This window comes from Zosterops lateralis, assembly GCF_965231275.1.
Source record: "Zosterops lateralis genome assembly, chromosome: 16".
Classification (NCBI taxonomy): Eukaryota; Metazoa; Chordata; class Aves; order Passeriformes; family Zosteropidae; genus Zosterops; species Zosterops lateralis.
In genome coordinates this window covers 7,119,342-7,259,338 of record NC_139776.1, presented here as the reverse complement: position 1 = coordinate 7,259,338, position 139,997 = coordinate 7,119,342, and the positions used below count along the sequence as shown (strand labels likewise).

Sequence of the window (139,997 nt, the reverse complement as noted above, 5' to 3'; positions counted from 1 at the left end):
TTCCTTCTCTGATACTGCAGCTTAGCAGGTGATTTATTGGACTTCTTTTGATCTTCCCAGAAGCTAAGATTAGATCTCTTTAGCTGGGAAACTTGGGAGATAAGAATAGGAGTGTACATTTCCCACTCCATGACTCTGAACCTGAAAGGAAAAATTAGCTCTGAGAGTATCAATGCCAAGTTCTCCTTTCACCCAGTTTTTTTTTGTGTTGGGTCACATAAATGTGACACATGTCATGTCATGTCACAGAGGAACAATCTTGCCTGTGATTCAGCACCTCTTGTCTGCAGAGATCCCCTGCCCTTTGGCATTTATTGCTCTTTCACAGCTTGTGGTGTGGGCTATCCTATGATCCTGCCTCTTCTCATGGCATGGAAATGAGCTGTCAAAAATTCCACCACACTGAGGATGTGGGTACAGCCCTGGGAAAGCCTAATCCTTGCCACGTGGGATTGGTTGGTGTGGGTTCAGTTATCCTTTCCAGGAGGCCACAGCTGTCTTTGTCCCCACTGTAGTCCCTCCAGGGCAAAGCCGTGCTGGTGGTCAGTACTGGAGGTTTCATGTGTAACTGCCCAAATCTCAGTTAAAAATAAGCCTTGTTTGTGTCAGAGGAGCAAAATCTTTCAACAGAATAGGAAACACTTCAGTATCCCCCAGGTCCTCTTGTTCCCCTGGTGGAAGAGCCAATCTGAAAGCCCTTGGTCACAAAACCAAACAAAAGCTCAGCATGGAGTTGAACTCGATGATCCTTGTTGGTCATGCCCAACTCAGGACATTTAATGATTCTCAGAAATTGCCCATATATTCAATTTGCCTGTTACTGTTACAGGCAGTGAGGATGTGCTGTGCTTAACACCAGCTTCTGGGACAGCAAATTCCTTACTCCTCCTTATGACTGCCTTATAGAGTGTTTTTATTCTTTGTGAGAATCTGACTCAAAAAAGAAAAAAATTCTAATTAAAATCTCCAATGAAACGCTATCAGGTTCTCTGACTTCTGAGAACTGGCAGAGGAATTCCTGGCTATGAACGGAACTGAAATGTAACAGAAACAACTCCAGAGGTTTCTGTTTCAGGAAAGCACTTAAGAATACACTTAATTTTACAGTGTAATTTTTCATAGTTTTCCCTCAGAGAAGTGCTTCTGGTATGTGCTGAATACAGATGACTTAAGGCTACAGGGGGTCAGAGGCTTGGGTTAGTTCCTCTAAATATTTATTATGAAATGCATTCAGCTGAAGGATATACTCTTCAAATGATGGAAAATCACAGAATCCCAGATTTCAGGTTGAGAGTGACCTAGTGATCATCTAGTCCAACCCTTCTTGGCAAAAGCATAGCCTAGACAAGATGGGCCAAGCACAAAAAGAAGTTACTACTCATGAATTAGCAGTGTTAGTGAGAACACTACCTATTGGTCCAGCAAGGGTTTTGTTTCAAGGAGAGGATCCTGTGTGTTCCTAAGTAAGTGTATTCACTGCCTCACCTTCACAGCTACCTTGGGTAACACATGGGAAAGGTGGGATTGCACAGATGTGAGGAATGTGGTATTCAAGAACATGGAAATTTTGAACTCATTTGGCATCAGAAGCTTTAAGGAGAAAGTGCAACCAGGAAGGAATGAGGAGATTCCTGCCTCCTGATTTTGTGTTTAAAAATAATGTCAGGCAGAATTCCAGCACTGTGTAGTTAACTGCATATGTTCCTTCTCTCCTTGCTTCCAGTTGATGAGCATCTCATTTATGAAAATCCTTTAGGTAATTTTTTCCCCTGGTGCTATTGCATACTGTGCTGTCCATGTTTTCTGTGCCAGACCTGTGACATTTTCCATGAGGTCTGATTCTTCTTAGTACAAGTTTGTTGCTTTACCAGGAATTTTAAGCATCGCTCCCTTCTGATGTAATGGGTGAAGGCTCGTGCTCAGATGTAAGTCGTGCAGATGAAGTTATTCAAGAGCAGACACTGCTGAGAATTGGGGCTAGAGCCTCATGAAGACAGTCTGGGAATTAAAAAAGCTTGAGTGTGTGTAAAGAAATGAATGGAAAGCCTCCCAGGAGTTGCCATGGAAGCTCATTTTAGTAGAGAAACAACTCCCTTAAGGAATTGCAGAAGCACAAAGAACAAAATCCAAGGGTAAAGTTGCAGGAAATGCCCAAGGTCAAATAAACAATAACTGGTGTTATCCTCCAGGAATGTTTCACATGGGATTTCCAAGTGGTATAAAATTCCAGTATAAAAGCACCTGCTCCAGTTTTTCTAGCATCCACTGCAAGAGCTCAGCAGAAGGGAAAGGCTCCTGGCACCTCACCCCTGCCCCTTATCTCTCAGGAGAGAAATCTGAGGCAAATTTGAGTAGAAAACTGTGCCAGGAGGGAATTTTGAGAGGTCACCTGGCCTAGAACCTGTTTCCGTGGCAGGGGAAATTCAGCCTGTCCTCATTAATTGCTCTAATTGGTGTTGGGAAATCTATAGACAAATACTCAGGCATCTGAAAATAGCCCCAAAACTGAAGGCAAACTGAACTTGTGGTGCTGCTTTGGGTAAAAGTTGAGGAGCAGCAGCAGAGCTGGACATGGAGGCAGAATCCACTGTCCTTCACGTGTGGACACTGCTGGCTGTGGCTGCCAGGAATTACCATCCACATTAAATAGACTGCTTTATTTAAAGGGATATTTGTCAAGTGCAGTGACAGTACCACTCTGTCTTTCTCTAGAAGTTCTCTCCTTGACACTATTTGCCAGGAGAGAAATCCCAGGACATAGTTAAAAATCCAGGGAAATGCCTAGATCAATTCAGAACCCTCCAAAAGTATTTTAGGCAAGTTTCTAGCTGAGCCTTACATTTCCAAACCTGTAGTAGTAGGTCAGATTCAGTTAATCAAGAACTTCTGGAAATCATGACTAACCCAACAATCTCCTACAAAGCTAAAACATCACTGCTGAAGAGACTCATTCAAGATTGTGATCTGCACTGTAACAGCAGATCCTTTCCCTAAACAAACTGCTGGATTTGCTGGATGTGTGAGCAGTACACAAGCAGGATGGCAAGGAAGAAGAGACTAAAAAAAGCTCAGCTACCAATAAAACCATCCTACAGCACTGGATATTAAGTCCACTCCTTGATGATGGCTTGATTTCAGTTTAGCAGAGAAGGAAGGATGGCTGGGGGCACAGAGCCTAAAAAGCTCCACCTTCTGAGACAGATGTGAGCATCCAGAGACTGGACTAAGATGCTGGACTTACTCTGAAGCTGGGTCTGATTTGTCTTGGCATTTTCCCTGGTTCTCTGGGACAGAATGCTGTGGGAAGTGGGATGAGCTCTGACGTCAGCACCACTGCAAGGCAGCCCACACGTCACTGAAGTCCTGCGTGAGGACGGGACACGAGTAGGTCAGACCAGCCAGAAGTGCTGTAATTCAGTTACTCTGCATCCTTCCAGAGTTCCAAATGAAGATGGACTTGCCAGCAGAGAGGCAGCACTGGGACTCACAGATTCACTGGGATTCTAAATGCTTTAGAAGTGGTTTTTTAGCTCTCGCCTCCTGCTGCTACCAACCATTCCATGTTTGCATAAGAAATTCCAGATGGATGAGAGGAATGTGATCATCTGCCAATGTTCAAATAAGGCAAATGGGATTCTCTGCTGAGGTTATTGAACTCTTACCTTTATCTCATGGACAGCATGCCAAAAGAAACAGGATTGCAAAGTGCAGATGATCAATTTGTTCCCCCTTGAGAAGATAAAGCAGCTCTTGAGGCGATTTCATTGCTGTGAACAGGCATGGGCAAAACGGGCCAAATGCAAATGTATCAAAAATCTGGAAAACTGAATAAATTTGAACTTTGAATTCAGAAACATTCTTGCTTTGTTTGAGGTCTGGTAGAGAGGTGACTTGAAACAAAAACAGCATTTCAAGTAAGTCTGTGCTTCCTGTAAGTATAAAATGTGACAAATCATTAAAATTCTGATCAAAATATAAAACATTGTCCCATCTGCTGTGATACTGCTGTGAAAGGTCACTTTGAATTAGAGTGAACTTTACACTGGTGGTTTCAGAGAAATCTCTGATTTGTTGTAGCCAGAGCACACTCATACATACCTATCCCAGCTGGGGCCTTTCTCTGGGAAAAAGACTCTCCCATGCTTGAGAATTTGGAATCTTGAGGTCAAAACATTGGCTTTAAGACCCCCTGCTCAGATGGACCACAAATCAGTCTGTGTCTACAAATGTTTTGTCCTTTCTGGTTTCCCAGGGGGAAAAGAGAGGAAGAAATATGAAAATAGTATGTGGAAATCCTGGAAAATCCCTTGTGTCGCAAAGAATAGACATTTCAACCTACTTGACTGAAGTGTTTTGACTCTCAGCAAGGTATTTTTGTTCATTAGCCAGTATTCTACATCTTCAGTTTTACTGTCAGTACCAACTCTGCCAACCAAGACAGCCAGGGCCACAAAGTCACCTTGAAAACACTCAGGTTTTCCAAGTGTTTTACAATAGCCCAGCGAGAGAGATGCTCCTGATAATCAAAGGCCATTGGTTCTCCAAAACTTTAGTACTCTTGAAAAACCTCAGCCCTGCATCACATGCAGGACCCAACAAAAGTGCCACTTCCTACAGTGGGTGAGTGATTTCCAAGGGATCCTCCACATTCACAGAACACACAAGAAATATGACTGGGTCACCAGGTCTGAAGGAGCCTTACTTCTCTTACTGAGAAGCAAAGATTCTGCTCTTCAGTTTGCAATTATTTCCATTGACTTCATGAGCTTAATGACAAAGCCCAGCTGTGAGAATAATCTTCTCTCTCAAAAAACATCTGCAGTGAGTTCCATGCAGAAAATTTAGCAGAAGGTTCTTTGACAGATGCCAACTAAGAGACTTTAAACAAATACTATGGACTGGCTCAAGTACAGCTTGAAAAATGGCCCCTTCATTATGTCAGCAAACAGCACAGAACATTCACCAGTGCCAGGAGTAAATAAAACAGCAGAGGAGTGATACCCATTGCCAAACCACCATGAAATTCACATAAATACTTGTATTCAGGGAAACGATAGTGATATATCAGCAGATCTGTCTTAGTAGGTGATGTAAGCACAGAGCACTGTTTGTGTTTTGAGTGCTGCCTTTCTGTTTTTTCCCACATTTCAAAAAACCCCTAAGGGCTAAATACTACTATTCCCAAATACCATTGTTTCAGCCAAAGAAGTTCAAATAAGTAGGAAGCTTTATTGCATACTGATTTCTCCCTGCCTAGAGGTTGCTTTCAGCTTGGAAAGATCACAGAGAGGGCCTTGATTCACTCCAGTTACAGAAGATCCCAGTTACTCTTAGGATTAAAGAGAATGCACAAAGAGACTGGCAGTCAGAGCAAGGCAGTGCTTCTGGAATCCGTGTTCTGGTAGGAATATGCATTTCAACCACCACAGCTGGATTTGATGACATCTTTTCCAGCCTTAACAAATCCATGACCCAATGACCACCATGCAGTTACTGGTTCTCACATCTGCTTTTACCACAGGTCAAAGTTGTGAATCAACACCCCCAGTGAAAATCAAGTTCTAATCAATGCTGTCTCTCCTCACTACACAAACAGCAGCATAACAGGGCCAGTAACACCCTGCAGGAACACGGGGCTGGAGCAGCAAGGACCTTTGCAGTTGGAGGAACAACCATTCCCCAGGCTGTTCCTCCCCTTCCACATTCACCTAAACATTTCCTTCAGGAATTCCTTCATGTCTCTGGCCTCCAGCCTGTTAGACTATCAAATCAGGAATCACAAAGTAAGATAGTAGAAAACTGAGTCCTTTGCATCAGCAACAACGTGTAGGTTGCTACATAGGATGCTCTGAGGCCAATGACAATACTTAATGTAAGAGATTCCCACCCCCCACCCAGTTGGAATCCTTGGCTCAAGTTTTTTTTAGACACAGAAAGAGAATATTTGTCTCCAAACTTAGGAAAGAATCAGGTGTAATAGGAATCCAGTGGATCACCTTCTTTAAAGGGAACACAAAAGTGTGTGGAAAGAGACTGTCCATTGCTTGGCTGGCTCGGAGCTCCTACGTGATGTCCTTCTTCCTTGGGGGGCGGTGGATGTTCCTCACCACGCACTTCACCATCCATTCAATCCCTTCATTCACCCCTTTGCTAAGGAAATAAGACAAGCAGACAAGGTTTTAAATTTAACAAACAACAAGAAGCAACCAAAAAGAGAAGCATGGATCATACAGGCCCTAAATGAGCCCTTACATGAAGAAGGGAAGGGCTCTACTCATCCCACAGTTATTTGTTGGTATTTCTGTATTATTTGTCATGCAGGCAAACAATAGGGATCTGATTTCTTTTAGCTTAGCAATATATACCTCCAGCCTTTATTTTTCTGGTGTCTGTGCAAGACTACACCCAACTTAGTCACCAACTCTGTGGAAATCTTGGTATGAACAAGCAACAAACCCACCTGACAGATGGTTTGAAGTTATTTTACCACAAACCTCACACTTGCAACCCTGGTTCCAGCTTTCTGTAATCATCTGTGCTGGGACTGCCAAGCAAGTCACCACCATGCTGGTCTGCACAGCTCCCCAATCATGACTTCCATGAGTTATTTATTTTTTTAGTGCAAGCTCAAACTGGAATTTTGAAAGCAAATTCCACACAAATCAAAACTAGAAATGTTTGTACCAAAAAAACACATCTGAAAAGGTTGTTTTTCTTAAGGTTATTATCTAATACTTCTTTTCCAGTGCTTGAACATTGTTCTTGTGGTCATTTACTGCTTAATGCCATGTGATTTGCAGCAATGCAGACAACAACTTTTTTCACAGTTCAAGAAGTTTTTGTTAACCTTTGCAGTAGCTTGCATGATAACAAAGAAAAAAATTCAAAGCTCTAGATTCAGCCCAGACAGTAATTCAGCCAGCAGTGCTCCCATCACCTGGAACAAAACTTTTGACTTTCCACTTAAAGAACAGAAAGTACAAAGTACTGCAAGTCTCGATACACAATAATGATGCTGAGATATCAAGAATCCAGTGGGTTGGTCAAGGTCATGGCTCAGAGCTGTGTAAGCCCAAATTAGGGCCTGTTTTAGTCATCAAATTTTAAACCACAGGCATCCCCATGTAAGAAGACTCCCGGAGACAGTGATATCATCCCCATCACAAAGCTCATCTTTGTGCCAAAGCATATGGAAGCAGAAACATAATTGCGGCAGCAAAAGTGAAGCAGCACGCATTTCTCTGGCATCAACAGTTTTCAACTGACTTCTAACCTAAAAGCCAGGAGCTGCAGCAAACCAACATCTGCAAGGATTATTGTGTAAGGACAAGGGATGACACATACAGGACAACAAATATGCCTCCAAGTCCCACTGCTCTCAGACAGTGGTACATTTCCACTGTGTTTTACAGGCAGGGTTTAGAGATGAAGTTACCAAGCTGGTGCAAGACCAAGGTTCTCAAACAAGTGTCTGTGAGTGCTGGAAGGAAGCACAGCTCCCTTTCAAGGCTTAATAACTTCTGTAATGTTGCTTTGTGTGTGGCACCCCACAGCTGCTCAGACAACCAATTCTCAGTCTACCCCTTCTCATACTCACCCAGTAAGGGCTGAGCAGGCTTGTGTCAGGCAGTCTCTCTTCCCAATTTTGTTAATGCAGTCACTAAATGCTGTCTTGATATCAGGTATTGACAGACAAGTCTGCAAAGGGAATCAAAGTAGAGCTTGTTTGTGCTACAAGACATGGTGACCTTCTTCCACAATGAATCACACCATGACTGCAGTCCTCCTTCAGTCAGGATGGCAATGCTGTGAGGTTAAACCCACTCACCCACCAATAGAGCAAATTCACCTCTTTGCATTCCAAAGAAAAGAACATATTCTTTTTTCACCAAAGAGAAATGTTGTTTGCTGACAGTAAACACACACTGCCTCACCTCACTGTTTCTTAATCTGTACAGTTCTAAGCAAATAGTCCTGAAAATGAGCACAACCTGCACCCTCTAAGGACACCTCTTCCAAGCTGCTCAACAGCTTATATTTACCAGAACACAAGAGCTTTAGTATTTACGAAGCCTTTCAAAACACTGTCCCTGCCACAAGCCCAGATGACTCTTTGCCAGCACCCTGGGCACTCTCACAAAATAAGTTGTGATTTTCCCTCAGTTCTCGGCACATTCCTTGGCAGTACAGCCATGCCCCACCAGCACTTGTCTGTTTGCATTCAGAGAAAACACTGGCAGCACTGAATGCAGCACGTTTTCTGATGCCTGATGTCACTGTGCTCTTGACCTCCAGCAGGTCCTGAACGTCTTTGAGGCTGCCAGGAGGCTGCTGGGAACAACACCACAAATCATAACCCTCCAGTAAACCACCAGATTATTTTCCTCATATAAATCACAGTGTCACAACAAAAAGCTACAACAAAAGCAAACCTGCCCAACTGAAGTCTGGACTTGCACCTCCCTGAGCACTCAGTGCTCATTTTTTCCTCAGAAGCCTTGGACAAGCCGTTTAAGCACTTCAACTGGCCACAAGCCCACCTTTCCTCCTCTCTGCAAAGACATCCTGGACCTTCAACAAGTCTTAAATATGTGTTTTGAACCTTCTGTCTCGCCCACATATGTGTTTTGGACAAATGTTTACACAAGTGCCAAACTGGACCTTTGTGAGTCCTGAGGATTGCCCAAGTGGGCCTAAACTCTGAGAGAATGGAAATATGAAAATTAATGTTACCAGCCATCCACTTGCAAAACACTGATTTTTGAGAAATTAAACAAAGGAAATTCTTGTGGATAACAGAAGTAGATTTCATTGCTTATACATAGGAAGGGATCTTAAGAAATGGCTTGCAAGGAGTTTAACAACACCCAATTCACCCAGTGCCCTTGACTCCATTAACAGTGCAACTATTGATGACTGTACTTTCTTATGATCTCAGCTGCATCTAAAACTTGCCCTTTCAATCAATGACCTGGACTGATTACCTGGATTGAAAAACCGTTACTGACATCATTCCATAAAAGTCTCAATAATTCAGGTCAGAACTTATGACATGTGAAAAATGTGCAATTCATACAGATGAGCTGTCAGCCACAAGATAAACAGTTAATTTTAAAAAAACAACAACAACGATTACTAACTTTAGAGGGAGTCAGACTGGACTTGGGAGCTGGAATTCAAACCAGTAGATCTGGAAGATGGGCAAGAGATTACAGCCAACCAACCATTCTCTACTGGTTTGTAAAAGCTGCTCCCTTAGCCTGGTATGCTTTTTTACTGCCCAGTAAAAAAGGCAGGTCCAAATGCTTCCTGGTTTAACCCAAGGCTCTGGACAAGTCAATTATCCTACAACTGGAAAGGACAAAGAGCTGCATGTCAGTAATTTGAGCCATTTTTCACATCTTTGTTTTTTTCAGTCAGTGATACTTGGCAGCAGAAAGGTTAAATCTCAAGGCAGCTGAAATTGAGCAAACGTTTCTTGAAATATACTTAAAGGTTCTCAGCGTTTAATAGTATTGTATAATTATATACTTTTGAGTATATCCTTTCTTCTTCTTGAGTTGGCCCTTTCCTTCTCCTTTTCTGAATGATGATACATTTAAAAATATTTTTAAATAAATCAGATAAAGTGTTTAAGATGCAAAGTAACAACAGAGAGCACAGTCATGCTGTCCTTGATTCCTCAACTTCTACTTGCATAGGTAGCAAAGCAATCAGGAAATGAACTTTCCAACACCACCAGCAGACCAGGACACCTGCACATACCCAGCAGCACAGAGAACCCACATCCTTCACCTTGCCCATCCTTGAAGCCTTTAAGAGTCCACTTTTCCCAGTGCAGCAGCTGACAATTACAGCCATTTTTATCTCCCAATATAAACCATTGTTATAACTTCCCTTTCCCATCTTCTGGTAGAGCTGTGGCCTGCCCCACCTTCCACAGAACTGCCCAGCCATGGCTTTCCATGGAAATCTGCATCAGAAAGAGTTTTGCTTCTGAGGAGACTTTGCACCATTCACATTGTCACAGCAGGAGCCACTGCATCACCAATGCTATTTTGAGGAACATCATTTTCCCCTTGGGATGAAGTAGAGCAGCACAGCAGAGGGGTAACACCAAACTATTAAAGCCTTGTTCTAGTGTTCCAGGGAAAAAGCCATGAACTGGAATCTCATGTGACACCAGGGCATGAGACAGACCATCCACCTCCTCAGCAAGGGGCATCTGAACTTCTCATGCTCAGGGGAAAATGTCAGCCGTGATTTCCAAGTTCCCCTTCTCCCCAGCCACATTACAAAATATTTGTTTATAGATGTGTTTTGTTTCTCAGCTGCAAACATATAACCCAAAGACAAAGAAGGGAAGGTGGATCTGTGATCACATCAACAGTGGTCCATTAAATAACACAATTCACAGTGACCTTTCAGGAATGATGTTATATCCCCCAGTTCACAGGAACCTCACACACAACACATGATGAACCAGACTTCCAACCAGCTTCCCCAAAATAACACACTGTAAAACAGTGTGTTATTTTTGATAAAGGCTTTTGATGAAGGCTCTTCCAGGTATAGTCTAGCCAGGACTGAACCAAACTCCTACCATGAATGGTTCAGAATAGCATTACTCAAAGTAAGAATCAGCAATGGCACACCTAAAAATCTACCAAACAGCAAGGCAAGTTTTAGCCAAAAAAAGGTTGCATTGTAGAGCCTTTGCCCATTTCCCAAATCCACTGGAGCAAAGACAATGCTGCTGCCTGGTCTCCTCTCAGGACAAAACCAGAAGCACGGATAAAACCTCAAGTAGAGGCTCTCCAGGCATCTCAAGAGTAATCAACCATCAGAATGGAACTAAAAGAGAAACAACAGCAAGGTGGATTGCCTAGATAAAATTATATCACAGGAAGTCTTACTCACCTGACCTATGCTGTATGGCTACCCTTTTTACAAGTTTGTTTTAAATTGGAATTTAAGCTGCTTTAAATTTAAAGATGGAATAGTATAGCTTCAATTTAAACCATTTTATTTAAATTAAAACTAATTTTAACTTTGTGATAGGTCTTCAGTTGGAAAGCAGAATGGCTTTCATGCAGAAGGTCTGTTTTCTAGCAGCTGTGTGGAAATGAGTATTCTGCTACTCACCATGACTCCTCGTGTTTTCCAAAGGCACAAGGAGGCTCTTCAACATTCTGGAGATTTTAAATTAAATTTCCAAAAATTTATCTTTAGATGAGGATGGCAACACTTCCTCCCAGACATGGGTCATTATAGAGCACCCAGATTTAATTTTCAGATTGTTAAATTTCAGATGCTGTTTTTGACAGGTTATGTTTTTTTCAGTATTTTCAATAGTGCTGCATAATGAGCCATTCTATCCTCAAATTGTTACAGTTCATTGTAAAGCTTAGAAATATGTACCTTGTGTAAGCCTTTCAACAGCTGCATTCACATCAAAACAACAAATATCAATCCTTATTTTGCTGTTTTTTTCTGCAATAAGCCATATTTTCAAAAGTAGCATTCTGAGTTGAAAGGGAGTTCACAGGAATTAGTAGATTTTAGATATTTTATTTCTACTACAAAACAATAGTCCCTTTAAAATCCCAAACAAATTCCTTCCTCCAACACACATTTGACTCAGTTTTTAAATTATGTATAAAGTAATTCCATTTTGAGGTCCCTGCTGAATACAGAACATTCTTCTGATACCATAAGATATCACATTTAGTATTGTGATAATTAGAATTGGTGTTTTGCAGTCAATTACCATATTTTATCCCCTGGAGTGACCAAATACCACTCTGCTTGGCAGTGCTGAGAGGACACAATGTACCCTGGGGTTCACAGCAGAATTCTTACACTTTATGCAATTTCAGGTTGCATCAGCACTTTTGTTATCTTAATAACAGAATGTAAACTTAAAAAACAAACATTGTCAGGTGTACTATTTCTGATGTATTTGATCACAAGCCTTCTGCTGGCCTCTACAGACATCAAGAATTACCCTTCATCTCCAAATACCAGCAAGGTTAAGATACCACTTATCCTCCCTTGTCATGGCTCAGGACAGAGGGATGCTGGTGAGAATCTCCTACTACAGTTTTATGTCTGGAAATCCAGAGCAGAAAAATCTCTGCTAATTATCAGTTTTATTCCAGAGGTCTTCCATTCTGCTAAATCAGGGGAAGAGAAACAGGCTACTGAGTCTCCTCAACCTTGTTTAAGTGAACATCAGTAATTACTGGAAAATAAGCTATAACCCCCCTAGTGATTTGTTAACAGCATTGATGTCTCTTTGCTGGGTCCATATCCAAGATCATTCTGCAGGAGTGGACCTCTCAATACCCAATGCAGGTATTTCTTACAAACAGGCAAACATCCAGTGGGTTTAGTTTTGCTAATCTCTTGTAGCTCTAAAACTGCATGAAGGCACCAGGTCTGTGGGCTGGTCTTGGGCCCTCCAGAGGGGGCAAGAAGTCAGATTTTCTTTTGAAAGCCTGTTCCAAATACCTTTGTCTAGTAATCTAAAGAAGCTCTCTTGTGCAATTATTTGTCTTTAGTCTGGCTAGAGTGTCAGAAGAACCAGTGCCTCCAGCCTGTAATAAAATACGTATATGCAACCAAAAGAGAAACTGGAACAACTTTCCAGGTCACTGCTTGGAGCTTATCCTCAACAGGTCAAGGCAAGAGTGCAGGCTGCTCCCTGCAGAAAAGGTGTGGGGTTTCACAGAAATATGATAGTCAGTATTCTGGTTTCCACAGAATGAAACCCACATTTCCCCACATTCCAGAGACCACAGCAAAGTCAAGACCATAAATCAGGAGCTCAGTCTCGATCTCATGCTTTTACATGGAATTGCATTTCTCTTATTTCTAAGATTAGGTAATCTAGATATTCTAGATTAATTTGATCATCCAAAAACCAATCTGTGTCATACTCATGGAGTGCAACCAAATCCTCCTTCAGAGCCAGGTGATTTCTATAGAAGCTTCACGTGTTTCCACAAGTGGAATCGCTCAGACAAGTGTAAAGTTCAGAGGAAGAACCTGAGGAGTATTTGCATCCTTTGGAGCAGAGACTGACCCCAGCTACCAGGGCTGGAGCTCCAAATCCTACTGGAAGCCTCTGGCTCCATCTAGAGACGAGTCATTGGAGCTGCAGTCCTGGAATTCCAGGTACAATTTCCAGGAGGAAAACATGAAAAACACCACGACCACCTTGGGCACTCTCTTCTTTTTTTCATGCTGGGGCCGATAAGGGTGGCCTGGGATGTGTCACCTAAACACTGCACCACCCCCAAACTGTCAAACCCAAACCAAGAATACGCTGGAAAGAATTCAAATTACATTATCAAAAAAGAGCACTCCTTGCCATTCACTGCTGTCACTGGTGGAATGCTCTACAACAAACAAGTGTTGTATTGAACAGATCTTATCCAGTTATGGCGAAAGAATGAATTGCTTCACATACATCTGTTGTGCTATTCTTGGGTTTTAAGAGAGCAACATAAACAAAGTGCACTAAACATTGTTTTTCTGAATAAACAGGAAAAAACAGCATCAATATGGCCAGTCACGGCACAAGAAAAACCCACCACAGCTATGCAGTTTGTTCTGTCTACATAAAGAGTTCTAAACTCTTTATGCCTGTAGGAAGCTCATTCATGGCATGGAAAAGGGCTGGAGGAGAAAGGAAAAAACACAACTAAATTCAAAGCAATTATTTCCAGTGGTGAGAAAGTACCACAGGATCAGCTCAGGATTGTGGAGCAAATTTAACATGAATGCAGAGTTCACCTTTCCAAGGCTTATTTGCTCATTTATGTAAATCCTCCATATTTTACCTCTACATCCTGCTTGTTGGCCAGCACCAGAATGGGAACCCCTTCCAGAGCTTCACTGGTAATCATCTTCTCTACAAAGGACAGAAACAAAACCAGGTTTAGCCAGTTCTGGAAGTTGTACAAATGCCTGGCACAGATTATCTGGACAGAGGGAGGGATGAAGGCTCCTTCTTGCATTACAGTTTCATTTTTCAGGCCTATTTTGTTCACACTGTACTCACCAAAAGCTCTTTTGGACTCAGAGAGCCTCTCCTCATCAGTGGAGTCAATAACATAGATCACTCCATGAGATTCAGCATAGTACTGGAAGGAGAACACAGATATTGGTGTCAATCCATGAGGATTGCTTGTTCCTCTTCCTGATTTTATTTTAATTTGGTACAGTTTTGGCACATGTGGGGGAGATCAACCAGTTAGAGGCAGCTGTATCCACAGTGTATCTGGACAGAATGGAGGCACACAGCCTGTTCTGTTGGCAGGCCTGATCAACACACCAGCTGGAAAAGCTCACCTGTGTCCCCCCAAAGCTTATCTCTATGGCACAACCCCAGGTCTGGGTTGGTAATTGCTGTCTGTAACCAATAATGCAAATATTAAGCACAGAAATAGTGGAATCTCTAAAAAAGTGTTAATGTTAAACATTTGGGTTATCAATAAGCCTGTGTGATTACCAAATGATTGTAAGTGGTTCAGTTCTAAAAGAGACAAAAGACTTCTGAAAGAAATCATGGAATCACAGGATGGTTTGTGTTGGAAAGGGCCAAACATCTCATTCCAACCCCCTGCCAGGAGCAGGGACACTTCCCACTAGATCAGGCTGATCAGAGCTCCATCCACCCTGGCTTTGAACACTTCCAAGGATGGGGCAGCCACAGTTTCTCTGGGCAGGTTGTATAAATCAAATAAAACAAAACCACATCTCTGACCTTGTCCCAAAGCGCCTGCAGCTCCTCCTGCCCGCCAAGGTCCCAGAACATCAGCCGAGTTTTGCCAACATCAATAGTTCCAACTAGAGGAAGGAAGAAAGGGAAATCCAATGAAAACTGTGGGTGCTGAAAAGCACAGACACCTGCACATCCCACTCAGAAATCTGGGGTGGGACAGGCTTGTAGGGGAACAAGTCACAGGCAGCAGGTACTTGCAACCACAGAGCAAAACCTGCAGGGAGTGACCACAAATACAGAGCAATATCAGTGCAAACAATCCCAGAACTAGGCCAAGGAATGAACTCCAGGGAAACAGAGTTTGAGGATAGCACTGAAAAAGGATACCTGGAGTTTTAATACTTCAAGAGTTTCTCCTCTTAAGGTAAGAAAGTCTATTTTATTCTCTAAAAAAAGAACTGGGCAGTTGGGAGATACAGTCCTTGCACCCAGGAACTATTCTGCCTTCTGAAATCATACACATTTCAAACAAAAACCAACTGTTGTCTAACTGTGCAAGAAAGCTAAAAAATTCCACATGGATTTACTTACTGTTTAAGCCTACAGTGGTTGTGATTTTGGACAAACTCATCCCTTTGTAGTTCTTGTTAAATCGGGTTTTAGTCTGCTCAAGGAAGGTCTGAAGAAGAATAAGACAAAGTATTTACTGTCAAACATTTTACTGACAGGGGTAATCCTACCCCAAACCTGCCTTTTCATTTCTGCACAATCCTGATAGAACAGATACTGCCCTACCCTGTTTTGGACATATCACTCTTCTTGCTCTCTATTTTAGCAAGGAAAGAAGGGATCGTAGGTGATTATGGGATTACCAAAGCATCAGCCACATCCCTGAAAGCTTGTACTAAATTTAAATAATGAGGAAAAATTGATTGTTTGGTGTGACATCACTAAATATCAGAACACAGCTGCTAGAAGACCCTTGTTGGAAGATTTATCCCTGGAGGATGTTTAGGATTGTGTGTGCCCTCCACAGGGTGATAAACAGCACTTACAGTTTTACCAGCATTGTCCAAACCCAGGATCAGGACACAGTACTCATCCCTCTGGAACATGTATTTATAGAGCCCTGAGAGCAGCGTGTACATCCTGCTCCTGCAACAAATGTCAGGAAATCAATTAACAAGTAGGTCATTCCCAAAAGCCTCTCATGTCACAACGTGAGTCTTTCCCAACGCCAGACAAACAAGCCACTCTTTTACCAGTAACTCTCATATTTAGGTAATCTCAGGAATAATCACAAATCTAAGAGAGATCATGAAAATAGCTCAAGATCAAATTTCGGGTTTAAAGGGGAACTGAGGAAGGACTTGAACACCTCTTGCAGTAAATGTCACACCGACAGAAAATGAAGTGACCTTCATACAAACACAAAGAACAGGTATGTTGAGCAAGAATCTACAGAAGCTCACAGCTGTTTTTTGTGTCGCTGGATTTGCACTTACAAGGCAGAGCAGCTTTGCTGGGATGGAGGCGCTGGCACCGAGTGCTGAGCTGACTCACATGTATTGCAACACCCTTTCTGTTCAAACACAGATAAAGGGAACCCCAAGGCAGAGCCTATGAGAGGCAGACGCCTCTAAGCAAGTGCGTAGTTAAATAACCACTTTGAAGCCAAACACCATTACCTAAAGGGAAATAAATTTTTCCAAAGCAGGAATCGGGGGTTTCACGGTAAGGGAGGACAGGGCACTAAGGGCCAGAGGCTTCAATCCCACGGGTACCGGGGCCCCCCTTCGCCTCCGGCTGGGCGAGAGCGGGGGCTCCTGCCGGCCCCGGGGAGCAGCCGGGCCACGGGAACCCCGGCCCGCTCCCCTTTCGGGACAGCGACCGATCCCGGCGCGCCCGACCGCCCGCCTGCTCCTCCCTAAGCCGGGAGATCCTCCAGGACCTGGGAGATCCCTCCAAATCCAGAAGATCCGGGAGATCCGGCCCTTTCCTCCCCTGCCACAGCCAGTGACGCTGAAGGGGAACACCGGCCCTACCGCCATTTCCCTCTAATGGCCCAACGCCACGTCCCGGGACAGCGACAGGTCCCGGCTGAAGCTCCCGAGTGCAGCGGACGAGTAAAAGAGCCCCGAGCCCGAGGCCCGCGGCCCCTCACCTGGTCCCGGTGCCGGTGTCAGCGCTGGAGCCGCAACGGCCTCTCACGACTCCCCAGCGCCACCGGCCGCCGCCATTCCGCGCCCCGGACTCTGGGAAATGTAGTCCTGTCGCCGCTGCGATGGCGGCGCAGAAAGGGCCTGTGGACTACAACTCCCGGAATGCTCCGCGCGCCGGCCTCCCGGGGACCCCGAGTGCTCAGCGGGTGACGCGTTGGCGGACGCAGCCGGAAGTGGGGAGGCTGCGGCCGGAAAAGGGGGTGTCATGGCGGGTGTCATGGAGGCAGCGCGCCGGGGCGGCTGAGGGCGCAGTGGGGCCGCCCAGGTGGCAGTGGCGGCTCAGGGAGGTGTTGCAGCGCTGGGGCTGAGGGAGCGCCCAGGCTGCGGGAGGAGCGGTGCCGTGCGCGGGCCCGGCGGGCGAGAGTGGACTCCGTGGTGGGGCCAGGCCCGGCCTCTCCCGTTGCCTCTCGCCGCCCGTTTCCAGCAGGAGCATCGCTCTGGTGATTTCCGAGGGAAAGAGCGGCACGGCGGGTAGATGTCGCTTCTGCGGGCGAGGACTTGTTATCTAAAAGTGCTTGAGTAAACTCTGAATGTGTTTTGAGTTCGTGGAGAGGACGCGGGCAAAAGCGCCTTCCTTGTGCTGAGGATGGATGAAGAGAGTCTGGAAGCAGCGATCCAGACCTACAACGCCCAGCTGCAGCAGGTGGAGCTGGCGCTGGGGGCGGGCCAGGACCCATCGCAGCACTCGGACCTGATCCAGCTGCAGGAGGATTTGAAGCAGCTCATAGAACTGACCGAGTCGAGCCTGGTGGCTGTGAAAAAGAGCAAACTTCTGGCCACTTTGGACACAGATGCCTCCTCCTCCTCCCCAGCGGGTCTCCCAGGGCAGGATTCCCACCTGGAGAGCTCTGCCCAAGATGAGGAATATGCTGCTTTTAAGGAAGCCATTGCTGGGCTTGGAGCAGATGAGGAGCATCCAGCTGATGACAACAAGATCTCCTCAGAGAGAGAGGGAGAAACTGGGGATAAAACCAAATCTAAGTGCAGCGAAGAGGAGGAGTCTGAGAGAGAGGAGGAGGAGGAGGAACTGAGTGGGATGAAGGTTAAAGCCCCCTATTACAGCTCCTGGGGGACGCTGGAGTACCACAATGCCATGATTGTGGGCACAGAGGAGCTGGAGGATGGCAGTGCAGGGGTCAGGGTGCTCTATCTGTACCCCACCCACAAGTCCCTGAAGCCGTGCCCCTTCTTCCTGGATGACAAGTGCAGATTTAAAGAGAACTGTCGGTAAAGAGAGAGGGGTGGGAGGGGCCTTGTCTTTCAGAGGGATAAACCTCCTCCTGACGTGCTCTATGTGGTTTTTTCACCCAGAGAAATTGTGCCTTAATGTTTTTAAAATGTGCTGTGGTGAGCAGTGGCATCAGTTTGGCTGTTTCCTGTAGCTGATGCACAGGTGAGATGGCAAATCCTGTGGGAAAGCTGCAGAGATGTTACATAACTGAGCGGATAAATTAACAACTGATGAAGTATTTTAAAATTAAACACCCATTATCTGTGGATAATGCACACATTCCAGTGGCACAGGGAGGTTGTGTAGACTCTAGTTTTGGGAATCTTCACCAGGATCAACCTCAGGGCTCTGTGAAGGTGCTGGGCTGGAGCCCTGCCTGTCTCTGGTCCTGTTTATCCCCAAAGCAATGAACTTATTAATTGGATGAGTCACTAGCAAGGAAGTTTAATTCTCTGGGGTGGGATGCATTCTTTGCCCCGTGACATAAATAATTTAAAGTGAAATTAAGGTGAAACATGAACAACTTTATAACTGCAGCAGCACGTGGTCAGACTTCCCTAATTGTGGTGAAGGTTCCTCACTGCTGACACTGGTGTGCATTTCTGTTGAGGAAGGAAGGGATTTTCGTCTGAGAGCTCCTGTTGCTCCTTCCCTGCAGGTTTTCCCATGGGCAGGTGGTGTCCGTGGAGGAGCTCCAGCCGTTCCAGGAGCCCGACCTGAGCACTCTGGGGGTGGGCTCGGCCTGCCTGGCCAAGCACAGCGATGGCATCTGGTACACGGCCAAAATCACCGGTGAGAGGGCCCAGGGGGAAGGTGGAGGCTGAGGTTAATGTGGATCTGAAATTTGGCTCTTGTGGTTAATGGCAGAAAAACAAAACTATGTGGCTGCTGCCCTGAGCTCGAAATCTTGACATAACTGAGGAAACAGTCTGAGTGTTGTCAGGCTAAAGGAGAGAAACAGGAGATACAAAGAGCAAGAATGTGGAAAGGAAATGACTGCGAGGTCATTAATCGCTCCAGGGAAGAGGGAGGGACTGCAGGAATTTACATGTATAGTAGGTGCGAATTGCAATAATCTGGTCTTGTTTAAACAAAATCCAGGGGAGCTGGCCCTGCCCAGTGGCTGCTGATACAGGCTTCCCTCTGTCCTGGGAAGAGGGAGGGTTTATTCCCTCTTTCCATCTTTCTTTTAACTGTTATTAAGTCAGAAGGGAGCAAGTTTAACTTCTTTTTAATTCCATTTCTCAATAGCCGAGCTTTCCTGATTTGTAGAGATAAACACTGGGGTATTAACACAGGCATTGTGGAAATAGCTTTTCATTGCAGTGGGCACTTCTCCCTCCCAGACAGAAATAAAAATCACAGATTCAACACGGAATTTTTTGGAACTGTTCCTTAGGCCTCCCCCCTGTCCCGGGTTATTCTGCTGGAGCTGATTGTGGTTTAGCTCCCTGTGTGCTGGAGCTCCTGTCCTTGCTGTTCCCTCTGCAGATGTGGACAGCGGTTACTACACGGTGAAATTTGACTCCCTGCTCCTCAAGGAGGCCGTGGTGGAGGGGGACAGTGTCATTCCCCCCCTGAGAAGTGAAGATGCTGCTGAATCTGGCGAGTCTGATGAGGACAGTGTGGATGACTCTGGTTATGCCAAAGGTAAGGGAGTGCAGAGAATTGAGCTCTCTTGAGTGTCTCACCTCTGATGAAAGAGCAGTTGATCTCTTTTTGTGTTCCTGAAAGACTGAGAGCAGTAATTGGCTGTTATGCTATAACTGCAAACTAAAATCTTTGTTTTATGCAAACCCCTGGGTTAATGAAGGCTGGAGATTTCCATGAGAGCTTCCCACACGTGGAAGAAGAGAGTGTTTTATTTTAGAGTTCCAAGCTCAGAGCCTGTTTCTTACATGTCTGGCTGAGCTGAGTTAATAAGTGAATCAGATTTTCTCATCCCTGGGAGCTCAGTGACCCAGGAGTGTGAGACCCAAGGAAATGGAAGTGTTGGCTCCATCCGGTGCCTCAGTGAGGCTGCAGGAACCATCCCCTGTTTTACTGCTGGAAGGTGACACAGAGAGTGCCCAAGTGACTTCCTGGAAGTTGAACAGGCTGCTCTGTCCCTCTGGTGGTGCCACAGCTGCATGACAGGGACAAAGTCGTGTCCTAGAGCTCTTTACATTTAACCTGACAGAGATTATTTGATCTGAATAACACAAAATTAATGCTGTGGCCTGGAGGAGCCTCATACCAGAAACAGGAGCTGGAGGCACAGGATAAGTATTAGGTGCTAATACTGTGCTAAAGTCTACTGCGATGTGTTCATTAGTCTGTATTATCATCCTGGAAGGAAGGAAAAGAATCATAAAACTCCTGGGTGATTCTGCCTGGGATTTAATTTCACATTAAATCAAGTGAAACCTCACATTTCAGTCATTCCCTGTGTAGTGTTCATGGAAGGTGACAATTCAGTAGGAACCAAGTAAGGCTGGAGAACTGACCAAATGTTTTTAGGGTTGGAGGAGTGAATTGTACTGTCTTGTGTGGGATGCCCCACACAGCAGCTTTATTCACAATTCCTGTTTCACTGATTGTCCTCTTCTGTACCACAGTGATAGATTCAGGGGCTCCAGAGAACGGGGAGTGGACCCCTGCCTGCAGCTCCTCTTTTGGTGGCTGGGAGGCCCATACTCGTGGCATTGGCTCCAAACTGCTTGTTCAGATGGGATATGAGTTTGGAAAAGGTAAGGGGACAGGGTGGTGCTGGGGCTGTTAAGAAAAACACAAGATTTTGGGTGAAGCCAGAACTTTGCTGTGCTGAAAGGCCAGTTGGCTGAGGCTCAAGCAATGTGATAGATCACAGCAGTGTTGGAGGGAGGAGGGATGAGTTATTTCATGGAAGTGCAGGCATGTGGGGCAGCAGCCCCTGTATGGTAATGGCAACAGTGGAGGCACTTGGTCAAGTTCATGATCAAAGCCGTGAGAACGTTGTGGAGTGTTCAAAGGCTGGAGGTGCAAGGGAGCTGATCTGCAAAGCTTCTGATGTCTGTGTTAATGCATCTCCTGGCCTGGACACAGACTTCAAAGCCTGCTGAACTTGCTGCTCCCACCCAAATTGCATCGAGCCTTGGGGGCTCTGGGAGGGCCTCTGTGTCTCCGGTTCTCCCAGAGGAACCAAACCAGTTTTAGATAGAACCTGGCTTGAGAAGCTGAGGATGAACCAGGTTTCACAGAAACCAGCCTGACGGATGGCCTCGGGCTTGGAATCACAAATCTCTTGCTGTGGAAGGATCCTGGCCTGGCCTTTACTGGTCCCCTTGGCTTGGACAGAAGTTGTAGTTTTTGGTACCTGAAAAGCCCCTTTGCTTGTTTTAAGCTTGTGGCTGTCAGTGTGAGCCTGTGGTGGGAGGTGACTCAGAGGGGGGATGCTGTGATCACCTGGAGTCTCTCCTCAGGCTTAGGGAAGAACGGCGAGGGCAGAGTGGAGCCAGTGCAGGCTGTGGTGCTTCCTCGAGGGAAGTCCCTGGACCAGTGTGCTGAGGTGCTCCAGAAGAAGAAGCAGGGGAAGCTGGAGCCAGGGAAATCGAGGAAATGCCGAGCCAAGGGAAGCAGCTCTGGACAGGCGGGCGGCCGTAAGGCCCCGCGCAACGTGTTCGACTTCCTGAACGAGAAACTACGCGGGAAGAGCGCTGGGGACAAGACTGGGGGGGTGGCTCTGCCCCAGAGGAACAGCAAAGAGATCTACCACGCCAGCAAGAGCACCAAGAAGGCCCTGAGTGTCAGTCTCTTCCAGACCACGGAGAAGATTGAGCAAACACAGAGGGATATCCGGGGAATCCAGCAGGCCCTGGCGCGCAACATCGGGCGGTAGGAAAGCGTTCCTTGGGATCAAGTCTGGTGCTTCTGGGGAGGGCTGGGCTTGACATGAGATATGGGAGGAACAAATGAAATATATCTGGATGGCACTTAAGGGGAAGTGGAGGAGACAGTTCAGTGTGTGCTTCAGTCCAGAGTGGACACTGGCAGATGTGTCTGGGGTCATTTGGCTGGAATTGAGGCTGTAGCAAAGAGAGGAGCTTCTTGAGGAAGAGAAAAGAAAGTCCTTCTTGTGACCACCTCTGCTGTTGAGCATCCCAGGAGGACATTCTCTAGCCCAGATAATTCTGAGCATCAAGTTATTCCTGGCTTTCAGCAGGTCCCTTGGGCTAATCCTACAGGAATGGGCAAACCCTCCTGGGATGGAAGAAGCCTTTGATTTTACCATGCAGGATGACATTGCCACTGTGCTTTTTGCTTTCAGGCACAGCATTGCTACAGCTCAGCTGGAGGAGAAGCTGGCTGATGCTCACAAGCAGCTGGGGCAGCTGCAGGCCCAGGAAGCCAGGCTGCAGCGGGAGCAGAAGAAAGCAGACACCCACAAGAAGATGACTGAGTTCTAAGTGCTGAGGAGGGTGTTGGACTGCAGGAGTTGTCCTTCTGGTGCTCCTGGCCTCAGAGCCTTGATGAGCTGTCCTGCTCTGCTGGGCCTCAGGCTGCCCAGACTAAAACTGGGCAGAAAAGCAGCAGTTTCTGGATGCTTCTGAGCTCTTCTGGGAGGGGGAGGAGTGCACATCCGTCCAGCCCTGAAGGCATTCAGTGAGCTGGGCCTTGGATGAGGCCTAGCTGCAAGGAATACAATTCTCTGTTCTCTTGCACACTTCTTTCCTTCATTTTCCCTGCAGTAGCAGCTCCATCCAGAGTCTGTGGGTGCTCAGGTGATTACACTGCTGGCTATAAACCAGCTGAGAGGGCTTGGACGGCCCCACATCCTGCCATTAACTGTGGCTTCTGTCTGTGGCCACCTGCCAAGCACAGGTGTCCCAACCATGGCTGGGTGAAAACATCAAAGGTCAAGTGCTTTACCTGCTCTCTGCCTTCTGGTTTTTACTATGGGATTTATCTGAGAACTCCATTTTTGGGGGGAGCAGTTCTTTGTAGCCCTAGTGTAAGGAAGAGACAGAAAACTGAGAGGTGGGAACCAGAAGCCTGGAGCATCAAATGGCAGCAGTTTGACTCTAAGAGTGTCCCAGGCCATGCTGTAGCCAAATTCACTGGCCTAGCGTGGAAAGCTGCCTGGTTCCACAAGTAGAGTGCCATAGCTGGGGGAATAAGACAGCAGTATAATGGAATTCCCAAACCTCCTATCCAGGAACAGCTCCACAAGGTACCTTGTGATTTTTGCCACCGTTAGTTGGGGTTTTCTGTCCAAGGTGGCTCACTGAGTACAGGTCTTTTTACTAAAAGAACCTCAGGACCCAGATCTAGCTTGGACTGGTCCCTGGAGGAGCACAAAGAGCAGGATCTGTATGAGCCCAGTGTGCAGCCCTGCAGTGGGAGAGCTTGGTGCTGGCTGGAAGCAGGCCAGGCAAGCCAAATGCCCTTCCCTGCAGCGTGGAAAGTGTTTGGACAGGAAGGATGTCCTCTCCCCTCGGTTACATTCTGTGTTGGTGGTGGCCAGTGCTTGCTTCAGAGGAGATGCTGGTTTCGTTATCTGGTGGGATTTTGGCATTGTAAAGGCTTTAAAAAAAAAAAAAAAAAAAGTTTGCAATTCATGCCAGCATCTTAGGGACACCAATTCTTTTTAATTTAAGGAACTAATTTCCTTTTATTCTGTGAGTCATTTTTCTAATGAAAAGGTTCCTGTAGTACCCTGTTTTTTATCTATCCTTAAGAACAGATTAAAATCAAGCTGTCAGCCTGGGCAGGGCTGTGCCTGCTTGCAGGGTCAGGCTGCCAAACGAACAAGAAAATCAGAGACTGAAGGAGATACGATCAGAGCTGTTCAGGTCGTGTGGGATTTCACATTGCTGCAGCCACACCTCAGAAACAGCGAGACAGCAAAACCAAACAAGATGAACATCTTCAGGAAACCTGTGGGAGTGAGTCTGTGCTCTTGAAGAGCACCTGGATCTTGCTGTGATCCTCCTGGATGTGGCAGCTATCAGGGACTGCCTCGGGCACTTCAACATCCATCAACATCCGTCGGTTCCTACTGGAATTGGCTGTACTGTCCTCATTGTTCTGAATTCGTGTTCTCCACACACGGGGCTCAACTCAAGGGTTTAACAATGGCCCTTCCCTCACAAATGACTGTTTGTTTCTCACACTTGAGTGCTGATAAGGATTAATGTGCTCAGTTTAGCATGGATGCTCATTGAAGTGGCCCCTGACTGGAGAGCTAAGCTGGGCAGAGAGAATTTGGGGGGTTATTTTATGCTCCGAGACTGTTTAACATCATAATCTGTCTAGGAACCGGGTGTATGAGCCCTGTATCTTAGCTAAGTCCTGTTGTGACCCTTCCTTGGGATCTTCACAGCCTGACTTGTCAGACTCCTATTCCAGCGGCTGCCACGTCCCACCCAGCGCTGTTCACGGCCGTGATGAATAAAGGTGGTGTTTCTTTTTCCCCTCTCTCCTTGTAAGGCGTTGTTCATTTGCAAGGTAATGATGATCTGGGGCGCCCCATTCTTTCCTTACACTGCCCTGAGCTCGCGGAGGAGCCGGGCGGGGAGCGGGCGAGGCAGAAGGAGCTCCTGTGTGCCGGGGGCCCGGCGCTTCCCGCCCCGCTGCCAGCACAGACCCAGCCTACCCCGGGGTGAAGCCACCACCTCCGAGGCCAGGAAGCTGCGGTGTGTGTGCTCTGTGTCTGCTCACAGCCGGCTGCTCCTCGGGGAGCGGGAGAGCGCAGATCAGGATGTTGGGAATGTGCGGGAGGCACTGACTAGGACTTGCTGTGGGATAAAAAATGAAATTCTCCAGGCTGGCCGGCAAGGAAGAGTGTGTGATTGGATCCCTGCGCTCCACACTCAGCGGATTTTGAGTTCCTGCAAGTAAGTGGTGGTGGCTTTCTTGCCTGGGAAATGGGGAATCTGCAGCTAAACTGAGGGGGAAATACTTTAATCCTCCCAAAGTATATAGAAATCTTAGCATTGTCAGAGATGCTCTTGGGGCTGGGTGGACTGGACAGGCAGGATTCCAGCTCTGCTCTGGGAAGCCTCAGCTGCGTTCAGCTTTGAGAACTGGGCTCCAATCTGTGTCATTCCATGCTTTGTGCTCTGCAGCTGGGATTGAAAGGGAAGAAAAGATGGTGGAGCTTGGCAGTGCTGCTGGGATCCCATGGCTGGAGGCTGAGTGGGAACCAGTTGCTTTTCTTTTGGGATTAATGAATTCAGTTCAGAGGTGGGTGATATTGTGGAAATTTCCAGTTGTGTTGTGGGGAAGGGGACAGGAGTATTGCTGGTGTGTGCAATGGGAAAGTGCTGAACTCCTGTCTCTGGGTGAGGAGGCTTGATAATGTGGTCACTTCAAATGCTGTCTTCTGAAAACCTAAGATGATGTAAAAGTAGTGCATTTGTGGCAAAGGAAACCACTGTGGTAGGCCGAGGGTTCTTAAGAAGATACATCTCCTTAATACAGCCATCCTGTAGTTTGGAATCTGGCTTCCCATAACAGCAGCTCCGAGCTCTCCGCTGGTCTCCTGCTGTGGCTCAGCTCCTGAGCTGATTCTTGCCTTAGAAAAGCATGAAGAGTTCAAGTGAGTGTTCAGGGAAGGGAAGAAAGAAAAGTGCTGGAATGGTGTCAGCCTCAAGCAGAGCCCTATGGTGTGGGCTCATATTCACTCACCCAAAGGTTTTAAAGTTGTATTTTCTCAAAAGCCACTCCAGCATTTTCTCAAAAGCCACTGATCACTCCAGTGATCAGAACTGCAGATAGGAGTCTGCATCCAAGTTTTCAGACATTTGGGTCTGGCATTTAGAAGTACGATTGGCACTTTCTAAATGAAAAGCCCTCAGAGGTGTTTGACCATGAAATCTTATTACAGAGATGAGCAAAGTGGGTAAAGCTCATGCCTGCTTTTTTGAAATAGTCTTAAAATTCACTAATTGCACCCCATAGTCCAGGGCAGATTCAGTGTTGTGACTGACTGTAAGCTTTCACTTTTTGTAATTGAAAAGAAAAAAAAATCCATCTACTTCTGCTTCTTGGGCCTTTTTTGAAACACAACTCCCTGGGGTACCTGAGCAGAGTGTGCTGCAGCTGTGTGCACAGTTGCTGATGGAAATCAGCTCAAAGCGTTCCTCTTGGTTTTGTGCAAATAGGCTTTGAGTAGCTTCACAGACTTTTCTCTTGCCACCCTGCACTGTGTGGTTTTATCTGGGGAGATGAATCAGAGGCCAGGCAGAATCATCAGCAGCAGCACTTGATTTTGCAGCGAATTTTATCTTGTGTTCAGGAAGCCCAGATGAGGAACTTGCACCTTTTGTAGGACTCATAAAAAACTCCCACAACCTGGAGTAGCAACCCATCTGCCTTAAGGTGCCTGTGCTGGGGTGTCACAGACGGAGGAGAGCGATCCCTGCTCAGAGGGCTGTGGGTGTTGTCACACGTACGCAACGGCTGTGACCGCCCTCGTCTTCAAAGCCACCTCAGCTGGCGGTGCCAGCGCCTTACGAAACGCCGTCTGCTGAGTCTCCTGCCCCGGGGAGCAGCCCCAGGACCGGGAGATCGATAACTTTATCGACAGGAAATTCAGGTGTAGATTTCAGAAGGTCTGGCTGAGACTTTGCCTTGCAAACTTGCTCAGTCCTATCTGAGTGTCTGTCTTTAGTCAGGCGCTGGGCTCTGATTGCAAATCTGTGATTTTGGGAGACCCAACGTGCTGTCCCGAGGAGTAGCTTCCCCCAGTGACTGCTGAGCCTGAACACTGAGGACCATGCACTGCACAGCTTCACTGATCAGAAATCCTGGAGCAACCATCGACCCGCTCTACAGAAAGTAGGCCAGAAGAATTTATCTGCAATTATTTCTACTCAAGGAAGTCTCTCCTTTCAATCTTCAAAATTCAGGGATGGAAAATCCTCCTGCTGTGGGATAAGCTGCCCTGTGTGTGCCTGCCTCAGCATGCTGAAAGCTCCCACCTTGATCCCAACATCACACCAGCTCCCGGCCATCGAACCTCATTAGAACTTTGTCTGCTCAACTCCAGAGCCTGCTCAGCTCTGCCCTGGTCCTGCAGCCCATGATTCCATCACTCTAATGAGCTGAACGAGTCCAGCAAGGAGCTCCAGGCTCTGTCTAACACACCGGCCCTGTTGCAGGTAATCCGAATAATTAAAGTGTGCTCAGACAGAAAAGCCGTGTTGTCTAATTAAAACGGCGTTGGAAAGGGAACAGCCTCCCCTTCCCAGCTCTGATCTAAGCCAGTCTGTCCAGCCTGGTTAGTCCTTGAAACCTCTCTGTCTCACTTTCTGCCTTGAAATAATTGCTCTCCAGGGTTCATGCTTCAGTCAGGGCAGTTTCCAAAGGCATGGGAAGTTCATAGATAAAAGGATGCTCTCAGATAAAAGGGTGCTGCAAATGGGCAGAGACCTTCTGGTTACTGGGGTAAAAATCTGCCAAAGATGCTGCTGTGTGACCCGAGGTGGAGAGGAGAGGGGAGCTCCTGTGGGTCTGCCGTAGCTTCTGAGCTTTACACATGGCAGGGTGGCTTCTCACCAGAGCTCATCTGGGCTTTGTCATCCCAATGAAGATATGCAAGAGGGTGAGTAAGAGGTGCTTGGCACGTCCCGCCGGATCTGTGGGTTCCCATCCATGCTGGTAGAAGCTGGTCCTGCCCAGCTCTGCCCAGGGACCCTATTGCTGGCCCCATCTGGATCAGCTACTGTGGCTTCTCGAAGCTGTGCTTTATTCCAGGAACTGCCTCCATCTCCTTTCAGATCAGGCATTTCCTGGGTGCTGGTGTCAGGCCAGCCTTTTTTGTAGAGCAGGGTGCACAGAGCTGAGCTGTGCAGAGCTGGGAGCCGCAGCCGCCGTCAACGCTGCTGAAGGTGAAGGGGTTTTGCTTTGGGTTTGCAGAGTGGTGACAGTGGAGCAGGGATAGGGATGGTGGCATGGGAATGATGGGACAGGTCACCAAAAACCTCCTAGGGAAGGGGGTGATCCTGACTGGGGAGCATCTGTGCTTTGTGTCAGGCTCCCCAGCACTCTCCTGCCCCTGCGCCACTTGCTCTGGCTCTGCCGCTGCCGTGGTTTGCCTTTGCCAGGGTGATTTTTGCCTTGAGGAAGACACAGGGACAAGGGTTGAATTTGGGCAAGGCACAGCTTTAGGCAGGGGGAAGGGGTGGGAAGATTTGGTGTTTTCTGCTCTGGTGTCACAGCAGAGAGCAGCTGCAGACCTGAGGTTGTGGTGGCACAGGAAATGTGGGGTCCATGTGAATCCATTGAGAAAGGAGAGTGTCATGGTGTGTTCTGCTGAGCCCAGGGCATGAGGAAGGAGAGGAGGGAGGGGAAGGAGACGCTGAAGCTCATAGTTTCCAGGAAATTGAGTTATTCTGCCTATCCTTACTGGCCTCCCTTATGCTCAGGAACAGTGTCATCCCCATCCCACAGCCCGGGGTGGTGTCCTGGCGTCCCCAGAAAGCACTCTGTCATTTTTAGGGTGTCTCCAGAGGAATTTCAGGGCTCCTTGGCATCTCCTTTTCAGCATTTCAGTGCAACTTGTGAACTTGAATCCCACTATTTTCGTTGGATTGTTTTTCGAAAGGAACCAAAATCTGAAGTTTTCCCCAGTGGTGGCAGAGCACCCACTGCCAACTGTCCACACAGGGCAGGGCACTGGAAGTGTTATGGTGACTCTGGGGACAGCAATCACTGGCCAGAAAATGGGACACCTGATGGAATCTCCCTATCCAGGGCATCAAGAGAGACCCCCTGCTGGAGGACTATGCTGCAGGGGTCCCTTAAGCCCTGAGGGTCATAGAGCCCCATTTCATGCCATGGTGAGCCCAGCAGCTCCTGGCTGAACTCCAACTCTGTTCTCTCTCCTCAGAGCTCAGCCCTGCAGTGGTGCTGGAAGTGGCTCTCCCATGGCTACAGCCAGCAGTGAGGGGACAGCAGGGACCCGGCTCCTGCCAGCTGGCACTGCCCTGGCCCTGCTTGGTGGCCTGGTGTACCTGGGCACCCTGTGTGCTGCTTGTAAACGGTATGTGCTGCCCACGGCTCCTCCACTTCCCCTCCTGGGGCTGGGATTGGGCTGGGGGTCCCTCGGTGGCTGCATGTGGAGACTCCCTGTGCAGCAATCCTGAGCTGGGACAGTGGGGATCTGCTGCTCTGCTCACCCCAAGCTCCCACCTGTGCCCCAGTGCAGCTCTATCTGGCTTGATCCTGCATCCCTGTGTGTCACAGCCCCCTGGAACACTCCCTACAGCCAAAAACCTCAGAGGAGCAGCCCAGAGAGGGCTGAGCTGTGAGCAAGATGCCAGTGGTGCCCTGCACCGCTCAGTGGGGTGCAAGATGCAGTTGTGATGTCCCCAGCCAGCACAGGCCCTGCTATGGGGCTGGGGAAGGAGCAGGATGTGGGTTTAAGGGGTGCCATGTTGGGGACCCGGGACACCTGCTCCTCACCCCTGGCTTTGCCATCTGCCTTGGGCTCAGCCCCACTTCTCCCTGCAGGAAGGGCAGGAAAAAGGTCGCTCCAGATGGGGTGAAGCTCGTGGATGAGGTAAGAGCACATTTTGGGGGCAGGATCAGCTCTGAGGGTGGTCTGGGCTCTCAGCCCAGCCTGAGGGTGTCTGTTCCCCCACGGCAGGCCCTGCTCTGCCAGACACAGCTGCGGTCACTCAGCAAGTCGGACACGAAACTGCATGAGCTGTACAGGGTGAAGGTCAGAGACGACGGTGAGTGGCCATGGAGCAGGGGGAGCCCAACGGCTGGTGGCCTGTGGCAACTGCCTACAGTCCCCCTGCTGCCCAGAGAGTACATCATGTCACGGACAGATGTGACACGTTGCTGGCACTGTGCTGGCACAGGGGTTGGTGCCTGTTGCATCCCCTCATTTCCTCTTCTCTCCCACAGTCCAGCGTCCAGCCAGCCTGGATCTCCCCTGTCTCACAGCCCCTGGAGGGGAATCCCTGCACAGCTCTGGCCTCCTGCACCGTGAGCTGCCCCAGATCCCCATCCCTGATCCCCCCGCTGCTTCCCCAGCCCCTGACCAGACCTACTCCAACCTGCTCTTCACCCCACTGAGGAAACCAGCACCAGACACTGTCTATGAGTGCCTGGCAGTGGGAGGGGAGGACACCCCAGTGCCCCCCACACCAGCTGGCACCCAGGTGTCCCCTCCACGGGCTGCGCATGGGGCAGCTGATTATGCCTGTGTCCATAAAGTGAAGAAGGTGGTGTCAGTGGAGGTGCAGGATGGGGCTGTGGCAGGACCCTCTGGAGCACAGCACTGCTGGGATGGTGCAGGCAATGCCCCTCAGGCCAAGGTACGACTCTGGGGGGCAGGAGGGATGGGGCACATGGGGGGTCATTTAATTCCCTGTCTCCCTCTAGTGCCTATGTTTGGAGCAGGGTGTAAATTAGGATCCACTGCCAGGATTCTTTTGGAGGGCTGACAGTAGATGGGGAGGACAAAATCATGAGGATACCCTGCTGTGGGCAGGGATTGCCCCCAAACCTCCACCCAAAAATAAAATTCCTTTTGCAGCTGGAGGAGATGTACTCGACGGTGTGCAAAGCCACCAAGAAGAAATCCCAGGTGCCTGCATCAACCCCGAGGGCTGTGAAGGAGGTGGGCTCTGGGTGGCTGCCCCCCCACCAGCAGGAGGGGGCCCCAGCAGCCCCAGGCCCCCCTGACCCCTGTTACGAGTCCATCAATGACAGGGCATGGACTGCTCAGAGCCGTGGCCCCGACCCTGACTATGAGGCTGTGGACATTAACTGGAAGAAGGCAGCGAAACGGGCCAAGCCAGGGAAGCCCTGTGTCCCTGAGAACCTGTATGAGAGCGTGGTGGACGTTTGGGCAGGGGAGCCCCGGAAAGGCTCTGCCCGGGCTGCGGCCAACGGGCTGGAGGTTTACATCACCAACCTATAGCCCCCCCAGGAGCAGGGGAGGTGCCACGGGGGGATCCCACCTGGCTGGACACCTTTGGGTGCCAAAGGGACAGGTGCCAGCAGCCCTGTGCCCACCACAGTGGTTGTGTCCCTGCACTCACTCTCTGTATATATTTTCTGTTACTTTTCTTTGAGTGTCCTCGTCCCACCCCAGCCCAGCTGGTGCCAGCAGGTTGATGGTGGGATGTCCCAAGATGGGCAATTTGGAGGTGCTGGGGGCTGTGTGGGACCCAATGAGATAGGGCTGTCACTGGCACCAAGGTGGGAACAGCGTGGGGACCAGTCATGTTTTGGGGCAGGGGGGTGACAGGGCTGCAGCCAGCCCCATGCCTTGGGCTGCAGGATCAGACCCTCATCAGTTGGTTTCTGCCATGACTGAGGGTCTCTGTTCTCCTCACACTCCCTGGGGGAGACCAGGGTCCCCTCCAGCCCCCAAGAAGCCCTGAGAAGCTTTGCTCCCATCACAGAATGTCCCTTGTTATGGGGAGATGGGGCCAGCCCTGTGCCTTCATGGAATCACAGACTCTATCCTGAGTTGGAAAGGCCCCACCAGGGATCACTGAGTCCATATCCTGACCCTGTACAGGACAATGCAGAAATTTCACTGGTGTGGGCTGTGGGCTCTGCTCCATCCTCCATTCCCACCCTTTCAGACCCATACAAGGGTGTCTCCATGGGCAGCCCTCTCCCAAACACCATTAAAAGGCTGAGAGAAGGTTTACACTCTTAAACTGCGTCTAAATTCCTGGTTCTGAGGGCTGTTTGCTGCTGCTGGTACAACTGGTGCTGGGAGAGCAGCTTTGAGCACAATGTGACTGTGAGTGCACCTGCCCTGGATGGGTGGTTTGGCACCTCTGAAACGGGGACACACAGCCACCAAGAGCTGCTGTATGGGGTGATCTGTGTCAGAGCAGAGCCTTGCACAGGGCTGGGCTGTGTTTGCCCAGCATTTGCTTCCTTGCTCATCTCCCCATCACTCCTGTGGGTCCTGCACAGAAAAAAAAAAAAAAAAAAAAAAAGGCTTGGGTGAGCTGGATGTGTACCAGAGCTTAATCTCCCCTCCTCTCCTGGGCGGTGGAGTTGGACATCCGTGCCTCAAGGGACGCCGTGGCGAGGCAATGACAGTGGCCCGGCTCACATGGCCCCAGGGTGGCCAGCGGTGTCCTGACCTCGTGCCACGATGGGCTGGTGCTCCTGGAGCCGGGGGGGACCCGCAGCCCCTGGGCCGGGCCGGGCCGTGCCAGGCTCTGTGGCAGGAAGCGAGGTGCCTTCCCTCAGCACCTCTGCCCCTGCACCGCGGCAGGTGAGGAGATAAAAACCGAGAGCTCAGCAAACCCCGCTGGAGGCGTTAGAGCTGGAGGCACCCCCGGCACCGCCAGCCCCGCGCTCGACGCCAAACCACAGCCGCCCTCGAGAGCTTCTCCCATCCCCCTGTGAGATAAGGGCGCTGATAGAGCGCGGCCTGTGCCGGTGCTGCCGCGCTCTTCCTGCTGCCAGCCCGCCACAGTGACGTGTGGGCTCCCACCACCCTGCCCCCGCTGCCTCCTGCCCCTGCTCCCCTTCTCCATCACCCCACTGCCCACGGCTGGGTCCCTCCTGCGCCGCCTGAACCCCCGGAGCTGTTCTGGGCTGTGTTCCCAGGCACGGGAGCATCACTTCCATGTGGGATCGGTGTGGCTTCACCCCTGTGCCACCTCCCTGGGGAAAGGCAGGCTTGGAATGGCAGCAGGGAAGGGAAAGCTCCTGCTGTGGCAAAGCTGAGGTGGCCAAATTTGGTCTCCTGTTTGCCCCAGCAGCAGCAGAAACTGTGCAGGGCTGCCCTTTTGCCCATAATTCCTGTGGGACTTGGGAGAGCCGGACTTAAATAAGAGAATAACTGCCCACTCCTCAGGATGATGGAAAATGTGCCTGGAGCCCTGGCTGGAGACTCGAAATCTGGGTGGCGAATGAAGAATCCATCCCAAACATCACTTGGAGTCTCGGAGTCTGGTCGGGAAGGTCGGGGCTGGGGTCAGAGCGAGGGAAGAGGGCAGGGCTGGGGATACCCGGCCTCAGCCCCGGGGACAGACTGTGCGGGGCTCTCCGGTCCCGCTGCGGGCGGACGGTGCTGAGCGGCGCCGTTCCCACAAGAGGGAGCGAGCAGGGGCCCAGCGAGCGCCGCCAGAGGCTGAGCGGGATGAACGTCCTTTAGTCCTGCACGCTGTAGGTGTAGCGCGGGGCTGCAAGGCGCTCTGCACCCTCCCTGCACGGTGTGACCCTGCACGGTGTGATCCTGCACGGTGTGACACTGCACGGTGTGACACTGCACGGTGTGACACCCGCACAGTGTGACACACTGCACGGTGTGACCCTGCACGGTGTGACCCTGCACGGTGTGACTCTGCACGGTGTGACACTGCACGGTGTGACACCCGCACAGTGTGACACACTGCACGGTGTGACCCTGCACGGTGTGACACTGCACGGTGTGACACCCGCACAGTGTGACACACTGCACGGTGTGACCCTGCACGGTGTGACACTGCACGGTGTGACACTGCACAGTGTGACACTGCACGGTGTGACCCTGCACGGTGTGACTCTGCACGGTGTGACACTGCACGGTGTGACACTGCACGGGGTGACACTGCACGGTGTGACACTGCACGGTGTGACACACTGCACGGTGTGACACTGCACGGTGTGACACTGCACGGTGTGACACTGCATTGGGTGACAAACTGCACGGCGCTCTACGGGGCTCTGTAACATAAGGATCCACACCCCCATGGTCCCTGCACCCCGTATGGCCCCCCAGTCCCCGCAGCTCTGTGGCTGTACCGCAGCACAGGGCTCTGGCCCAAACCAGCCCCACACCCGAACAGCCCCACACCCCGCCTTGCCCCACGTCCCCAAAGCTCACACCGTGTGTCCCCGTCCCCCGCAGCTCTGCAGCCCCAGCAGGCAGCCAGGGGACAGGGGCAGTGCCTCCCTCTGCAAGGGGCGAGGGGCACCACAGTCCAGTCCACAGCCACTCCCTGGCAAGGACATCCAGGTACCACGGGGGGATCTCCCAGGGATGGTGATTCTTGGGGGAGTCCTGTGCAAGGCCAGGAGTTGGACTAAATGATCCTTGCATGGCTTTTTCAACTCAAGAGGTGCTATGACCATGATTTTAATTTGGGATGCCACCCTGCCGAGCCCCCCTGCCCGGGCCGGGGTCGGGCTGGTGGCTCCCTGTGCAAGGGTGGGCGATTCCCGTGGGGTTGCACAACACCGAACGGGGCTGCCGGAGCCTCCAGCTCTGCCTTCGGCCGCCGTTAACCATTAAACCAGAGCGGGGGCGGCCGCGGAGCCTCCCCCGGGCCCCACAGGCCCCTGCAGGGCAGAGCTAACGGGGGCTGCGGGATCAGATTCCCCAAGGACGGGACAGGATGGGAAATAAAGGCTGCTCCGGCTGTGCTCCCCCTCCCGCGCTGCCCGGGCAGGTTTTGGGGCACCGCCGGTGTCTCGGTTTTTGGGGGACAGTGCCCTTCACCCGGCCGGTCCCCAGTCCTGTGGCGTGCAGGGACCCCCGGGGGCGGCTGTGCCGGGGTGACACCGGCGCCTGGCCGGGCTCGGGGTGGTTTTCCCAGTTTGCTGCTTTTTTCACTCTTGGGAAAGCACCCGGTGTTGGCTCAGGGTGGAACCGGCACCTGAGAGAGAACGAGAGGTGGCCAAACACCCCGGGGGCCGAGCTGGGAACATCGTCTCCCCAGGCAGGGGATCCCCGAGATGGCGCCCCAGTAACCCCAGAGCCCCCGAGCCTCGGGAATCGGCCTGTCCGGCAGCCCAGGGCGGGGGGGACAGGCGGGGGGGACGGGCGGGGGGACAGGGGAGGGGACAGGGTGGGGGACAGGCGGGGGGGGACAGGGTGGGGGACAGGCGGGGGGACGGGCGGGGGACGGGCGGGGGACGGGCGGGGGGACAGGGTGGGGGACAGGGGAGGGGACAGGGGACGGGACAGGGAGGGGGAACAGGCGGGGGACAGGCGGGGGGGACAGGGGAGGGGACAGGGGAGGGACGGGCGGGGGACAGGCGGGGGGGGACAGGGGAGGGGACGGGCGGGGCGACAGGCGGGGGGACAGGGTGGGAGACAAGGGAGGGGACAGGCGGGGGGACAGGCGGGGGAGACAGGCGGAGGGGACAGGGAGGGGGGACAGGCGGGGGACAGGGGAGGGGACAGGCAGGGGACAGGCGGGGGCCGCCATCCGGGACAGCCGCACGGACTCTGTCCCGGCCTTCAGGCTGGGGTTGGTCAATCCAGCAGGAGCAGGACCTGGCGGCCTCTCGCCCCGCGGGTTTTGGGGCAGGCGGGGAGCAGGACGCGGCTGGGCTCCAGCCGGAGCTCCCCAGACACCCCACGCACCCCAAAACCTCTCACACCCCAAGTATCACACGGGCCGCACAGCCCCCCTGCACTGCAGGCACCCCGTGCCCCACGTGCCCAGGGCACCCCAAAGCACCCGCAATCCCATGCTCCAAGCATTCCATGCTCCCAGGGCATTCCATGCATCCCAATGCCCGGGGTAACCCACCCTCCCCATGGAGCCCCTGCACCCCGTGTCCACCCCGGGCCCCTCAGTACCCCAAATCCTGTACACCCCCCCCAGCCGGGGCACCCCGCACCCGGCCCTGCCCCTCTGGGGCTCTGGCAGTGATTCCGGCAGGGCTCAATTAGGGATTTCTCTCCTGCTGGGAACAGCGCACACCCCAAAAGCCCAGGCCACACCCCCTTCCAGCAGGAGGGGACTGTGACTTTTGGGGGAGCCCCAGAGCTGTGGGGGAGCCCTGCAGGGAAGTCGTGGGGGATATAAAACATCGGAGGGAATTTTGGGGGGACCCTGTAACTTTTGGGGAGTATAACTTTGTGAGGAGCTCTGGAACCTTTGAAGAACTCCTGTAACTTATCGCAGCCCTATAATTTGGCGGGGGACATGATTTTCGCACGAATCCCCCAAATTTTAACGCCGCACGTTTCACCCCGGTAAGTCCGCGGGAGCCGCCGGGAGTTTCGCGGGATGCTCCGCGGTGGCGGGACCCCCACGTTTATCTGGGGGGGCGCCCAGAATCCCGCGCCGTAACAACAAAACCGGAATTTTCGGGGGTCCTCCCCAACTTTTCGGGAGCCGCGCGAGTTTGGCGGGAAAAACCGGGGGGTGACTTCACGGCGGCCCCAGAGGCGGCGGCGGGGGTTCAGGGGTGAGGAGCGGGGGGGCTAGCACGGGCGGTGGAGGCGGGGTGGGGGTTCGGGGCGGTGTTTTTTGGGGGGTCCCGCGGGCAGCGCGGGCGGCGGGAGGGCGGGACGGGCGAAGATGGCCGCGGCCGGGGGGGGCGTGGCGCGGCCGGAGGGGGCGTGGCCTCCTCGCGAGGGAAGGGGGCGTGGCCGCCGGCGGCGAAGTGGCAGCGCGTCGCGACCAATCAGCGGCGCGGAGAGCGGCGGCCGCGTTCCAGCCCGCGCGCTCCGGCCAATGGCGCGGCGCTCGGGGGGCGTGGCCCGGCCGGCGCCGACACCGGGGCCGCGCGCGGCGGAGCGCGCTCCCCCCCGCCCCCCCCCGCCGGGCCGCGGCCGCTCCGCGCATGGACCCCCCGCGCCCGCCCGCGGTCCTAATGCCCGCCCGCCGCCGCCGCCGCCCGCCCGCCCCGCCCGCGCCGCCCGCCAGCGCCCAGGTACACCGGGGGGGGCGGCGGCCGGGACCGGGGTGGGAGCCGGGGGAGGCGGCGGGGGGGCGGTGACAGCTGACAGCGGCCCGCCCGAAACTTTCCCCGCCGGTAAAATGGCGCCGCGATGGGATAAACTTTGGGGGGCGGGAAGGGGGGGGGTGTAGCGGCGGGGAGCGGGGAGCGGCGGGGGGTCACACCGCCCGCAGCCCCGGGGGATCGCCTGTCCCGGATCGCAGCCCGTGGGATCTCCCGGGATCTCCCGCCCGGCCCCGCCCCGCCCCGGGAGGTCGGTGGGATCCGCTCCCGGCGGGATCCGCTCGGGGCTGGTCACGTGGGCCTCCCGGAGCGGGATCCGCTCGGTGCCGGTGCCGGTGCCGGTGCCGGTGCCGGTGCCGGGCTGGCCCGGCGGGCACGGGAGTGCTCCCAGCCCGGGACACCCGCTGGATCCGCCCGGGGCGGGATAAACGCGGCGTGTGGGTCCATGAGGCGCGGATCCACCCCGGGATGTGGCTGTGCATGAGCTGCGGTGCCAGGCGGGGTCAGGTCAGGCTCTGCCGGGTCCCTGCTGATGCTCAGGCAGTGGGTGACGGTGCTGGACCTGGGGAGAGCTGGGGAACTCCTGCCCGGATCCCACCGCGACCAGGGGGATCCACATGGGATTTACCCCGGGGGACCCCCGAGTGTTGGGCACGGTGCCACCCCCGCCCTGCCCTGGGGGCGCCGATCAGCTCCCCACACCCACCCCCCCATCCCACCGGGGTTTTGGGGATCCCTGCGGACTCGCAGCCGGGGGATCCCCGCTGCCCGGTGCCGTCTGTCCCGCAGGCTCCGCCGGGACCCGCGGGCTGGCCGGGGGAGCGGCAGGAGGTGACCCGGCAGGAGGCGATGCTGCGGGCGCTGGACGCGGGGCTGGAGCGCTGCCTGGCGCTGCACTCGGCCGTGCAGTGCATCCCCGTGCCCCGGCACAGGTACGGACACCGCCGCCCTCCCTCCCGCCGGCACCGGCCCCTGCGGGAGACGGGGTTTTTTCTGCAGGAGGACTTTGGCCGCTGCCGGCCCCGCCGGGATCCCCGGCAGTGAGCGGCTGTCCCGCTGTGGCAGCTCCGGGGACTCCCAGCTGGGAGCATCACCGGGTTATCCGTTTGCAAAATGCTTTTTTCTTGGCCTCTTGCCTTTTTTTTTTAAATCTAACATTTTTATAGGTTTTTTTTTTCCACTCAAGGAACTCTTTTGGCCTTAGGCAAGGCATCCCTGGGCAGGATGGAGGTGACAGTACCCTCTATAATGGTGCTGCCCATGGGCGTGGGGAGCTGCCCCTGGCATGGCACAGGCAGTGGCATTTTGGCAGCCTGCCTGCACCTCTGCCTGTGCCATGCCCAGGGGAATTCCAGCCAACTGCTGGGATGATCCCTGGAGGGGTCAGCAGCATCTCTGGGTACTGCAGGGTGTGGGACACCTGTAGGTGCCTTTCCACCTGGTGATGCCACCAGCATGGTGGGGCCACTGAGACCTTGTGCCACCCCTGTACCCCCACACAAACCACCTGGGGTGGGTGCAGGCCACTGTGGGTGGGAGGTCCTGGCAACTCAGTGGGGGAGGGAGAGTGATAGAGGGTCCCAGGGGCCCCATCCCTCCTGATACAGCCCCCTCTGCTCTCCCTGGCAGGAAGCTCTCGGGCAAGGCAGGCATTGATGAGGTGATGGCAGCAGCAGTGCTCACCAGCCTCTCTGCCAGCCCGCTGGTGCTCGGGCACCCACCGGCCACTCACGCCCCAGGTAAGAGCATGTCCCTGTCCCCCCATCCCTGGACACGTGTCCCACGGCAGGGCCTGATCTTCTTCCTCCCTCTCACCAGAGCCTGGCAGCGAGGTCTGGAAGGAGGCTCCTGCCATGTCCTCCAGCTGCAGCAGCAGCAGCAACACCAGCGGGGACTGGAGCTGGGACCCTGCCAGCGACCGATCCACCCCCTCCACCCCCTCACCTCCCCTCTCCAGCCACGTCCCCAGCACCTTCCTGCCTGGCCCCCTGCCAGATGAGGGCCCTGATGAGCCCGATGGCACACACTTCATCTTTGGAGAGCCCACCCCGCGGAAGAGGAAGGTGGGATGAAGCTGGGGATGATGATGGGGGTGAAGTTGGGTTTCGGGAATAGTAAGGATGGGGATGAAAAGGAGGATGAGGTTAAGGATGGGGATGAAAAGGAGGATGAGGCTAAGGATGGGGATGATAGTTGGGACGAGGTTGGATGTGTGAATGAGTTTGGGAATGGGGATAGTGAGGATGGAGATGAGGAGGATGACATTTGGGGTGGGGATGAAGAGGATGAGATTGGAGATAAGGATGACAGTTGAGATGAGTCTGGGGGTGTAGGTGATGATGGGGGTAAGGTTGGGGATGGCAGTGAGGATGATATTTGGGCTGGGATGACAGTGGGGCTGGAGATGAGGTTGGGAATGAGGACGAGGATGGGGATGGGGCTGCCGTCCTGACACCTCTCTCCTTCAGAACTCCACCAAGGTGATGTTCAAGTGCTTGTGGAAGAGCTGTGGCAAAGTCCTCAGCAGCTCCTCAGGGATGCAGAAGCACATCCGAACCATGCACCTTGGGTAAGCACATGGGGTACCCCTGGACACCCCCAGACCCCCTGGTACCCCTTGCAGGGTCCTGCAGTGCTGGGGGAGAGCGTCCCAGCCAGCCTCTGCTCTCCCTGCAGCAGGAAAGCCGACCTGGAGCAGAGTGATGGCGAGGAGGATTTCTACTACACGGAGCTGGACGTGGACGTGGACGCGCTCACTGACGGGCTCTCCAGCCTCACTCCGGTCTCTCCCACCTCCTCCGTGCCTCCCGCCTTTCCCGGCCCCGAGGCTCCTCCTCCACCGGCGCTGCCCATCCTCGACCTGGCCCTGGCCTCCCCCTGCAGCCCCCCAGCCCCCCCTGGCCGCTGCCACGTCCACACTGACCACGCGTACCAGGTGAGGGGCACAGGGATGGAGTGGGGACAGGGATGGAGCGGGGTCAGAGATGGAGGGGTGACAGGGATTGAGGTGGGGACAGGGATGGATGTGTGGCTGCTGCACTCCACCGTGTCTGATGAGGTTTGTGTCCTCTCTCTCCAGGGCTGCCGGACCCCCCCACGGCCACCGCTGTCCCCCACCGTCCCCACCCCGCCACCCCCCAAGCCACCGGCCGTGCCCAGGTGAGCCATTGCTATCGTGCCCCACCCCGTCCCCTCTCACCCCTGTGTGTCCCCCCGTTGTGACTGTCCCCTGTGCCCGCAGGCGGCCACGGGGCGAGGCCAAGAAGTGCCGCAAGGTGTACGGCATGGAGCACCGGGAGATGTGGTGCACGGCGTGCCGCTGGAAGAAGGCCTGCCAGCGCTTCCTCGACTGACGGAGCCCCGCCGCTCCCTCCTTCTTGCACATTTTGCACTCGAGGTGCCTTCGCGCCCCCCCGGCCGCCCCCCCCGGACTCAGGGAACGGCCCCCCGAAAGCTTTATGCACACACACACACAGCCCCCCCGCCACAGAGCTTGTCCCCCCCTGCCTTTTTTTTTTTCCCTTTGAAAATAAGCTAAATCCAACAATCCAACCCCGCTCCTTGCCGGCGGGGGCTGGCAGGGGGTGTCTGTCCCCTCCCTACTCCGGTTTGGGGACCCCACATGGCTCAGATAAGCTGTGCCTGTGGCCGGCGGGGGCTTGGAAAAGGGGGTGTCCGTTCCTGCCCCCCCACCTGCTCCCGGGGGGCAGCCCCAGTGCCCAGGGCAGAGGTGGGCGCCTGCCCCCCCCTCACCTCCCCCAGGGGGGTTTTTACTCTTTGTAATGTCATTTCTCTCTCTCGTTTTGGGGAGCCCCCACCGGGGCGATGCCCCGGGAAGTGCCTGCAGGAATGCGCCCATTTGCACTAAGCCAAACTGCACAAAGAGGGGTCTTTTTTTTTTTGTTTTCCTTTACTTTTATTATTTTTTTTTCCTTCGTGTGGTTTTTATTTTTTGAATAAAATATATGAAAATTCGTATTTTTACCTACTCCCTCCCACAGCACGAGAGCGCGCGGGCCGCGGCAGCGGGGTGCCTCCAGCCCTGGGTGGGTTTCAAGGGGTTTAATTCACTTTAAACCCCCTTTTTACCCAAAAAAAACCATTTTCCCCTCCAAACCCTTTCTCCCCTCTTGCCCTGTCATTCTCCAGCCCAGGCAGCAGCTCGAGTTTGGCCAGGCCATGCCACCCCACTCCTCTCCCCATGCAGGGAGGGGACAGGGAGGGGTGGTGGCCCTGCCACTCTCCTGCCCTGTGGGAAGGTTCCTTTTGCATCAGGGACCCCCCACCATTGCAGGGTCCCTCCTTGCAAGGGGTTGGACACTGCTTTGGCCCCATGGGTCAGGCTGGTGCTGTGCCCCTACTTGTCCCCTCCAGGGATGTGATGTGTCAGATCCAAAAGAAAAAAAATAAATGGATTTTTTTTAATGATTCCTGTTATTTAGTTACTGTTAAGATGGGCAGGGTGGGCACCCTGGGCCCTTTGGAACCCCCAGACCCACAGCTGTCACCCTCCTCCTGCATTCCACATCCCCCAGGAATGGCATCACTCTGTGCATCCTCTTGGGAGTTACTTTAATGTCAGGTAATGCCCAAAAAATAAGGAAATTGCCACCAACAGGCAGCAGGGAAGGAGGGAATGAGCCACAGGTGCCTCTTTTGAATGGGGAAGCGGGAGGGAGCAGCACCTCCAGCCTGGGGGTGAGCAGTGCTCCCTGCTGGTCCCCATGTTGCCCCATCCTTCCACACGGGGCAAGGAGGAAAATAAATTACATTAAAAAAAAGAAAAAGCAGACAAAATTGTAGCAGCAATTTCCCAATTTATTGAAACTGATTGATTTTTGCAGGTATGTCTAAGCTAAATCCCATCACAAAGGTTCTATCCGAGGGGCAGCCCCCGGCAGGCGAGGAACTGGGCAGCAACTAGAAAATAAAATCAGATTTACCTGAACTACATCGACAGAAAATCAGTACAACACAGCATGTTCTCCCACTGACTTCTGGTTACGAAATCTCCTCAAACCTCCCCAAAATATTAAACACATCTTCAATACAAACACAGGTTTATAATAATTAATATAAAGTCAGTATAATATAGAATATTCCCAGAAAAAAAAAATCAACAATCTTCAAACACCGTCCTTTTTGTGTTTGTTCAGCTTTATTTTTGTAGACAGGTTTAAAGCACGTTGAAAAATAAATATATATGAAAGCATACACACAGCACTCTGACTAGGGGGACTGAAAAAAAAGGCTGAAATTCAAAACACGACTCAGATCTACAAAATCAAAGGAACCATTAATTATGGCTTTCATAGGAGTCGCACGTGTCACAGAATGAGTGAAAATTAGATTCTCTCTCAGAATATTGCAAAAAATTCCAGTTTTTGCATTGTTTTTATGGAGTTTCTTTCTTCCAGGGTGATGTGCAAAAGGGGGGGCTTTGAGGGGAGGGTGCTCAGGGACAATCCCAAAATGCAGCCGCCCACCCCAAAGCCACAGCTTTGCTTCAGGGAAGCGGAGTGTTTAAAGGCAGGAGTGGGGAGAGGAAACAAAAGGGGAAGTAACGCTGGAGTGGGTTTCCTTCCGGACAAAAATTACTCGTTTTGTTGTTCAAAAACCTGATTTTTAATTAAAGGAAGGAAAAAAAAAGGGAAGGGACAATCATTTTCCAAACCTTCATTAGAGAAGTCCCCCTTGCCTCCCCGCAAAGCTGCTCTGCGGCTTTGGGGTGACCTTATAAACCACAAAACTGGGGAATTCATGATTTCAAGAATAGTTTTGGAAATCCCAAATCAACGCAAGGACCTCGTTTGTCTCCATCCTTTAAGATGTTCTCCAAGTCCACGGATCCCTGGGATGTTTTCCAGAGGGCACAGACAGGACGAAGCCCTCTGCCCCATTCCGCTCTCTACTCCTGGCACTCAGATTTAAAGTGAAAAATGAGGGTAATCAAGGAATTCAAGGAGGAACATTTACATGTACAAATTTTACATAGAACTCTTTAAAAAAATGAGTTGCAAGTTCTCAAGACGGAGTATATCCATGTTTTACCTCTAAGGGAGTTATTGTTTTGGAACTAAGTCTGTATATATATACACACACATATATATATATATATATATTTAGAAAAAATTAAAAAAAGGGAACCTCAGTGAAGTATACAAAGCCCTGAAGGGAAATACAAAGACGAGATGCGGAACAGGCAGAATTAGTGGGGTTTTGTTTAAATCTCCAAGAGCAGAAGTTTGCATAGGCAGTATATCCGAGAGACCCCGGAGAGAAGCTGGAGGGATGTGATCACCTGGAGTGACTGATGAAGTTTATAAAGTTTCAGCATAAAAACCACGCCCAAATTCCTTTTTTTTTTTCAAACCCAAGTCGGAGCATGGAAGGTTAAAGATGAATCCCTGCATTTCCAACTCTGCACACCTCCATCAGAACAAAGCACTTCAATAAACATCAGGTGTGAGAAGGGTTTTATTTGGTACACGGTGTGTGTTAGTGGGACAGAAGCACGTGTGAGGTTATGACACGGGAAAAGTTAGTTCTTATGTGGATTTTTTTTTTTTTTTACTTTATTTTTTGCATCCTCAGTTCAAAGAGCCTCAAAGTGACACAATTTGGAAACACTCCTGAGGGCTACCTGGCTTTCTGCCCACCTTTAATAAAAGTAAGGAAAGAAAAGAATAAAATAATTCCAAAGGAATTGTGAAGAAAGCTCAGCACTCTGTAACTCTGATGACAGAACTGACTCACCCAAGGGCAGGGAGGAAGAGGAGGGCTTGGCCCACACCGGCTCCTCCTCAGAAGGTGGATGCACACACTAGCATAGCAATGTGACACAAACCGAGGGGTTTGAACTGTTTGAGCTTTAAAATTCTCTTTTAAATAGATTTTTACCTGTAAAAAGCAAAGCTAAAGACAAATCTTTAAGTACTGTATGTATTTGTCGACATGCAACAGGTGAGGCTGCACATTCTCAGGACTTCAGGCACCCCCTAATCCCTCCATATTTACAGGGTAAATGACAATAAATACAGAGCCCACACTCTGGGGGCCCAAAATTGGGATAAGGGAACAGCCTCCTTGCTCTGAGACCCCCCAAAACCACTGGAAAAAGGAATATAAAAGTCCAATTGTGACATACTGAGTGGGTTTTTACAGCTTTTTAAATAAGGGAGGGGAAGGAAAAGAAGCTGAAATACAAAATGAGATTTTTACAAGTTAACAAAAATGTTCCTGCATGACCCGCTCTGCTCTCCCCATAATTAAGAGGGATGCTCTTGATCAGGCATTGCTCACTGCCTAAAGCAACAAGTGCCACTAACTCCTCCAGTCCAAGGGGTGGCAGCAGCAGCAGCGCTGGCGTGGCCTCATTGAGCCACACAGGATTTTAGGACAGACCCGTGTTCCCACATCACTGAGCACCCCCAGATCGATGGGGCAGGAGCCCAGAGGCTCCCAATGGAAACAACGGTGAACTGGGTGATGGAGGCAGAGAGAAGGTGGTGAATGTCTGCAAGGAACTGAGGAGCAGAGAAAGGGAGTGAATGCCATAAACCCAGGATGCAACTGGAAGGAGGGAATGGAGAGAGAACCCAGCTCCTGCAGGTGCCAGGATCGAGGCTCCCACCACACTCCACGGAATCCTGGCACCGAGTGGCTTAAATCCTTTCAGATCACTTGGGGGTTTATTGTACAATAAATATACTTTTAATTCCTTTGCTGGGTGGAACCACACTTTTCCTCATGGACCACCAGGCCTGCAGGAAGGAAAATAGCACCTTGAGTCATTTGGCTTCTGGCAATGGGTTGTCTCTCGTGGCAGGTTTTAAGGTACCACAGTCACAGACATTGTAGAAAATTGCTCGATGGCAAGGATGCAGTGAGGTCTTCAGCTTTTTTTTAATATTATTTAAAAAAGCACCAGAAGCAAAGAGATGAAGGTAGAACAAGCTGTTTCTCAGGAATAAGACAATTCCAACACACGCTGTTGCTGTTATTTAGGTGTAGCTGGAAGAAGGCAACGGTGGCCGATATGAACAGGGAGAACCCAACTATCTGGAAAAGCCCCACAGAGTCTGAGGAGATGCTGGGAGAGAAACCTGGTTCTTATTTAAAGAAAAACTGGTTTATTTGAAAATTTATGTGGAACCAGTGCAACTAAAGCTGAAGGTTTTTGTCATGAATTAAGTAGGTGTTAGACCTACCCATGATCAACGAGAATGTTGAAATTGGCGAGGAAGAACAAGGTACCCAGATGAAATCCCGGCCCCACAGAAGTCCATGGGACAGGAGCAACAAGATTTCACCCTGCTGGGGTCTCGTCACCTTTCCCAGCTCATCCTGCACTTGGCCAAATGCCTCTGGCTTTGCTACAGTTTGCATATATTTGTGAAAAAGGCAGCTGAGCAAAGGGAGAAAAGTGAAGATATTCCTGGAGAAGAATGACAGGTAGAGAACTGTGTCCTCTAGAGCAAAAGGTGCTTCCAGAAGCATAAAAGCATTTCAGTGCCTGTGGATGACCAAGGCTGGAAGACAGGACATGGGTAAGATGTCAGTAGGTCCAAGAAAAGTCATAATCTGTCTTTGACGGTTATTCTTTTGGAAGCTAAGAATCCAAGAGAAGTATTCATAAGGCTGTAATCTGACTTGCCTTTTGATCTATTTGGCTCCATAAAAAATAATTAAAACTCTTTAAATAACTTTGCAAAAGGCCTGTATCATCAGGGGAAGCCCTCCAACACATCCATCCATCTGCTTTCACAACCTTAGCTTGAAATTCCACTGCTGCTGGGATTTTAGCACAGACAAGGTGTAAAAAAACCCCAACCAACCAACAAACCTGCTTTGGACACAAAGACCTCCCCAGTGCTTGGTTTGGAGTGGGCAGGGGAGGAAGATTAATGCTTCACCAGCCTCCTCACACCTGGAGAGACTCCACCTCCCTCTTGGGCAGCCTGGCTGGCTTGGCCAAAAGGGTGGCCACAGGCAGGGGGTCACAGGGGGAAAAGGGAAAGGGAAAAGGGGGAAGGCGAAGTCAGTCGTGCCGCTGGAAGCGACCCTCCTAAGACAGTGTCTGAGTGGAACAGAGAAGGACTTGTTTAGAAAACACAAGAGTTATTTTGCACACATGGACGACAACAAGGCTACTTAGTTTTTCCAACATACTCCTTCCTCCCCACCCTCCCTCCCCCTACAAACAACAGAGCAAAACAAAAACAAAAACAAAAAACCCAAACAAAAAATAATCCCTAAGAAATCCAGGTAAAATCCTTGTCGTTCTCCCCAGAGTTGTCCTGCTCCTGTGGGGAGTCGACATCTTTGTCGTCATCTAAAATCACATCATCCTGTGACATCCCCACGTCATCCTTCCACTTGATGTCGTCGTCGTCTCCCATCTCCTCATCTCCTTCCACTTTGATGTCATCCGGGTCTTCCATGTACTGCCCCTCCCCAGGGTAGCACTCGTCTGGGGACCCCTCTCCCCCGTTGTGGTCCAGGTGCCCGGCCATGCCGCGGCCGGAGCAGTCGGCGCAGACGCCGTGGCGCCGGGAGCCGTGCTTGATCCCCACGCTGGCTGCTGACATGAACACCCGGTTGCAGACCTTGCAGACGTATTTTTTATCTTTGCTGTGGACCTGGAGAAGAAAGACCACAGAGGTGAATGCCAATGGAGGTGGAAGGAGAGCTGCTCCCCTGTCATTGCAAAGGCGAATCCACAACTGCTACCTGAGATCACAACTGGCTTCCACCACAAACTCAAAAGCACCACAATGAGTTCAACCCTGCATTGATGTCACACAATGGAAAGTCCTTTGGGACTGCCTGTTCATCATCACACTCACAAGTCTGAGACAAACTTTTTATCATAATTTTTTTTCTTCCTTTTTCCTTCTGTTTTTCTGGGGTGCAATAGTTGTATCACGCTCACCACCAAGAGGACAATGTTAAAAAGAAATAAATACAATAATCCACAAGCACTGGTTCTGTGAAGACCAGAGAAGAACAACCCCTATAAAACCAGTGTTAATGTCATGGTGATTTAGTGGTCTCCCTCCTGATTCCACTGCTGTCCAGAACCAAAGAACAGGAGCACTCGGAATACCTCCTGTATGTCCCAAAAAATGCCTCTGAATGCACTTCTCACCTTATTTCTGACTACTCTGGTTTGACAAAAAAGTTTCTCTTCCACAACTCATGCTGCAAGATCCTGGGCATATGAAGCTATCGCAGAATACGTGGCCAGAAAATGCTCTGCAGGATAAAATAATTCACCTCCAGAGTGAAACTGCTCTATTCAATGAGCAGAATTACATACTTTGAGAAGCATAAAACACCAGATTAGAAGGTGAAATCTGTCCCTGGCCACTTTTGCTCTGCATGGAAGGCAAGGAGCTTGTCAAAACATCCACCTGCTCCTCTGCCAAAGGAAACCAGAGCAGTGAGAACTCCCAAACTCCACCACAAGGAGCCTCATCAGGTACTTTCTCCTATACAGATATATCTACATGTAAAATACATATTGATTTTATATATATAAAAGTTCAGTTTGAAGGGACCCATGACAATCTTCTAGTCCAACTGCCTGACTGCTTCAGGGCTGCCCAGTATGTCTTATAAATATGTACTTTTCTTTTATTTTTTTTCTTTATTCATTTATATATTAACACCACACGGGGACAGCACAGGCACTCAATGCCCTGTGTCTGGCACTGATCCTCAGGAGACACTTTAGGAAGTGGTGTAGAAGCACAGAAGGATCCAGTGCCAGTGGTTTGGGGTTGTTCTGAGCAGCTCAGCAGCCACCAGAGCCTCAGGTATATATCACCAGTCCCTAATCCTTTTTAACTCGTTTCTTCTTTTCATGCTCACAACAGCCTGTGGGAAAGCTTTTGCTGATTAAAGTCCTTCCTTTTATTTTAAAGCAGCTGCCTGGATGCCTGCTCCCTGCTCCTGCCTCAGCATGGGATCACCAGCTCTCACCACCTGACTCTCCACAGCCCTGTGCTCAGGAATACTCAGCTGAGCTAAAGCTCTTTGGGAAGAGGACAAATTGACCCATTGTAGCCCCTCAGCCCTCACTACTGCAGGACACTGGCTCAGGCTCTGTGTTGCACCAGTGCCAGCCGTGTTCAAAGCCTGTGAGTGCCTCTGATACGCTCTGGCTGCAGGTTCTCCTGTTCTGAGCCAGTCCCCACGACATTCTTCTACTGCATCAACAAAGGCATTAAATTTTATTACTTTTTTAAAGCAGTTGGACAGGGCTGCTCAGAGTCATCCAGCAGGATCTATAGGTATCACTCACTTTCAGCTCATACAAGAATGATTTTCAGGCATCAAAAGCTGAATAGGAGAACAGAAGGTGGTCAGGGGTGCAGAATAAGGGCTAAAAGAGCCATATAAAAAGAAGTCATAAACCAGGTACTAAACCAATTTGTAATTATCACAGAATAGTTTGAGTTGGAAGGGACTTTACAGCTGATCTAGTTCTGACCCCCTGCCATGGGCAGGGACACCTTCCACCTTCCAGAGCAGGCTGTACTTCTACTAAAAAAACAATCATGTCTCTCCCTCTTTTCCAATGCTGACAGCTCAGTCAGCAGGTTCAAAGTGAGCCATATTCCTGGATGCAACTGAACAGAAATTAATCTTATTCCCTTTATTGGCACTGTCCAACACTGAAGACCAAATGCTGTTTCTGTGTTTAATTAGTATTAAACACAGAAACAGCATTTGGTCCTCAGTATTGGACAGTGTCACTAGAAAGGTGATAGTCTAACTGATTAAATGTCCATATTTCAAGAAGAAGAAGGGGAAATATGCTGACAACATCTTAAAACTTATGAAAACGCAATTTTAAAAAGGGCAAGTTCTCACAAATAAAATGCTGGAGCCAACCAGCTGGCACGACAAGGTGCTCCCTGCTGCAAAACCAGTAGCAGATCTCAAAACCTGTGTGCCTGCAGCAGGACTGAGCTCACGCTGGCATCTGCCTCCTGAGCTCCAGCACCCCAAGGAAAGGAGGAAGGGACATCTCAGGGAGCACGCAGTGCCCAAGCAGATGGCTGGGCACTCATCCATGCAGACATGGGAGCAGCAAAGGAAGGGAAGGAGATGACGGGGATTTGGGAACTGTGGAAAGATGTCACACAGGGGCTCCAGGATCCCGGTGAGGGACCTGGGGCATTGTCAGTGGTGAGCCAGGCCTGCTGCTGGAATTATTGCCTAGAAACTAGCTGCTCTGCCACAATACCACCTCTACACCAAGCTTTGAGAACCATTTTAGGATGGCACATCATTTCTACCCTGAAAAGAAAAATAATCAAAGTTTGGCTTAAAATTTTGTTTCTGGAGAAGCTGTGGAGAGCCAGACACCAGCACCAGCCTCGTAGTCAGAGCTGAGGAGCCTCTTTGATAAGGTAAAACAGCATTTTTGATAATTAATCATGGCTAGACCAGAGTAGCCTTGCCTCAAGTTCTTGCTGAGCAGTGTGTTTTAAAGCTTCCTGCACCAAGGCATAGAATTACAGAATTGTTAAGGTTGGGAAAGGCCTCTAAGATCAAGTCCAATTGTTCCCCCAGCACTGCCAAGTCCCTCACTAAATCATGTCCCCAAAAGCCACATTTACATCTTTGTTAAACCCTTCCAGGGATGGTGACTCCACTATTGTCCTGGGTAGCCTGTGCCAGGGCTGAGCAACCCTTTCAGTGAAGAACATTTTGCTAATATCCAAACAGAACCCTGGAAAGCCTCTAGCTGAGCTTGGAGAGCAGAAGGAGGATGAACAGGCAGCCAGCCACAAGGCCTTGGAAAGGCAGGGCAAAAAGATACAGGGGAAGCCTTCAGATGAGCAAACAAAATCCAGACTGAAATGAGGTGAAGCTCCTGTTCTCTTTACCCTGCACAGAAGGGCTGATGCCCCAGCCCTGCCCTTACCAAGGTGTGGCGCTTCATGTGCTCGCGGCGGGTGAACTTCTTCCCGCAGATCTCGCAGGGGTAGGGCCTCTCCCCGGTGTGGGACCTCATGTGTCTCTTCAGGATGCACTGGTGCATGGCAGAAAAGCTGCAGTACGGGCACTTGAACTTCTTCCTGATGACTGTGAACTCGTTGACTGCAAGAGAGAAAGCAGAACACACAGATCAACCTCAGAACGTCTCAGAACAGTCTTCTCATTGACTGTTTCACTATTAAATTAGTTCACTGTGAAATCACACTCTCATCCCTTAACCATCTACATATTTTTAATCCTTATACTGTGCATGACCTGCACCCCCAGCCACCTGCTTCCAACGCATCCATGGATTTCCAACAGGCTATTCCTGACTCTGTCCAATTCCAAGACCCCTCATGCCTGAATTCGGCTTAAATCACTAAAAACCAATATTTTCAGCTTCTGTATTTAAAAATACTCACAGAACACTGTTTGCAGCTATAGTTTTATTGAAAACTATTTTTGCACGAAATAGCCACATATTTAGTTCTGGTATCTACAAAAGGAAACACCTCAAAAACAGCAGCATGGTCAGAAAAATAAGTTTAGTGCAGCGTTAACATTTTCACAGCCCTGCAAAATATACATACCCACAGTACATCTATTTAATGCACAAATACCAGCTTTGGTATGAGCATCATCCTTTGTCTAAACGACAATATTTTATATAGCAGCATTAACTGTAGCAGCATTAAGGTCCTAAGAAATCATCTTTAACATGATCATTAAGGTGATGAAAGGCAGCACCATGGGTAAAGAGCTACTGGACACAGCACCAAGAAATGGAGAAGGAAATAGAAACAGTGACACAGTAAAAATCTGTGTACTTAATGCCACTAAAATATTTATGGAAATGTGTGTTTTTAAAACCAACACAATAATGCTTGGGAAAAAAAATCTTTGGTATTGTCATCTCAAGTAACTTACTTCACTGAGGCTGTTAAAGGAAACAGGCTCCTACATCCCTGAGAGTGAAGGAAAAGCATGAGTGATTCCTGATGGAGCTCCTCTGGATTAACTCTGTAAACTGTCATCTAGTTAATCATCACTGAAATACTACATTCTTTGGGTTATTAGAAAGAATTCACAAACTTCAGGAGAATTCGTGTCCGCTAAATCCTCTTTATATTTAAGATTATAAATAGCAAGGTGCAATTTAACTGTCAGACTCACACCTCCCATCAGCTTCCCATGCCATTTCCTAACAGTAAAATCCTGCTTCTAACACCTGTTCTACACAAACCCCATAAAGCTCTGCCCTGGTTTACCCTTCAGTTCTAAGAATTTAAAAAACCTAGTCCTGATCCTGAAGGGAAGCACTGGAAATTCCCTGATGCACAGGCCAAGGAAAATACTACTAAAACCTCTATTAGAGACAGTGTTGACCTGACTACAGAAAAGGAATTCCATGTTGAATTAAATTCTAAAATACAAGAATAATGAGCAAACATGAAACCTCATTAACAATTATTATGTAATGAAGCCTTTTAAAGTTTGCTGAAATTGCTTTTGCTGGCATCTTACTTTCCCAAGTCAGACAAATCCTTCCCTGCTGCTCCCAAATTTCCAGATAAGATCCACTGGGTTACAACTTTGTTTTCTGGCTCAGCTTTCTCCTCTCTCACTTGCTGATCATTTAAGAGCAAAATAAATAACAAGGCAATTACTCTGACATCTGTCACAGGGGAAGCTGATACTAAAAGCTACACACATGCACAGACAGCCGAGATCTCTGATGCCGAAGATGTCAACGGGAATGGGAGCAGAAAAAATGAACTTGACTTTGCAAAAACCAAACATTTAAACCCAAATGATTAAAGTGTACTACAGTGATTACATAGGAACTTATCCTCAATTCTGACTGCAGCCTGCTCAAATGAAGAGTAAGGACTAAGGCAAGCAGGGAAACTCCAGCTCCCCAAGCCCTGGCATGACATGGTGTTGTCTCCCTGAAGCTCCAAATCCCAGCAGGAACAGGTGGAGCAGAGCTGCACCAGAATATACCTGTTCCATCTCCACAAGCCCAAGGGCAGCAGGACCTGATGGGCTCTCCAAATCACCTTTCCATAGGAAAGAGCTGGGGAAGAAGCTCTTCACTAAGTCCATTGTGCACAACTAAATATTTCTCATTTTTTGTCTCCCTGAGATGCAACAGTATCATGAAAAAGAACTTCCCTGAAGAACTCTAGACAACATTTGTAGAAGTTGGGTTTTTTTCTCCTCAGCTGTCTCTCACACTGAGGAAAGAAACCCCACATGCTGACAAGCTGTGCTGCACACAGAGCAGCTGGGAAGCACTGCTCTTAATTATGCTACTTTCATTTCACAGTTACCATAATCTGGTTTTGTATGTAAATATATAGCAAGAGACACCGAAATATATAATCTGTTTAAAAAGTAAGTGAATTTCATAGAACGAAACAGGAATTACAGATTTCTACCCACCAGGAACAGCCGTTACTGATTCTGTATGCACACCCCAAGTTACAATTAAATCTATGTAAAGCCTCCTTCCTCTGCTTCAACACCACCACACTCAGCCTGGCTAACTTAATTACTGTATATAAACCAAACAAGTCAAAAAAAATGTACAGAATCCCTGAAAACCACAGCCACACTCCAGGATGTTTTTTTATAAAAAGCCCTGAAAGTACTGAAATATTGTATCAGTAAAAGATGCAAGCCTTGCAACAACTTTCAAGCCCAAATAACATACCCTACTGGACATATGAACAAGCAGTATGTTTTTTTTCTTCTTTGAAAGACATAGAAAACCACTTTAGAGACAGCAACCCAGTGCTTCCACAGTTCCTAAGTTCACAGTGAAAACCTCTGGAATGTCCAAATGGTTTAATGGACAGAGCACTGGAGCAGAACTCAGAACTGAATTCTATTATTAATCCTATTGCTAGCACTTTCAACAACCTGAGGGATGTTATTTTCCTGAGGAATTTGAGGAAAACATCACCATTTCTTTTATAAAGCACTTTGAGATCTACTGATAAAGCAGTTGAAGGTAGTGTCAGAACACAGAATGAGCACTCCAATAAAACAGCTGAAGTGCCTGCTTTATGGAGCCAAAGAAGTTATCTTTGCACAAAAACTGCCTCAAGGCTGCAGTGACACAGCACCTGGAACCAGCACAGCCATCAGCTGATCAGCTTTGGGGAGTTACTCTACGAAATTACACCTGTGGAACATTTATTTGCAGCACAGGAGCCACGGCACAATTTGCTTTTCCTAGCTCAAGGAAGTGTCTCATATACAACAACAGCAGCTATGCATCCTCAGCATCCTCTCGGTCCTACACTGTCCAAAAGCTCCAGCCCAGGCAGGTGGGCAGAGCCCAGGTAACACATTTTCACGTGGCTACTGAGGTTCTTCTGGGTGCCGAAGCCCTTCCCGCAGCAGAGACAGACAAAGGTGCGCTCGCTGGAGTGCACGGACAGAAGGTGCCGGTTTAAGTCTGTCTTGTCACGGAACAGCTTGGCACAGTGAGGACACTGCATCTTCTTACAGTGGAAGTGGATGGTCTTCTCGTGGCGATCCATGTTGGATTTCAGAGTGAAGCTGGCGGGGCATTTGGAACACTGGAAGCGGCCGAGCTGGCTGGCAGCAGCGCCGTCGGCGAGGCCGGGCTGGGGGCAGTCGAGCACGTCGAGAGGGAGGAGCATGGAGAAGATGTGCTCGTGGATGTGCTCCTTCAGCTCCTGAGCACCATGGAACACCCTCCTGCAGAAGCCACAGGTCAGCCTCTTGGCCAGGGCCGAATCCAGGCAGGTCCCATCAGTGGCGATGTCTGTGTCTTCAGATCTCGGGAAACTCGAGTCTGAAAAGAACCGTGGGTACACAGGCATGGATCAGCCTCTTCTGGTATAAAGTAACAGGTGTACTTTAAATTAAGTTTAAAGATGTATTTTTCTCTCTGCTTACCTGAGTCAGTGTTATCACATGGCCAAAGTGCCAGCAATCCATCGCAGGCAGCCTGCAAAGGAAAAGCACAGGGAAGTTAAGGCAGGTATTTACATGAACCTGTCCTGAAGGCAGAGCTCTGAGTCCCATCACTGCTGTCACTGCCTTCATCCCTTCTCTAAGGGAGGCTCAGTCGTTTGACCTGGCAACTCAAAGTGCCTTTATAAAGCTTTCACTACTAGAGCAGTGAACTGGGCCTTTATCTTGCTTCAAATCACCGTTTCATTTCGTGTTTTGAAGACAGTAATCAACATGCCTGTTTAAGTCTTGGGTAACTACTCAGTTTCCAGTCTCACTAAGCATTTGTAGCTCCCACTCAGGCCAGTGGGAAATGCTGGAGAGAATATTTTTAGTTGATACCACGGAACTGGAAAACTCTTTCTTAGCCCTCCACAGGCACTTTTCCTTTCCACGCAGAAGAGCCTGTAGAATACGAACACCTTCTGCATAGCTCCGTTTCCGAAATGCCCTCTGGCACTGCTGATCCAAATTCTAAATAAAAGCTGATTTTATCTTTTTTTTTATAAATCCTTTGCGATATGCCAGCGTGTGGCAGATGGCAGCCCTGTGTGAGGCAGAGGCATGCTGCAGCCTCGGCAGGTCTGTGCAGACCAGCTCTCTTTGCTCTACAGGGACTGCAAAGCAAAATCTGTGTTTTCCATCCACTTGTTTAATAGAGTATCATTCAAAAATATTAAGAATAGGAAATGCTGCAGAAACCTATGGATATTAGGTCAAACTTCTGACTTCTGTAATAGAGAGAGCCAGCCCACTTCTGTCTGAATTTAGACAGTTACAAGAAACCCAAATGCCAACACTAGAAGTGAGCAACGGGTAGCTGAGGTCTTATGCAATTATTATATGCTGGTGTGCAATGTTGTGCAAATGAAGAGATTTACAATAAAAAGGGCATTTATATTTAAATAAAAACACAGAGGTTTTTGAACAGAAGTTCTCTTGAGGTAAGACAGAAAGACTAAAATTGGGACAGCACCAGTCCAGACTTCCAGTTTTAAAATAACATGTATTTTTTTTTATAAAAGCTCACAGATTAAAATATAAGGTATTAGATCTTTCAAAATACTCCTAACTGGGGAGTATTTGATCAAACAGACACCCTTGCATTTCAAATTCTTTGTATTTCCCCCTCCCCCCAATCTTACCTGGGTTGAGGAAGGCACCTCTCCTTTTATCCCAGTTTCTGGTGACATTTCACCAGAAGAGCAGATCCTGGGGGGGCTCTGAGTGGCAAGGTGTGCTGAAGGCAGCGGGGGAGATGGTGCTTCCACTTTGCCATCACTTTCACCCCTTGAACGATTCGAGTTGGTGCCAGGCCCTGGGGAACACAGGAAACGAATCTCACCCACGTGAACGAGCACCAGCTGGCAAAGGCAGCGCCCCAGCACTCGCAGCTCATCTTCTGTCACTGGGAGGGAATGCAGCAGGACAGGGATGCCAGGCTTTTGGTCTTTCTGGTTGATGGGTTGTTTGTTTTTGTTTTGGTTTTTTTTTGTAAATCAGCCTCCCACCCAAATGTCTGTGTGTGCTGGAGTGACATTGCAGGGCTCGGTCACTACAGAGTCCGTCAGGAGAAAGAAGCACAGTGCAGCACAAAGATCCACATTTGTCTTGGAGAAGCACCATTCTGAACACATACACTTCCACCTTTAAGGAATGTACAGGCAAACTTCATTCCGCTAACTTTCTTCAAAGTTTATGTCAAAGGTTCAGATCCCGAGATCTGTGCACGGTGGTTTATTTAATATCGGACTGTCAGTACTTGATCTCAAAGTGCTTTACAAAAGATGGAAAAAAGGATTCCTGTCACTCTATATTTAGCAAGGATGGAGGCTCAAATATTTGTACAAAACTGTTCAATTATACCTGACAGTCATTACAGTCTAAAAATCTCCCATAATTCAAAAGGAAAACATGCTGTGTCCGGCCCTCGCCTACGCTGTAGCAACAGCCAAATGGAAAACAATATTCCAGAAACTGCCCTGAGGATCAATGACAGAGCTAAATACAAATAGAGACTGTGTCATCAATATCACTGTACATTAGAAAATATTATATAAACTTTAGCACGTGCCTTGACTGAGTATTGGAATGACATACTGAGCAGGTTGTTCTTTTTGAAATGCAAAGCGGCAAAACCAGAAGCAAACATGGCTTAAAATAAACAAATTCTTATTTAAAGCACTCTATGCCCTAAAGGCTTTTTCATTTCCAGCAAAAAAGAGTCTGATGGAAACCTTCAGGGATATTAAAAAAACCACTCTTTAATGCAGCTACAAATAACAAGTCACAGTTTACACTGTGTCTGAATACAATGTGCTGTGATCTAGGTGACAACAAAGCACTGGAGTGAGACCACACCAAGATTTCCAAATGTGAACAACCCCAAACTTTACTTTTGTTAATCAGCTATCAAAGGAAATTCTGCTCTTGTGCCACGAGCTGGATGTTTAATTTACTTTCATCCGCTTTGATCACAGATCGATATCTTTCCCAACTTAATTAATGCTAATCAGGTGGGATAACAATGCTCCAACATTTCCTTAAGGTGCTGCTCATCTGTTGCTGTTGTCATTTTAAAATAGGACAACAAAATGCCAGAAATTCAAGATAGGAAAAGTTCAGGGGGCAAAAGGAATTTATCAGTATTTCCTGTTAGAAACTGTGACCAGGAATCCAGCTCTACAGGTCCATAGCAGAATTCCAGCCTAGACAGACATATGTTCCATTTCTTTTACCCCTGAACATCCCAAACTTATTCAAACTGCCCCAAAGGCATCTCTGGGTTACACTTCTTTGAATTAATGGTATTTTAGCACACAGTAAAGATAAACCAGTGAGGCCTGGCTTAATGAATTCTTTATTAGCACCTTTCCAGAGTTTCACGGGTTCCAAAAAATCCTCTGCACTTCTTAAAGCAAAAAATAAGGCTAACAAACAAGCAATGAAATAAAGCACAGAGAAACAATAAACTATCATCCAAGGTGTACAAACACACAGAAATGTACAACACAACAAAGATGACTTTTCAAACAATAGTCAGTATTTATTTGGTTTCAACAAGTGCAAGTAACACAAGTAGAGAGAAACCCACATCAATGACCCACACTTTGTACACAAGAATGCAGATTTATGTCCATTCTGACTTGTATTATGAGAAACCTTTTTCCCTCCTAAATTTGTACTAAAATGAATTTTAACCAAAAGCATTTTGACTTTTAAATCAGAAATCAAAACCAACCACTTTCCTTCACTTAGTTCTGTACATAGAAAATGAAGTAGGAATTTAGCAATATTTGTGTGAATATAGAATTCTTGTGACAGCTGGACAGTAAACTACTGTGGAAAAGAGAAAGGCAAACTTATTATATCTCATTTAAAATTGCATCCGTTTTCTCCTAAATCGTCTTTTACCATGTCCAAAAAATTCCACACCACACTGAATACATTTAACTTCTTCCTGGGAAAGTTGACCACTGTGTAAAATGTATTTCTTAACATCCAGTGCAAGGATAAATTATTGGCTCCAATGAACCACTAACTAAAAATAACCTATTAGCTGGTTTGCCCAAAAGAAAAGGGCTCTGTGTACCATGTAATCACTTGGACTGGAAGCTTCATAGGAATTGCTTCTATAAACAGTTTCAGATGCAACAGAGTAAACAGGAAAAGCCAAATTTAGACATATAAAAAAGCCTTCAAAATGTGCTATTCTGAAATGTGGAAGTCGCCCTTTAAGGGAGTCATTCCCCCTCCACGATCTGAAAGTTCTTTAACGAGAAAACAAGGATGTAAACTAACCACCTCATTTTCTGATGAATATTCAAATTCTCTTCATTATACTTGGCAAAACCATCTCAAAACATTTGACTGAAGCCTTTGAGACTTCTGGCCGTGTGATGTAACCGTGCAGAACAATGCTACCAAAGTTCAGGCTCATAAATGAAATGAGACACGTTATTAAACCAAGGAGCTCTGCAGAGCAGCTCTGCTGGAGTGGAAATCACAGCACAACCACCTGCTTTTAGAGACAAACTAGGAAAATATGGCAAGACCAAGAAAACTCTCATGATGTCTTATCTGAAAGGCAGCCCCTGCAATAACCCAGACAGGTTCAGTAACCAGCAGTTCCTCAGATGGTCTCGGTGTTACCCATGAGTGACTCACACATTTTTTTTCTGTAAAACCTGCGTGTTCCAGGTTTCTGACAAGCATAAGAACAATGTCAATCTTGATCACACATCATGAACATCAAACTCTCAGAGGCCTTCAGCTGCAGGTTATCTGGCAACTGTGCTACCCAAATGGCAAGATAACTTAAGTTTTCCCTTCTGATTTTAAATGAGTTTGAACTGGTTAACTTCAGAAATTCACCATAATGATACAACACCTCCACCCCACGCATTCTGGGCTTCATTTTCCACCAGCAGAATGTCGAGTTCATACCTCATACGATCATATAATGAATTAGATAAAAAGAACACGGGCTAAAATGAAAACCTTGGAACATCCTCTAACTTCTGTAACAGGAAGAATTATGTGGAAGCGCAAATGAAAACTTTTAATGTATGCAGTAACTTGGAGAGTAATAAACCCTTTACAAATGGCTCATCCAAATTTTAAACATGTTTAACACCTTCTTTGCATCTGTCCACCTCGATTAAGTCTTTTTTCCTCCAGAAAAAAAAAACAAAACAAAACTTGAATACTGCTCCTTGAGGCAGTTATGTACTGCAGTGCTTTGTAAGTGAAGACAATCCAGTGATAGCAGCCAAGATTAAAAACACTTCACTTCTTTGAAGTCAAGAGAGACTGATCACTTATAATCCCTGAAATTAGTGTGTTTCTTTTCAAATCAAGACAGACAAAAACTGCTGGGTTTGGTTGTCTCGTTAAATTCAATCTTTTTCACAGTGTTCCTACCTACTCCCTCCTTTTTTTTTTTTTTTTTAATATAACTCAGGACTTAAAATGACTCAACATCCTCAAATTGTTTTTGAAGAAAAATGTCAGAAACACCTACAAAGCCAGCACCAACCTAGACTGTGCTTTTACATCTCCACAATCCTCCTACCACTCGCTTCATTGTCTTTTTATATACTGAAAATTCTCATCAAACTTGATGTCCTGTTGTATTCAGTAATGACCACTTAAAAGAGAATCGTATATCACAAGATCTTTTTCAAGTGATTAAAATAAATTGATACCTGGGAATCTGAATAAGATGAAAGAAAAATACGTCTCTTAACTCCTGGCTTCTATAAAAACACTCTTACCAGACCACAGCCACATCCCCAACTGCTGTGAGGGCTACAGACCAAGCAGGAAATCTTCCTTTTGACTTGGGTATTTCACTTTGCTTCCATAAAGATGAGATAATTGAAGCTCAGCTGAATAAAATCCAAGTAACAGTGAGAACACTGGAAAATAAGAACCTCAAATAGATGCTGGACAGGACCTCCTGGGCCATGGCACCCTTCAGTGAGCTATCAATAACCCCCTTTTCTAAATGTATCAAGCTTTATTTTAAACCCAGCTGGTCTCCTGCCTGCACCACGCCCATCCCCAAACTCTGCTTCTCCAGTGGTTGGGTAATCTCTAATTTTTAACCTGGATTTATGACTGCTTCGTACACATTTATCTTTATGTCAAGTGGTGCTTCAGTTTTTAAGCAAAACCTAAAATCCTCCAACAAGGAGAAGGATGATGGATAGAGGGCAGCCCCGTCATTATTCCAATTCATCAAGACTGAAGATGGAACTGCTGATTTCACCTGTCAGGAGTCACAGATCCAAAGCCATGGTGCATCCATCACCCTCAGTCATGCATCAATCCAGGCTCCCACCGATCCCTGTGCTCCCTGCACCCAAACCCTGCCACTGAACTGAGCCACATCTGTGCTGTTCCACTGCAGCTGAGGGATGTTCAACCCTGGAGCCCAATCCAAACCATCTAAATCTGATTTAATTGGATGGAGATCCTTTGGGAAGTGAGTTACTGTGAAAAAAAAGAGAACACTGCCATTCCCCACAAATATTTAAACTACGGAATAAGGTACAGAAATGTCAAGGTTTTTGGATTTAAAAAAAAAAATCCCATTGTTCAGATATGAAAAGTGAAAAGAGACACTAAGTCTGACACTGCATTGTACAATTATTTCCCTTTGTCTCACAACTCCGGGGACCAGTTGGTCACTCGGATGGGGCTTGGAGCACCCTGGTTTAGTGGAAAGTGTCCCTGACCATGGCCAGGGATTGGAAAAAGAATCTTCCAAGTCCCTTCCAACCCAAAGCATTCCGGGATTCTGTGATTCATTCTCTAATTCTATGACCATTAAAGTTATCTATCTTTTCCCACTGAGGAAACCAAAATAAAATAGAATAATAGATATCCTAAGTGAACTTTTCATTCTATTTACTTGGTCAGTTTTCTCAGCAGAGATAAAGATAAATATTTTCTTCTGGAAATTAACACATAGTACTCAGAAAACTGTTGCTTGCTCTGATCTATTTCACAAATTATATATCTTTTCAGATATTATTAAAATAAAGCATTAATAATTTCTTTCTTTATACACTAGAGAATCAGGCTACAATGAATAAAACACAAAATTATGCTGAAAAATCAGCCTTCCACACCTAATGGTTCACATCAGCTGTCTCCAATAGATCACCAGTAGAAAAACATTCATTTCCAGGTGCAAGTATAACAAAATCAATAGTTGCTCACTACTTAGAGGTCTAAAATAAAACTGCAAGAAGTAAAGATCATACAATCTACAACATCCCAATTGTTTCCACAGACAGAGGTGCAACATTCAAGCTGTTCAACATCAATCAAGTTTGGATTCAAAACCTTTCCTAATAATGACTCTAACACTTCATATTTTGTTTTTAAGTACCATTGTGCAAACGAGCAAAACAGAAATCTGAGGGCAAGCACTACGAGGCTTGAAAATATTTATAAAATATTCAAGGCTGAATATTTTCTTCTATGATTTCAGCAGTTAACATTAAAGTTGGATCAAAATTAGACAAAAGCTTCCAAATTTTATATAAAGTGGGATTAAGCAGGATATAAACACACCGGCAGCACCAAACAAGGCGGTGACCTTTATTTCCTCATCACTATAAAGATTTGCCCTAAAGCATCACTAAAATAAAGAAACAGAAGAAGGCCAACTTACGGGAGAGGGAGTGGGTGCCTTTGGGGAGGTACTCGAAGAGCAGCGAGCTGTCGTCGCCCAGCATGTCGGCGGCTTTCAGTGACAGCAAACTGTTCTTGCTCATCAGGGCGGCGCGCAGGTTGGCCACGGTGGCGGCCTGGAGCGCGTCCTCCTTGTCGGGAGTCAGGGGCTGGTGGATGTAGCTGGACTCTCCTCCCAGCAGAGCCTCCTCCACGTTGGTGTAGGGGTCCGGCCGCTCCACCCGGCTGTCCGAGCTGCTGGGCTCCGGCCCGGCCCCGTCGGCGCCTGCGGGAGGGAAGATGCTGTCAGAGACACACGGGAAAACTGTACCGGGATCATTGTGTGTTGGGGAACCTTATAAATATGATTGCTTAGCAAAAGATTCTGAAAATATGAAACCTAGAATCAAAATAGAAATGGAAGCTTACTTTGAGTTGTAGGATACCAAGTCATAGTTACTGTATAACCTGAAGACAATAGCCTGGCCAGCTGAAGGAGGATCCCTTTTGATTGAACAATACCTTTCTGCTGGCTAAGGGATTCAAAAGTCAACGTAGCAAAACAGAAAAGTCTAAAAAGTAGTTTTTAGAGTTTAAAATATAACACATGGTAATGTAGTAGTTCTTATAGGCTGCATGTAGATTCTATAGGATTTTGTGTCTTGTATTGTTTGGTCACTGTAAATTAGAATATTCATCACAAAAGGAGATATAATGTATTGTAACCAGGACCTCGCTCTCTTGTCTCTGCTCTCCTGTCCCTGCTCTTTTCCCTGCTCTTACCTCTGCTCTCGTCCCCCTGCACTCTGACCCCTGCCACCTTGCTCTCTCACTCCTCTCTTAGCTCTTACCCTCTTGCTCTCTCTCCCTCTCTCTTTGGGACTTCCCTTCAGCCGAGGCTGGTGGCTGAAGGGAAGGCCCTTTCTACCCACAACCCTTGCAATAAAACCACATATTCTAGAATATCTCAGGTCTGCAGAGTACCTTGTCCCTGTAAGTCACGGGTGCTCTTACAATTGTGGATCTGGGAAACAGAACCAGGAATGTAGCAACACTTGTTTTGGGTTTGCTTTTCATACAGGAGTGCTGTTCCATACAGGAGTGCTGCTCTCGCCCCCCTTTTCCTGCCTCGCAGCTGGGGGTTCTGTTTTCCCAGCCCCTTCCCTCCTGCCCCACCGACCGGGCTCCGAAGGCAGGGCACAGGGAGGGGATGTGTATTTTACCCACAACCTGGATAAGACTATTTATTTATCTTAAGCTAAGATTTCAGGGTAGTTTGCTAGTACTGAAATTACATTCAAAGGTTTTAAGTTTTGTTTTTTCCCTAATTTTCCACTCCAGTAGCCCAAGTTTTCACTCTTTTGTTTCTTCCCCATGATGAAGGTTTTGTGAAACCCAGTAATAAACAGTGCCTAAAAGTGAGGTGCTGGGTATAAATCTCTTGGGATCACTTCTCTAAAAAATACACAGTAACCAGTGGTTCCCAGCATATATCACAAGGGTGGGTTTTACACAGAAGTGTTACAGTTAAAAAAAAGAAAAAAATATATGGATCAGCCACTTTACAATCCGTAACTACAAAGAAACTGTATAAAAATATTAGTAACAAGTATATCAACTACTGTACCCAAACAAAACCGGAAAAGCTACGATAAGGGAAACTCCTTCCAGTGAAAACACATTATTTTTTGTATTTTTGGGGAGGTCCAATTGAAGAGCCTCCTTTGTTTGAACTTTGACTCTCCTATCAGTTTAAATAATTTATGTATTTTTATGTAAAGGAAAATGACTCTCAGACTCCTCTCTATTCTTCACAGGAAACAACAAAAATTACACACAAAAAGGGCTGTTAGCCCATTTTAAAGGTGCATAAAACAAATTGCAATTACCTACTCCACAATCTGCAGCAGCAAACACAGCTGACACACTCCAAGCCCAGCTGAGCACCTGGCAAACGGAGCTGAAGCTTCCCAAAAAACTTATGCTTTTGTGGCATTTCTCCTATCAATGTAGAGGGAAAAAAATCCTCATCCAAAGAGAAGGCATGTATAATGAGCCATCAGGTGGAGAAAGAAGTTGTTTTGCAGATCCTGAATATTTTATTGCCTCCTAGTTTAAAAGAGATTTAAATCTACTTAATGCAAGAGGGAACTATTAGAGCTCAAACCAGTGGTAGGACACTTACAAAATTAATACCTGCTGCTTTCACAAATTCACTTTGTGCTCTTCAGGGCAAGGAATTCAGGTGTTGTCCACACACAGCACTGCAATAAACTCACTCCTGTACAGAAGCTCAGGCAGAGTGGGACAAACCAGCACTTGGTTTCCCTGCAACTTCAAACCAGGGCAAGGCATTAATCTGCAGAGCCTTATTAAAAAATGCTAATGAGGACACTGGTACCGTGCCCACCTCCTGTAACCTGGAAAACAGCTGAAGGAAGATCATTATTTTTATCTCCATTTTACAGGTGGTGGCTGCCAGAGAAAGATGTGGGGACTCGCTCAAGGTGTCCAGCCTGCGGAGCCAGGAGCAGCCAGAGAATTTCCCAGTCCCAGCTCAGGGCATATTAGATTCCAGAACATGTCCAGATTGGTTTTACTAAGCTGCCCTGTTCTGCCAGTACATCCTACTGCTAAGTTGTTCCTTTAAAAAAACAAACAGCCTCAAAGCAAACAATAAGGAAAAAGCAATCATAGGCAGAGTGCTCCCACACCCTGGAGATGGAGAGAATGCCCAAGGCTGGGGGCTACAAACACAGTAGGAGGTTCATAAATGTGAACTACCAGAGATGTCTCTGTTTAAAACAAACCATTTTCCCTCCTCCATCTGTGTTTTGCTTGTATAATTTTATATTATCAGTTTTATTAAATCTTAGCCAAGCAGAAGAATTCAAATGCTTTGAATTTTTACGTATTTTGTCATCCCTCTGTTAGCGGCTCACAGGATATCCACTTTTCTAGATGATAATGTAAGTTTTTTAAAAACAAGCCAGCATGCCTACAAAAAGGAAAATTACAAGACAGTAAAAACCAGCAGCTGTTACAAAAGGTGGTGAAGGAAGCAAATTAAACTTTAGCCCATTAAACTGGTAAGGTAACAGAGAGTTTCATCACATCAAAGCCACAATAATACCACTGTCCCACTGCCTACATGGGGAATCACAGAACATAACTCGGGCCAGAAAGGGTATCTGCCTACAAAACTGTGTTCCCAAATAACCAGGCAGGCAGGGAACCACCTTGTGCCTTCTGCACTCCTCTCTCAGAGCCTGTTACAGCTGCTGATTGACAGTTGCCAGAGTTGGCTGCTGCCCGCTGCACATAAACACTAATTGCTAAAACACACGCAGATTAATTGTAACCACAACAAGACATTAAATGTTCCTCAAAAGCCAAGATTAGAGACAGACAGCGAAATAGATGCTTCAGAGCTTCCAGTATTTATAGCTGATGTAATCTAATCAAACACACATTATGGCAAAATAAATATCCACTTAGTCACATAAGTACTGAAATACTCTCAGCACACCAAAACCCAAAAAATGCACCAAGTTCCTCTCCACAGTGCCTCCAAAACCACTTCTCTTTTCTCTAGAATGCAGCTCCTTTTAACAAGATTTAGCCAAAGAATTATATGAATCGAAAGCATCCGTCACTTCCCAGTAATCCAAACTGTTTACTACAGCGCTTCAGCCCCGCGTAAACCAGGCTTTAGTCAATGAGCTTCTATTCTGCAATTATTCACTGCCACAGGCCCCAGAGCTGCATCCCAGCCCTCCAGAGCTCGTTTTTCACCCAGCTGGGACAGCCCCTGCGACTGCAGGGCTCCACACACAGGAAATCCCGAGCTAAACATGGGATTAATGCTGCTCGGAAAACTGAGCTCATTAGTCTCTTTAGCAAATCATTATTTTGCAGTTATTCTATTACACCAGCCTACTTTTCAAAACATAGAAGCTTTAGAAAAGCTTTCTTAAATTTGTTGACTTGGATGAATATTTTATTGTTAGCTTTTATTGTCAAATAAAACACAGAGCCTATTTTTTTGACAATTTTGGCAACACTACTTCCGTGCAATTCTGAAAACAACAGTAAAGTTCTTATCTACACATGAAGCATCACGTAACAGGGATACAAGGACTGCAGGCACCTTCTCACAGAGGTCACCCATCCCAGCTGAGCTCAAAACACACTTCATTCCCAGCCACACAGACCAGGCAAGCTTTAACAGATCCATGAAGAGGAATAAACCACACCAGAACAACAGAAGCAGTACAATATTCCCAACACACCCAGGCTACTGTGGGAGCTCAGGAAGTCCCATAAACTGAGCTCCTGTCACAAACCCAGGAATGGGAAAAGCAAGTTGCACTAGTCACAAAAAATCCAGCACTACAGACATCTGGCAGCCCCTTGGAAAAGGCTATGGCACAAATCAAAGTAATGCAAAGTACTAAAAGTATCCAAATGTTAATGCGATAATTTATTTTCAAAGATATCTAGGTGGAAGCTGACAGTAAAAAGCATTAAACCTAGTCCAACAACTGAACAAAACACACATGCCAATCCCCAAAACAGCATGGAAAAGCTCCATTTTAAAGATTTCATTTACTAACTTAATTAATTACTTTAATACGCAAACCAATTTTTTCTCTTGTATTTATTCTCCCTGCTTCTGTCATTTTTCTCATTACAGCTTGTTACCAAAGTACCTCCTCAGCGTCTGCTTCTCTCACACCACTTATTTCTTGTTTGTACTGTGTTTTAACCTTCTCAGTAAACCCCCAGTGGGGTTTCCCAGACTCCCAATGCTATTATTATCTTTCATAGTTTTTTTTTTTTTAATTATTTTTTCCCCTTTTCATCTTTTATTCCCACTCTCTTATGTAGACAGCTGAACATCTAGAAATCAGTAGCTGGAGAACTAAACTCATGAGAAGGGAGAAAAGGTGTGAATAAAATCATACAAGGTTGCACCTGCTGCTGGAGAACTCAAAGCAGAAACAAGCTTTTTGCCCAAGAACTAAAGGCAACATTTTGCCAGGTTGCTCTTTCTCAATATTACTCTTTTTGAGGCAAGAGGGGATCAAGAAATCTGTCATCTTCTCCTCAAAGCCCTGTTCAGTGTGGCAGCAGCACAAAGCAGGGAAGTTTCTCCCTTGGTGTCCCAAGTCTCGAGGATCTGGTGACAGAGGTGACCCCCAGCAGTGAGAGGGAGGCAGGCACAGGAGACCTTCAAAGGAGGGCAACAGTACCTCACTTACCATTTACAGAGCTTTAAAAGAGTTCTTCTGTGTTTCTCCATCAACCTGGCTAATTTTAGCAATCTCTGAGGAGCCCTCCCAACCCCTGTTCAGCCCCGCTGGAATGCAGGGGTGTTTCATGAGCCATTCCTCCAACACACCTCTCTGAACTGGAAGTCTCACCACTCAGCACCTGGAGTAAACTCTCCCCACATGTCCCACAACCTCCAAAGACAATGACAATTCAAAACATCTGCCACAAAAAGCTCCTGAGCCTTTCCCATAGCTCACTCCACCTGCAAGACTCAATTTGGCAGAATTAGGGTGGAAAAGTGAAGTGAAGACACCTCTGGGTATAGCAGTCCTGCTGTCGGCAAGGCAAGAACCTGGGAAAGCACAGGCTGGACAGAGGAGCAGCTGGACTTAATCTGACGTGGTGTCACCATCAGACAGAGGAGTGAGAAGTCATCCTGACCTAGGGCAGCATTACTGCTCTGTCACCTGGAGTCATCTTTAAGAACTGTAGAATAAATTAGGTTGCAGGTAACTTCAGAGCTACTTTTAGAGTTAGATTCCAGTGGCTTGTACAGCCCAGTTGTGAATATCAGCAGGAAAGACAGAGTACAACTTCTCCAGGTCCTTCCTCCACCTTTTGACCACTTTGTGAAGAACCTCCTCCTTTCAGCCTGTGAGAATTGCCCTTCCTGTAACTCATGTCTATCACCTCTCATCCTTTTTCAACCCACATCTGAGAAGGGTCTGGCCCTGGATAATCCACCTGACCCTCTTCTCTTCTTCAAGATTTTAAACCAGGTTCTCTCAGCCTTTCCTCACACGCATCATCTTGATGGCCTCAGCTGTACTTGCACAAGCTTGTTAAAGTCTTTCTTGGCCTAGAGATCCCCAAACTGGATCCTGTACTCCAAATGCTGCTCCTAAGGCAGGCAGCCAGCCTTCCCTGGCTGTGAGGGCACACAGGCTCCTCTTCAGCTCCTCACTCACCAGAAGACATTTTCTACAAAGCTGCTCTCTCTCTCCTTGGCTGCCTACTCAAACTGCTGCATGGGGTTATCCTGTGCCACACACAGGACTTCACACTTGTCTTGGTGGAATTCCTGCTGTGCCTGGCACTGCTGCCTTCCAGCCAATCATCCCTCCCAGCCTGGTGCCATCCAACAACTTGCTGAGGGTTCACAACATCCCACCACACGAGCTGTTAATGAACAAAGTCAACAGCATCAGGCCTGGAAGCAGCCTGGGATGGATGCAGGCATCACAATTCCTGGGGCAGATGTTTTAGATCTCCTGCACACAGCTGGATAATTTTTAGTGTGATAGAAAACATAATTTTTTTTCTGTTTACATCATGACAAGCAGAAAGGGAAGAGGTCTCAGCACCAGCAACTTCTCCCACCCCAAATTCCTGCATCCTCCCCTGCTACTCCCTCAGTGGCACCAAGACCACACGTATAGTTGTGATTGAACTTGAGACAGGAACTAATGTTAAAAATAAATTGATTTATTTAAAAAAAAAGTTATATTTAAATACAGATCAGTTGCCCTATCTGGTTCTCTAGATGGTCACACAGAGATTTTCACCGGAACAACTGCAGGAGAGCGTGGGGGTGCAATTGAGTACCAAAGGAAAGTGGGAGCCACTTAAACTCAGCTTTTGTTTCAGAATCACTGACAAAATGTGACCCAAAAAAGCTTAGGTGAAATAAAAGACTTAATTTTCTGAGGTTCTTCAACCTATTTGGGTCAAGTATCTGCCTGACAGTAGATTTTATCTAGAATTCCAGGGATGATGTTTCTTGCGTAAGTTTAGGAAGGTTTGGCTTGATCTCCTTCTGTACAAAAGGCAATTAATTTTTAAACTCTCAGGGAAAGAAAGGAAAAAATAGGTTTCATTTCATAGTGTGTTTTGTGATTGGGAATTAAAAAAAAAAAAAAAAAAAAAGAGCACACAGGCTGGCAGAAAAATGACAATCTTTTACCAGCTGCTAAAAATATCCTTGAAGTTTGTATTTCAGTTCCCTCCTCCTTTCTAACAGAAATCTTCCCAAAGTGTTTCACAACTCACTATTTGTTAAGCAAACCCCAGCGTTCTCACTCACTGCAATATTTACATGGGGAAGTGATGCCATGAGCTATACTGAGTTTGATTTGCACTATTTTACAACCATAACAGCAGACATGTGGATACAATAAATGTGCACAGCATTCAGAATCGGCTCCAATTTCCTAAAGCAGGAAACAATCAAGCAAACATAGATATTTAACCACAACACATATGATCATTAAAAACTGCCTTTATGCTGAAGGCTGTAAGATAACTTAAGTGAATCCTTATGGAATCAAAAACTTGTTCTCCTTCAGGCTGTGCTTTCAGGTTTGAGCCTCTTATTTCAGGTTTGAGCCCCACTACAGCTCCTCCACCATGACCCACAGCAGGGTGACCTGGGACTGTCAGGATTTGAGTTCTGAAAAACACTGTTCTGCAGGAATGTGCCAATTTCCAGTGCTGCTCCTGTTTCTGGAGGGCTCAGGAGGAGCCCATGCCAGCTGAGGCTTCAATGTAATTTTCCAGCCTACAGCCATAGGATGTTCACTATCTGTATTTTACCAACAGAAACATCCTCCTCACCAGCTCCAGAACACTACTGCTAAAATAAACCAGGCTTATTCTACACAAATATGACCTGGTTTTATGTTGCTATTCCTGCAGCATATTCCAAAAGCACAAGTGTATCCCCATCTTTGTCTTCCTCAAAACAGAAATCAGTGTACAAATAACTGGAAAATTCCCTCCACTCCTCCAAGCACCTGGAAAAAAAGAATCAATTTCCATCTCTTTCCTGTAATATTTGTTTTTCTACCATTGAATCAAGTTCTGCACTTTCCTGTGGTCAGCAAAAGGAGCTTCTGGCCCAAATCCTGCTGCTTGTTGCTGCTCCCCCACCTCCTGTTAGTGACCTCAACTCAACTGTTTCTTGGGCTACAGAACAAACCTGGCCAACTGCTGGTCTTCCTATAAAAAGATAAAACAGAACAAATCCAAAAAAAGAGAGAAATTGTTAAACTGTGTGAGTTAATTGTTTTAGAAACTATTCTAAAATGGCATAATACTGTCCTTGCAGGAGCAGGAATGACTGGGCAGTGCAGAAATAACTTAAGCCATTCTTATTTCTCCAAAATATGCGGAGAATTGTACAATAACTTGAGACTATCACTTAAAAAGTACTGCAAGCTTAACCTCTTTTACCAAGTCTCTTAATTCAGGCAATAAAAGGAGTGACACTATTCCCTGCTGTTCCTCGGGATAGAGGCAGACACAAACATGAAGGGGCAGAAATAAAACATTCAAGTGCCACATTGAATATGAATATCAGCGCTCGTGATATGACAGAAAGCTGAGTTATAAACTCTGAAAATCCTCAGAACAAATATTTACCTTTTGAAACAAGTGCCTTGAAAAAAAAAAAAAAAGAGAATAAAAAATAAATCAGAGACCAGCACAGAAAAGCTTGGGTTTGATTCCCAGGCACTACATCTGAAGAATTAATTCCTACTACATTTTAATGCAAAAGCAGCACTGTAAATAAGGAAATTAAAGTCCTGAACAGGGCTGATTGCAAAGTAAGAACAGAATTTATGTTAAAATACTAAAAGCTTCTTGATTTCTCCCTCATAATTTCAAAGTAAAGAACTAAAAATGGGTAAAAAGTTTTTGGAAAGTTGAAATCTCTGCAAAGAAGAGCACAAGGAACAAATAAAACAGTGAGAAGGGCACTCAGGAGAGGGGAAACGCCTCTGATCTCTGGAGTTAAAGCAGATTAACAGAATCAGAACTGCAACCACGGGGAGGAGGAGGAGGAGGAGAAGGAGGAGGAGGGCTTGGGAGCCTGGGGAAAATGGAATGCAGGGTGGGGAAAGGAAACAGACACTGAGCATTGAGCTAAAGCTGGTTTAGGGTGGAACCATTTTAAAGCCAGGGTGTAGCCAGGGAGTAAGTGTGTCTGGGTTTAAAGCGATGATTTTATTTTCCAAACTTGAAAATAACCTGACCTAACCCTTCAATAACAGAAACTCCAAAGTTACTCCCGCAAAGATTGTATCCTAATAACTCCATTAACCTGTAGCTGTGGTGATATGGAGAATGTGAATTGTTCAGAGCACTCTCTGCAAAATCCCAGATACGGAGACAGAGATCGGTGGTGTTCAGGGTCAGGGTTTTTCTCCCTTTGGTTTTGCATTTTGAAGCGACTCTCAGCCACCTCCACGCAGTGCACTGGTGCTTCAGGCACACCAAGAGTTCCAGAGAGGGTCCAGAAACCTGGGCAGCTCCTAAGCCCAAGGAATGCAGGCTAAGCCGATTTCGGGCTCAGAAGGAATTCAGGGGGTGGCACAAGAGCACAGAGCTGTAACCCCTCCATGCCTGGTGCATCACTGGTCACCAAAATATCTCCCCAGCAAAACCCCCTCAATTGCAGCAAAGATTTTAACATCTTGCACCATAATTGCAACGTCATGGCTGTAAAAGAAGGTGGAAAAATGCAGAAATGAGGTTAATTTTCCAAGTGGCAGGGAATTTGTAGTTTACCATTACCTACCCTAGAAAATACTCCAACACCTTTCCAATAAGCTGTTTTAATCCAAAACATCTATCCTGCTTAAAAAGTGATCTTTCCAAAATGAGGCATAAAAAAGGTCTAAGTAAAGAACTAAAAGTAGGAAATTATTAAAATTTGAGCCTGTGTTGGTTTTTAGGACATCAGGCATTCATCTGACAACTGAAATTTTAGCCAGTCCAGTTTTCAGTCATGGCTGTAACAAACCATTAAACACCTGAAGTTTTCCCATTGCAACCAGGATTCAGACCATGGCAGGTGGACTGGAGACTCCCTCTCTTCAAGGCCAAATCAATTTAAAGGAAGAGTAACCAGCTGTATTCTGTCCCAGTGACTTTTCTGTCTGGATTATTTCAACACCGCCCACTTCTGAAACTTCTTTTAGCACCTCCTTCAATAAATACATTTTTGTCTTGTAGGACACAGCAAAAATCTTTACAAGTTCCTTAAACATCTGAATCCTGAGTAACACCACCACAATCGTCTCTTTCCCCTTTTTCTCATTTTGCAAAATCTGGATTCCTTGGACCAATATGCTTGCCAAATACCACAACAGGGGAATTTTCAGGGGAATTACTTATTTAATAACGACTTGAAAATATGAAAGAGAAGATCTGAAGATTTGTATTGACAAAGGGACAGAGTTACAAGAAGCCCAGCAGCTTGCTGAGAAAAAAACAACTTTGATTCAAGAATAAAATCATCCTGTAATAAGGCAATCCACATATTCACCTGCTTGCACTCAGGTCCAGAGCCCTCACCTGCAGAAACTTCACTGAGTTCATCTGGAACAAGCTCTTCCTTGCCTGCCTCCAAAGCCTTTTGCAATGTTAGCTCCCTATGTGATCCAACTGTTCAGCATCTGTGCTCCCCAACAGCTCCTGTAATCATAATTTGCTCTCTGGAAACCAAGACAGAAAAAGGGATGGGAAATGTTGACGACACCAGCTGTCTCCAGGCATCCTGGGGAGCTACAGCTCCCTGCAGCAGCCACTGCAGGCACATGTGTGGCATTGGAAAACAAGTGACTTCAACGTCTCCTCACCAGGAGGGAGGAAACTTGAGCATAATTAAAGATTTTGATGGGGAAAACGTTAAAGGAACTGTGAGCTCTGCAAAGTCAGGAGGATACAGCGAAGTCTTGCCTGTCCTTCCCATTGAGGTCACTAGTCTGGGCTTACTCAAGTCCTGAAGCTCTTCTTAGCAATTCTGTTACATGAATTAAAGGAAAGAAAAGAGTTGCCAAAGTGTAGAGCCTTTAGAAAGGGCTGCTCTGTTTTTAAAATAATTAGCTTCATTTCACAGTCAATTGGCACACAGAAATTCACTTGCAGCTTTTGGGTGCAAACACTCTGAAGATGTGTGGGAGTATTTCCTTGGAAATAAATTCCTGAATCATAACTACCATGCTTGAACTAACACATTAATAAAGCTGTCAATAAATTCTTCAAAAAGACACCCTTCAAGTGGCAGAGTTTTCCATTACATGAAGAGGCAAAACCAGCAACACTTTGCTGGCTTAACAGTGAAGATATCAATTCTCTTTGGCAAGAGCCTTCTGAACACCACCTGATCCTGTAGTCCACATACTCAGGATGTGTAATCCTGTAAAAGTTTTATCCAGCCAGGTTAAAGGAACAGGAACCTAAGGCAACTAAAGATGTTCAAGGCACAAGACTACTTCTGAATTTCATAGGCATTTTTGATAAGAAAACTAACAAAGATCAACATGTTTCTCTAGAAAACCTATAAAGTTCAAGAAAAAGGGATAAAATAAATGGCAGATAAAATAAATGTTCTTTTGGCAAGTCCATGGAGGAAAATTCTTCTTGGCTCAATTATGAAGAAAGTTATTATTTATAAAAGCCCATCCTTCAGTTTACTTTGGAGAACTGCTGCTTCAAGTTAACGTGTCTTGGTGAGGAAAACATATATATGAATGTTTCCTACAAGGAATGACAGACTGACATCCTGAACAACCCAAACAGGATGAGAAAGACAAAACCTAATATGTTTGATGCTAAACAGACAGTCCAAATTAATAAATAGAAACTAGCATGAAAAGACTGTGCTCATCAAGCTTTGTGCTTGACTGACACCACCCTGAGAAACTGAGAGCTGAATCACAGTCCCAATCCAGCACCTCAGTTTTTCATTTGCATTCTTTTGCAAATCCTATTTGATCATTTTTCTTGGATGAAAAAGACAATTTTCATGGCAGACATTAACAATCTCTTGCTATTTCCATTATGTTAGATTACCATCAATAAAATTACTCCAGACACTCCTTTTTATTTAAATCTTCAATGTTGTCAGATTCAAAGAATCTCAACAGCACCCCACCAGCATATGGGAAATCAACGGATTCACAAAGAATTTTCTTACCCTTTCAATTTAAATAAAATTTGTGGGTTTTTTGAGATGTTATTGATTTATATTTAAATAGTCTACTTAAATATTTGGGACACTTTAATATACCTGCCTGTACTGATAAGAATGTTTTTCCCACTGAAAGCAGCATCACTGCTGAGTGTGAATGAGCTGAGTTGTTTCAAAAGCAAAGTTTCAGTGACTGCAATGTGCTTCTTTGTAATATAACAGGAATTAAATAATTCTGTATATTTAATGAAGGAGTAGGAAATATTTTTTGTCTGTGAATATCCTGCCCCAAATAATCACTGAATTTCAAGGGTGATGCAACAGTTACTTACAAGATTCCCATTCCAAAATGCTGCTGAAATGCAATGCTGTTTGCAAGCAAGACCAAAAAGCACCTTCCACAATTTCAGGAGGAAGACTGAGCTTTGAAGAAGTATTCTCCTAAATCAGCTTTTGCATTTCCAGAATGCAATATCTGTTTGCCCAGCAGAAGAGAGAGGCATTCATAAACCACCCCAATGAACCCAACAAGAGCTTTCAGCCTTAGCAAGCAGCATCTTAAAATAACTGATTAGATCAGGAAAGTGAACGAGCCTCAAAGAACAAAGAGTTCTAGGTAACTTTCTTTCCTCTCAATTACTTCTGAAGGAACATTCAACACCCATTTCCTCAGTAAGTGAGTAGCTTTCCATCTTAGCTGTGAGCATTGCTGATAGGGACACTTCTAAATAAATGAGGTAAAAGAGAGCCCCAGACTATGAAGTCTGCTTTAAGAAATGAATCCTGACATGACTAAATCAAAGACAACTTCAAGCTGAAATTTAAACACAACACAAATACCTGTTACAAGTGTCTGCACTGTGTCATTACCCATTTGCACTCAAGAAAATCAATTATTCTTCACACTTAGGAGTCAAGTCTGCATCACCCCTGGAGCACTGCTGAATTCTAACAGGAGAGGGAAGACCCTGGGCTACCAAAATCCATCCTAAGCACAACCCTGTAGCTCAGGATATGAAGTTTGCAGGAAAATATCTCCCATCTGCTGGATATGGGAAATACCCATGCAAGACCAGAAGACCCTTTTGCCTGCAGGGCCCCAGCCAGGGGTGTTTATGGGGTAGCAGGGTTGGTTTTACTTCACAGTGAAAGAGCAGCAGCCTCACCTGAGTGCCCATTTGATTTCCCCCAAACCACAGGTTCACCACAGTAGAGGCTGCCCATGAACAAGGTGTCCAAGGTTAACCAAAACTGAACACGTATGGATCTCAAATCCTTTGAAGTCATACTGAAAAGATCCCCAGTGACACCACAACCTGACCTACAACATATACAGGGCTTGCAGAGACAATCCTTGCTGTTAAGCCCGCATGTAGCCATGCCACAATTTTGGGCCCCACAATGCAGAGGAATCTCCCTGTCCAGCAGGGCAGAAATGAGACTTTTACCTGTATTCACCTCTCCAGATGGCCAATATGGGGAACTCAGGAGCAGCTCAGTCTCAACACACCCCCCTTGCTCCTCATAGACACACTGCTCTCTGCCAGTTGCCACTGCCAGCACAGGCAGCCCCCGGGCCTGTTCATTTTGGACAGCAAGAAGTCTAGCCATTATTTTTTTTCTTTTCTTTCACCAGCACTCTTGGAATATTGAAACTCTTCCCCCAACACCACCATTCAGCTGCCCTTTTCCCACCACTGAAACCACCTCCTTTATTGGAAACTGCATTTAAGGCAAGATTTGGAACAAATAATTTGATGTGCCTGCCGACGTGCTGTCTCAGCACTGTGCTGAGTCAACCCCCTGAGCCATCTTCCTCCCATCTGCGAACAGCCACTGCAATTTAATTCCTTAACAATTAGGAATTAAATAATCTAAGTTTCATTCAGCTTCCAGTAATACAGTCTCTTCTGTTCTGCACTATTTTCTGTAAAGACACTCAACCTACACCCAGCTTTCCAAGAGGATCAGAGCTCCATCTCTGTTCCTGCAGCCACTCCAATGTGTCTGGTTCACTCCAGGTACCTGTCCAAACCCACATCCCTCAGACAGTACAATTGATTGAGCTCTTTTTATGGGATGCCAAGGAAAATGCAAAATAATTACATGAAAACAGAGACCAAGAAATCCATGCTGAGTCTTCACTCAAAATAAGGATAAAATACATGCATTGCAAAGAATGGGATTCTTCATAAATCACTGATACCTTAAATTATCTTGCATTTTTCTTCTAACTGACATTGTTTAGATTTTATCATCAGCTAATTAGAATAATTACATGCAATTATCTTGCTGCAGCAGATAACCATAAAACATCATAAATCTCAAGAAATTTGCAGAGTTACTGCTCAATGAACACCACATTTAAACTCCACTATGTGAGCAACTTCAACCTCCTTTTCCAGCCCATAAAGACTTTTCAGACTTTCAGTAGTCTTTGTATTGTTTTTTTCATCCAAATTTGGCAACATAAAAGTTTATAATCCCACACACCCTTCTCCTGGCTGACTTGGATTCTGGTATGTAATGAAACACAGACTAATTCACAGCACAGACTAAGTTCCTGAAGTCAGCTTGAGTGAGTTTACTAACACACTCCCTTAAGTCCTTAGAAAAAAACACCAAACCCCTAGTTTAGGAACATCCTGGATCTATTTATTGCCACTGATTAATGAATCAAACGGGACAGTTATCTTGACACAAAAAAAACCTCCTGAAGATTCAAAGCAAGTCAAGAAAACAATTTTCTCACTGGCTACACACTTTAAACGCAGCCACTCGTCTCAGACCACAAGAAGTCACACATCAAAATACACTTGAAGTCATAGTTGTGTCTCAGAAAAACATGTTGTTCTTGAGAGCTCCTAAATACTTATGCTGCCATTACCATCGAGAAGCTGTGGTGGTTTTCTTACCCAAGAGAAAGTGACACCTGAATATCAGGAAATTCTGAAGATGGTATCGCTAAGACTAAATTACACCTGTGTGTGGTGTAATTACATCATCAATATACAGTGCAAGGAAAATTCTTCAACCTTGACATCAATGTCCACACCTGCTAAAATAAATTCCTTTAACCTTTCCTCTCATTAATTCCAATAATTATAGTGGTGGTTTTGGGGTGATTTATATCGTTCAAAGCTAAAACAAAACCACCACTTTTACAGGAGAACCAGCCTCCATTGAGGCTCCTGACTGAACCACACAGTGCTTGGTGCTTCTGAATTGCTGGCAACACAAGTTTCTACATTTTTGTATTTCTGGCAAGGTCCTATTTCAGAGGCTGATAAAATCATCCCATAAACAGATCTAATTAACTCAACGTTTTCAGTTTCATCCCCAAAAACTGGAAGAATGACTTACTTGGGTCTCGACTGCTGTACGGCCATCCTGAGGCAGGTAAAAGGGGCAGCACTGGAGAATTTGCCCTGCTGTCATCCTCCACTTGCTGCGTAATATGTCTCACAGTTTCTTTGTTTTTCCTGTTCTTCCTGCGGCCCGTGGGCTGCCAGCCATCCCCCACTCCTTGCTCTGAGAACCCACTCTGTATTGCACTATCCTTGGCAGAATGCAGCTCACCCCCTCCGTAATGGGACGGTGACACCTGCTCCTCTTTGATACGCAAAGACCCATAGCCCATGTCACTAGCCCAGAGAGACTGGGACGAAATGTCTTCATGGCTGTCTGGTTTTGGTTCTTGATCCTCTTTTCCATAACTGCTCCCTCCCTCATGGCAGCTGGCAATGGCTGAGTCCCCAGAGGAGTTTGCCGGGCTGGTTCTCCGAGCTAACCAGGGGGATATACTCCTGCCAGCCACGACTGCCGAAATCAGAGCGTCCGTGCTGCTGCTGGAAGGGGCTCCCAGCTCGTAATCGACCAGGTCCTCTGAGGCATCAGACTTGATGCTTATGTCCAGAGCTGCTTTGATGAAGTTGTGACAGGCCTGCACGATGTCTGTCATCTGCAGGTAGCTGGCGGCCGACATCACCTCGATGACGTTCCTGCTGGTCAGCGCCAGGTGTGCGGAATACATGAAGTCAATGATTGCCTTAAAGCCCTGGGCAGTGACGATGTCCAGGTGGGTGACAGTGGCCTGGTCAGAGGTTTTCTGCACCTGGCAGTAGAGGGTTTTGAAGTAGCGGCTGCTCCCCAGGAGGACGTTTTTGTGAGCCTTGAAGATCTTGCCCTCCACGATGATGCAGACGTCGCAGAGGATCCCGTGCTGCCTCTGCTCGTTCAGCTCCCGCAGCAGGTGACGGTAGTGGGAAGCAATTTCCATATCTTCCTTTCGGTTATTCATTTGGAAATCTTTATGTTTCCTCTTCCACAAGTCCTGCGGGATGAAGGAAATGACAGGATTACAAAATCCAAGACAAGGCTGAGACAAAGCCCAGCTTGTACCAAAAGAAGCAACAGGCTCAGAGTGCCACAAATATAGCTACTGCCTGCAATGGTTCCACGTTCATTACAAAATGCACCTTACTTTGACCAGACTTCAAATAATTTACATTAAAAAGGATTAGATTTGAAGCCAGTCCTCCAGTGCCTCATAACATCCCAGAGAAATTTCTTTCAATTATTACAGACTTGTAAGAAAACCCAAACTGTAAGAAAACCCATCTGAAGTAACCAATAAACAACAGCTGTTAGTTTTTACTGTGAATTTGTTGAAGTTTGGTTTTGAAAATGATACTGCACTTGAAACCATGCTCAGATGCCCACAGACTACTGAGGGGCTGTAAAACACTTTCCTTGAGGGAACAAGCATCGTGTGTAGCACACAGAAGAGCTGAAATCCTCAAACAGCAAGAGCCAATTGAACCCAGCATTTCCCTTGTTATACTGCCATGGAGGGGCCATAAACATGGTTTAAAAGTCAGAAGAGCAACAAGCAAATCCAAGACCACAGATCACAAAGTTTTAAGTCCCCACCCAAACTAAACTGGTAATAATTTGAAGCTCAACTACTTACATGCAATACTTTGCAATAAACATGTTATTTCCTTGCTTTACATCTCCAAGTTTACCCTGCAGCCACCCTCAGAATACTGAGTCGAGAAATTCTCATGATCACCTAAAGAAAGGACCCTTATGACCAACATAAAGCTGAGAAAAATTCACAGGCCTTTTGATCACCTTTCATAAAATTTGGCAGTGTTATCCAAAATAAAAGGCTAGTTGGTACCAGAAGAAAGGTATCTTCTCAGTTATGTTCCACATTATCCTCCTCTTACACTCCAAAACAGAAAAAAGGTCCTAAATGTTGACGGTAACCAGCACTGTGAGGATTTTCAGATTGAATTTTTTCCAGTTGCTATCTTTGCAACTCCATATTTGCCTTTGATGCCACAGCTTTACAAATCCTTTGGCATTCAATTCTGCCATTTTCTCTAGCTTATACCACTTTTTTTGGAACTTAGTATCAAGATTTATCTACCATGGAACAGGGGTTTAATGGTCCAATTAATTAAGAGCAACAATGTGAAGGATATCTTACTCCTTTCTCTTGGAAGCTAAGGATTGGTTACAATATAAAAAATCCCAGCTGTAGAATTGATATGAGGGTCCACATGTCAACATAAAACTGTAAAATTGGACCCAGTTCCAAATGTTATTATGTGCAGGCACATTCATCAGAAGCCTGGATTTAGGCTACTGGTTTTTACTTATAAAAACAAAACCTCTGAGGTCATACAGCCTTGAAGCACACATGGTTGAATGTTAGCACTGGCATTAAGGAGGCTGTTCCCAGCCTGGAGCACCTTTCTGACATCCACAGAGTTCACACACAAATTCAGTCCCATCTGCTCAGACTGGCTCGCAGCAGTGGGCAGCACAGCCGTGCTTCAGGAAGTTTCCTTGGCACATTCCAGTGTGTTTCCTGGGCTGTGGAACACAGATCCACAAGTACCCTGCCCCCTTCTCCTACCCTGTGCTATTATTATCATCGGCAGGAGCAAAATAGCTGCAGTTGAGTCAACGCTGTGGGCTAGAAAAGCACCTCCCAGCCCACAGAACAGCCATGAGGTGTTCATCTTTCTCCTAGAGAGCCACCTGATGATTCAAAAGTTCAAGTTATGCAAGACTGCTCCAAGCTCCTCCAGTTCTGCAAGGATGGAGCTGCCCCTCTGCAGCCTCAGAAATCCTCATTTGCAAGGCCAGCTGGTCCCTAATCATTGAGAAATGTTTGCTTCCCTCAAGAGAGGAAGGACCATCTTCCTGCAACACAAACAGGCTGAATTGTGCCCATCCACTTCAAAGCCATGCACCTTTTCAGCAGAATTAAGCACAGAATGCAGAGAGAAGCCAGTATTTTATTTTTAAAATTGAACTGGAAGAGGTCAATACCAGTGCAGCTGCACACACCTATTTACCACAGAAATCTGCCCAGAGACCTCAAACCAAATCCTCACCCAGACACCATATCTGTCTCAAATAAACAAAACAAATCAATGAAAATCAAACCAAGAATCAGGGTCAGGGAGTATGAAAAGAAAAAGAAATTAATTTTCAGATGTTTGGCCTGAAAAGGTTGTGGTGGCACCAGCCAGCACAGCATCTCTCTACTCCAGGCTCTGGAGGTGGCTGCCAGCACTTCCCAACATCTCCATGTTGGAAATAACCACCTCTTAAGGCAGAGTGACAGTTGAGTTTTGTCTTTATTCCAGAAACCACTATTGCATCTACTTTTAGGAGTTGAAGAGTCAGCTTAGTCCCCTTAGGAAATATGAATTGCCACATAGGATAAAGTGAGTTGTCCATCACCAGTCGTGTCTCCAACAGCTGCCATATCCACACAAGTCAGAGGAAGATGTAAGAAAATCTGAGTCCACAATGAGGAAAGGGTCAGAATGTTTTGGGTATGGCATTTCCTTTCACTGTTTCTTCATGGATATTAAAATCCAGATTCCAAGACACCAACTCCCTGGAACCATGGGGAGGAGGGGCAGGCAATCTCCTGCAAGGATAATTTTCTCTTCCTCAATTTCATATAGATTAGCATCACGGTATTCATCAATGTCTCCACTTGCTCTTGTAAAGTTATGGCACAACATCTTTCCTTCTTCAACTGGAAATTATATCAATTCCTTGAGATTTTATTTCTTTGCTACCTCATACATTTATTCAGTTTAGTTCATTGGATTGGGTTCTCCCCACTGATAGTAGTCCACTTCAGATATATCTTGTCCTTTTTTAAGCTGCCTGTGGCAGAAATACACAACTTAAAACACGTCTCTTGCTACTTGTGGTTTACACTGGAGTCAATTTGATGTTCAGGCATTGGGATGGATGGATGGATGGATGGATGGATGGATGGATGGATGGATGGATGGATGGATGGATGGATGGATGGATCTCTTGCTCATCTCTTTAGGAAACAGAAGACAAGGTCAGAGAAAAGATATCAGGGAATTTTTACTGAACACAAGGACACAAAAATCTATGCAAGATTCCTTACTGGCCACATTACAGCAGTTGCAAGCAAGCAGTGAGGTGGATACTCCCGTGTTCAGTGTAATCAATAAAATGTAACAGTTTCCAAATCAGAAATTATTAGTGTGGATGTCTTGATCTTCCTCTGTCACAGGGTCTGCTCCCTCACACATGTTGCTCCACATCCAACATCTGTCACAGCATTGTACCTTTTAAACAAGAGGTCTTTGGGGGAGAAAATTAAATACGCCTCAAATTCAGAGGAATTAATTAGTTCTCTGTCTACCCACGTCAAACCAGAACATCCGTTTAATGTCAAGGATCACCAGGGAATTAATCCAAGTTAAATTTAAGGCAATTTGCTCGTAGTTAAAAATTCAGGAAGCTTTAAAACCCTGTGCTCTTGTGTTCCAATTTCACATGCTGTTTTGTGGCTCGTTGATGGTTTGTTTTCCTTTTTTTTGTTGTTTTTTTCCCCTTTCCCTTGTATGGATATTTATTTCCACTTTAAAAAATGTTGTGGAAAGATTTCTTCAGAAAAGCTGCACCCTTCAAACTTCTGTAGAAGCAATGTGAAGATGGAATAAACTGCGGAGATTTCTTAGAAACAGACCTCAAAGATTAATGATGTATTTTTTTTAACTCAAGTCTTCTTAGTACAGGAAGGCTTTAAAAGTGGAGCATCTACCAGAATTCTTTAGGCCACACGGCCACAACACAGCTTTCCAGGAAGACAACAACCAGGAAAGCTCATCCAAAGATTTTCCACGAAATAAAATAGTAGCAGGTCACACTTTCTTCATAAGCCAGTTCACAAGTAGTAAAGTAATTCAAGTCCATTACTTCTCAGAAAAGAACTAAAAAAAGGTCACAAACCAAACCACTGCACGCAACAGCAAAAAGAACACAAAGTGGGCAGACTTAAGAGTCCCTTTCATGCAAACTTCTGTCAAGATACAGGCTTGCTTTTATTTCTCATATCTGAAAAGCCCTGGTCTTGAAGTAAGTGCTAATAATTTATATAATCTTTAACCCTAGCTAGAGTGAACCTATGAAAGTGGTTTATTTTGCATTGCCAGTACAGTTATTTAAACATGAAAATAGCACCTGATGGCACAGTAAGAGTCTAAATCACACTTCACTTCCCATTGGAAAGGTTTTATGAAGTGTAAATATTTATTTATTGGCAAATTTCTCAGCACACACCCCAGGAATGAGTCTCCTAACCAAAATCTTAACATCACTAAAATTAGGGGGCACAAATTTGTTGCATCTAAATCTCAGCACACTACTTAAATTTTGACAAAATGACACAGATGAGAAATGAATTGCACACAAAATCCTCTACAGAGCAGTCCCATGGGAAATAGTGGGGACAAAAATAAACTTCCTTCCCTCAGAAAGAAAACAGGGGAAAAAAAAAAGGCCTGGAGGTTTGGTTTTTTTTGGTGGGGGGAGAAGTTTGCTGTTGTTAGGATTTGTTTGGTTGGTTGTTTACTTTTACTTTTCTGAGAATGTAAGTGAACTGAAGATTTAAACTACATGGCATTTCGTCTTTATCAATTTCCTCAGCATGTTTCTACACTTAATACCAAGGACCAAAGTTATAGAGCACCAAAATGCTCACTAGTGCACTCCTCCACCACTCTGCTCCCTAGAGAAAACATGCCAACTGGAATTTAACCAAAAATGTGTTGTTTCCTCCCCCCTCTCCCTTCAGAGAAAAGTAAAAACAGATCAAGGAAGAACTCCAATTCACTCCAATGCTCTAACACACAAAAACCCAACAAACACACCCCACTTCTCTGTTTCCCCTGTGTCCTGTCCATGTTTCCACTCCCAAGACATTCCAACATTTTTTAAATTCCTCTGCAAAGGAGCACTGTAAGGTGAGATTGGCCTTGAAATGCTTCCTTGCACAACAAGACACAGGGTGCATGCAAGTTTCACTTTTATGCAGTTAAAGACAACAGAAATGTACAGGATTCCTACTCTCCATCTGCCCTGTGCTGAAAAGAATGGAGAACAAAACCCTTTAGGAACTGAAAAGGACAGTAAAGGAGAGAAAAAGAAGACTCAGGGTATTCATGGATGGTAACTCTCTGCAAAGACACTGCTCAGGAGCTTTACAAGCACAAATCTCCACAAGTGCAGTGTTTTCTCACAAGTGTGTTTGAGGATCATCAGCACACAATTCTGAAAGAGTTTTAATTTCTTGATGCTATGTAACACCAAATTATATTCATATGATCAGCTTTGACCGAAGTAGATATAAGTAAGAGCTTACAAAAACGAACAGTTGCCAAAAAAGAAACTCCTTTATCCTATTCTGATTCCCGAAATCATCTGTTGCTTTAAGTTGGTCCTTCCACAACTCTGAATTGGAGGAGAAAGAGGCAGATGTTTGCAAACAGACCAAACCAGACCCTTGAGCCAGAGGGGTTACTCAGAACTCAGGGTTTCATGCCAACAAGGTGCACCACTTCTCCCTGATGAGCAGGGATGGGAATATTTAATCGCAGCCCAATAGTTCATGTTCAGCCTCATGGGCTGGGACTCACAGGAGAAAATAGAAGTTTCATCATTCACTTTGGGAAGAACTACAGAAGTACAGAAAGGGCAGGGATTTATGAGGCACATGATTTTCAGTAAACTTCAAGAAAAATACTAATTCCATTTTCATTACCAAATTTAATAGGGCCAGTGATTGCAGGGAAAAAAGAGCCCCAAGTCCCTACATAAATTTATTAACATCGGTCTGATCACCAAAATTTCTCCAACTTCAAGCCAATGTTGCCCCATCATAGACAGCATTAAAACATCATCTCTGTTTAGAATCTGTAGCAGATACAATCCAGAAAGTCTACGAGTAAAGTTCAAACAACAGAGCAGAACACTACACACTTCCAGCATTTCACCACACCATTAAAGCTTTGTTTCCACAGTCCAAACAAGAACCACAAGCAAAACTCCAACAGCACAACTTAAAATAGCAGGGAGTCACCATTAAACATTTCATTCTACTCCAAAACTTTAAACCAGAGACTTGGCTGTGGCCTTTGACTTGTCAGATCATTCACCTGAAGTTATGGGTCAGCCAATGTGCAGGAGCTGGACAGCAGAAAAGTGCAATCAAAACACAAGATTTCATAGAAAAATCCATTTATTAACCTTCATTCGCTCTAACAGCACATGAAGAATTTCAAGAGAAAACCAGGACTAAAAATAAGAAGTAAGTAAAAACTACTGTCTTCCACGTTTTGGGAGGAGGGTAATTAGAATTCAAAATTTAGAAACTGTAAAGTTAAAGAATTTAGGGGGAAAAAAAGAAAATAACAGATATGCATATTTTGCTATATTGTTCTTAAAAGTAACAAGTGATTGTTGCTGATTTTGTTAAAGAAAACATGTAAACTGCAATATTGAATAAATAAACAAATAAAATAAAAAGACAATTACTTCTTACCAGTAACAAACTGGGTTCCAGGTCTAGTGTTTCTCCTACAACAGCTGAGGACATCAACAGCCCCAGGGCAGCACAGGTAGTGCCCTGTTTGTGACCTTCCAACAGCACTGGTGTGAACTTTTGTAAGAGAAAGACAGAACTATGACAAAAAACAAAACCAGAACAAATCATTAGCAATAAACAGTGAAACGTTTTGAAGTCTTTTCCCTCCAAACCCACATTTATGACATCTCCACTGATGACTTAATGAATTCCAAAAAAGTCAACTCCAAGCATATAAACCCATTGAAAGTAATTAAAGCCTGGCTGCTACTTGGTAATAATGTAAGCAAGAGTTACTTCTTAAAGGTATGGGAACAAAAAGGTCTAATTTTAGCTACTAAAACTTCAATCAGACTCTTGAACAACAGGGTTTCCTGTTTGGGAGCTTTTCAAAACATTCTCACTTAAATGACTCTTTAAAGAGACTCACCTTATCTGACCTATAAAATACTGAGGTTTAAAAGCTACCAGCACAGCTCCTGAAAGAAATTTGGAACACTCAAGAGAATTTCCTCTTGAAATGTTTAGTTGCCAGTTTCCAGTGGCTGACACCATTCTGGGTTAAGAGATCAAACAATCTCAAGATTTGTGAAGTTTTGTGTAAAATAGAGATATTTGGGTATAGTAAGACATATTTCCAGACAGGCTTCTCAGAGAAAACCTGAGTGTTTATGGTTACAAGGTATAAGGAGTAGGAATAGTTCAACTACACCAGGCTTTTGTCTGTGAGGACACAGCCACTAAAACTATCATCTTATACACCTATTTCTCTTGTATAAAACAGACTTTATTTTCTTCAGAACATACTTTATTTTCTTCAGTATATACACCACAATGGCAACGTTTAACTTACAATCTTACACTTCTGAGTCTGCTTTATTCAAAGCTTTATATTGTTAGCCATACCAAAGTGCTTTTTGATCTCTGCATTTCAAACATCTTCAATACACAGATTAGCTCTCTTAATGAAAATAAGCTATAAATCAATACTGGTGATTTCAAGACTGACCCTCTGCAGTAACAGATTGTGAAATGAAACATCAGAAGATAAAAGTTAAGAAAGCTTTTCCAACACAAATTAATGCCATTATAGAAGGTAAAATAAAATATCTAATAAACAAATGAAGTAATGAGGAAAATCCAAGCATTCTTAGGGCAAACAGCAGAACTGAAAATCTTGAAAACAAATATGACCCAATTGAAGCAAACACCAGTGACTTTGTTCTCAGTTTCTATTCTGGACTGCCAAGTCTTGCCTTTCTCTATTTCTGATTGCTTCTCCATAGCAATTGTTTTGGCGAGCTCTTTTTGGTCCTGTTATTTGGACAGTTAAGAAAAAATAAAAGTGGTGAAGTGAGGGAGCCAGACCATGCCAGACACATGAGAAATTACTTTGTTAGCAAAGTGCAAGAAGGTGTGTGTGTTTCTGCTTAAACTTGGGGCTGTTACTGTTCAAACTCTCACTTAGACCTGTCCCAGAGCAGAAGTAGAGCCAGAACGGACTGGTAAAAATGGCAAAGTTGAGCTCTGCACCTTTTCATCTTTGCTTGGAGCTCTGCACCTGTTTCCCTCTTGTGATCAAATAGATGAGAACTGAGTGGCTGGGAAGGATGGAGGTACCTCTGCCACAAGGAAGGAGCAGAACAGCCAGAGGTATTTCTCCAGCTTTTACAAATGACCAAGATCTCTAAATGAGCCCTTGTTATAAATGTTAAGTCAAGTTTTATGAAGAACTGTCAGCCCTCATAACGACATTCTCTCCAGGTTCCCTTTCTCTTTCCCATACCACATGACAAAAATATCTTTAAATGCTGAGAACTTACCAATACTTGAAAGTGTTTCCTGTTAGCAAAAATAAACCTTGCAGTGTTTCACAGCTGGACAGTTCATGTTTCAATGAAGAGAGGAGAATGGTCTCTGGTAAGAAGCTCCAGAAGGTTCATCAGATGTCCTGTGTTTGGGAACAGAAAGAATAGGAGGCGAAAATTAAAATTCAAACTTTAAGTCAATACAAAGCCCTTCTGTGTCACATAATTAAAAGCAATGTTTAAAATAACTGCACATTTACAACACTGTTTCCCATTTTAACAAGAAACATTTTGATGTATTCCTATAATTAATCATGTAGGAAAAATTATTTAGCCCTTGTGTTAATGTAAAGAAAGAGTTTAACATACCAGTATTAAGACTGTTAACAACTTCCGACTATGCTTCCAGAAGCACCTTGAAAACGTCACTCTAAAGAAACAGCACTTTATAAAACGATTTTTAAAAAATTTAACAACACTGTTTCAGTTGACATTAAGTTTCACTTAATGTTTCTGTGACCTCTGCCACCCACGCGCTTCAAATGGGGTTGGAATTAATCTCACCTCATGGTTACAGTGATTCCCCTCCAAACCAAAATATTTGCCTAAGGTTACAGAAAAATCATGTGTCCATGTTGTGTGAGAGAGTTGAGTTTTATTCTCATCCAGCACGACTGAATCACAGCCCAAAAAAAGCCAGCATGACCCTGAGATTTTAACTACCAAGCAGCAACCACACAGGTACTGAGGAAAGCACTTTGTTTCTCTTGCAAATATTAAAAAAAACTTTGGAAAAAAAAAAAAAAAAGAAGATGGAAATAACTAACAGAAGCTTTATTTTCCATGCCTGTAAAAGCCAGGCAGCCTGAAATACAATATTCCAGCGGGTAACAAGTTGCTAATATCACAGGATGCACCTTTGCCACAGGGCACAGGTGTGTGCACCCAGCTCCAGCTGCTCACTCGCAGTAATATTTCCACTGCATTTGGATTTCCTCTGCATTTCCCTTATTCATTTCCCCAGAACTTCCAACTCTGTCCATCTGCCTGTCTCCCCATCCTCTCTCCATCCTGGTGACAGTTGCTCAAATCATTCCTCTATTTCTGATCTCTGTTCTCTCTCTCTCATCTGGTTGCACCAGGAGAAGAACAGACCCAAACTACTCATGTCATGGACCCTGCAGAACACAGCAAGAACTTGGCAGAACTGGTACAGGGTACCAGGCTTGAGAAGTCTGGTGACATCAAGAAAATGTAAGAATTTAGCTACAGATGTATCTGCTACTCCAGCAGCGAAGATTAAAAAACAACCTGAAAAATTCAAATGCCTGTGGCTCATATGACACTTACCTGTCCAAGTGCCATCAGATCTCCTTAAGATCTCCTACAAGATCTTAAGCTTCTACTTTAAAAAGTCACAAAAGAAATCTAAGCAAAAAAAAACTGCCCTCGTGCATCTATTAGTCAAAAAACAACACAAAAAGTACCTTTAAAAAAAAGAGGATTAGAAAACTGTAAACTTATCGCACTGGGAATTGCCCTGAAGAATGGTTTCCCCCAAAACTTTCTCACTGGGTTTTGGCTCTTTAATTAGGGGATCTTTGCCAAAGTTCCCAAACTCAATACGTAAAAAGGGAGGGAGCCAAAGGAGGAAGAATCATGAGGTCATTTTTTAAAAGAAGTAAATCGGGGTAAAAACCAAGAGAAGGATCACCTAAAAGACAGAAAAGACACACAAGGAGTCATGAATAATCTAAGAGTAAATGAATCAAGCAGTGCAAAACTAAAGATAACATATGAAGGGCTCTGAGAACAACCTAATTCTGTGTAATTCACGGTACAAGCCCTCCGTGCCTTGGGTAAGGATCCTGGTTTACTTTTTAGCACAAATCTCATAATCCAGATTTCATCAACTACTATTTAAAAAAAAGAAAAAAGAAGTGGAGTGAAGCCAAGAAGGACACGTTGGTAACAAGAAGGAAGTCAAAAAAGCTCATTTTATATTTAGCCACCACCTCATTCTCCAACCTTATAGTAGCAGGACTGTTAAGAGCAACTGGGCCCTGACTACTTCATTTATTGGCACTTAAATTAGTTGGGTTTGGATATTTTAAGCATCCAATGTCCAATACAGACCACTGATTCTTCTGTTTCAGGGCACAATCTGAGCACTAGTCAGGAAGGTATTTCCTCTGATGCTGTATCAGTGCAAAAGGTGCAAATTTTGTTTAACCCTTTCCTCTAAGAGAGTGAGCCAAAGCCCTGAAATATCAGCTTTCTGCAGAGCTCTTCTCCATGGGGTAAGAAATACCAGGAAGCAAACTCACTTGGATGGAATAAGCAGACTGTTCAACATATGACAAGATAATAATTAGGAAAGATAACTAGGTATTTCGATATACAGAGGTATAAACATATTCCTTAATATACAAAACCCTGCTCACTTTCCTAAGTAGGGTTCTTGGGCAGGTAAGGTCCTGGTACACACTGACATTCTCATTAGAAAGTGCATTTTAGTCTACACACAAGCTCAAAATGGTTTGCAGAATATTTTTTTTGAGACCTTGGTGAGTCTTTCCAGTACAGGAGATGCCAACTCGGAGTCACTATAAAGCAAACACAGGGCAACTTCCAATATTTGCAGGGTGTTTTCCTTCCCAAAGGCACACACGAGTCAAGTGAACAGCAGGACAAGATCACCACTGTCTGGGCTGGAATAAAACCAGCCACATCCCCATAAACCAAGGCAAAAAGGTGAGTTTCAGCTCTAATTCAGCATCCACCTGTCACATTTCAGCAAAGCCATTTCTCCCCTCCTGCACCAGGGACATCCTTACCTATGCACAGCTGAACACTGCCAAGTGGGACACATTTCCATCTCATTAGAAAGGCTGTCAAGGATCTCACCCTGCCTCTGGAGCTCTCAGAAGCTATTCCAAACCAATACCTCATCAGCAGCCTGATGTTTCTTAAATACATGGGTATGAAAGAAAGTTAAAGTGACTGTTCAGAAAATAACTGCACCATGGCTGACTTGGTAAGGGACAGCAAACCCCACCCACGAGCCTCTGGACTCCACCACATCCCAGAGGGAATTCATCCAGGGCTTCACACTGCTTTGCCTTTATGAAGAATAAGCACTTCTAGTACAATTTTTCATCAGTATAACTGAAAATGTTTGGGAGAGCTGAGTAAACCCCTGTTTCACAGAAGGGGAGATGGGTAACAAGAAGTTACACACCAGCAATATTCAATCAAAAGCTGGAGGATGGGAACTGAGTCCCAAAGAGCAGCTTTCCCTCTAAATTGGACATCCTTGTGCATCCAAACACACCGAGGCAGCACAAACCAGAAAACTATTGATCTGTTTAGGGAAGTGGAGATTCTTCCCTCTCACATCTCAAGGAAAGAAGTGATACAGGCTTTTATTTCTCATCCTGCCTAAAGGTTGAAGATCCAGAGGGAACTGAGAAACCCAACTGCTGAAGGATGCATTTAACAGGGCTGCAAACACAAACATACAAAAAGTCCTCAGGAAGGGAATAAAGTGACGTTTTGAAGCAACAAATTTCAACACTGGAGCCCTGACTGTTACTGTGCTTGCCCAAATATCATCAAAACTCCCACGGAGATGTTTTAGGGATGGAGTAGGATCTCAGGACTTCACGCAGACCAAATTCCTGCCTCTGCCTCGCAGCCTCTCCTGGTGCTCTCTCCTAACGTGACCCCTGCTCTCTGCACACAACCTGTGGCACACTCACTTTCACTATTAACACACTTTGAGTTTCAAATATCACACGCAGAAAACACAGGTGAGTTCCACACTTCAAAATATTCGAGCCAAACACAAGCCAGGAGTGAAATACAAAAACGGAATTAATCTTTCTGTGTAAAGTGTCAGAATTTTCCAGGGTAGTGCTCACAGCCAGGAATGGACACAGATTGCTGCCTCCTGGGAATTATAACGGACATGTGGGATAACCATTACAACTGCAGGTAGCTCTTCAAAGACTTAAACTAAGCCCTGTCCCTGCCCTCCTGTTTGCCCATTAAACTGAGCCCACAGGAGCATGGAAAACCCCCGTGAATGCTTTTTACCAATTTAGGGGGAGTCTGGAAAGCGTTACAGAGTGCGCTGGGGCAGCCAGTAAAACCAGCAACACGAAGGGAAAAATGTCCTGGGAAAGGTTGAGCTGTTTATGAAATAATTCTGCCCTGAAAGCAGGCAGTGGCAGTTTGGATTGGGTGTCAGCCTGTTCTGCTGGGAGGAGAGGAAACTTTGCTTAGAAACTTCAAAAACACGGATCTAAAAAAAAAAAAAAAAAATCCACCCAAGTGGATAGCAAAGACAAAAAGAATATGCTGAACCTCACAGCAACACAACACATCACCAGAGGAAAAGCAGGCAATTAACAGATCTTCCAAACATGAGGCATTTTTCCTTTTGACAGAGGGCTACTGAGGAGGGGGGAGCTGCTAAACTGGTTTTCCTCTAAGCACTTCCAGATATTAAAAAAAAAAAATCTTCTTGTGAAGAACATATCCACTGTTGTACAACTGTCCCAGAAAACAAAGACCACGGGGAGAAAGTGGCCCATTTTCTCCAGTCTCCAAGAACCCCGAGTACAGGTCATGTTTTCAAAGGCTCAGCCCTACACAGTCCAGAACGGAGCAGCATTTAAAGCACAGGAACAAACACCTGAGAGTTACTAGAATGCCCCGTTTTTGGTACCAGACTGAAATTGAGTCAATTCCACCCAGGCGAACACACAGTCTGTGAAAACAACCGCGAGAGAAGTTTCGCTGTGAGTGAGTTTCCCCCTCCTGGACACGCTGCATCAAAACCAAAAGACTCGTTTTCTATTTCACTTACACTTATCCCATGAACGCACCAAAACATGGAATACTGTTCAGCAATTTGGGAACCCCCTGAATCCTGTCCTGTAGCTCTCCCTCCAGCCCATGGGCAGCTCCTCTGCCCGTTCCCTGACAGCTCCCAAAAAACACCTCAAAGCTGTAATTCCTCACCACATGTTGAAAATATTGTGACTAATAATACACTCCACCCATTTTTTTCCATCACTAAGGATTTCAAAATATAAAACTTGACAAACAGTGAGAGGGTTTAGAAGGGGAAAGTCAAATTTTATTTCCAATTAAAAGAGGCTATAAAAGCATAAAAGTGAAGTATTGATTGAAGCAAAAGAGCTATCCAGTCACAGAAAGCTTCTTCTTAAAAAATTATGTTTGTCTCATCTTCTTGGGTAGTACTGCCTTTTCTTATAATCTCCACAGGAAAATAAAAAAAATAAAAATATATTCCCTGTCTTTTTTGAGAAAAGACATTTAATACATTACTAGTAGGGCTGATCTGTGCACACAGAGAACCCACACACAATAAATACCTGACTGAGTCCACAAACTGAGACCTACATCTCAATGACAGCGACTAAATGCTAAAAATGATACCGGTGATGCAATTAAAATGCAAGCAAGAACTTTGGTACAGGTGTCTACAATGCCACTGTTTGCTAAACACATCTCCTAATTAGCATGGCTTTAAACAATGCTGATAATAATCCCGTCCTGTAAGGCTTGCCAAATGAATCATTGGGATTGCAAAATAAAAAGCATGAGGAATTCATTAAAGAGCTGTTAAACTCTCCTTTGTTTATCTTTTCCTCGGTCAGGTGTAAAAATAAATAAATATGGGTTTATGTCTCCGGATTCCATCCCAGTGCTCCTCTCCACAATAACGCGCCGGGGAAGAACCTCCTCAGGAGGTACCAACATTTTTTTTTTCCTCTCCGTTTCAAAAGAGAAATCCTCCCACTATTACAGTCCTGAAAATCTGCTCCATTCTCTATTTGTCATCTGGGATTGAGTTATCAGACACTACTTGTATTACTTTGGGAACTGACATGTCTATTTACAGAGACACAAAGGCAATCCAGCAGCACAACCCCTGCTTTTCCCAGCACCTCTCCTTCTCTCCTCCGCCAAATTCTACCAGCACTTTTTTCTGGGGAGGGGGGAAGACACCTCACTAGTTTCCCAGCATGACAGAAAACATTTCCAGCCACTTTTGCACTTGTTACAGCCTTATGAAAAATCACCTATATCCCCCCCAAAGGAACAGTATTATTTTTCAAGGGTTTTTTTGTTTGTTTGCTTGTTGGGGATTTTTGTATTTCTTTTTTTTAAAGAGGGTCACTTCCCCCATTTCAGCCTGCAATTAAAATGGAGGCAAGGCCAGGCGATCTATGTCTGGCTTTAGGGGGAGACAATAACCCAAAACAGGCCTGGCTTTAAAAAAAAAAAAAAAAAAAAAAAAAAAAAAGAGGGAGAAAGAGAAAGAGAGACAGGCAGAAAGAGAGAAATACAACATGCTTCACCAGTATTATTACCTCATCCCTTTTTCCAAGCAGTTTTGAACCACACTCCTGACAAACTCTTGGTCCAACTTGCACGGATGCTGGTTTTTAGGGGGCGGAAAGGGTTTTAATGCTGGAGCCGGGATTGAGGCTGGCTATCCGCAAGTGGAGCCGCTGTTAAAATGCCCCCTTGTCTCTTCTCCTCTCCCTTGAGCTGGGTGTTGACGCAGCAGAAATTACCAGCTGGAAAATTCCCCTTTTGGAGGTTACGGGGAGGAGGGGGGGCGGGCGGAGGAGCGAGGGGAGGGGAGGGCCGGGGGAGGGGGGTTAAACCCGGCACTTACCAAGTTAAGCCATCCACCCACACCAAATAGGACATCGCGTCCCAAAGAAGGCTCCGTGCCCCCCTCAGCGGGCAGGGCGCGCTCCCCCCGCGGCGGGCGGGCAGAACGGGGGGGAATAACGGGGATAAAAACGGGGATAAGGATAAAAACGGGGATAATAATGGGGATAATAACGGGGATAACGCCGGGGGCGGCGGGGCGGGAGCAGCGGGGGGGGCTCCTCGCAGCTCCTCAGGGGGTGGGGGGGCGGCCATGGCGACCCCCGCTGGCCCCGGGGGGCGGGGGCGGCGCGCTTACCTGTGCCCCATGGAGGAGAGCGGGGTGTCGGAGCGGCCGGAGCGGTGGCTCCGTCGGTCACTCCGTGCCTCTCCTCCCGGGTGGGGAGGGGAAGGGGAAGGGGGGGCGGAGGGCGGAGGAGGTGGGGGGGAGAACCCGGCGGAGGGGGGGAAGGGGGGGGCGCCCGGGCGCGCTCCCGACGCTCCCTCGGGCGCGCGGGGCGCGAGCCCGCGGCGGGCGGGGGGGGCCGCGGGGGGCGGGGCCACGCGGCGCGTGCCGGCGCTGTCCCCGCCCACTCTCCCCCAGCGGCGGGCGGTGATTGGGCGGCGGCGCCTCAGTCGGCCACTCCCCCTTGCCACGCCCCCTCCTCTTGCGCCGGGGGAGCGGGGGCGCCACCGGCGGCGCTGCCACTGCCGGACACCGGAAGTGAGGGAGGGCGGGGGCGCGCGGCGCGCGGGGCACGCCGGGACAGCGGCGGGGCTGCGCTGAGGCGGGGGCGGCGGCGGGACCCCGGGGTCACTCCTCGTCCCGGTTCCTGTCCTGATCCCGATCCTAACGCCGCTCCAGCTCCTGCACCGGACCTCTCTGGGCCTCCCCAGGTGTCTCCTGCCCCCGGCAGGTGCGCCTGGCCCCGGGTGGGGCGGCTGTGCGCCCTCAGCGGGGCGCGTCCCCTCAGCCCCACCGCGGGATGGAGGACGGCGGGTGTGGGAGCGGGACGGGGCAGCCGCCTCCTCCGGGCCGTGCAGGGAGAAAGAAAAATCACTTTCCCCCTCTGGTACGCGCTGAGATATTTCACACAATGCCCTGAAATGAAACAATGTAAAATAAGTGCAGTTCGGAGCCCCCTGACCCGTAATGGCCAGAGAGCGAGGCCGGTGGTCGGGGGAGGATGGAGATCACAGCGGATGGAGATCACAGGCAGCTCCTTCAGCAATGGAAAACCTCCCGCTGCAACAAAGGGCAGGGCTTTGCCCTTTTGACTGTCGCGCTGAAGGATCTGACAGAAACTGCCCTATATTTCAAAGGACGGAGCTTAACAGGGCAGGATAGGTCTGGAGCGTGGGGGAAGTCGCGCGATGGCTGCGGCGAGCGGGGGAACCGCTCTCGCTGCCCTGCGGTCGCTGGATTGTGAAAGCAGGAGCTGGTCCAGCAGATAAAACGTCTGCAAACTGTTCTATGGACCTCTGCGTGCTGTGATTGCGCCCGAAATTGGGGAAATACGTGTCCGACCAACGGGGCTGGCCGTTTGCATAGTTAACTGACTTAGGTGTGTAATCACGGTGAATGCCTGGCGAATTGCGTGCCGAAGGTTTAAAAATTTCCTCAGTGGTTTCCTATCCTACATCCTATATATTTCCTTCATTTCTGGCTTTCAAGTAGGCAGACTGCTATCGAAATCTTAGACCTGACTTTTATGCCTACTCTTCATTCAAATCCATTTCTATAAGGTGCTTTTAATCCCTAGGATGTCCCCTCACAAAAAGTGTCTTTTCCACTTTTTAATCTGTAATTTAAATAAACGGATGTTCCATGATGTGTTTCCCTCCCCTCGTTTCCTCCCACATACTCTAAATACCTTTAATTTTGAAAAGACACTGAATAAACCTGATTAATGAAAACAAAATGCCTTTTCACTGCAGCATGTTTTTAATTACCTCTTCATTTTATATTGCAACAGAGTCCAAGCACCACCTTCCTAGAAAGAGTTCCATTAAAATGCAAATGAAGACTTTGCAGAAGTTGTTAATGCAACCAAGGACACAATTTCTTAGACTTGAGCAGCGCAGAATCGGCGCTGGGTGGGGGTTCCTGCTGCCACCTGCTCTTTCTGCACGCACAGTCCTGTGTAGAACACATTTTCCAGCTTCTCTCACCTGTGGGTGAGGAGCACCAGAGCTGAACAAACAAAATCCCTTTTCCACCCTAAATGCTCCTGCTGGTTTTCACATGAATCTGTCCCCCCCACACACCTGCAGGTATTAAATCCTGTGCTTTGAGTCTGTCCTTTTTTTAGGCTGATGTACAAAGGTTAAAGGGGCTGTTGAAAGTGGAGCTTTATCTTTATGCCATTGTGTCTTGTTTTGCATGACATCTGCATCATACCTGCTTGCAGCTATAACCATTCTTGCCTTTCCTCACTCCTCTGCTTGAGGCCAAGCTTCCCCTGTTACCCCAAAGCTCCTCAGGTACAGGATGTGTGCTCCCCTCCTCTCCTCTCCTCCTGCCCAGGGTTTCTTCCCCAGGTCTTTGTTGGAAGAAAGCGTTTCTTCCTGTGGTATTTGTTTGTGTGTCAGGCTGGGCTGACTCCCCCGGAGCAGCAGCAGCTGCTGCCCGGGCACTGCCCTGGGGAATGCTCCCAAGAGGGGGAGGGTGGCAGCAGGCCCCGTTTCCCAAAGCTGCTCCACACAAAGGATTTCAGGAGACTTGAAAAGCTTTTATATTCTTTTGCCAAGCCCCTTCTCCTTTTATTTGAGGTTTATGTTGTATATTAGGTAAATACTGCAATAGCTCAGCGTGCCTTGCAAGGTCCTTTCTCCTCATGAAGAAGGAAAGGATGTGCATGGAAAAATAAGAGCTTGGAGGAAAAATCGGGGTAATTTGGGTGCTCCTCTGATTCTTGGTGCGCAAAGGAGAGATTAGGAGTGTAATATCATGTCAGGCATTACAGACTATGTGTTTCCAGCCTGAATCCACATCCCTCGCTACCCACCATACCACAGGATCTACCCTGGCACAGAGGCTGGTGGTGTCACACTACTGATGGCTTTTAGCCACTGGGACAACAGGTAAAGATCATATTCCTGTAGCACAAGAGTGCTTGGAATTGCCCTAATATGTTCCTTTTGCTCTACCAAGAGTATGAACCTCCAGCACAGCCACGCTGACACCACATGCCAGTGCTCCATCCTCACAGAGTGGGCGAATTAAGCACCATAGGCTTGCACACGTGCTGTTGAATTTCGCTGCCTTTTCGGTGTCCCTGCAGGTCTGTGACTGCTCCCTGCACAATCTCCAAGACCTCTCCAGTGCAAATAAGTCAGCACCATCCTCCCACTGTCTCCTGCACAGGGGTATGGTGGGACCAGACCAGGGGACGGCAGCCAAGGAGAGCTGGCTGGGTGCTGCATTCATACCATGTCCCAGTTGCAAAAACATGGGATTGGTGAGATTGGAAAAGACCTCCAAGATCATCAAGTCCAAGCCAGTACTACCAAACCCACCACTAAACTGTGTCCCAAGTGCCACATCTGCACACTTTTTGAACACTTCCAGGGATGGTGATTTCACCACTTCCCTTGACAGAAATGCCCAAAATTTGCCAATATGGGCAAAGAAATTCCTGGCTAGAAATGCCAAATCATCAGAAGTGCTGAGCATTCTCATTTCAGCTCCTCTTTCCAACTCTCCTCTACTTTATGTTCATTGTAGTTGTAGGAGATTCTACATTTGATAAATTAAAATTATTTCTATTTCCTGTGTGTCCTTGTCATGTAGGCAGTTTGGGAACACGTTGACAAAATCTAAACAGCCTAACTGCTGTTTTTTCAGTTATTAAAGTATTGTAGAAATAGAGGTTCCAAAGCAATCCTGGGCATTTGTGATCTGTGATCTCTGCTCTCAGTTATCCCTATTTTGTTTCCATGTTCTGTACAAGGTAGATTTGGCTCTCCATCACCAAACCCTGCCCTTCCCTAGGTACAGCAGGAAGAAAGCCATTTTGCAGAGCTCTGCTTCTGCCCTTCACAGCATCTCTGAATCCCTGGAAATCCCGAGACCATCGGCTTTGTGAACCGCATGGAGAGCAGCTGGCAGATGTCAGAGGAAAGGGTTAAAGGACCCACATTCCTGTCCCCACTGCCCTGACCAAAGGTCAGGGGTTCCTTAGGTGAAGGAAAGGAGGGAGGTGGTGCAGCCCTGACCAGGTCATTTGAGGAGTAAACCACATCTTAGGGGAGCTAATGAAGCAGCATTTGTCTCTCTCACAGGCTCATACTCCCGGCCTGTGCCGGGCAAGTCGGAATTTCTTCTCTAGTGGGAGTGAAGATGTCGATTGTATTTTTTCCATGATGTGTATTGAGGCATTTGCTAGGTTGTGGGAGTAAACACTTGGGGGAATTCTCCATGAGCTAGCAAGGGCAAGTCACAAGCCTACTAAATATGGTGAGTGAAGATTAAAAAAAAAAACCCTGGAGAATAAACCTCCCCCTTTCCACCCCATCTCCCCACCACCACCACCCCCGCGGATTTGTTCTCATTATCGTGTGCTGTGTCTTGCTGCTGGCTGGGTAAACCTGCTGCCATTTGTGGGACTAAGCACAATGTGCTGATTTAGTTTTGTTTTCTGCACCCAAAGGCAGCACTAGGGTGGTCCTTCATGGCTCCACCATGCATTGAGACACATAGAACCATCCTGCTGGAGCAGAGACACCAGATACTCAATGGGGGGGAACAGCAGGAAATGCTCCCAGGTCTGTAAATGCTTGAGGGGGTGAGAGATGATGGTCATGTCCAAAATATTTGACCAGACACATCCCACTGACCTCCTTTAGTGCTGCTCTTGAAAAGGATTGGCCAGAGTCAAACAGTTGATCTTTAATGCTCCAAAAATACATTCCCTTTCAAAGCTTCTCAAGTGGAGAAGCATCCAGGCTGTCAAATTCAGTCCCCCATTCCCAGCTTCTTGTGACCTGGATGAGCTCAGCTTTGGGGTGTCCATTTAGGTTCCCCCAAGGCTGTAGGTGGGGATATGGATGAAGGATGCTGGGGCCATGGCACAGTGGGTGCAGGAGGGTGCAACAAGCTCTGTCCCCATCCTCTCCTGGCTGCTCCATCTCCACTGTCCTTGACTTGTTGCTCTGGCTCTGTCTCCTCCTTCTCTGTTCCCCTCTCTGGAGTGGCCCAGCAGCAGCCAAACGCTGATTCTTGTGGACCTCACTGGGAGCCTGGAGCCAGCCTAGGCCCCTCAAAGTCCCACCCAGAAGCCACAGGCCATTTGTGTGTTGGTTGGAGCTCAAGAGATCCCTGTGGCCTGCTGACACCACCCTCCTCCTTCAATAAAGGATGTCCACTTTCCTTTATTTCAGCTTGGGCTCTTCTCAGAGTAATTTCCTGCTGTATTTTGCATCACAGTGCTCTGGTACTTCATCTCTTCCCAGGTTTCCTCCTGTCAGGAGCAGCTCACTGCTGTGCACTTTGGACAGTGCTCTTTAACCAGATCTTCTCCTTCTGCAGCTTTTTGCTGACTGTCACCTCTGGGAAACGTCAGTGCTTGGGCCAGGCTTTGTCCTGATGTCAACAGCAAAATGTCAGCACGTTCAGAATAAATTTTGATTCTTCCTCCTGCACTATCACTCTCCCTACTCCTGCAACCTTTCCTGGTCATTATCAGGGGCTCACAGCACTCCTTTAGAAACTGCCAAACCCATTTTCAGGAGACAGAAGCAGGGACATCCCCATGGTCCCACATCCTTCAAAGTCTGATCTGTCTCTCAGTCAAGCCCAACCCTCTTTACTACAATACCTACAAACCCAGGGTTTTAGAGAGATTTTGCTGAAATAGATCCCTCTGTTTGCAAAGATTTGGTTTTCTTCAGAACCCAAGGAAATTGCAGGGCTGCATGTGAATCCTTGGCTCAGTGTGATCCTTGAAAGCCATGCGTGTCATGGAGCTGTGCTGGCAACAGGCAGAGGCAAAGGTTAAAATATATATATATAAAATATATATATAACTCCTGGAGTTTGGGAAGTGTGGTTTGGGGTTTCGGCCGGCAATTGCTGGTTGTCCTAACGACTCAGGCCACAGCCAGGGTTTAGCTGGGTTAAACACTGAGTCAAGTTTTGCTCTATTTGATGTGGTGCTTGGGATGACACTCTACTCTGGGAGCATTAACTATTCCCACCTCCATTCCCAACCTCCTCAGCTCAGAGGGTGTGGAGAGCTTGTTTTTCTTTTGTTCCTGCCCTGATGTTTCCTTTTGGTTTTACCTCCAGTGTCCTGAATTTGCTCAGACAGCTCCAATTTCAGGGTTCCCCGCAGGGCTGTGCTGGGGCTGAGCTGCAGGGTGTGGGGAGCAGCACATCTCTAGCTGCTTCCCTTCTAAAATAATAACAAGAAAAATCAGGAGGACTCTGGCAAAACATTCACAAAATGCTCTTAAATAAATAAGAAGGGCTTTACAAGATATTTGAATTTATATTAAATTGCTTGTCAGGAGGAGCAATGAGCCTGTCAATAATTAGTTTCTATTTGGAGCTGTTCAAAGGCTGTTAATGGCATTTTGCACCCTTCTGTGAACACCCACCTGGTTCCTGAACACCTGGGTCGTGCCAGTGGCCGTGCATCACACTGGTCAGCATTTTCCTGCTGTGATGCCCTCTCCTCCCACCGTTCCCAATGGGAAAGTGGCTCATTAAAGTGACAAACCCCTCTTGTTGTAAATGGCACATTTAGGTGATTGGTGTCCACCATGGGCGCTTCATGGTGGTCTCCCTGCCCTTCCCTGGGTTTCTCCTGCCTCATCCCAGCTTTTCCCAGAGAAGCCTGGCTGGCTGATGTGACCCGTAGGCGAAATCCCAGTGCTGCCGAGCCCTGGGGAGAACTCGGCCGCTGTTCCCAGGCTTCAGTTCCCGCAGGATTTCCTATCTGGGCAGAGCCGGGGTCAGCAGGGAGGGGTCTGGCCAAGCACCCCGCAGCCCCCAGCCCTCGCCCTGCCGCAGGAAGCTCTGCCGGGAGCGCGGGGTGGAGTGGGGGAAAGGAGGAAAATGGGGAGTCGCAGGGGGAACCGGCAGATAAGGATGGGCTGGAAACGCTGGGCGGATGCAGCTCCGGGCCGGGGCTCGGACCTGCGCCCCGGTCACTTCCCTCGTGCCGCCCAGCCAGGGCTGTTACAGGAGCGCGGGGATGAAATTACAGCCAGGGAGATCCAGCACCTGAGCTGGCTCCAGCAGCACGTGGCCAAGAGGCAGCGGAAAATCCCTCCCGGAGCCAGGGCCGTTTCCTCTGCTCCGGTCAGGCAGGGCAGAGCTCAGCATCGCCCGGGGCCGTGGCCGGGGGGATCGGCCCGGAGGGTCCGGGGGTCCAGGGCAGGCAGGGCCCCGTGTCACCCAGTGTCCGGTGAGCCCTGGAGCCTGTCCCAACTGGCAGGGCCAGCACCCACACCCGGGCTCAGGGATGCTCCCAAGCAGAGGCAGAACTACCGCTGGCCCCAAAGCCCCGGAGAGCCCCTGATCTCTGGGAAGTAGCGCAGGGATGTGGGCAAAGAAGACAAAGAAGGCAGATGCTTTCTTTATTTTCTTTCCCCCTGCATTTAGTAGTTCCAACCCCCTCCAAAAATGTCTGTGCTCTCTTCTCAGCTCTTTTCCAAACCCAGCCCACTCATTTTTATTATCCCTCCAGGAGTTTGTTCTCTGTGACACGTTATCTGCTCCCTCATTTTCACACCAGCCCTGAGCTCCACATCCTGCTGGACCCAGCAACAATTTGAGCAGCCCCGTTGTGCTTCCCCTCCACCTTGCTCACATCCCACTCCATCCTTGTTTTTCCCAGAGAAGGCAGTGCTTGAGCTGCTGGTGTAACCTCCCCTAACACCTGTAGCCACATCCTGGCACCACAGCCCTTCATTTCCAACCTCTAAAGGTATTTTGGGGTGAGAGGACCAGAGCTGCCCCCAGAGATGGCTCTTAGCCCCGTCAGTGTCACACAAACACCCAGGTAGTGTGGGAGCAGTGTGATCTTGAAAGCCCCCGACATCTCACAGAGAGGACTGAGGGCTGTGGGGAGTTGGGGGGCCTGGAGGGGTCCTGTCTGTGTCAGACTGGAACCTCAAACTCCAACCCCACTCTTTTCCTAGCCCAGGCTTGGCTCAGTGAGCACCAGAGCAGTGTGGGTTTGGTTTAATCTGCAGGGAGATCTTCACACCTTCCTTTGCTCTTTTCCTCGGCAGCCCCTCCGCCTGCCAGTGCAGCACCTTGGTGGGGGCAGTGCCCATCTGCTGGCAATTGCGGGTTTTAAAAAAGTGTTTTCCCTCCCTCCCTCTCCCTCCTCCACCCTCTGCTCCTCCTCTTCTCACCCTTTGCTTTCTCCTTGTGTTTCTTGCTGGTGCAGCATGGGTACAGCTCAGTGGGATGAGGGAGGATAGGGAAATGCTGTGCCCAGTGCCAGTTAGGAATTGACCCTCCCAAGCTGCAGTGAGCGCAGGTCACAGCGAGGGCAGGTCCCAGCCTTGCACAGGCGTGTGCAATCCCTGCTGTGCTGCCTGGGGCTGGAGGTGTCCCTCCAAAGGACGGGGTTACAGCAGAGGCTGCCTGGGCTCTGCGGGGTTAGCGGGGGTACAGCCTGCATCCGTGCAGATGCAGCGTGTTTATTCTCACCAGATAGTTTGATGGCTTTATCTGATCACAGGTTTTCCTGAGGAAGGAAGGGTGAGTCTGAGTCACTTGAAAATGGGGGCCCTTCATCTCTGGGTATGACTGGTGGGGCCATGGATCCCAGCAGAGCCCCAGGGCAAGACAAGCGCCCAACGCTGGGGTTGCTCCAGGTTCACTCTGTGGCTCTGCTGAGTGGGCAGTGCCATGATCAATAATGGGTGTAAATCCAGTGTGAGCATCCATGGGTGTCAGAGAAAGCACCCAGGACTCGATGCCCCAGAGGGCAGAGCGAGATCATGTACTGTGTCTGTGGTGAGAGAGGAGGGAGCTGATGACATGGTGCCCCCGGTGCAGAAAACACCATCACAAGCAAATTGAAAGCAAGAGATAAAATCTGGCAGCAATTGATAAATTCAAGGGAGAGACAGGTTCATGCCCTCCTGGAAGAAAACACAGATAATTAAACTCCCTTGTCCTGTTAATGCCTTCTGTGAGGAGCTGGAAGAACCAGCCATGGGAGAGCCATGGCTACTGCTGGAGAGCTGGGAGGCAAAGGTGTGCTGGGGAAGTGCTGGGAGATGGGGAAGCAGAGTGGGTGGAAACAGCTCCAGCTCCTTAAAACCAGGGAGCTGGGCTGGGGGCTGCAGTAAGCTGGAGTTGTCCTCTGTTGCCCAACCCACCCACACACCAGCATCCTTCCCAGCTGCCTCTCTGCCTGAGAAAACAAATGGATTTTCCATAAAGTGCTCTCAGAGCACTCACACTTGGCATTTTGTGGAAACTGGGGGTTTCAAGCCTTCCTGAGCGCAGCCAGACTCTGGAGAGAGGAGCGGAGCAGGCAATGCTGAGCTGCTGAATGCACACAGAGCCAGGCCCCTGGGGTCCAGAATTAATAGGACAGAGCAGGGGCTGTTCCCTGCATGTTTTATTTATGGGAATCAGGCCAGTGAAGTTCCCTCAGCTCACCGAAATAGTCACATCGCCTCTGCTTTGCACTGCCCACAGCCGTGACCTTGATAAATGGGTCAGTGCCCGGCCCCCTCTGCGTGCCTGGGGGAATGTTTGCTGCACGGGGGGTGGTTGAGCCCCCTCCTCCGACCCCAAAACTCAGCCTTGATGTGTCCAAGGGTGCTCTTGCTATGGGCAGGCTGCCTGTGCTGCCTGTGCTGCCTGCGGTGCTGGTTCTGCCTGCAGCAGGAGCAACCCGTGAGAAAGGACCCACGGGAACTCCACCGAAAATCCCCCAAACACCAAGTGAGCTCTGGGCACCCCCTTTCCGAGAACAGTGCCTGCCCAGGGCCGTGTCCCCAGCACAGGGGTGACATCAGCCTCTTGCAGCAAACTGGAGCCCTGGGGCTGTTGCTGGTGGCAGAGATGGAGACCCCAAAACAGGAAGCAAAAGTGGGGCTCTGCTTGGTTTCTGTATTTTTTCTTAACCTGAGTTTTTTAGCTGTTTCCTGATGCCAGATCACAGTTGTGGCCTCACCACGCTCACCACCATGATGACACCTCTGCCAGTCCCATTTGGCAGCCCCGAGGCCACCAGAGCATCCCTGAAGTGGTACCCAGGAGGGAGGGATGCTGATCCCAGGATCAGATTGCTCGGGTGTGGTTGCCAAGGGGCGTTATCAATGTCTGTGTTTGGTAACCACGGAGTGAGGTGGCTTTTCCCAGGGCTGCCGGTGAGTCAGTGGCAGAGCTGGGAGCAGCCCGGTTCCTCTCCCCACCCTCGGCCCCAGCACAGCATCTCCCTCCCCACTTCCTTCCCTTGCCGATAATTAGCCCTTGCCTTTGCAGTTCCCGGTGATTTCTCCCAGTGTGGCATTTCCCCATTTGGGTGCTGGGAGGGAGACGTGAGCCCCACGCCCACTCCAGTTCCCACCACGGGAAATGACCATGGGTGGCCCCAGGAGTGGGGAACTTGGGAGGCGTTTCCCAAAAATCCCATGGCCAGGAACAATCCAGGCCAAGGGACAGCGGTGCCCTTTTGCCAGCAGGAAATCCTCCCCAGTGTTTAAAGCCCAAGGGGTCTGTGGAGCATCTCAGCAGCTCCAGGCTCAGCCCAGGGCAGCAATGGTGGGTGCAGGCAGGGAATCCTATGCCACATCCTGCTCCAGTAGGATCAGCAGTCGGGGGAAGCTGCACACCCACCCCATGTTTGTTGTGAAAGAAGGGCAGCTGCCAGCACAGCCGGTCCCTGGGGAGGGCGTGTGGGGACAGGGCCGTGTAGAGCCCGTCAAGGACCTTTGTGTGGCTGCCACCATCCAAGGCTGATAAAAGGCTCCGGACGCTCTTCCTGCTTCTTCCAAACCCACGGCCCCACCCTGACCCTGACCTCTGCTGCTTCAGGTCCTTCACTTCCAGCCTCAGGGTCCCTTGTGGCGCCAGGACCCCGGGGCTCGGCTGAGACTGGGGCAGGGTGGCAGGATGACATTTTGTTAATGGCTGACTCAGATCACTTGCTCTGACCCCGATGTGGGGGTTTGCCATACAACCCCTTCTCCATCCCAAGGAGAGGTTTGCTGTCCTGCTGTGTGTGTGGTGTTTGCTCTTGGAAGGGCACAAACCTGGAAGCATTGCAGAGATGTCTGTCCACAGGGGAGAGATTTCTCCTTCTCTGCATATTCTTTCCCACTACCTCCCCAAGGATTCGAGAGGCTTTACCCAGAGGTCCGTGTCCTCCAGCAGCATCTCAGGGGCTGGCAGTGAAATCAATAATAAAAATGATGCTCAGCTCCTGTACAGAGCATTACGTCTTCAAAGCCCTTTGCTGGCATAAACTCATTAACGGCGAGGAATCGAATTCCTCATCACACAGGTCCCAGGGATGCAGATCTGGGGGGCGATGGACCGGAACATATTTGTAATAAGAAATCGCTGCTGTCGGTGGCCCCGTGCAGGAGGGCCCTGAGGAGCCAGCAGGAGCAGATGGAGGAGGGAGGGCTGCGATGGAAACAGTGCCCAGGGCGGGCTGGCAGCATCCTGGCAGAGGAGCTGCTTCCCCTCCTCACGGCAGCCGGTGGGCTGGGGTCAGGGAGCTGGTCTCCTGTGCTCCCCACTGCCCCCCTGGGCCTCCCAATGCAAGGGGAAATGAGTCCAGCATCATCTCTGCAGCTCTGCTTCCCTCTGGGAGAATCCCACCCCTGCTGAGTCCCTTTGTGCCATTCCCAGTGGAGCATCACAGTCTTCTCCGGCCCTGGCTGCCTACCCTGAAAGACTTGTTTGAGACAAGCCAGGATTAATGGAAAATTGGGGATGTTCATCCTGGTTGGACTGCAGGGATGGGGTAGGGAGGTGAGTGGGGGGATGCAGTGCCTGTCTGTGCTGAACGGCTCAGTGCTGCCATACTGGCCTGGGGCACAGCGGGGGGTGGAGGGACGGGGTGACTCCCTGGAATACATCCAAACTGGCTTTTTTGAGGCACTGGGCAGCCCAGGCAGGCTCCCAGCCTGGCCAGGTCTCCTCCCAGCATGTCCCAACTGCGACAGCAGCCACGTCTCTCATCCCATCCCCCACCTCCATGGACTGGAACCCCCAGGGACTCCTGCACCCACTGCACTGCCCACTCAGCCCATCCCACCTGCACAGGAGATGCTTGGGGAGAGACTTTGTCCAGGGTATCCTGTGGGACTCGGGGCACACTCCCACTCACGGCCATGGCCTCTTGCCCAGGGCAGGGTGGGGAACCACAGATTCTATTTCTGGGTTTCTCCCTGGGAGGTGCTCCAGCAGGGAGGACGGGAACACCCTGACCTGGCCCCCGAGGTCCTTGAGGTCCTGTCTTTGGAACAGGTCATACACACCCATGCCCAGGGGATGGCTGTGCTGGGAACGGGGAGGGGAGGGATGTCCTGTACCTCTCCACTTCCCTATCCCTCCTCCCTGTGATCGGTACCCTCCCCATCCCCATCCCCATCCCTGGAGGGACCAAGCCCCTACCCCACTGAGTGGGAGGCTCCTCGGTGCGGGGGATTGCGGGATGCAGGGGCACAGAGGGATGCGGGGACATGGAGGGATGCGGAGGCCGAGCTCATCCAGGGTTACCTTGGAAACGGCGCCCGAGTCACACATCCCTGTCACCACTGAGGGACTGAGCCACTGCGGTGGCGAGGCCAAACCCCACTCGCCGGCTCAGGGTGACAGCAGGGGCGCTGGGAAGCGTGTCCCCCCATCCTGCTCGATGGCTGGTACCAGGCAGGGGGAGAGCTGCTGCAAAGGGGGCTGTGTCCTCCCCAGGGGCAGGGGGGCATCGCCCAGCCCCGGGCAGGGAGAGAAGCCCCTGCCAGGGTGGCTGTCGGCCAGCTTTCCTCCTGGCAGCTGGATCCCTCCCCGGCAGCCGGATCCCTCCCTGGCGGCCGAATCCTTCCCTGGCAGCCGGATCCCTCCTGCAGGACGGGCACTCCCCGCAAAGATGGAGCTTTAAATAAATAACGAGCTGCCGACATCTCCCGGCTCGGCTGGCAGCGCCACGCTGGGAGCCCTCCCCGGCAGCCCCCGCACTCCGGAACACGGCGGGGATGGAATGGGGACAGGGCTGCTGGGAGCAGCCCGGGGGTGCTAATGATCGAGGGAAAAGGGCTGGCGGGGCCCTGGGATGTCCCTGGCGGGGTCAGCGCTGGCTGATGGCTCTGCCAACCCTCTCCTTAAAGCTTCCTGTGATGGAGCATCGCAGCCTCGCTCTGGGAATGGGATTTAATCACTGAGGGTCGGCTGGGGGAGAAGCTTGGGCGCTTCCTGGGCCGCGGTGATGGATGCGGGGATGTGGCCATGCAGGAAGGATGCGGGAACGCGGGCGGGGTGTGGGGAGGAGGGAGGGATGCGGGAATGCAGGCAGGGCGCAGGCGGGTGTCAGAGTCTGTCCGAGGATGTGTTATGCCTCACAACTGTCTCCGATGGTTGAAGACCAAGACCCCCGGAGAGACTGGGGAGAGCCCCTGGCCTGGCTGAGGTGGGGCGCCTGCCGAGGACTGATACGCATCTCCACGAGAATGGAATGCAAGAACAATAGCAGCTCGTTACAGTGGACTGAGCTGGTTATACTGACCATGCTAGAAGGGTACAGCTTGCTGCTTGTTCCTGAGCACCCAACTTTGACGCAGGTGCCTGCACTGGCCCAGTGCCCTCTTTGGCTCCATTCCACTCGCCTTGGTCCTTTTCCTGACCACCCTATAAAGACTCTGCGGATCCCGTGCACCCTTCGTGATCACCCCACTGGAGAAGATCGCGTCTATGGGCATCTCTACGTCTTGAGGACCTCCGACTCTCCACGTGGTAGCTATAATCCCCCTTCCCCTCTTTCTCTGTCTTTCTCACTATTCTCTATTTTCTTTCCCTACTATCGCATTGTGGGCACTAAATAAAAGTGCATTTTTTTTGTTTAAGCAAACTGGTTTGTCCCCTGTTGTGTCTTTTGCGCTTTGAGATCTCCAAAACGAACCATCAGGTTCCCCGCACATGTTTGCGGACCCTGACATTTAAATTGGCGTCACGGACAGGATCTTGATAGACTGTGGAGTTGCGGGTTTTATATAGTTTGTAGAAGGGGAAGGACCCTCGTCTCAGCCGCACCTAGCACGCCACTTCGGTGAGCGCTGTTAGAAAGCAAGGGGGGCGAGGGAAAATTCCCACAAACTGTACACACCCAGGCGAATAGCACTCCCTGTCATCAGGATATTTCAGAAACGATCTCACTGTGCAAAAGATGGGACTCTGTGTTTTAAGCTGCTTGGTGTAGTTGAGGAGACAACAGGCGTTTTTTGTGAAGAAGTGCCTCCCAAGCAGCTGGGTCTCCTCTCCCATTCCAGGGAAGCGAAGGGAAACACAGTATTAGCTGTGCCATTTTTTGTGTAACTTTAAGAATACCTCCCTGAGAGTGGTTTTTGTCCCTTCACAAAAAAATGAGTGAAAATTCTAGTACAAAAGATAAGGATATTCTTTTTGCTTTGTTAACAAAGCATGGTGCTAGACCTTCTCCAGCCGGAGAAGAGTGGGCACAAGATAATTGGTTTAAGTATGAAAACATTGTAGATAGAATATATTCTTTGCAACATGATGCTAAGTATAAACTGGGCAGAAATAAAACCATTCTTTGCTCAGTTTTGGGGGCCTGCCTTTCGGCAGCCATAGAAACCCATTTTAAACGGGTAAGTGAAGAGAGAGCAGAAATAGAATCCCTGCAAAAACAATTGGAACAGGGAAGAAATCGAGAAGGAGAAGTAATAGAATCCCTGCAAGATTTGGTAGAAGCTTTGCAAAAACAATTAGAACAGGAAAGAAATCAGAAATATTTGCTGGAGATTTCCCTTGCAGAAGAGCAGAGCAAAAATTTAAAACTTGCAGATTCACCAAAGGAAACAGGAGGAAAGGAGACATACAGCATTAAACAGATATACCCTCAGAAAGAATTAGTACACACGCAAAATTGTGGGGAACTCTGTTGCTCCAATTTGAGACCTCTTGTCAAAACAGAATTTAATTATATAAATGAAGAGGTTCATAACCTCCACATAACCACCAAAGGAACACCAAACACAGCCACTGGATTAGCTAAATTAAAGAAAGAATACTCCCGACTTTCTAGCGAATCAGAGACGGAGTATGTCTTTAGAGTTTCACTTACTGGGGGTGACCAAATTAAATTAAGTGAACAAGAAGCAAGTGGCTACTGGGGACATGGAGTTTTCTTAACAGAGAATACACGTGCTCCATGGTCCCTGACACAGCGTGCAGCTCACTGGGCAGGGGGACAAAGCCCCCTTGAAAGGGGCGACCCTCTGGCAATAGTCGGCACCCCGGACCAACTCCTAGAAAACATACACAAAGCTGCATGCTTGCAAATGATACATGAAAGAAAATTAATTTCTGTCTATGAGTCACCCATGCAACAGCCTGTCAGACCCGAGATTATGACCCCCCTAATTCGAGGTTTGCCAGAGTCTCTTAAACCAACAGTAATTCTTTTCCAAAAAACAATAGCATCTACCACTCCGGTAGACAGGCTTGAAAGATTTCTTGGACACACAAGTGATCAAACCGGTTCCACTGACTCCACTGACTTCTCGCCTTTTACTACTCCTAGCACACAATCTAACAGCAGTCATAACAGTGGAAAATATGGACCAGTGAAGCACTCAGAGGACAAACCCGAAAAACCCAGAGAAGTCAGGCACATTGCTTCTCGTAATGAAAAACCAGAAAAGGGAAAACAAATCTCTAACCAGCAGCAGTTGTGGTTGCTAGGGCTGAAAAGGGGACTACCTCAAGAAGTAATGGACAAATTGCCTTATGATAAATTGGTTAAAATAAAATTGCTGCTTTTTGAAGCAACTGCTCACCAAGCCCTTGGCCCTATTCATCCTACAGATCCTTTTCAGGTAGAATGGGGATTTGCCACCTCAGGATTGTCATTATATATATGGCAAAGGGGTCCTGAAGGCCCGATCAGATCTGTCAGCTCTCACTCCTGTGGCTTTAAAGATGCTGAAAAGAGGTACACTACCTGGGAAAAAGGCTTGTTTGTGGTTAGCTTAGCTCTCATAGAAGTGGAGAAAATTGCACAACAACAACCAATTGTTTTGAGAGGCCCCTTCAAGGTTAAGTCAGTCACTACTGGGACCCCCCCACCTGCCGGGGTGGCTGAGAGGACCTCAGTAAGACAGTGGTCTGCTCAGATTGAACATTATTGTAACATCTTCTCAATGACTGAAGGAGCTGTGAAAAATCTAGCACTACAAGAAGCAGAAAACTTGGATAGCATCCAAGACAAACCTGCCTCAGTCATTACCCCTCCCTTTTCCCCCAAACAGCCAGCAAATCCTTGGTTTACTGATCCTTCTGCCTTTTGCCTGACAGCTCCGAGCATAATTCCCTCATTATGGGGACCAAGTGATTCCAGCAATCCAGCACATTGCCCTGGACAACCTGTTTTGGTGGACCTCCCTACTGTAGGGGAAGTACCACTAGTGCAGAAAACCCCTCTGAATAAATATACATGGGCAGCCTTTGATGCTCTAGGGAAGGAGCATCGAATAAATACAGGATGGGCAATTTTCATCATTCTAACCTTCTGCCTCCTCGTGGCAGATTCTGTTGTGCTTACTTTCCACAGGAGAACTCCGAGGGACATGAAGGCCGTATAAACCATGATAAATATTTTAAACAGAAATTTTAAATAGCATTGATTCAGAAATATTAATGAACAAATTGGTTGTTACAATTAAAGATTTGACCAAATTATAACAATCATTATAATTGTCCTTATTGGCTTTGAGGACACTTCAGTGATTGCTATTAAACATATTACCAAATTGGGAAAAGATAAATGTGAATAATAGCAAATGGGTAATTGATACACCTGGTGCTCCACAAAACAATGTTTCTTTGGCCCTTAAGCTGCATCTAGACACAGCTTTGGATGCAGATGGTTGTTGCCTCAATTATAAGGCAAGAAGAAGAAGGAATTCTTCCTACTGAAATTTGGAAAATAATTTGGGACAATGCAAATTATTTTCAAAGAGAATTCCAATCCTGGTGGAAATTAGTGAACTTTACCTATAACCCCAATACTAACACAGTTACAGCCTTTGTGTTAACAATAGGGAATGCTTCAGTGCATTTGATATTCCTTATCGTTGCATTAGGTATAAACCATGATGGAGCTATTCTCTATCCTTCCGAGCATAGAGAATGGGCCCGTCAAACTGGTGAGGAATGGCAAACTGTCAATTTAGAATCTTGTGTTGTTAGGGAGCAGCAAGGTTTCATTTGTGAAAGTAATGCAATCATAGCTCAGGACATTTGTTTGGACACCGAGCAAAATATTTGTCATTTTGAAGTACATCCTAAGGAAGCTCCTGGAACAGTGCTCGTGTATATAGGCAATGGGTGTGCATGCTTTAGGACTGTCTGAGATGTTGTAGTTGTAGAAAATGCAATAGTAGATACTAAAAATCACTCAAATTTTTGTGTTTGTGATTTTACCACAATTACAGGATGTGACTTTTCTTATAAAGTCCCAGCTACATCCTCCTTTTGATTTTGGTTTTGATTGGCCTTGTTTTAGTTAACATCCCTTTTGCAAAAGACACTCCTAAAGTTATTGACGTAAAATGCACTACCCAGACAGCGAAAGTTAAGCCTGTAACAGCAGTTTGATTTGAAATGGTTTGTTGTTTTGATTAATGTTGCTTTGTCTTAGTCATGTTAATTAAAAATTAAGGTTGTTTTGTTTTGTTTTTTGTTTTTGTTTGCTTAGAAATTATTATCATGTTAAAAAAATTTAAAGAATTTTGTGAAAGAAATTGTTTTAAATTAAGTATTTGATTGAAAATTTTAATTGTTGATTTTAATTGATGATATTATATTAATTATTTAGTAATTTGAGTTAATATTTTGAAAAATTGTAATTGTTGATTTTAATTGATGGTATTATATTAATTATTTAGTAATTTGAGTTAATATTTTGAAAATTGTTATATTAATTATTTGGTGATTTATGTTAATTATTTTGAAAAATTGTTAAATCAATTTCTATAATTTTTGTTTCATTTTTTGTTTCTATTCCCTTTCCGTACTTTACCTTCTTTTTCTCTCTCTCTCTCTCTCTCTCTCCTACACCCTCTCTATTGTCTCTGTTTTTCTGGGATATGCTGCCAATGTGGATGAGTCCTGAAGACTTCACGAGACTACGGAACCTGCTGATGGAAGAACACCTTTGTCGCCAGTCGTGAGTCACGGGGTGGTGTCAGAGTCTGTCCGAGGATGTGTTATGCCTCACAACTGTCTCCGATGGTTGAAGACCAAGACCCCCGGAGAGACTGGGGAGAGCCCCTGGCCTGGCTGAGGTGGGGCGCCTGCCGAGGACTGATACGCATCTCCACGAGAATGGAATGCAAGAACAATAGCAGCTCGTTACAGTGGACTGAGCTGGTTATACTGACCATGCTAGAAGGGTACAGCTTGCTGCTTGTTCCTGAGCACCCAACTTTGACGCAGGTGCCTGCACTGGCCCAGTGCCCTCTTTGGCTCCATTCCACTCGCCTTGGTCCTTTTCCTGACCACCCTATAAAGACTCTGCGGATCCCGTGCACCCTTCGTGATCACCCCACTGGAGAAGATCGCGTCTATGGGCATCTCTACGTCTTGAGGACCTCCGACTCTCCACGTGGTAGCTATAATCCCCCTTCCCCTCTTTCTCTGTCTTTCTCACTATTCTCTATTTTCTTTCCCTACTATCGCATTGTGGGCACTAAATAAAAGTGCATTTTTTTTGTTTAAGCAAACTGGTTTGTCCCCTGTTGTGTCTTTTGCGCTTTGAGATCTCCAAAACGAACCATCAGGTTCCCCGCACATGTTTGCGGACCCTGACAGCGGGTCAGCGGGGATGTGACCCAGCGGGTTTTTCCCTGATGGAAGATGCTTCCTCGCAAACCGGTTTGCAGGGTGGAGCGTTCCAGAAGGCGCTGCCGGCCGGGGGAGGCAGGCCGGGCGCGGGCAGAGCCCGCAGGCAGGGTTCAGGCAGAGGCCAGGCAGCGCAGGCAGCGCGGGGAGGGAGCGGCCGGAGAGCCAGGGAGCCTGGCAGGGCAGCGCAGGCTGCAATTAGCCGAGGAGCCACGGCAGGATCCTGCCTCAATTAGAGCCTCCATCCCCGGCCGGCGGGCAGGGAGCTGTGCCCGTGGGCACCCGGCATCGCCCCCTCGGGCTGGGGGGGACACGGGGGTGGGGTGGCCGTGCTGGGGGCTGCCAGAGGGGAGCGGGGACGGACTCTGCTCCAAAAGCAGCTGAGAGGAAGGAAGAATCAACTAAAATAAGCAGGTGGGTGGACAGGGAGGAAATGATAGTGAGGCTGATAACGAATGGGCTGGGGAAGGGGGACAAGAACCAAAAGGTCCCCAGGAAACGGGAACTGGTCCCTCTGGGAAGCAGAGGGAGGTCACGGCACAGGAGGGGGCCCTGCGCTCCCGGGGAGTGGATGTGAAGACAAGGGATGGACAGAATGCTTCAGCAACATGGGAAGTGCCAGCCAGGAGTGGGGACAGCCCCGTCCCCCCATCCTGCTTTAGGCAGACGAAGGCAGAGGCACTCTGAGCATCCTCGGAGGGTGCACTCGGAGCATACTGGAGTGAAATGCCGGGAGGAGGAGAGCAGCACAGGGCTCTGTGTGGTTTGTGTGCAGACTGCTGCCACCTCCACTCCAGGCATGGCCATGTGGGGTCACGGAGGTGGACAGAGACCCAACCGAGTGCCCAGCACCCAGGAGTGGTTTGGGATGGACCCAAGGGGAATGGAGAAGGGAGTGGTGGCAAGCAAAACTGTCCCTCAGTATGGCACTTCCCTTCCCTCCCTGCCTGCTCGCTGCCAACATCCCAGTGCTCCCGTAGCATCCTGGGGACTTCCACAGCATCCCACCTCTGCTCTGTATGTCACAGGTGGGAAGGATGGCGTCAGGAAAGGTGTGGGGACATGGGCCTGGGGTTAGGACAAACCCAGGGATTTGGGCAGGGGGACTGAGGTGCTGGGGACAGTCCAGAGGAGCTGTAGCCCTGCTGTATAATTATGGAATGGGTTGGGTTGGAAGGGACCATAAAGCACATCTCGTTCCAACCCCTTGCCATGGGCAGGGCCACCTTCCACCAGGCCAGGTTGTTCCCAGCCCCGGCCGACCTTGGCCGTGGGGAGCAGGCGGGGGCAGTTGGCCGGAGCGCAGGATGCTCAGGGCCGGAGCCGTGGCTGCTGTCCTGGGAGTTTCCACATGAACCACACACTGTTCGCATCTGAGCCTTCTCCCCGTCCAGGGCAGCCGCTGCCGGGGGTTATTTCCTGCCCTCCGCGCTCTCCCCCCGCCGCCCCTGCCTGCCCCAGCCCGGCTGCTTCCTCTCGGCCGCCCCGGGGGCTTTCCATGCTGCCAGAAAATAAATCTCAGGCTATTTTTAACAGAGGGGAAAACGCCAAGGTCTCCTCCAGCCTGGGCTGCTGCGGAGCCGAACACGGACGGGCACCCCCGGAGAGATGAAGGAGGGAGAGGAATGTGCGGGAAGGATGTGGGTAGGCAGGGCAGCATGACCCCGCTTTCATCTCCCTGCCTTCGGGAGGGATTTTGGGGAAGATAGAGAGAAGGGCGCCGGGAAGGGGGCACCAGCTGGGTGCTGTGGTACCCCCTTTGCCCCCCTTTGCAGCAGACAAACAGCCCCCAGCACAGCGCCCCAGCACCCTCATTAATGTCACCCATCGTCTCTCTGCCTGTGCAGGCAGGAGGGAATGATGGAGGGTCACCCCACGTGTGCTGCCACCACCCCAGCTGGGATGGGGTGACCAGGAGCTGTCCTGCAGTGGGGGACACACACACAGAGTGCCTACCCCGCATCGGGTCAGTGCCAGCAGCAGGGGAGCTGGGGACTCGGAGGGTCCCCTGGGGTCAGGGCTGGGCCAGTTGCTGTTTTTAACCCCTGTAAGTGCCTTAGGGAGGCTGCGAGCGGGATCAGATGGATAATGCCGGCGGGGGCAGAGGGGGGCTGCGGAACGGATGGAGCTGATGATAATGGGGCAGGGGGGAGGCAGGGACAGGCCGCCCCACCCCGCTGCTCCCCGAGGGTGGCTGTCCCCGCTCCAGACTGGGACACTGCCATTCCCTGCCAGCTGTCCCCACTGTCACTCCGCACGCATCTTTCTGGCTGCGGCGACACGATCCAAGGACTCGCCCTTTTCCTGGGACTCCAGAGACTGAGGATTTATTCCTTACAAGGCTCCTGCTAAAATCTCTCCACCTGAGAGACTCCCGGCAGCCCCAGCACACCCAGCGCTCCCATCGGAGTGGGAGGAGGTCTCTGCTCTCCTTCTCCAGCCGGGAGATGTTGTGTAAAGCCCACAGCCAGCGGAAATGCGGGAAGAAAAGCAGGGAGAGAAAGAGCAGCCGTTTCCAAGCGCTGGGTGGGAGGAGAGCAGAAAACAGGAGGTGGAGGTGAAAATGTCAAACCTCCCAGGACTGGCTGTGAGGGCACAGAGTGCTCGCTGGTGGCTTTTGGTCCTTGTTCCTCAAAAAAAAATCACTGAGACCACCTTTGACTCTGGTCCCCAACGTGGTGGTGATACTGCAGCCACCTCCCTTCCAGTGCTGTGGCACCCAGGGCTCAGCCTGTGCTGGAGTTTTCAGGGAAAACCTGAGCTCCACATTCCCAGTCCAGGAACTGCTGTCCAACCTTTGATGCCTCTTTCCTGTGACACGGGAAAAAACCCGGGGCTGGCTGGGATTTGAGGTGCCTGGACGTGTCCCAGCATCACCCCAGACTGGGGGTTTCCAGTGCCAGGGATGTGGGGCAGTCCCCTTGTCGTGGGACACCCACAGAACCCTAAGCTGGATTTCACCTGCCCCTGCCCCATCCAACCCACAGGGAAACCCCTGCTCTGTGCCCTGGAACAGCCTAAAACTTCCCTGGGGACTTCACAGAATGGGCTGGATTGGAAGGGACATTAAATCTCATCTTTAGGTACTGGAAGGGGCTCAGGTCTCCCCAGAGCCTTCTCTTTTTCAGGCTGAATGCCCACAGCTCTCTCTACCTGTCTCCAGAGCAGAGGTGTTCCAGCTTTTGGAGCATCTCTGTAGACTCCTCTGGACAGCACAAACAAACTTCTCCAGCCTGTCCAGGTTCCTCTGGACACCATCCCTTCCCTCCAGCATGTCAGCTGCGCCACACGGCTTGTCTGGAAAGGGAAATAACCAGGATTTGGGGGCCATCCCCACCACGGGGCTCTCAGGATCACCTGGAGGGGCCTGACCCGGCTGCAGGGACGGTGCCGAGGGGCTCTGCTGTGACCAGATGGCTCCGAGCAGCCCTAAGCTCTCCATAATGCCCCTAATTGTCCCCCGGCGCGGGAGCGGGTGGCCCGGCCCAGCTGGTGCCTGTGTCCCCCCGCAGCCACGGCTCCGGGACCTCTGGCTATTTTTAATCCCAGGAAGCTATTTTTGAAGGGAGAGGCTATTTTCCCTGCCCGCGGCTAATCCTGTCTTGCTGTTCAACCTTACCCAGCTATTTGCCGGGGCCGCGCCATGGGCAGCTCCCGGCCTGGGGGGGATCCGGAGGGATTCCGGGCAGGGATGGGTTGGGAAGTGCCGGCCGGGATGGGGAGGGGTCCTGCACCCCCTGCCCTGCTCTGCTCTGCTGGGGCCGGGGCTGCTGGACGCCCGGGTTAATCTGGGCAAGGGCAGCGCGGTGCCACGGAGGGACACGCACTGATCGTTCCCCCAGCCCGCCCCGCGCAGCCAGGAAGGCCATCAGAGGATGGGGATGCCAAAGGTGACGGAGCCGGGTGTCCCCTGGGCGTTGCGGGGACCGCGGGGTCCTGGGAGCGCCGGGAACTGGGACTGAACTGGGACTGAACTGGAAGCAGGTGCTGGGCACGTCCCGGCGGGGAGGAAGGGTGGGGGCGCAGGCCCGGGGGGAGCGGGTGCACATCTGGCAGCGGGGGGGTGGCAGGAAGCGTCGCGCTGGCCCGGCCCCCCCGGGCTCGGCTGCCTCGGGGTCCCGGGGGGCCGCGCCGCTGCCAGATGTTTTGCAGCTGTCTCCGGCGCTTCCTCTCCTTCCATGCCCCGCATCCTCCGGGAAGCTCTTCCCTGCGCTTCCTCGGCGGGGAGAGCGGGGGAGACTCCCCAGCCCCCCGCTCCTCCGGCCCCGGCTTCCTGAGCCGCGGGGTCTGTCCGCTCCAGCCTTCGGCTCTTTCACCCGTGGGCTCACCGCCCCTCACCCTCCTCCCATCTTTCCGCGGCCCCTCGCTCCTTTTCTTCTCCTGCCAGCCGCCCCCCAGCTCCCGATCCCAGGGGATCTCTCCGCTGCCTCCTGCTCTCCTGGCTCAGAGCTCGCCTTGCTCCCAAGGCAGAGGAAGGCGGGAGGCAGCAGCGTCGAGCATCACTTAATGCTTTTCTCCTCTTGCCTCTCCCAGCGTTTCCTATTTTCCCGCAGCGCAGGGGCCGCTCAGAGCCCGAGCAGCACCAGGAGCAGGGAAAAGCCGGGAGAGGCGCAGGGAGCGCGGCCGTGGGCTGCGGAGCGTGGGCTGCGGAAACCGGGGAGATGCTCCTTGCCGGCAGCTCACACCGACTGCGGGGCGCAGATAGGATTCAGGGATTAGAGCAGCTTAGGGAACTGGGCTCTTCCAAGCGGCAGATGGTGCTGGATGGATCCCAGGGCAGGGTTAGCGGGGTGGGAAACAGGTCCCAGAGCAACCCTGGGCAGGGTAGGGGAAATCAGGCAGAAGCGGGAGGAGGAGGAGGAGGAGGATTTTTGCCCAGCCCGTTTCCGGAGCGCGAGGGAGGGTCGGGTCCTTGCCCCAGCTCCCAGGAATGGCAGCTGACGGCCAGAGCCGGTCACGGCTGCAGCGACAGCAGCGTGGCTTTTGCAGCCACGTCCCCAGGAAGTTTCCCTGGTACCCCAGCCGGGCTGCAGGGTTCAAGGTCCTGGTTACCCACCGTGTCCTTCAGCTGCACATGTCCCTTGTCCCCATGTGTGCGTGTGTCCCCACAGGAGTGCACACTCCCGGTGTGCTCATCATTCTCATCATTCTGGGGGTGGGTGGGGAGCCTCGAGACCAGAGGCTTCATCCCATGTCCCTCCATGTCTCTTGCATCCCCTGAGGTGTTCTTGGCCACAGTGATGCTTTTTCGGGCTACCTAAAAACGGAGGTCAGACAAAATTAAGGGAATAAAAAGTGGCTATATTTATTGAAGGGCTTTCAGGTACATTTCGGGTGGACAAAGCCTCCTCCCCCTGGGCTACACCCAAAATAGGTGACAGGTCATAGCTTTTCACACTTTTATAAGTTTGATTCCTTTGCATATTGGGGGTTAATCTTCCAATTACAGCTTCAGGTAATTAAGTAGTTTACCCCAAGTTTGCCCCCTCAAACTCACTTTTGTTTACATTTCTCAGGGCCTGAGACAGTGAGGTGTCCTTGATTCCCAGGCCTAGAGAGGAAATGTTGTGTCTGATCAAAATGGGAAAGCAGTAGCTAACACTCTATATGGAGTTTAGAGTTGTACACTCAAGAATTGCAGGATTAAAAATATATGAAAAACATAAAAGCTAAAATCCTAAGGCATCAACAGGAGTGCACGGTCCTGGGTGTGCACATCATTCTGGGGGTGCATGGGAAGCCCTGAGACCAGAGGCTTCACCCCACATCCCTCCATGTCCCCTGCATGCCCCTGAGATGTTCTTGGGCACAGGGATGGGTTTGTGGCAGCAGGGCGCTGCCGTGGGGCTGGAGTGGGACACTCCCTCCTGCCTCATGATGCTGGTGACTCCCTGAACTCTGCTGCAACTGTGGAGATGAGTAACTTCACCCCAAATGCTGCTGGGGGAATTCCCAGTGATGAGGGTGGAAACAAGATATGACGAGGTGGGGCCCAGAGAGAAACCCCACAGTCAGGGCAGCACTGGTGCCTGACACGGAGTACCTGGGTGCCCCCAGGAGCTGTTTTGAAGCTGAGAGCAGCCAAACGAGCCGGGATAACAAAGCAGAAATTAAGGGACCCATTTCCAGGCAGAGGGGTGTGATCTTCAAAAGTGGCCTCAGAGAAGAGTCTGACTTGCTCCAGCTGAAGTTGTTCCCATGGCTCCTGAGGGCATTTGTGGTGGGAACAGGGGGCTTTGGCTGACAGTGGGAAAGCCCAGCCACCAGTCAGGGAGTCACTGACATTTCCTGGGAAAGAGCAGGACGTGAACAGGAACTCCTTGGGCAGCCCATGGGTGCAGCTTTCTGCTTGGGGTGGAGAGGTGAGAACAGGGAATCCCTGAGGATGCCAGGACCCCATCCCAGCAGACTGCTCCATGGGATGCAGCCACATGGTCTGGGTGCCTGCACTAACCCCCCACACTGGCAGGGAGGTGGCAAAGTGGGTGAAGTTGGGGTGGCCCAGGCAAGGGGCTGGGCATCCAGAGGATGCTCCACATCCATGCCTGATGTCAGCCCCAGCAGCTGCACCCACGTCCCCTCGGCTCATCCCCACTTGAGAGTCCCTGTACCTTCCCCAGCAGCCACGGCGTCTCAGAAAGAGGAAGTGTCACCCCGGCATCCCCCCACATCATCCGGGGCTATTTTGGGTCTGCAGGAAAGCGGAAGGCAGCACCGGGCCAGCGATGCCCTGCAGCACGCAGGGGCCAGTGGTGGATGGGGAAAGAGGAACCCCAACATCACTCTGCACCCCCGTTCCCACCTGTGGGATGAGGAAAGAGGATCTGTGTCACCTGAGGCATAAAAGGTTTTTGGGGGGCACACAAGGGGGGCTTGGGCAGTTCCCAGGGTGATTGCAGGGGATCCTCCAATGTGTCCAGCTCCCAATTCCTGTCTTTGTGACCCAGGGGCAGGGGGCTGCTGCACACACCATTTTTCAGTGTTGCTTTTTGCTCTTAAACGTGTGTTTTGCCACCAGTGCCCAGGTAAATGTTAACCTGTGTGACTGTGTGTGTGAGTGACCCAAGGAAAGTCAGAGATATAACCATGAGTGGGGGTTGACTCTGATGAGGAGATATAAGTGGATGGATGGATGGATGGAAGGAAGGAAGGAAGGAAGGAAGGAAGGAAGGAAGGAAGGAAGGAAGGAAGGAAGGAAGGGCAAATGGATGGGCAGACGGACACAGGGATGGACAGACAGGGTCCTGTTGCACCCCCACTCTTCAGGAGGCCACCCAGCTGTGCTCCCTCCCCACTGTACCCCCGGCTGGTGCTGTCCCCATTGTCAGCCCCAGGGGTGGGACATGCCCGGGGCCCACTGGGAACTGGGGCACTGCCGTGGAAGGAGGACAAGCAGAGCCAAAGGCTGGCCGTGGGCCATCACCGCTGCCTCTGGGCGGTGATATCTCTGCCGAGCAGAGACAGCCCCACCGACCGCCCCTCCTGCTCGGGGGATGCTCCGTTAACACCTCGCGCTGGGAATCGCGCCGGGAAAGGCGACAGGGGCTGTACCCGCGGCTCAGGCTCGCTCCCCGCTCCCCGGGGCGGATGATGCCACTGGCACACGGAGCAGGAGCCCGGCCCGCTCCGCTGGGCCCCTTCCAGCCGCGGGGAGGAGCGGCGGGAGAGCAGAGCCCGGCGGCTGTGCACGGGCAGGGAGGGAATCTAGGTCAGGGCTTGCTTTAAAAGGGGGCACAGAGCCCAGAACGCGGCGAAGGAGCAGCGGCGCCTGCCCGAGCCCGGCGCGGACACCGGGAACCGGCAGCTGGGGAATGTCGGTGCTCACCCGGAGCATCCCCATCCCAGGACCCCCGCGGGTGCTGCTTTCCCGTGTGCGTGGCCGTTCATGCAGCTCCTTGCTTTGCTGGGAAACTGTGGTTTGTTTCTACCTTTACTGCCCCTGTAGTTCAGGGCTGGAAAACAACGCGGTGCCCGAGGACAATTTCCAGAGACATTTGTGCCTGGGCACAGGGAGATGCCGCTCACATCCCAAACCAGGCCGTCAAACGGCCCCCTCCTTCCCGCCCGCCTCCACACGGCTGGAAGAGCGTCAGCGAAGGGAACTCGCCCCGGGCCTGACATTTCTGCATTCGCCAGCAAACGGCCAAAAAAGAAAAGCCCCAACCAAGCAAAAATCCCGGTGGCAGCAAAAAGGGAACCGGGGAGAGGTGGAGGGGGCAGAGCTGTGGCTGCCAGGGCAAACAAACGCCTCCACAGACGTTTTGCCCCCAAATAACTGCCCAGCCCCGGCAGAGCCCCAGCAAATCAGAAAACACAAAAGGGATTTTATTTTTTCCCCTCTCTCCAAATTTAGGAGATTTTGCTCTGCGCTTCCCAACACCCTTCAAGGTCTTTGGATTGGGGAATTATTAAGTTGGCACCACAGTGCATTTAATTAAAAGCCAGCGCCTGGAGGTGGAGGGAAATCAGCTGCTGGAGCAGGGGATTTTTGGAGGGCAATCCCGTGAGGCACAGCCCGATCCTTGGCTGCCCAGGGAGGCCGGACTTGGCACTGGGCTCTTGGCAGAGCTGGCAGAGGCCACAGCAGTCCCTGTGAGCCGCAGCCCCCCCAGCTCCTCCTGCCGCAGCCACCTCTCAGGGCCAGATTTTCAGGAACTCAGGCTCTGGTAAGCTTGGAAAAATCTAGATTTTTCTCATGGACTCAGCATTCAGCCACTCCCTGGGTTTCCACTGAGCTCAGCTGTGAAAGGAGGTGTGGAGCAAGGCTCCAAACTTCACAATAACCCCGCAAAAAATCCCCCAATAAAAGGTTAAGCAATGAAAGTGCCCCATGTCCTTCTAAGGCCGAGCAGGCAGATGGGGTCATGTGCTGTGCTCCAGGAAGGGCATTTCCAGGAGCTCTGGTGGGTGTGAAGCCTCTGCTGGGGTGGCCAAGGTGCTGATGGAAAGGGCACTGACAGATTCCATTTCCCCATCTATATTCACTTCCCTTTTCGTGCCTCATCCTGGGGAACCCGAAGAGACAGGGGAAAAGGCTCTGAAAATGAAACGAGGTGCCAACCCAGCGGGATTTTCAATGAAGGGATTGCAAAATAGCTGGAAGCTGAGCAGCCCAGGACTTCCCTGTGCCCTGAAGCAGGTCTCGGACTCAGGTGGAATAGGAGGCCGTGCTGCGGGCGGGTTTGGAGTCCACTGCACTCCCGGCCCCTACAAAAGGAACATCAGAGTGTCACCCGAGCCGAGCTGTGCCCGCAGCTGGCACGGGCCAGACCTCCCTCTCCTGCCACCGCTTCCCCTTCCCTGGCGCTGCAGGTGGCACCGCGGGACAGTCCGGTCTGTGAGGCACGTTTGGAGCGGGCAGTGGCCCGATCTCTGCAGCCACACACCGGGAATGGCTGGGAGTCCCCGTGACCGGGCTGGGGGTGCCGGGCAGGCCCCCGCCGGACCCCACGGGAGCCCCAAACCCCGAGGGCGGGATGAGGGGATAGTTCCCGTCCGTGCTGGGTGATCAGCGCTAATTAACGAGCCCGGTGGGGGCTGGGGCCGGAGGTCGGGGGGTCAAACAGAGCGGCCGGGCCGTGACGGGCTGGGAAATCCCCGGTGCCGGTACCGCCCGGTGTGTGGGGCCTGGCCCCGTGTCCCGGTACCGCCGGGTGTGTGGGGCCGTGCCCTGTGCCGGTGCCCTGTGCCGGGCCGTGCCCCGTGTCCCGGTGCCCGTGCTGGTGCTGCCCCCTGCCCTCCGGCCGCGCTCACGGCACCGCCCGGCCCCGCCCGGCCGCGCTGACCGCTCCGTGACGTCACGCCGGTGTTCGGCGGGGTGTGACACACGTGTCACCGTCACCGTGGCGACGCGGCGCTGACGCATTTTCCCAGCGACCCTCCCCGGAACGGGCGGGCGGCGCGCTCTGAGCGCGTCACCGGGGGCGGTGGCGGCGGCTGGACGGGCCCGGGGCGCCGCCATGGAGAGCGCGAACCAGGGTACGGGCCGGGGGCTGCGCTACGGGCCTGGGGAGCCTGGTACGGCGGGTCCCGGGCACGGGGGGAGCCCGGGGACGGCGGTGCGGGGGCTGCCACTGCCGCCATGGGGGACGCGGCCCCGGGGATGGGGAGAGGCCCGGGGATGGGGAGAGGCCCCGGGGATGAGGAGCGGCCCCCAGGGATGGGGAGAGGCCCCCAGGGATGGGGAGAGGCCCCCAGGGATGGGGAGAGGCCCCGGGGATGGGGAGAGGCCCCGGGGATGGGGAGAGGCCCGGGGGTCTCTCCTTGGCGCCGCTCCCCCGGCCGGGCCCCGTCCCCACCCACAGTGCCGGGCACAGGAGCCGTGAGGCCGCGGAATGCCCGGTGCCGCCGCCGGTTCCGATCGATGCTGGTGGAGGAAACTCCGGCGGAGGTTTCTCTTCCCCTTCCCGCAGCTCCGCCACCCCCGCCCCGCTCCGCTTTGCATAACGCGCCTGGCCTGCCGCTTGCTTATTCAGTGCCCTCTGCTCCTTGTCTGCGACAGATATCAACCTTAACTCTCCCAACAAAGGTCTGCTGGCGGATGCCATGACAGATGTTCCCGTGGATAACGCGGCCCGGGGCGCTGCCCCCGAGGGATTGACTCTGGCCGAGGAGGAGGAGCTGAGAGCCGAGCTCGCCAAGGTAAGGGCAGCTCGCTTTGGCAGCCTGTGCCCCCGCCGTGTTCTGCTGGGGAGGAACAAACAGCAGCCACAGGGGCAGGACTGGGTGTTTTGTTGTTGTTGGGGTTTGTTGGTTTTTTTTTTTTGGTTTTGGATTTTGCAGTGTTACCTTTGAGTGTCTCGGCTGATTGTTAAAATGCACAAAGCTGGCAGGTACTTCAAACGCTGTGGTGTGTTGTTTGCTCTTTCCCATAACAGCCTAATTTAGAGCTCTGAGGAAATAAGTAGCTTTTGATGCCGTGAGCTCAGTGTAGGATTTTAGTTCCATGTGAAGCGAGAAAACACTTCAGGCTATTACTAAGTAAAAGAAAGCCATTTTTCCTTAGGAAACTGAAACCATGGAGCACTTAATGAGCTTTTCTTCCTACTTTTTCCTCTTAAATACTTACTACATTTTACAGGCAACTCATTCTGGTGCCTATATGCTTTCCAAGAGCTGAGGGTTTGTAATGTAACATCCTAAAGTTTGAGCACCTTTGGGGGTTTAAAGATCAGATTATCATTTCTGTCTGAAAAGTGGCTGAAGATAATTGGAGCTGTTTCTCCATTGTCCTTTCCTTCATGTGAGAATCTTGTGGTGGTTCTTTGACTTGCAGGTTGTGGCAGGGGAGGACTTTGCTGCTCTGGGTGGTCATGCAGGGCTTGCTGAGCTGCAGCTAAGGTAGAAATGAGCCCACTCTGCCTGGAGACAGCTCCAAAGTGCTTTGAAAGTGTTGTAAGAAAGATCTCTTGAGGAAAAACTCTTTGCTTTAAAGACATCAGAGGGAAAGAAACGTAAGATAAAATCTTAGTTCATAAGGTTTGGTGACTGAATCATGTCTCCTGTTGAAATTACAATACAAGGAATGGATTCTGTTCATCTCAGTGTCAGTAAGTCACCAGTCCAGTGACTTGTATGGAGGTGAAGTTTGAGGGACCTCCCATTCCAACACTGTTCATGTTGAGTTGAATAATTCATCTGATGTTCTTCCCAATTTTTAAAATTAATGTTAATGAAATGTTGCTAGTTTTCGAGGGAGGTAAAAATCCGTTTTAATTTACAGTTTTTAACTAAACTCTGATTTGAGACAAACCTCTGCCTTTCTCTAAGGTTGAAGAAGAAATTGGTACCCTCAGGCAAGTTCTGGCTGCCAAAGAGAGGCACTGTGGAGAGCTGAAGAGGAAGCTGGGTCTGACTCCCTTGGATGGGTTAAAGCAAAACCTGTCCAAAAGCTGGCACGATGTCCAAGTCTCCAACGCGTAAGTGTTCCTTGTGTTTAACTGGGACTCTGTGTGACACTTCCCAGCAGAGTTTCCAGAGCTCTTTTGAGTGGCTGGAGGTTTCTCTTCTGATGGGTTTATGGAGTAAAAGGCACCTTAAAAATTTGGTTTTTGTGTCTACGTAAACTGGGCTTTTATATCTGTGGTCAGGGTAAATTGTTGCTAGCTGCTCTTTCCCATGGTGTTAGAGACCTGGATCACATTTACTGGTTCAGTTTTTCTATTTCTGCCCATTCTTTGAAGCACAGGCAGTTGCTACCTTGTTCTGAACTCAGGCTCAAAGAGAAGTGCAAGCAGTTTCACAGCTTGTACCAGTTCAGAAGCATTTGCTGGGTTGTATAGCCTGAATTAAAAACCTGCACTTCCTAGGAAAAAAAAATCTGTTATATTAGTGGGCTTTACCAGAGTCACCTTGTCCTAAATGTGTGAAGTGAGACTGTTCCTGAACAGGCATTAAGGGTAATGCTGTGCTTGACAGTGCCAAAAGGAGGGTCCATAAGGTAAGTTTGTCCCTTCATTGAGTGCCAGGGACTCTGGGTGCCCATGGAGGCATCACTCAGGCTAAAAAGTCTCCTGTAACTTAACTGGGATTTGGAGTTATTGACACCGATACTGCAGAGCAGATCATTGAGCTGTTCATCTTGCTGTTTATTCTTTTCCTTATCTTCCCTCCTCTGTCCCTGCCCCATTTCTGTTATTCATTTATCACTGGAATCTGTGTCATTGTCTTCTAAAAAAATGAATATTAAAGTTATATTCATTAACACTTTCTGTTTCTAGTTATGTGAAAACATCTGAGAAACTTGGAGAGTGGAATGACAAAGTGACACAGTCTGACTTGTGAGTGCCTTGGTCTCCTCAGCATCACCTCCCTGTTCCTCGCTGCCTTCCCTGATCTGTGCTGCTCCTTGTTCTCCCAGGCAGCAGGGCTTGCTTGGGAGCTGGAGGCAGGCTGAAGCAGGATTGTTACCTCCAGCATGCCTGGCTTCCAGCTGAAAACATCCCTCAGTTGCAGAGGAGATGAGTAAAGGTTTCTGCCATCATCTCTGTCATGGTCTTGCTATTGCAGAAGAAAAATTCCAATCAGTTACCAGACCACATTTTGTGTCACGAAAAAAAAAAAAAGGGACAAAAGTTTAACCACAATTTCCCTTCAGCTGGTAATTGGTAGGTTAGTCTGTTGTTTCAGGTGTCTTATTAGTGAACCTCTACTGTGAAACTATTTCTCTTCTCATTATGAATGTGGTAGGAATCAGTTTGATTGTTGCCTTTCTGTGGGGCCACCTGGGAGAGAAGTGGCTGGAGGTGCTTCCCCATAGCTGGAATTAGGGGCTGTGCAATTTCCAGTGTGTTAATGAGCTTCTGAATCTGCTGTGTGACCCTTTTCCCAGTGTCAGCACTAGAAATCCATGAATTTTAATATTTGCTGTGTATCCAAGCAGGTGACAAATGCAGACAAAGAGCATCTGGCTACTTTTGCTTCTGGAATATATTCTTTAATTATATTAGAGCTCCATTGATATTAGACACAAATCATTAATTCCTGCTGCATAGCTGAACCTAAGGAGCCCTTGAGTGCTTTCTGTGCTGAAGTTTCTCTCCCTTTGTCTTGTGTTGAAGGAGATTATTTAGCTAAGAGGAAAACTCAGATTGGGAGCATCACATCATTAGGCAAGGTGGCACGGATCTAATTGGGGCAAGTGAATTCTGGGTGATACGTCCCCTCCTTTGAGCACATCTGTGTTCTGTCTGAGGTGGGAGCAGCCATCTTCTGTAGTGTGTGTGTTCTGCACCTCCAGTGTTAATTGTTACAACCCTTAAGGTACTGTTTTTGTATAGAGAAACTTGATTTCCAGAGATCAGAAAAACAAAAATTTAATTGTTTGTCTGGTTCCTGCTGTATTGGTAAAATACATCTTTGGGTGTGGCAGTTTGATTTTTTTTTGCCTTAAGAGTTCACTGCTCTGTGCTTTTAATGCAGATCAGCAACAGAACATGTAGGAAGGGAGCAGAAGATGCAAAGTTTTTCATTTCCTGACACCTTTTAAACTTCAGGCTTTGTTTCTTTGTGCTCAGTGTTTGAACATGCTTAAACAAAAGAAACTGGGGCTTAGGTGTCTCCCTGCCTCTCAAACAGTTCTTTTTCTTCTGGCTGTACCAGAGAGGCTGAAACTGTTGTCAGAGAAATAAAACCCCTGATACTGTGAGTGTAATGAGTCATTATAATGTGGAAAGTGTGAGAAGAAGCATCTGTAGTGAATCTTGGAGCTGTCTCTAACCTCAGTTGTGTTTGTAGATATCTTTCAGCCAGCAGCACACTGGAGGACTGGAATGAAAAATTAACTCAATCAGAAGCGTGAGTGTCTTAACCTTCAGCCTTAACAAATGCTTTCCTCTGCCAGTCTGCTGCCTCTAACTGTGCTGTGCCCCTGCTCCCAGTCCTCTGCTTTCACTAGATCTACCTGGACATTTATCTTTCCAACTTTTACTTTTTTAACCCAATAAATGCCTCTGCTGGGAGAGGTAGCTTTTGCTCAGGTCAGTATCCAAGTGATACTCTATAAATGCTTGCCTGGTCTCAGGAACTGGCTGAAACCCCTGGGTAGCTGAGACCTGTGTGCCACACATTGCACCTTCAGCTGGGAAGCTGTAAAATAGCCAGACTGACTTTCTTGTTACCCCAACATGCTCTACAGGGAGCAGGAGCTTTGCTTTCTGCTGTGGTGCCTGATGAGAACCGAGCTGTAGTGTCCAGGGCAGTTTCCTGTCATGTTGGGGCCACAAGTAGACTCAAACAGCTTAAACCTCACAGCTGTTCTACTCCAGTTGAATGCAAATCTCTCTTAGATGTGCTTTTACTAAATGCCTGAAATTAAATTCTCATCTGGACTAAATTATGGAAGGATATTATGGAAGTTGGCCTTTGTCCTTCTCACTGTGCCTTTCCCACAGTATGTAGGGCAATCCCTTACAGTGCTGCAGTGGGAGCAGGTAGGTTTTGTGATTATTTTCTGAGCTGATTTAAACTGGGGAGGTAGGTCTTAGATGTGAGCCAGCTCTTCCTGTTCTCTGGAGTGGGTATAAAATGCAGTCCTTGGAGCTGTCTGGTTATCAGCAGCATGTGTGAATGCACAGTTTTCCTCCTAACATGGGTGAAAGAGGAGCAGAGATAAAATGTAGGAGTAGCAGCAAAAACTTCCAAGTATGCAGGTCTACTTTCAACTGTGTTTTCAAGATTAAGAAGCTGTAAACTGTCACCATTTCACTTGCCAAACAGAATGACCTTGGGTTTTGTGCTTGCTGTCCGTGACTGACTCCAGCGGTGTTCAGAGTCCCTCCCTGGGTGTGTCTGCTGGAATAGAAAACTTCTGGTTATATCTGTTTCCTTGTACTTCATAAGCACCAGAAATGTGGCGGAAATGTGCTTTTGTGGAGCACTTAGGGCCTGAAGAGCTGTGGCACCTCAGCTTTCCTGCTTGCTTTGGCAGTGGGCAGAGTGGTGCTGGCAAGGCAGAGACTGAAACTGAGACTTGAGGGGGTTGAAAAATTCCAGCAACATTTCAAAAACCAACCAGAATTTCTGTTTCTCTGAAGTTCAGTGAGTGCAAAAAGGCAAGTTCAAGAAGTCCAAGGGTGAGGTTTTATTATGTTTCGGGGTTCTTTATGCAAATAGATCGTCTTTCCTGTTTCAGTGCTGCTCTGCTCTGTAACTAACAAGGCTCTTGAGTGAACTGGGAATGGACCTGACTCCTGACCTTAGGGTGCTTTTGTGTGCTGTGCAATTTCCTGGTGTTTACCATTCCTGGCCACAGACTTTCCCTCTGCAAGCAGTACATAAACAAGGCAAAACCCACCCCAGTCTGTTCCTAGATCCAATTTCACTGTAACCAGAATGTGAGGTGACTTATACGATTTGTGTCTTTAGCCAGACAGCTCAAACGGTGATTGCTGGATAAAAGCAAGTGAGAGGAAGCTGGTGTTAATGGATAAAGGAGGATTTGAGGGTGCAGATTTCATTCCTTCCTGTCAGGGTTTATAGGAAAGGGGTGCAGTGAAATGTTGCAATACCACAGGATGAACAGTGCAGGGCAGAGATCATCTCTGCGGCTTCTGCTGCAGCCAGTTGCCTGTGAGTAAAGCAGGGTATTAGCCAGAGCTTATATTTATTACTCCCAGATTTGGATTATTTCGTTGTGCTTTGTGCTGAGGCTAAGGGAAGAAAGCGAGTGCTTGTGAATTCACACCCGTGGAAAACCAGGCTGTGGCACTTGCAGTAGAAGAGTTGCAACTTCTAGGTCAGGGCTGGGTGTAGTTAAGTTGCATTAGAGTCTTGTATAAGCTGATCCCTGGCTGTCACAGCTGCAGCTCCACATGTGTATCTGGTGGCAGTTCTGGGTTACAGAGCTGCTCATCTCCCTGTGCTTCCCTGGCCCTGCCTCCTGCCTGGCAGCAGTGAGGTGTGTATGTGTGTGTGGGAGCTGGGGATGCAGGACTAGGCTGGCCATCTGATCCAGCTGCTGCTTTTTTGTGCTTCCAAGTTTATATTTAATCCAGATTGTTACCTTGATCTAGATTGCTGTGCCAGCACAAGCAGTTGTGCTGGAGGAAGGAGCACACTCAGGCAGAAGCAGCAGCACCCAAGTGCTCGTTCTTCGGTTATATTAAAAATTCTGTTGTCAGATGTGGGAAACACGATTGGAAGATCTCTGGCCTGTATCTGCTGAAGCTGGGCGTAATACCTGGAATTTTGCAGTGTGAATGGCACCATGGTGTGCTGTAAACCATTTCTCAGTGCTGAGCTCTGAGTGCCAAGCAGACCTAGAGTCAGCACTGCATACTTTGGTGAGCACGAGATGTTCAATATTTGTTAGGCAGCTGTAAATCAAATCCCATGACAGGGCTCAGCCAGTGAGGAGCCTGGCTGCTGAAGGCAGGGATTGAGATACTCCTCAAACACGGTGTTTGCAATAGGAAGGCAATCCCTATCTGAGATCAAACAGCCTTGGTGCTGATCAGTTCACTCCTAAACTGTGCTGAGATGCAGAAAACTGTGCTGTGCTGAGGCAATGTTGAGGCCTTGCTGTTGGGGCACGCTCCCTTCTGGACCTGTTGAGTTCAAGAAAAATTAGTCTCAAATATGTGTTGGTTATAGGAATTCTCTCTGAGAAGCAGGAAGAAGGAAGGAAAAGCTGATGCAGTTTTGCCCTGTTCTGCCTAAGTCTCGTGTGTATTCGTGATTCAGAAATACTTGGCTGTGATATTAAAAAAAAAACAACCAACAAACCAACACGTTGTAATTGGAATTGCTCAAATCCGGTTCTGGTGCTGTGGTGCTGTCGGTGCACTTCTGCCTGGAGAGCAGGAGATGTAAGTCATCTGTCACTGTGGTGTTTGTAGCCAGGGGAGCTCAGGCATGAGAGAACATAGGCTGTTTATAATGTCCTTCTCCTAAATGTCCTCACCAGGCAAAAAAATAATCTCAAGATGAAATACTTGAAATAAGAAAAGCTTAAAATGTTGAACTTGTTTTCCAGCCTGAGTATTTTCTTTAAAGTCTGAAGAATGACATAAAACTAGATGTTAATCATCAACTGTAGAATAGTTTAGAGAGAATGAATTAATGAAAGTGACACAAAGAATCTTTGTTCCTGAGATTAGTCTCATCTGAAGGAAACAAAGGTTCTCCAAAAGTGTCTCCAGCTCAGATATAAACTCAAATAATCAGCTACAAATAAAAGCTGTCAGACTTCTTACCTATTGTGGTTCATGGTAACTGATAGGAAACTTCTTTACTGATTTATTTCTAAACTGCTGCTGTAGAGCTAATGCTGATTCCTGCATTTCTTTTCTGTATGGTGATGATGGTCTTGCTTCTTGCCTCTTTCCTCCAAAACATAACACCACAACAAGTGCTATGGCTTCCTCAAGGCTGAAAGGATAGTATGGGATAAGATCCTAGATTTATTTTCTTCAGGACACAAAAAGATGGTTGCAGAGCAATTAGGCTACAGTGTTGTGGTGTTAGAGCTTCCATGTGGAAAATTTGGTTTGCTTTTGTTTTTAGCAAATATTTGTTAGATTTAAGAACATATGGTCAAAAGTATAAGGTGAGCATATGGAAAGGTTAATCCTACACTTGCTGCTTTTGTAAAACTTCAAGTATTTGAATATATGCAAATCTGGAAGTGACTCTTGCAGTGAAGTCAGTGCAGCTCACTAACCCAGCTTCTTTCCTTTAATATGGGGTCCTTTTTCAAAATGGGGGGGACTCCTTTGGATCCAGTCTATTAGTTCAATCTATGATTTTTTTTTCTATGTAGTTATAAGAAGACCCAGGAAACCCTTTCCCAGGCTGGACAGAAGACTTCAGCAGCCCTTTCCAATGTAGGTTCTGTTATCAGCAGGAAGCTTGGTGACATGAGGTAAGATTTCTGCTTTGCACTCCAGGCTTTGATCTTGGTTTCAAACAGGAATGGGATTTTAGACAATAACTAGGCTTTCTTCCATTTTTCTGCTTAGTTGGCAGCACGTTGCTGTTGATGGACTGCCACCTTCTGTGTGGTCCTGTGCATTGTAGCTTAGGACAGATTGAACTCTTACTGAAGACTTAGCGAGGGAATAAGCCTGTTCTAAGGCATTGAAGTTTGGTTTGGTTTAGGAGAACTGAACAAACATTTTTAGCAACCTTCCCCCTTTTACCATCATGCGGATTCACTACGGCTTTTATATCATATGTGAGAAATTAGAATTAAATTTTCTCTTTTCCATTTCTTACTGGGTTATGGAAGAGTGTTTTCTCAATGTAACTACTTTGGATTAGAGAGGGGTCATCCCTCCTGTGCTCTGTTATGATTAAAAACAAAAAGGGAGAATTCTGTTTGCTGCATTCCATGTGGTTTCAAGCCCCAGGTGTTGACATTCCGTGGAGAAGGGCAGCATGTCTTCCAGGCAGAGTTATGTCTTCTTGGTTAGAAAATATCAATTAATTCAGAAGATTATGACAACATTAAAAATTTGTTCTGTGGTTGAGGTTTATCTCCATTCCTTAACCTGATGACCACTGAAATAATTGCAAATTTAAACCTGTCCAAACTGGCAAGAGAGACAGGTTGTCCTGGCTGAGGTTTTTGCTCTGTGAGTTTCTCAGCTGTACAAAGCTCAAGGTTAGAACTGGTGATTTACCTGCTCCTCAGAGCCTTAAGCTAAAGATTTCTTCCCCACTAATGGTGATATCCACATTTTTCACACAGAATCCCTTGACTGTGTTTTTATTGGATTTGGGAGCTAATTCTGTATGTACAGCCTGTCTAGGTTACTAATGAAGAATTTTTAGAACTTGTATTTAATGTGCTGTCTCAAACCTTGGATTGAATGGGGAGCTGTCATTCTTTGTAGGGAATTTCCTATTCCACTGTGGCTGGGAGTATCCGAGTGGTAAGAACTTGTTGGCCTCTGATCACATAGTACTGATTTATTCTGGTTCTGTCCTCAGTGAGTTAGTTACTGTGTTCCTGGGGGTATTTTTTTTTGGTGTTTTCAGTAGCTCTCATCTCTGAATTTGGCAGAGGACTAGCTGGCTTCCTACCCTTTCCAGCATTCAAGTTGTATCTTCTTCCCTGGAAACTCCCTTGTCTGCTGGAAAAAGAGACTCGTGTAATCACAGCAGATTATGGATACTGGCACAAGAGGTGGCGGCAACGTGTTTTGCCAAACTGATAAGTGAATCTGGGGCCTGGTTTCTGCAGTTTGGCCAGGCTATTGCAGCAAAGAAATGGGAACTGTGCTTTTTTGGGGACCACATGGGGAACTCCTGAGCCTGGGTTGCCACAGGCAGAAGCTGTTTTGACAGGCTTGGTCCTGCCTGTTGTTTTGAAGTTGGGAGGATGCAGGTCATGCAGCTGCTGAAATGTTTGTGCCATCCCAGGAGCAGGTGATGGAGGGAGGGGATACTGGGATGTTCTCCTGGTGGCAGAGCTTGCCAGGCACAGTCACTGTCACACCTGGCCATGTAATGAGCTGGCCCAGGCACGAGCCAGGCCTTTGCAACAATGGTTTTTCTCAGCTCCAACGTCTGCATTCCTTTTCATACCTAATAACTTGGGTGAGGTGTTATGAAATAGAGGCAGCTTCTGCCTTATCACTTGGGAATCCCTGCCAAAGTTATTTCAGCAGGATTTGTGGCCCTGCGGGGGAACACAGTAATATTTTTTTTTAAAGACTTTCAGTTTCTCTGCATATATAAACAGACTTCTATCTCCTGTGCTGCATCCAAGTCTTCCTGTTTCTGATACTGAAGAAGGTTTAATTCTGAGCATAAGGTTTTGCAGGAATTGTCCCACTTTTCACCCTTGCCAGGTGAACTCTGGTGTTCTGATATGTGATCAGAGCTGACGAGGAGTGAAGTCTGTTGTATTGCTGTGATCACTGCTCTGAGCGAGTGGGATGATCTCTGTTCTCAGAGAATCTCTCTTACAAACCTTCTAGCCTACACTGACCTCCGTTACTGTACTCTGTTTTTTTCCTTGTTGCACTACAAATTCACTTGTAAAGCGAGTTTATTTTCCAGCACTGGAAGTGTTGAGATAACAGAGGGGATTTCCTTGTTTAGTCAAGCCTTCACCGGTTGATAAATGCAAGGAAGGCCTGATAAATGGGCACAGAGCCTCCGATGCACCAAGGGTGTGGGCCTGATTCCATTAAAAATGCTTGCACCAAATTGTTTTTAAATACAAGTAACACGTTAAATCTTTAGACTTGTCGTATTCTGGTCAAAATAATTTTGCTGTGTGGATTGTAACCTTGGGAAATTAATGCTGTAACCGTGTGCTTGCCGCATTAACGCTCTACTGGATTGCTCTGAGGGGAGGAAATGTACCTCAGTGGGTGGGATTTTTTCAAATCTTGGCCTGTTCAGATGTCTCTGTTATCTCCACCTACAGTTAAAAAGTAAATTGGCTTTTAGACATTCTGTTCCAGCATTTTACTGATTCCAGTAAACTGCAAAATTGGAAGTGTTTTCTTTTTGTTGCTTTGTGGGTTTGTGTCCACCTGTGCACTTCATGGTGTCTGATGAAGTTTGCTGCTGTACATAATGCTACAAGCAAATTCATTATGAAATGTTAGCCTGGACCCAAAGTGCCTGCAGATTCTGGAATTTATGTAAATCTTCAATCCATATGGAAGGAGGAAAAGGGTTACTGCTAGGTCCAGGCCAAGATACTGAACAAGGAACCAATGCTTGTGGTATTCCGTATGGAGCAGCATGGTGCATGGATGTGTTATCTGTGTTGTTCTCCTTTAAGCAAGAGTAAGTAGAAAGTTAATTTATTTCACATGCAAAGGCAGCATTTCAAGGCATCTGCCCTGCCAAAGAGCTGACTTGGATATATGGGGAAATGAAACCACAGAGTCCAACATCTTCTCTCTGGCTGTTAGGAAAAGCCCTTGTACTCATTGCCAAGTACTTCACATCCAGCTTGCCATGACTGCTTCTTACTGCAGAGACAAAAATTATATTTAACTGTAATAAAACACTGCTCTGGCAGGAAAAGCTCCTTTAGAGCATCCTGGTAATCTTCCTAATAGAAGTAGGAAACCTCAGTCCGTTGTTTCAGACTGCTGAGATGCTACTGCATTGCAAAACCCCATCCTAAAAATGGGCAACCAAGTTACAGGGTAAACATGATACCTTTAATCTTATCTTTATTAACCTGCAGTGCTTTTGTTCTCTGAACTGTAACTTGGAAATTTGCAGGCTTGGCAAGATAACATGCAGGTATCCATTGCAGATTGCCCTTACTCAAGTCCTCACCAGGAGTCTGAGCAATGCTGTCTTTGTGTGAGAGATCACAGGGGGAAATGGAGGAAGGAGGTATCTCTACCAGTGTAGCTGGTGCTTGGTAAAACCTTCAGTTTAGAAAAATGCTTAAAAAAAACATATGAAAGCAGTGAATGGGGGTAGGCAAAATGTTTTGGATTGCTGTTGCACATCTACTCCTTCCCCTCCCCAGCTGGGTTCTAAGTTGATATAAGTGCTGTTATTGCTCTTTGAGAAACATCTTAGCTTGTCTGGAGTTAATGAAAAGCTTTTTTTTTTTTTTTTTGTTTGCTCCTGTGATTTGTTTTGAGAGGCTTCCTCCTGGGTAGTTGACCTTGCTGTCCCATGATTCTGTGACCGTGTCCCTGCGTTTGGTTTTTAGCTCTGCTCAAGTTTCTGACCATTCCTTCCTTTTTCTCTCTGCTGCCCATGGCCTCTCCCAGGGCTCACTCCATCTCACATTCCCTTAGGTAAGATACTCTTCAAGGCTCTAAAAGAGCATTTGTTTCTGTGCTGGCCCTTGCAGTCCTTAAAGGGGAAGCTGGTTATTTAAGCTTTGCCTAAACTTTTGACACAGATTGAGAAATCGACCACAAACCAGTGCCCTGGGATTGACTTTTGTATCACAGTTGCAGTTCAACACTGTCAATCCTGTGTCTGGAAAGCTAAATTCGAGGCTGCAGCTGTTAAATAAGGGGAGAGAGGGCTGACTCCTACCACTTGGGTTGTCCACAGCAGCCTGTGTGTGGACAGTGAGTGCTTCAGACCCGGGGTTAGGCTGCTTTTGCACGGTGTCAAATTGTCATTGACTTTTTCCTCCTTGTCCCAAATGCTTCCGAGCAGCGGCTACTCCATCCGCCACTCGATAAGTATGCCAGCCATGAGGTAATGTAGCCTGTGTCTCCTGAGTGGGGCTGGGGGGAGGACAGCTGCCTCCATCACTGCTGGGGGGTTTGTTCTCACTTGGACAACCAGCTCCCTTTTCTGAGCATGGATTAACCATGGTCTGCAGTTTGACTATTTTAAGGGTTTTTTAATATCTCTTAAGGTCATTAGCACCTGTCTTTTCTTGGACTAAGGGCAGTGTTGCACCTGTACCAAAGTCTGGTTGAAGCTTGCAGCTTCCAGAGGTCCCTGAAAAGGGCAGGATTACAGTTCTGTCACAGTGTATGGCACAGCCATTGCTGATACCGAGGTGAATCCTAATGGGAACCCTCTCCTCGGCCTTCCCTCACTATGCCTCAGGTGGTGACCTCCTTGCAGGAGAAATGATTGCCAGGGCTGGACAAGGCCCACAGAACTCTTTCTGTTCATCCTCTTTCCAGATCAACAGAGGCTGCAAATGGCTGCAAATGGCTGCAAATCTAAAGCAATTCCTTGGAACAAAAATAACTGAGATGAGGCGAGTCATCTCCCAGCGCTCCGCAGCCTGGCCCGGGGGAGCAGCTCTATGAGTAATTGCCTGGTCTGGAAGCTCAGTGCAGAGCACTCCCTGAAATCCTTCGCCAGTGAAGCAGCTTGTTGGGTTGTCAAACAACTGACCTGGTTTTCTTTGCTAGAAATATGAAATGCTCTGATTAATTTATTACACCGTGATTTTTGTGAGCATTTCCTGATGCAAATGATCACCTCTGTAGAAATAAAACTGCTGATAGGTGCAGGTACATGGCCCTTCCCCTTCCTCCCCATGGGATATGATACAGGAAACTTAAGCCTTTGTTTTAAACCTTTCTCAGCTTTCCCTTTCCACTATTAAAACCAAAATATTTTTCGTTGGAAGTTTTTTTAAAGCTAAGAGCTGTTTTCTTCTCTACTTAACTGTGCCTTGATTCCCCAGTGAACTAGGATTTGTTTCCCTCAACATTTTAGCTTGAGCAATTGAGTGGACTGCACGTGGTATAAATGTTTTCCTTCAGAGTTTGGATGTGGTATTCTTGCCTGGTGTGCCTGAGAATTTGTGCCAAAGGCTGTGAGGAGCTGGAAGTGCTCTGGGTGATGGTGTCATTGCAGGGGAATGGCCACAGAGCCCAGTCACACTGTGCCATTTGATATGGTTAAGAACTAGCTTGTCTTGATTGGTTGTTTTTTTCTCCCCTCTTCTTTCTTCAAGGAATTCTGCAACCTTCAAGTCCTTTGAAGATAGAGTTGGGACCATAAAGGTAACAGTCTTCTTTGTCTTGTAAACACAGAGTGTGGAGCCTTGTGCAGAAACTTTAATTTCTGCAATGTTTTTCTTGTAGACTAGTATTCGGGCAAATGGCCTCTCAGATATGTGAAGTCTTGGCTACAGTAGGTGACCTCGACAAGGGGGAATTGACTTGGTATTCCCAGTGCTGCTTTCTCGTTGTCCTCACTCTCTTCTCTCCTTCCAGTCTCGAGTGGTGGGCAGCAGGGAAAACAGCACTGATGGCCTCCACTCTCCCTCTGGAGCTGGGGACAAGCCTCCACAAGACAACGCTCCCTTCTAGACCTGGATGTGGCTTTGCACAGCTGTGCACAACTGGAAGAGCCCCCTCCCTCCCAAACCTTCACCACAGCAACAACATGCGAATCCAAGAAGGGGCTGAGAGCCAGCCTGGAGAGATCCATCCTTCATTCATAGACACTGCTGCTGGATCCAAGTCAAATAAAGAGAATGCAAAGTTTTGTACACAGATAATATTTTACACTAAAGTTTGTAGATTAAATGTATCACTGCTGTCCTTTTGGGAGAGCGTGTAAGCTGGAGTTTCCTTAAAGTAGCTCAGAAATGCCACTGCTGTGGATGAAAACAGTTTTCCCTTGTCTGACATATCTTGGAGCAGATACGTGGCCCCGAGCAGCATGAGGAGGGCAGTAAATGGAGAAGCCAAGTGCATGGGCACCTTAGCTTCAGCTTCTGGCTCTGTTCTCTGTATGGGCTACTCGGGGAGCTCCCAGGCTTCTCCTGTTACTGTTTTCTTTGGCTCTTATTGGAGCTGTTGGGTAAATGGTGTAAACAGTTGGGGTTTTTTCTGGGCTCCTAAAAGGTAAACTTCACTTAGCAGCTGCCTCGTTGTTACACTAATGCTCTAGCTTTAACAAAACTAAGAATCTTTATTTTTAAATGCAATGAACTTTAAAGAAATAAAGCTTAAAAACAAACAAAAAAAAAGCTTTGGCATATTAGGGCAATGCTCCCTTGGACTCTGAAGCTGAATTGCAAGCCTTACATCACTTATGCTTTACTTGTTTATGATTTATTTTCTGTAGAGGAGACTGCAAGGGTTCTAAAGCTGGTTGTTGAGCACTGGAGTTTTGCATCATGCAGTCATAGCAGCATGTTTATAAAGCCAGTTCTTGTGTTAAATTCAGTGGTGCACTCTGTTTCCCGAGTGTATGAAACTTGCTTCTCCCTTCTCAGCTTATCCCTTCGTTCTTGGAGGAGGAATTTCTGAAGGCTGGAATATGGATACCATTGGAGGGACTCTGCTCTGCTCTCCGAGGGCTCCTCCAGCTGGTACATCTGGCTGTGACTGGATGGGTTTCTCAGTTGAAAGCCCCAGCTCTAATTTTGGTTTACAAAACTGGCAGAGAGTCACGGAGCTCACCCAGTCCCTCCAGGGGCTGGATGTTTTGCTCTTTTGATGTCCAGCTTCATTGCTCAGGAGCTGACAAATTCCAAGTTTTTTTCCTAGAGGCCTGATCTTATTCTAGACAAGGTGCCTCCACGTAGAAATACCTAGAGTGAGCAATTCTGTGCCTTAGAGGCGAAATGGGACTTACTCAGGTCTTTAAACTTATGTACATATCTGGTAGTTTTAGTGGTTTATCACCTTGGAGGAACTGCCTCTGACCCTTTAGAGAAGCAAGTTTTGACACTGATTTGATTAATGTTTCCCCCACCCCTGCTCCCCTCCCTCTGCAGACCTGAGGATGTGGGATGAGATGTTAGTGGGCAGATGTACTAGGCCATAGGTGGAGTGTAGAGTGTCATTCAGGGCACTCCTTGTTTGACTGGAACTGGCCTCCCTGTGAGGAACAGAGCCAGTGAAATGAGGACTGCAGGAGCTTGGGTATGGAACTGTTTCTCTTTAAGATAAAGACTGAGGAAACTTGTCAATAAAGAATTCCTTTGGGAGAAAATGGGGTGAATGTCTTTGTGTTCTAACAACACCGAAATCCTCTCTTGAGTGCATGTTACAAAGTCATCAGGTAAGTACCGACTGCCTGCAGCAGCCTGAGGCAACAGGCAAGTGAAATATTCCATCCTATCCCTCTGGCTTGTCTGCTGGCTCTGTGGATGCTCTCTCATGAAGGAATGTACTAAATAATATTTACTGTCTGATGTTTCCTTTCCAAGATACTGGACACTGTTCCCAAGCTGTTTCCTGGCCTGTGCCTGTGCTCTGGGCTGGGGAGCTACAAACTCCATTGCTGGTGTTGCAGGTGAATTCCAAACTTCCTCAGGCCGTTTTCCTGAGCTGGGAGCGTGGGACTGCAGTCCAGCAGTAACCTTGGCAGTGGGAGCTGAGGCTGGGGAAATTTCTAATATGGAAAAGCTGCAGCTGTGGGGCTGGTGTGGCTTGACAGTGTGATACCTCAGGGAATCAGTCACCTCCAGGGAAGCTCTGGCATCAAACAATGTGGCACAGGGGGACTTGTGGATGGATGGCTGGAGCTGGGAGCTGCTGTCTCCAAGTTTAAAAGGGCAGTGCAGAGCAGGCAAATAGGTTGTGGAGAGACCAGCAGAGATCCTCTGTGCTGTTTTCAGAGGAAGGATGCCCAGCTAGGCTTGAGGCATCTGCTTGGTGATGAGGGTTTGGTTTTGGTTTTGTGGGGTTTGGGTGTTTGTTTTGAAGGTTGGGGATATTTTTCCTACATCATTTAATTAGGTAAAACTACATTTCTCCAAGTGGGGCTAAGGACAGAGGGGCTGGTATGAGACCTGGATCCTGGAGGAGAGATGCTGCTGGGAGCACCCAGACTGGGGTGAGGGGAGGGCAGATAGCTCCATCCCACAAAGCAGATAAACAGCAGAACAGACTGCAGAAAGCAGGAAGGAGCCACTTTCCCCTGCTGGCACCATGTCCCAAACCTCAGCCAAAACCACAGCAAGTGTTTCTTTAGGAATTTGACATTTATGGTCTGAGAGGGGTTGCACAACCACTCCAGCAGTGGGAGCCTGTGCTCATCCTGGCCGAGTGGGCAGTGTCCAGAGCCAAGCACTGGCCACAGGCTGCCAGCCTGGGCCCCATTTGCTGCACCCCTGTGGGTGCTGGGGTGGGCTCAGCATCTTTTCTTGGGTGCAGACTCTGTGCAAGATCCAAGGTCAGTGCTGGGCAGCCACAGAAGCAGCTGGTGTTTTGGACGGGGAATGCTGGGCTGGGCAGGAGCTGGGCTGGGGATGGAGCTGGAGCAAGGAGAGGGTGTGGGCGTGTGATTCATGGTGATGACTCTGTTGGCAAATAGGATCCATCATCATTCTTCATCTCTTTAAAACGTGAGTCAGAAGCAGCAGACGGGAAAGGCCATTAGAGCCTCACGGAGAAGCCACATGCCAGCAGGGCCATGTCGGAGTGATGGGGGATGGCTGTAGCCACTGTTCCTGAGGTCACCGTTCTGGGATCACCTGCTCCAGGATGCACTGGATGGGTGGAAGTTGTGCTTTTACCCAGCACTGGGAAATAGCCATGTTTCCCAGGGAACAGCCAGGAGTGCCTGGGAGCACTCCTAGTTGAGCAACTGGGAAAAACAGACTCATGAGCTTAAAAACATCTCTTTTGCTCTGATTGTAAGCACTCGTTTTCGTGAAAGGGAACCGGCTCTGCACTGAGCTCCTGAGGACCCCAAGGGCCGGTGTGAGGCTGGGTGGGTGGGGTGGCAGGATGTGATTCTCAGAACAGAGGCGAGGGTGAAGGTATTGCCCAAAGCATACTGAGAACTGGGGGTCGGTGTGCGGGCAGTGCCCGGACAGCGCCCTAAAGGCAGTGAACCCTCACTAAGGCCTGCAGCACACGGGTGATGTCCTGGGGGTGTTCCGTGTGCTGCTGCAGCCAAAACGTCCGGCTCTCCCACTGTCCCGGCCTGACTGCAGCCCCTGTACCTCTGTCCCCAGCCCCGCAGATCCCCGTGTCACAGCCCCGGGCCCTGTGCTCCCTGTGCCACCGCCACCATCTCCCGTGGGGAGCTGGAGCCCCAGGCCGCACTGATCCTTGTGCCGCAGCCGCCAATCCCACTGCAGATCTCGGTGCCTGTACCACAGTCACCGGTTCCTGTGATGGATGGCAGCTCCCGCCCCCTGTACCGCAGTCCCCGGTCCCACCGCAGCCTCAGCCTTGGTGTCATTGTCCTTGGCTGGCTGTGAAGTGAGTGCAGCAAATAGCGCGAGCTAAGAGCTCTACCGTCGCTCCCTGGTGGTCTAGTGGTTAGGATTCGGCGCTCTCACCGCCGCGGCCCGGGTTCGATTCCCGGTCAGGGAAGTTCCGCTTTTGCCGCGCTCCCTCCTGCTTTTCCTCCGTCCTTCCTCC

The 139,997-nt window shown here is 48.4% G+C and overlaps 6 protein-coding genes across 19 annotated transcripts; 4 read left to right on the top strand and 2 right to left on the bottom strand.

Moving 5' to 3' along the window:
* Positions 1–5,172: 5,172 nt before the first annotated feature.
* On the bottom strand, positions 5,173–17,004 carry ARFRP1 (ARF related protein 1). Its single transcript, XM_083873280.1, has 8 exons — positions 16,896–17,004; positions 15,787–15,886; positions 15,323–15,410; positions 14,774–14,856; positions 14,069–14,150; positions 13,848–13,918; positions 7,598–7,698; positions 5,173–6,150 (listed from the first exon to the last, which is right to left on the bottom strand). Exons 2-8 carry the CDS (start codon positions 15,877–15,879, stop codon positions 6,063–6,065), a joined length of 606 nt encoding a protein of 201 aa, XP_083729406.1. The 5' UTR covers positions 15,880–15,886; positions 16,896–17,004; the 3' UTR covers positions 5,173–6,062.
* A 142-nt stretch (positions 17,005–17,146) lies between these two features.
* On the top strand, positions 17,147–24,619 carry ZGPAT (zinc finger CCCH-type and G-patch domain containing). Its single transcript, XM_083872955.1, has 6 exons — positions 17,147–18,180; positions 18,843–18,976; positions 19,676–19,834; positions 20,782–20,913; positions 21,625–22,036; positions 22,470–24,619. Exons 1-6 carry the CDS (start codon positions 17,540–17,542, stop codon positions 22,606–22,608), a joined length of 1,617 nt encoding a protein of 538 aa, XP_083729081.1. The 5' UTR covers positions 17,147–17,539; the 3' UTR covers positions 22,609–24,619.
* Positions 24,620–24,833: 214 nt separating this feature from the next.
* Positions 24,834–31,812, top strand: LIME1 (Lck interacting transmembrane adaptor 1). 3 transcript variants are annotated; one of them, XM_083873332.1, is made up of 7 exons: positions 24,834–25,038; positions 27,055–27,306; positions 29,037–29,189; positions 29,660–29,708; positions 29,811–29,883; positions 30,062–30,474; positions 30,696–31,812. In XM_083873332.1, exons 3-7 carry the CDS (start codon positions 29,074–29,076, stop codon positions 31,080–31,082), a joined length of 1,038 nt encoding a protein of 345 aa, XP_083729458.1. In that variant the 5' UTR covers positions 24,834–25,038; positions 27,055–27,306; positions 29,037–29,073; the 3' UTR covers positions 31,083–31,812. The 3 variants fall into 3 exon arrangements, with proteins under 3 accessions (XP_083729458.1, XP_083729456.1, XP_083729457.1); XM_083873330.1 differs by having other exon boundaries at positions 29,796–29,883; XM_083873331.1 differs by lacking the exons at positions 24,834–25,038; positions 27,055–27,306 and adding an exon at positions 28,010–28,035 and having other exon boundaries at positions 29,796–29,883.
* A 4,888-nt stretch (positions 31,813–36,700) lies between these two features.
* On the top strand, positions 36,701–40,240 carry SLC2A4RG (SLC2A4 regulator; the record flags this gene model as incomplete). Its single annotated transcript, XM_083873179.1, has 8 exons — positions 36,701–36,752; positions 37,428–37,752; positions 38,450–38,559; positions 38,639–38,883; positions 39,289–39,389; positions 39,497–39,755; positions 39,900–39,979; positions 40,062–40,240. The coding sequence occupies 8 exons, from the start codon at positions 36,701–36,703 to the stop codon at positions 40,171–40,173; spliced, it is 1,284 nt and encodes a 427-aa protein (XP_083729305.1). The 3' UTR covers positions 40,174–40,240.
* Positions 40,241–41,510: 1,270 nt separating this feature from the next.
* ZBTB46 (zinc finger and BTB domain containing 46) lies at positions 41,511–93,111 on the bottom strand. Of its 7 annotated transcripts, none has more exons than XM_083873301.1 (11): positions 93,010–93,111; positions 92,402–92,611; positions 86,010–86,137; positions 84,145–84,283; positions 76,608–77,577; positions 60,993–61,277; positions 54,952–55,124; positions 53,750–53,801; positions 53,334–53,645; positions 49,761–49,936; positions 41,511–46,461 (listed from the first exon to the last, which is right to left on the bottom strand). In XM_083873301.1, the coding sequence occupies exons 4-11, from the start codon at positions 84,196–84,198 to the stop codon at positions 46,075–46,077; spliced, it is 2,409 nt and encodes an 802-aa protein (XP_083729427.1). In that variant the 5' UTR covers positions 84,199–84,283; positions 86,010–86,137; positions 92,402–92,611; positions 93,010–93,111; the 3' UTR covers positions 41,511–46,074. The 7 variants fall into 7 exon arrangements, with proteins under 7 accessions (XP_083729427.1, XP_083729424.1, XP_083729426.1 ...); XM_083873298.1 differs by having other exon boundaries at positions 92,402–92,582; XM_083873300.1 differs by lacking the exon at positions 93,010–93,111 and adding an exon at positions 92,713–92,902.
* Positions 93,112–121,650: 28,539 nt separating this feature from the next.
* Positions 121,651–137,616, top strand: TPD52L2 (TPD52 like 2). 6 transcript variants are annotated; one of them, XM_083873124.1, is made up of 9 exons: positions 121,684–121,770; positions 122,255–122,394; positions 123,523–123,671; positions 124,473–124,532; positions 125,989–126,048; positions 130,013–130,114; positions 135,620–135,668; positions 135,750–135,798; positions 135,882–135,997. In XM_083873124.1, the coding sequence occupies exons 1-8, from the start codon at positions 121,713–121,715 to the stop codon at positions 135,783–135,785; spliced, it is 654 nt and encodes a 217-aa protein (XP_083729250.1). In that variant the 5' UTR covers positions 121,684–121,712; the 3' UTR covers positions 135,786–135,798; positions 135,882–135,997. The 6 variants fall into 6 exon arrangements, with proteins under 6 accessions (XP_083729251.1, XP_083729248.1, XP_083729250.1 ...); XM_083873125.1 differs by lacking the exon at positions 135,750–135,798 and having other exon boundaries at positions 121,651–121,731; positions 122,282–122,394; positions 135,882–137,616; XM_083873122.1 differs by lacking the exon at positions 135,750–135,798 and having other exon boundaries at positions 121,663–121,731; positions 135,882–137,616.
* The last annotated feature ends 2,381 nt before the right edge of the window (positions 137,617–139,997 follow it).

Excerpts from the sequence above, each read along its gene's own strand:
- ARFRP1 (XM_083873280.1), bottom strand. The coding sequence starts at position 15,879 with ATGTACACGCTGCTCTCAGGGCTCTATAAATACATGTTCCAGAGGGAT. Across the intron at positions 14,857-15,322 it reads AACCACTGTAGGCTTAAACA|TTGGAACTATTGATGTTGGC; the intron begins GTAAGTAAATCC and ends TCCTTCCTCTAG. Across the intron at positions 14,151-14,773 it reads TGCAGGCGCTTTGGGACAAG|TACTATGCTGAATCTCATGG; the intron begins GTCAGAGATGTG and ends TTCTCCTTCCAG.
- ZGPAT (XM_083872955.1), top strand. The coding sequence starts at position 17,540 with ATGGATGAAGAGAGTCTGGAAGCAGCGATCCAGACCTACAACGCCCAG. Across the intron at positions 20,914-21,624 it reads GGGATATGAGTTTGGAAAAG|GCTTAGGGAAGAACGGCGAG; the intron begins GTAAGGGGACAG and ends GTCTCTCCTCAG. Across the intron at positions 22,037-22,469 it reads CTGGCGCGCAACATCGGGCG|GCACAGCATTGCTACAGCTC; the intron begins GTAGGAAAGCGT and ends TTTTGCTTTCAG.
- LIME1 (XM_083873330.1), top strand. The coding sequence starts at position 29,074 with ATGGCTACAGCCAGCAGTGAGGGGACAGCAGGGACCCGGCTCCTGCCA. Across the intron at positions 29,709-29,795 it reads GGGTGAAGCTCGTGGATGAG|GCCCTGCTCTGCCAGACACA; the intron begins GTAAGAGCACAT and ends CCCCCACGGCAG. Across the intron at positions 29,884-30,061 it reads GGTGAAGGTCAGAGACGACG|TCCAGCGTCCAGCCAGCCTG; the intron begins GTGAGTGGCCAT and ends TCTCTCCCACAG.
- ZBTB46 (XM_083873301.1), bottom strand. The coding sequence starts at position 84,198 with ATGTCCTCAGCTGTTGTAGGAGAAACACTAGACCTGGAACCCAGTTTG. Across the intron at positions 53,802-54,951 it reads AGGTGCCTTCCTCAACCCAG|GCTGCCTGCGATGGATTGCT; the intron begins GTAAGATTGGGG and ends TTTCCTTTGCAG. Across the intron at positions 49,937-53,333 it reads GAAGACCATCCACTTCCACT|TCAACGAGTTCACAGTCATC; the intron begins GTAAGAAGATGC and ends TCTCTCTTGCAG.
- TPD52L2 (XM_083873120.1), top strand. The coding sequence starts at position 121,713 with ATGGAGAGCGCGAACCAGGGTACGGGCCGGGGGCTGCGCTACGGGCCT. Across the intron at positions 122,395-123,522 it reads TGAGAGCCGAGCTCGCCAAG|GTTGAAGAAGAAATTGGTAC; the intron begins GTAAGGGCAGCT and ends CCTTTCTCTAAG. Across the intron at positions 130,115-135,619 it reads AGGAAGCTTGGTGACATGAG|GAATTCTGCAACCTTCAAGT; the intron begins GTAAGATTTCTG and ends TCTTTCTTCAAG.